General features: G+C 45.1%; 1 protein-coding gene across 1 annotated transcript; it reads left to right on the top strand.

Moving 5' to 3' along the window:
* Positions 1-3,350: 3,350 nt before the first annotated feature.
* On the top strand, positions 3,351-99,719 carry RNF43 (ring finger protein 43). Its single transcript, XM_063956199.1, has 10 exons — positions 3,351-4,361; positions 69,931-70,053; positions 71,632-71,706; positions 80,754-80,885; positions 81,040-81,141; positions 83,786-83,962; positions 84,684-84,786; positions 88,162-89,235; positions 90,424-90,659; positions 98,528-99,719. Exons 1-9 carry the CDS (start codon positions 4,131-4,133, stop codon positions 90,468-90,470), a joined length of 2,064 nt encoding a protein of 687 aa, XP_063812269.1. The 5' UTR covers positions 3,351-4,130; the 3' UTR covers positions 90,471-90,659; positions 98,528-99,719.
* The last annotated feature ends 44,460 nt before the right edge of the window (positions 99,720-144,179 follow it).

Below are 144,179 nucleotides of genomic sequence, written 5' to 3' on the forward strand. Positions count from 1 at the left end.
AATTGTTTCGGTGTTCGAATAAAACGTGAGGGGCGGATTACAGCATCGACGTGCTTTAGATAGTAAGTAATAGTGTTTTTTGGACGTCTAAAGATAAGAATCACTAGATAAAAATTGAATCCTAACTAATTAAATACTATATGGGGTATTAAATGTATAAAAATATTAGAAAAATATGACAAATATATTTATTTGTATCTAAGTTTCTCTCTGAATAGTTATCTTGGAAAAAGTACTGTATAAAAAGAAAAAATTAAATATAGGTAAACAAAGGGTGGAGTGAAGGAATTGTACTTGTTGAAAGTGGTTTAATATACTATTGTTTAATGTAGCTATAGAGAAATTAGAGTTGATTGTATACATTTTATAAAACTCTGTTTTTTAACAAGAGACAGCGATGTATATCTAATTCACGGATAGTATAAAGATGCAAAAATATATACAAGCTGGTATAGCCGAACGAGGAGAACCTGTAAAGGCGTAACCACTATAGAAGCAATCAATATAATAGACAAGACGGAGGCTTGAGACGCATTAAGAAGTGCGCATGCGCAAAAAGGGTCTTGGAACGCAAAGCGGAATATACAAGCGCAAGACGGCGCACAGACGAGACAGGTGATACCAATATATGATGATATATAAAGAGGACAAATGGGGCTCATTATGGACTGTGTCTGAGGAAGCCGCTGATATCGACAGAATAAGGCGGAGAAACGCGTTACACGTTCAAAGGAGCCCATTCATCATCACCACGGCGACAGCCACGGACCCCAAAGAAATTGGAACCAGCAGCAACATCGGAATCCCGGCAGAATACAAACACGGCAACCTAATTGAGGTACTATAAGTCTGGAGGGATCAGGCTGTGACATTTGGAACCAGGCGAAAATAACGTGGATATAAGGTCAAGTGGTATACTAATCCATAATGCATGCTTAATAATAACTCTAAAAGCTGTGCACAGCAGTGACCCAGTGAACTTCGTCCATTTAAAACAAAGCTAATTTGTAGCAAAGATCGCTACAATAGGACATTCTACACAGATTAACACTGTTTCAAATTCTGAGGACTGTTCTTTCCAAAAAAAAGCTATATCAGCTATACAACTAATTTCTACAGGTGTATCTTCAAAAGAAAAAGTCTATTTTAAACTTGTGCCCAGCAATACATGTTTTTATACTGATGGAAATATAAAAAAATTTCTTATAAGTTTTTTTATTTTTAAAAAAAAGAAGTTTTTTATAAATTGTTTATATATGAAATTCCTTAAAAATAAATCATAAATTTTGGTTTTATGGAATTGTGTGAGGAGTATTAAACCCTTTCTTTATACACGAATACAGAGTATCATATGCACATGTTTATGAGCATTTGATTCCTTTGCTAGTGGTGTAGCGCATCCCCAAAACAAAAAATTCAACCTTTTGTCTATGTTGACCTATTTCAGGTGTCGACCTAAGGTGTGTCGACCAATTGGTGTTGACCTAAGGTGTGTCGACCTGGAGTCCCAGACCCCTATGCAACCATGCCATCCCCAGACCATATATCCAGATTATCTGCATTTGCACCTGCCCCATCCTAGTTTCTGCAGGAGATCTGGCTGAACTCCAGTGGAACTCAGCATACACTCACCTCTGTATAGCCCACAATCCACTGGCACCCAGTAATGCCCTTTCAGCTGTAGGTGAGAAGCAACCCATATCCATACCACTCAAAATTGCTTGTACCTGCTCTGTTGTGTATGCAGGCCCCACCGCACGCACAGCTCGCTATATCGCAAGGTCCGTCTATATTCGGGATTGCATGCATCTCTGAAAGGCCCAAACACCGTAGGCATTAGCAGCCAGCAATCTGTGGCCTTCTCAATCAAGGTGTGCCAAATACACATCAGGGTTCAGTCTAGACTGCAGAGGGGTATATTTACTAGTGTGGGTTTATAGAAGTGGAGATGTTGCCCATAGCAACCAGATTCTAGCTATTATCTACTAGGACAGTGATCTTCAACCTTTTTAAACTTGTGGCACACTAAACGAGATTTTAAAATTGCCAAGGCACACCGTCAGGTTTTTTTAAATCAACTAATATACTGTGTAATATCTCCCATAGTAATAAAACAGACACATTGGCCCGCACTGTAATAAAACATAGAAATGGTAATTCCACCACAGTCACCAACAGTAATGTCACACATTGTATCCCCCCCCCCCCAAGAAATTCCAACACTTCTTCCGCCATAGTAATACCACACATTGTGTGTGTCCCCCAGTAATTCCACCACACACCGTCCTCCAGAGTAATGCCAAACATTGTGACTCCCCCCCAGTAATTACATTCACACTGTCCCCCAGAGTAATGCCAAACATTGTGACCCCTTTCCCCCCAGTAACGCCACAAATTGCCCCACAGCAGTCAAATAAACAAAATACACTGGCCCCAACCTCAGGTTTCTCGCTCAGCACTGAGAGCATGGAGCAGGAGAGCGGGGCAGGAGAGCTAGCAGCCGGGTAGGCAGGCAGGAGAGCGGCAGGGTAGGTGGACAGGAGAGCCGGCGGCTAGGTAGGCGGGCAGGAGAGCTGGCGGCTGGGTAGGCGGGCAGGAGAGCCGGTGGCTGGGTAGGCGGGCAGGAAAGCGCGCATGTTAACAGACGAGCAGGCATGATGGGTGTGAGCTATGAGTTACACCGCGTCACCATAGGTAACGGGCTGTGACGCGGAAGAGTGCAGTGCGCCGCGGAAGAGAGCAGGCATCTGTGGCGGGCAGGCAGCGGCAGCACATCTGACAACCGCATGCGGCACACTAATCGGCACAGCGGTGGAAAAAACACTGCACTAGGAGGTGCTAGATAAATAAGCAGAACCTGAATGGTTGCTATGGGCAACATGTCCACTTCTGTAAACTCGCACTTTAGTAAATAAACCCCCAGAATTTTTTTTTTGGGGGGGGGGGGGGGGGGGTCACACACACATCTGGGAAATTTGCTTAAGTCTCAGAAAGAAAAATGACTAGCAATTGTTTTGTATTTGGGTAACTTGTGTCTTAAGCATCCAAATAGTGGGCATCTAGCTGAAAAAGTGACTTATGCCACCCATCCCCTTGCAGCAGGAAACTCGGCGGCCTCTAGCTATGCTGGCAGACTCCCCTCTCCTGCCACATGGGTTTTCTAGCATACTGGCATTGCTAATACATTCTAGGCCCCTTTGGCAAGACAAATGAGTGTGTCAGGGTGGGGACTACTCTGTGTCCTTAGCTCACTCCAGTAAAGGGCAGGGGGCTTACTATGCCTGCAGTATGGAATTCAATGTAAACCTATAAATATGCTAGATGTATTCTCTGCTGGATGCCAGGCACAGGCTCCCCGCATGCAGAGATCACACAGCAGTAGCACAGGGTAGCTGCCATCTGTTGGCCAGGCTGCAGAGGGAGTCTGGGAGCCAGCAGAACCGCATTCTCCAGCCGGGGAGGGGGAGGAGGAGAGTGCCTGCAGCTGCTCCACCCTCACTTTGTGTCAGCAGGTAGAAGCACAGCAGCAGTCCCCGGGGAAGGAGGGCTCAGTGCCTTGGGAACAATCCATACTAAGAATGCGAGACAGAGAAAAGTGCTAATCCCACCGCCAGATTTACAAAGGGATCGGTGCAGAAGGGACTCTCCCAGTCAGTGCACGGATTGGCTCCTGTGGATGTGAGTGGGGCCAGAGGGGCCTGCTGCAGTCAGAGAGGAGGAGGAGGGAGGATCGCATCGCCTGGCTACACACGGCCTCATCTACCTGTGCATGCTCCCCTGCCGCCTCCTGCACTAGCTCCCACGCAGCGGGCTCCCTCTATCCCGCACCCGCTGCGGCTGGATTGCCAGTGGGAACACCTCTGGTTACCGCTTTCCCACGGGTGATGTTGCTGGACGTCTGCGAGGCTGAGCTCCCCCTGGTTGCAAGTAGCTGAGAACAAATGAATGGAGAGTGGGCAGTGAGTGGGCTGTGACTCCACGCGGGACACCTCACTGGAAGGGATCGGCGCAATCGGAGAGGCCCTGCTGCTGCTGTCATGGGTGGGGGTGCAAGCGGCCCCCTGCCCTGGGGATAGGCGGCTGGCACTGCTGGCACGCAGGGTTCCCGGGACTGGCAGGCTGCGCTATGGATGCCTGCTGCTGGCTGCAGTATGAGTAGAGCCTGGCTGCAGCTGGCATCCCACTGGCTGCTGCTGCTACTGATAACCCTGCAGCCCACGCTGGCGGGCACCGACTTGGGGCAGAGGCAGCGGGCACGGATCGCGGTCTTCCCCCTGAAGATGGTGGCTCCAAACTTCACGGTGGAGGGGGTGTTCGCCAGGGTGGCAGAGGCGAGCCCGGCGGAGGGCAGACTGTTCCAGGTGAGTGGTCTCATGCCATCAGGCCCTGGCATCCACACTGAGCTTGTGGCAGTGCCCTCATGTTCCCACGTACATGCCATCTGCTGCCAGGGGGCAGGTGGTCCCATTGCTAGGACCGAGTTGTTGTGTGGTACTTATAGACAGGTAACTTACACAGGAGAGAGGCATTATGGTAATAACTAGGTTGGGTCTAGCCAAAAATAACATTAAAGGAACCGCAGCTGCAGCTTCTAATTATCCTGCTGCGCCTCAAAGGGCCAGAATGTAACCAATCCTGAGTGCCTGGGTGCAGGTGACTGGCATCATCACTGGAGCTGTGGGCTGTCAGTGCTTCTGTCCAGTCTCATATGTTAGATACAAATGAGTAACTATCCATGTCTTAGGCAAGTGCAATCTTTAATATACTCAACTTTGGGTTCTATAAATTTGGTCGATATTTGTCATGCCGACATGGAACATGTTCTTTATGTTGACAAACTATGTCGACGCTGTTGAAATGTCTCCATGATCAGTATGTTGAGTCTGATTTTTAGGTAATCCTAACCCTTACCCTAATGCTACAATTGGTTCATGTTGACATTTTCTGTGTATTGACATTTATGATGTTGATATTTTTAGCTGGTAGACATGAATGTCGACATAGTTTCATAAATGTCAACAGAGTTGAGATTGTCACTGTTGACAAGCTTTGGTCTTAAGTTGTGAATCTCTGATCTTGTTAATGTTTACTGTTACAGTGTATGTGTGTTTTTCATAGATACATCAATAATTTCACTGCCTAAATTATTATTATTATTATTATTATTAATAAATAATATCATGATCATATACCAGAAGTTGCTTGGTAAAGTAATATACTACTAGTATTCTCAATTAAAATGCATATTTTTTTTTTTTGTCTGTGCATTCCGTGACCTATTTTAGATTATAGCTGATTTAAATTGCTTTCTACATGACTTTTGTACTGTCCTGCAATAAACAATTACATATATTTGAATTCTGTAATTTCTACAATTAGGCACAGTATAACTGATTATACAAAATAATAAACTAACATTTTATGGTGAATTCAAGCTTTTATAAGTTTGTTACATTGTGTTTTATTTAGTGAATCTATAGTGACTGTATGACCTTGGCTATATAACTATGGGCTTTCTAATTTTCATCCCCTGGGTTAATTACAGTCCCATACAATTCAATTTTCTTACATAACCTATTTTTGAATGGAATAAATGTCACTTGTAGGGTCTAACAGAATCAGGCGGCTTATATATACTAGATTTACAAAAACAAAACTTTAGTTCCGGCAGTAAATCTCTCTGCCGTATAGCGCCTTGCTTTATACACAGATATGGTAGTTAAACATTATGCATGCATGAGAGTAATTTAGAGGTTACTGTTCAGGGGTCAGCACACGTGTAGGTGAAATCCGTCACATAGCGCTGCACCTAATGGGTATATTTACTAAGCAGTATATTTTGAAAACTTTATTTTTGCAGATTTTCTCTGCCAGATTTAACAGGGCCGTAATATTTAATGCAAAACCATCCTGATTTTACATTTACTATTATTGCCCTTTTAAATATGCAGGGCCGGATTAAGGTTTGTAGGAGCCCCTACCAATAAAATTGACAATGTTATTAAAACGAGTAAATACTGCCAGCACCACAGATGTATTAAACACATTGTAGTGTCCCAATTTCACACTGTGGGGGAGATGTACTAAGTCATGGAGATTGATAAAATACCATCCAATCAGCTCCTAACAGCCATATTACGGCTGTGTTTGAAAAAATGGCAGTTAGGAGCTGATTGGCTGGTAGTTTTATTTCTCCATTTTATCATTCTCCAAAGCTTAGTTCGTCTGCCATTTTGCCACAATACCCCCATGTTGGTGAAGTAACTATATGCGGGGGGGGGGGGGGGGTGCTCAATGTGTGTGGACCCCTGGACGATCGCACTCGTTGCCCTGTGTTAATTGGGCTCTGTAAGTATGGCAGGCAAAATCTGCAAAAATTGTGAGTATGGAAAATCCACTGCTTAGTAAATATTCCCCTAATTGTTGTATTTTGTCATATATCAAGTATTTATGTATTACAGTATATTGACAGTAGTATACGGTTTAATCTTTTTTTGCATGCAATTAATTTGAAAATGAAATTGTAAATGCCATCCAATACTTTCTCTTGTTTTCATAATAAGTTATACAGTACTGTTCCTTTATTCAAAGGAAAGACTCCCTTCCAACTAGCTGTGGCATAATTACATTTATACAGTATATAATCTTCACTTTATTTATTCAGTATGTCACATAGATTTATGTATTTATTTATTTATTTTTCCCCCTCTGTACTTTACAAATGATTATAGCATTGCGAAATGGCAAGCGATCTCTGATTAGATATACAAGTTCAAAAAGTTAGAATAAGGATGAGGGTGAATTTGTAAGTGTTCCTTTTATGTCACTAGATGAGTAATAGGTTGTACTGCACACTCATTTCAGGTGCCCTGGTGTTTACAGGAAGTTGTAGTAAACTCACCTGTCCCCGCAGCCAGGTAGGTGCTAGTGTAGAATTCAGGAGCAATCTTGTTTACATCACTTATACAGAGCACACTTATATTCCGTTTCGTCAGTCATATCTTTGGAGTATTTATGGGAAAAGAGAATACTAATCACAAGATCATAGTCCTTCAAGCAAATAGCTGGTAAACATCCTAAAATGTCCGCACCAACCTTCAATATGTAATAGACAGCTGCTGGCATTTGTAAAATGCATTTGACAAATTCCAGCAGTATTTCACAATCTGAGGTTTGTGGGTACCTTAATTACATGTACCATACACACGTGGAGACTCTCCCTGTGTGAGCAGAATTCATTGCTGCAGTGGGCGAATAGTTTTGCCTATTGTAAGTTCTTGGCTGTGACATAAAAAAGCAGGTAAGTTGCAGGTAGAATACTTGTTTTATCACCATTTTATTATGTCATTAATATTACAACGTGCTTGAGCTGGGTAGCTTCTCATTATCTGACAAGTTTTAATGCCAAGGAAAATAGATTTATTTACAGAGCAATTTAAAAAAAAAAAAATTCGCACATGCTTTTCATGTAAGGTTTCCAGAGCCGTGATTAAATAAAATATGGTGGAATATGTAATCTTCTCAATTTGTGTTATGTTTTAATTCAGAATGTGGCATAGTTAATACTCCAAATGTGAGGTGTACCAACTGTAAATGCTTCCAGGTCTTCTTCGGATACCATTTAAATTACCCCAAATTTAATTCAACTGTCATAACTCTATTTAAGCACTAAAACAAAGTTTACGTTCAAAAACATTATTATTATTTTTTTTTTTAAAGCTCATTTAATTTCTTGGCTCAGATTTATCAAGCCTTAGTAGAGTGATTACCGTAATTGCATTGTGATAAAGTACCATCCAATCAGCTCCTAACTGACATGTTTCAGGCTGGGTTTGAAAGATGTCAGTTATGAGCTGATTGGTTAGTACTGTATCACCGTGCAATTGATCAGTCTCCAAGGCTTGCTAAATTTGGGCCATTGTATCAATTTTCTGTTTTTCCAGCATCTGTTATAATGTACACTTTGGGATGAATTAAAACAGGGTCCAAAAGTGCAGATCTTTCGGCGAATTTGCAGCAAAATTTAAAACAAATTATTTTATAGGCAAAACCAATTGGCACTTACGGAAACTTGGACCCTATTACTTTTTGCCCTTTAGGGGGACATTTACTAAGCAGTGATAAGAGTGGAGAAGTGAGCCAGTGGTTGCCATGGGCAACTTCTCCAATCAGCACTGAAGTAACATCTATAATTTGCACACTATAAAATTATACAGAGCAGCTGATTGGTTGATTGGGCAACTTCTCCACTGGCTCACTTCTCCGCTCTTATCACTGCTTAGTAAATGTCCCCCTAAGTCCTGAATAATTTGAATGATCTTACTCTGTTCGCTCCTTACATTAGAAATGACTGATGGTAATGGTTGTGATTAAATCTGTGTATGCAATGGTCATTTTTTTATAAATTTTTTTTAAATCCCAGCAAGAAAGTGAGGCCCTTGTAAATATTGTGCAGAGGTATTCTGTCGTATGAATAATACGTAGACATAGATTATCACTGTATCTTCACAAGTACATACATTTTAAGTAATTTCTATGCTTTTGACTATACTGGTGCTATTAATTTGTTCATGTTCTGTTTTGGGTTTAAATTTTCATTTCAAATACCTTATTGCCACTGCAGATGCTAACTGCATAGCTTGTGCTTTACTTCTATAATTCAATCATTGCATATTTAATTACTCATGTCCTTGGTAACACAGCTGTTAATGCTGTTTTTTATGAACCATTTATGCCCTAGTGCAGTGATTTTCAACCTTTTTAAACTCGTGGCACACTTAACAAGATCATAAAATTGCCAAGGCACACAATCAGTTTTTTTAAATCAAATATAATACATATAATAACAAATATCGACATATATTTAATATGTTGATACATATTTGTTATTATTTCTCTTAAAATGAGTAGAAATAAACAGGTTTTACTTACATAAGAATATCATTGGAAAACCAGTGCTTGATGATGTCTCTTGTCCGAGGACGGATGGTTGTAATTGCACACACCTGTACCCCCAGGCGTAATTATACACATATGTCCCTCATTGTAATTCCGTACACCTGCCCCCCAGTGTAATTATACACACATGCCCCCCACTTTAATTTCACACACCTGTCCCCCATAGTAATGGCACACACGTGCCCCTCATAATACTTCCACACTTCAGCTCCCCTCATAGTAATGCCACACACATGCCCCTCATATTTCCACAAACCAGCTCCCCCCCCCCAGTAATTCCACACACCTGCCCCCCCCAGTAATGCCACACACATGTACCTCACATTTCCACACACCAGCCCCCCCCCCCCCTTAGTAATTCCACACACCTGCCTTCAGCCCCCATAATAATTTCTCACGCTTTATTACACGTGAAATCTCTCAGGGAGGAGCGCTGGGACCGCACCAGGCAGCACAGAGCAGCAGTGTGTGGGTGGGCGGTACAGCGGAAATGCGACAATGGGTGCCAGACAGTCCCACAGCAGCCGGTAGCCAGATATGTAAGGCTGCTCGGCGAGCGCTCCACTTTCATTCCGCGACATCCGGCCCATGACCTATGGTGACTCATAGGTCACGGTCCGGATGTTGCGGAACACAAGAGCAGGCTTACATATCTGGCTGCCGGCTGCTGCGGGACCGTCTGACGGGCTGCGGGTCTCTGGTGGCCAGTGTCCGGTCTGGTGGCAGGCGGCGGCGGGTCTGTGCGGCTGCAGTGGGTATGTGTGGCGGGCACCTCTGGCGGGCGGCGGCACACTTAGCAACTGATCGCGGCACAAAGGCTGCCCTAGTGACATACATTATTCCGCTACATTTCAAGTATGTTATATAAATTAATTGGCTTTGTACAGTGCTTTCAGAGGCAGTAGTATGTGTATAAGAGGCAGTAGTATGTATATAAGTATGTGTGTAATATTTGTTAGAGGCAGTAATACTGTATGTAAAAAATATTGGTTTGTGCAGCGTTTATTAACAATTCCTGCCATGAGTTTCACTGAGACAAGTGATGTTGCATTTGATCAATGGAATAAAGTGATGATGATAATCTGAACTTCGCAATCTGTAAAACATATATTTTCAGTACACTGAAAGTAGTGGAACCCAGCAGGCAACTGTGGAAAAAGTGTAACTGCAAATCCAATATGCAAAAGCTATTCCCAATTAACCTGTATTCCATACACTATGGCAGTGGTTCCCAAACAGTGCTTCGTGGCACCATGAGATGCCTCAGGGCACTTGCAGGGGTGCCATGGGTTGGTGGTCCAGGACCATTTAAATTATTTATGGTCAACGTAGGGTATGGGTCATTAGGTCGACCACTATTGGTAGACATGGAAAAAGGTCGACATAAGTTTTTTGACTGCTTTTGGTGTCGTTTTCTTTGTAAAGTGACGGGGAATCCCAATTAGTGCACTGTGTCCCCTCGCTTCGGGCAAGGTGCCTCGCTCTGCTACCGCTGCACTCGGCACAGGTTACCGTTCCCAATTGTAGTCCACGTGGATCGTAAAGTATGAAAAAGTTAAACATTTTTGAAAAACTCATGTCAACGTAGTACATATTGACCTAATGCATGTCGACCAATAGTGGTTGACCTAATGACTGTAACCAGGCAAAACCAGTGCTGGTGGCAGCCAATCATAAATAAGTGGACAAACAGCAGTGAATCCTGCCCCTAGTTGCCCCTAAGGATGGCATATAAATACAGTTTACGTAATAGAATATTTTTTTCCTGCATTTCTCAAAAATAAACTTTTGGCCTACGGGTGCCGTGAAAAAAAACAACAACATTCTGATACTGTATGACTCCATGAGTCAAAAAAGTTTGGGAACTATTATTTATTAATAAGTAATTAATAAATAAATAAAATTAACAGTTTCTTATATAGCGCAGCATATTCTGTTGCGCTTTACAATTAGAACAACCGTAAAAGAACAAAACTGGGCAAAAACAGACAGACATAGAGGTAGGAAGGCCCTGCTCACAAGCGTACAATCTATAGGGAAATAGGCATTGATGCAACTACTTCACTATGGTGTATATAGAAAAAACCCCATTAACAAGGTATTCCATATGTAAGCACTGACATCATAATAATCACCAAAGTAAAATAGTTACCATGTAAACATATGGAAGTGTATCGATTAGCAACCACAATTAAAGATAATCAGAGCCATAGGTGTCAATGAGGCAAATTGAGGCAACTGGAGTGTTGCCGGTGGCCCTTTTCTGTCATATATATTGACATATGGGATATTTGCTCGCTTTAGTGGCAGGATGCATCGATCATCGCATTGGCATCCTGATACTCACTGCATGTATCTATCTGCATTTACTAACGCCGTATGCATGAATAAAATCTTAAAGGACATCTCTTGTGGTAAGAGCTGTCCATTGCAATGTTAGGACTCCGGGCCCTAAACCCTGACGCACTGCAGTGAGGGGGTCCGATTGGATCCCTCTCAGAGGGACAGTGTGATAAAAGCCTATAGGCTTCTATAAGGCAACGCCATCTGAACATGACGTTGCCCACCGCATCCAGATGGGACTTTGTGCATATGAAATAAGCAGCCAAACCTCTGGAACTGGCATTTTGGTGTGTGTCCCAGAAGGATGACACCCAAGTGTGGTCCCCACGCCTGCACACCCCTAGTGATGCCCCTGAATGTAACTGAGGAGCAGATGTACGGAAGTTCTTTATGGGGCTTGCTGGTAACTGCACTCGTTTACAAACCCCACACCCATTCCACCATGATAATTCGGTGGAGTGGCATCACACATATAAAGCACGGTAAAGGAAGATTAATACATATATCCCAGAGATCTCTCCATTTCTGTTATTATGTAGGAGGTATGTCTCTTTTGCTGACCTATTGCAGTGTGCTGGAGGAATTGGTTTGATTTTACTTGTCTAGGTTAACCGCTCCCTTGATTGATTGATTTTTGAGCACTTCCATTCTGTACATAACTGTTCTGAAAGGTACGGATGGGATCAGTAGTTGGAGGGTATGCTGATAATTGTAGTGGCATCTTGGAGGAGCTTGCAATGCCCTCCTGTAAGTTAGCGCTCAGCTTAGAAATACATAAATGTATGAGCCAAAGTAGTGCTATTATCATGTAGTGTAGGTCCACCAAAGCAAATATGCCTTGCCATGGCTGGTGGCTTACCATATATAGCAGATGTCTGTAAGTGAGTTCTCTGCATTACTATTATCATGTAGGATGTATATTCAATGCACTGTGATGGGAGAATTTTTTGTTTTCCTTGTCTAGATTAACTCCTTCCTAACATGCACTTGTGATGGACCAGTAAATTGTTTTGAGCAACTTTCTGTGTATAACTCAAAGGATGCGTAAGGAAGTTTAAAGTAACTGCATGTTAGATCTATTTCAATAAAAATAGGCGTTCATTTAAAAATATCTTCATTTGTCTTTCTTTAGTATAACTTTATAATGTTATAGGTCTTGATATCTTTACTCAAGCCGTATGCTGTTGGCTGCCTTGTATATTTGTACAATTTGTATAATTGTACAAAAAGTGCTTGAGGCTTTTATTTATAGTAACAATAATCATAATTTATTAACTTTTTGTATTGCGCAACACACAGCATAATACTTTATTAATTCACGTATTTAATCATCTGCATCAGTCTTGGCCTCATTGAAACATCTTGATTCTCTCCATGGTTAAACCCCGTGCAGATAGTGCTCTCTTCACATTGAAACCCATGTCCCCAGCTTTACCACCTTACCTTTGCTTGGGGCATTAACAAGTTGAATGTAAATTTCCATTGCATATAGAGGACTTGTTACTTTAAAATGCAGGCTGGCATGTACAGAACTACACTCCAGTACAATGAGGCCAGTGAATCTGAAAACATGTTTTCCCTGCACAGTGCATTCTAGACCTTACCATGGCCAGAGTGGTAACCTGCAACGTCTTTACAACTGCCTCTTCCTCACTAAAGAGCTCTTCCAGCAGAAATTGTCTAACAATTGTATTTATTTTCGGTGTCCAAAAAGTTTTTGTTTTGCTTGTGAGTTAGTAGAATTGATGTTAATTCACTGTTAAACTGTATTACCTAGGAAGCCTTCATAATGTCCCTAGTATCTAGAGTCCTTCACGGCTGAAGTATTGGTTGATCACACAACTGGTTGAGGGTCAGGTTAGACTACTTTATATTTACTGTTCTAAAGATAAGTGTAAACAATTGTTTAAAAGCTTCTGTAACATTAGATTTTGGCTGATCAAAATATTGCTGAGTTCCTTAGCCAGAGAGTCAAATCTAGGAGCCAACATGATCGTTTAAGGAGCCGTAGAAGAGGGGCATAATAGTCTTTTGTGGAGATAATTCCCAATAGTTAAGCACCAACACTAATTTTATCTTGGATATGATGGCGGGATCAGTATGAAATACCTACAATCAAAATCCCGATGGTCAAAATACCGACAGCAGTTGACTGATGGCCAAAATACTGACATTTAAAATGTCGACACAGTAAAAAAAACATTTAAAATGTTGACAGGTCGAAAAGTCGACACAAGTTGTTCATTTGTGTGTGTCGACATGGACACTGTATAAGTGTACCGCGTCCCCTCGCAAGGCTCGCTGCGCTCACCATGCTTCGGGCATGGTGCCTCGCTGCGCTCGGCACACTATTATATTCCCCCTCCGGGTCCACTGGGATGGTAAACTACGAGTCGGTTTCGCTGAAAAACTCATGTCGTCTTTTTGACCGGTCAACATTTTCATTGTTAGGATTTTGACCATGCCAGTATTTTGACCATCGGTCAATGGCTGTTGCTATTTTTACCGTTGAGATTTTGATTGTAGGTAAATTGACCGCATCCCCTGTTGGCTACATGTATCCTGAGATTTGTATAACTTTTTATCTCATCGTCTTAGTAATCAATTCATGTTGTTGGCGGTTCAGTTTTTGCTTGTGTTTTTAAGACCTGTCTACTTGTTTTTGCCCTTCAAACAAGCCAGTTTCTTTGAAATCATCAACATGCTCAGTTTATTTGCTTCATGTGCCCCCAGCTGTAGTGCATTTATTATGCCTTTGCAGTTTTTGGTTAGTCTGGTTTTATAGCTTCCAGTTGTTAATGTTGTCCAAGTAGACATTTAGCCTATCGCTAATGGAACACCCACAAAGATTGTACTCCTGTCCACTGACAGCTGTATGCCTCACGTCTACAGCACTGCTGAGAGCCAACTCACTGACTAGTGTCATCTAAATATTAAGTGGGAGATTTAGCTAACATTTATCAAACATTCTAAAGAGGACAAGTACAGCAACCAATCAGATTGTAGCTATTCGCCTATAGAACGTACTAGATAAATGAATGCTAGAAGCTGATTGCTAAGGGTAAAACTTGTCCATTTTCGAAGCCCGTTCTCCATCCTAAGTATGGGTACTACTGAAAGCTGTATTTTCCAGGTAGGGTGTTATCCTATGTTTCCCTCTAAGAATAGAAAATGGAGGAGAAAAGAGGCACAAGAGAATTCCCTTAATTCATTCTGTGTCCAGTCATCTAGTGGTTAAGCTTCAGACAGTTCTGAGTAGTGACAAGCAAATGATCACCCAGTGCTGTTGGTTTCCTAAACTCCTTACCATATATTATTATGAGTCAGACTATTGCATGATGTCATGTGTGGCATTCTTATCCTGTGGCTGGATAGGCTGTGTTTGCTGAGGAATACACAGCCTTTCAGTATAAGTGCAAATCGTTCTCTTCCTTCAAAATGCCTATATATTGCTGGACTCTTCCTGAGGTAACATGTATACACTACAGGACTGAGCTGCTTCCAGGTTTTATGACTGAACTTAAATATGTATCTATAGAGAACTAAGCTGCAACATTTAAATGGAATCCGAGGGGTCAGTCCCTCTCCTGTTGCGCGCACTGCTCTGATGGGGTGTGGTTCATTAGGTCGACATACAATGGGTCGACCACATTTGGTCGACATGGTCATTAGGTCGAAATGTGCTAGGTCGACATGGAAAAAAGGTCGACATGAGTTTTTTTAATTTATTTTTAGTGTGTTCTCTTTGAAAAATGATGGGGAATTCCAATTAGTTCACCGTAACCCCTCGCATGGCTCGCTTCGCTCGCCATGCTTCGGGCACGGTGCCTTGCTCGGCACAGGTTATCGTTCCCAATAGTAGTCCACGTGGATCGTTAAGTATGAAAAAGGTCAAAAAATTTGAAAAACTCATGTCGACCCTTTTCTATGTCAACTTAACGACCACGTCAACCTAGTGATCATGTCAACCTAATGACCGCCATCCGCATGTCGACCAAACGTGCTCGATCTAATGACCGCCATCCGCTCTGATGCTGCAAGTGAAGTGGGGCAAGAGGGGAGCTCCTGCCCCACTTCACTCACAGAGAAGGCTGGTGTGGCCTGCATACCCTGCAAAGCTTTTGCCTCTGGTTAGTCGGTGAACCCTGTCCGGTTTGACCTGCTCACAGTCAAATAAAAATTCTGACACTGACATTTTTAGCTTCTATCTATTGTTTATTGGAAATGTTTGTGTATTTTCCAATGGTGATGGCACCCTGGAATTTTTTTTGGCTTGTAAGGCTGAATGTCTGGCACCCAGATAGAAAGATGTTGCCTAGCCCATATTAGTTTACCCTTAACTAACCAGCTTGCCTTCGTATTCACAAATCCATATTTGGTTAAAATCCTACACAGATACATAGGGACATGGCCACTCATGTCACATGAGCTCAAATGACTGCAGATTCAGATTTGAAATACTTTTTCAATAGGGCTTCAATGGGCTGTCAGATATACTTCATATTGGAAATTTTCATTTTTGTGCTTTTAGTAGTCCTATCAACCCACAAAAATTACAGCGCATGTGTCGACATGAACATTTATTGCAAATGTACGATGGATAATTTGTCTGTTATTGTTCTACACTTACAAAAATGTTTGACATAACCGTTCAATTAAGGCCTTGTAAGAATAATTCCTGAACGATTGTTTTATGGCATACTTTAAGGGTCGGATTGAATTAGCCACGGTTAATTACCGCAAGCTTAATGATCTGCTGGCGTTAACGTGGATTTTTCTTTGAGCCTGCGGGAGGGTCAAACATAAATCCGCCTTAAATTCCCTGTTCGCGAGTGGCACGTTTGCTTTAACCTATAGTTCCAGGAACTTATCCTAGATTCTGTGGGCTGCAATTGAATAGCCTCGGGTGTTAAATCCCAAAGCTACCGTACTTTTGCCTGGCATGGTCAAATACTGTATCTAATTGAATCCAGCCCCAAGTATACATAGTCGCCTTGTAAGGCCATGATGCATTTGCTTAGTACAGTGACCGCTTTTTATGCCTCTCTCTCTTATAGTACCAGTAGGGCTGAGTCTGCAACTTTATGCTAATGCTAGTAAAAGCCCTTCCCGTGGTGTGCAAATATGCGGCTCAAGGTTCAAGGGCTGTGACGGATGGTGTAATGGTTAGCATTACTGCCTCACAGCACTGAGGTCATGGGATCGATTCCCACCATGGCCCTAACTGTGTGGAGTTTGTATATTCTCCCCGTACTTGCGTGGGTTTCCTCCGGGTACTTTGGTTTCCTCCCACAATCCAAAAATATACTGGTAGGTTAATTGGATCTCAACAAAATTAACCCTAACGTGAATGATTGTGCGTGTACATATGGTAGGGAATATAGATTGTAAGCTCCACTGGGGCAGGGACTTATGTGAATGGCCAAATATACTCTTTAAAGCGCTGCGGAACATATGCACGCTATATAAATAACTGGTAATAATAATAATCCATTCTGAATGGCTGCTGCCGCAACCATCGGGACTTGTAAAATGCTTGGTGCTAAATATCTGTCAGAGTATGGCCTCCTATGTATGCTGTTTAGCTCCTGAGTTCTCAAACACGCCCGCGACACTCCCATGACACTCCCATCAGAGGGAATATCTTCATAAGTCTGTTATCCACCGCCCAGTAGTGCTGAAGCGGTACTGCCACTCTGTGCGTAGGCACTGTGGGATGCATGCGCCATGCAACATTTCAACAATTGAGATGCACTCGTACTGTAAAAAGCCACTATATATTTTATACACAAAATGTATTACAATTTATTTATTAAGTTACATATCCTCATTAGTCTCCAACCCTGAAAAAAATAAAAGTATTCATTCTGTATACTGGCGTGCCCTATATACTAGTAGTTTATTACATTTATTTTGATACCTCTTTACTGTAACTTTATAGTTCTACACACACTTTTCTGGTTTGGGTGTGTTTGGGGGTTGTGGAATGATCTGGCATAAAGTGGCTGATTATTCTCGCTTCTACAGTTCTCTAATGATTAAACGCAGCACAAACCAAGAGCCCCACTCTGACATCTGTATTGTAACCGTGGCATTTCAGTGGGGTTAAAGTGAGGGCAGAACATAAGTAACTTATAAAACACTGTTTAAAGTAAATAAAAATGTCACTACACGTCTAATAGGATTAATATTATTAGGCAACGCTTTGAAAAACTGAAAGCATTTGTTATCAGTATCACTGTACAATTCTAAACATGGCAAAGGACTGGCATGTTCCTTTCACAAAGCGGGTCGCTGTACTTAATGTGGTGTAAACATGGTTTTGGAAACACTGATGTGTACTGTAATATATTCACATCAAACTATTCCCTCCAATGGTACACACCTACAGAGCATTTCCCATTTATTGCTTCATTGTTCTGCTTTGTAACCACTTCAGAGGCATTTTATTTAGCCCAAGCAATGTTTTTGCTGCTAATGAACAGGACATGGCACAGAGAACAGACTTGTAAGTGCTTGGGTTTTGTCCCAGCAAACACACTTCCAAAAGTAATCACTCCCCCTATCAGTTAATTCCAGCACGACTTTATCTGCAATGTCAAAATGGAGAGCACATTCCACACGCATATTAATTGGACGCCGTCCCTGAAAAATAACTGTAGCATGACAACTGTCACTTGTGTTCCCCATCCTGTCAAATGTTTGTATACATAACGCATAACATCGCGATTGGCAACATGGATGTACGGCATAGCACTTTCTCTTTTTGATTTTTGGGCGCATCATTTACTAGTTTCTGAATGTCATTAAGTTTTATGACTAGTCACTGTAAATACTAAACCTGGGTCATTGCAGGATACTTGTCAGCTCTTTGATCTCAAAGCGCTTGGATAGAATATCCACTTGTCTCACAAGGGAGATTATTTCCCAAAGGCATCTGAAGTGTTCAAATGTGCACCTGGGCAAACTATGCTGGGGTTCTAGTGCTATTTGTTGCATGCAGGAGAAATAGTGGTTGGTTTTTACATAGCGCACACAAATGCTGGCCAGCTTTATTTGTACCCCGCCATATTCAGCTGAACCTGGACCCACCGTCCCTCTAACTCTAATTCTGTCCCTCCCTGCAGCGCCATGTGGTTTTGCTAAGGCGCACAAGTGCATCTTCTAGATGGATTTTAGTCCTCGATCCAAAATGAGACCAAATAACTGAAAACTAATAGCAATTCATTTTTGATTCATCCAGTGCAAGGTAGACAAATGATTGATGTTGCTATAGGTAACTGCATTGTTTATTGATTGAAATATCAAGTTCAGAGTTGAAGTGATCTGGTCTCTAAGGAGATGTAAAACCTATAAGAAATGGAAACAACTGCAATTTAATGATCATGGTATCTATTTGTTCTTTGTAGGGTTTATTTTTTTTCTTACTTTGTACCTATCTTTTTGACTTTCTCACTTTGGGCGGGATTTACTAAAGGGAAAATGCGGTAAAACCCCCGTTTTACCGCATTTTCATATGTACTAACTCCAGACCGCCGCGTTTTCGCCTCATAGGGTATTGCCATCTTTTTATGGCGATACCCTATAGAAGCCTATGGGATTTTTGCCGCCCACGCCGCATCCCCGCGCCGCTCACGACGACCCCCCCCTCCCCCCCCCCCCCCCCCCCGGCATACCTGAGCTGCTGGTGCGGCCCCCCTCCTCCTTCTCCCCCGCATCACAGCCTTGTCTCCTTCCGGCTGCAGGGGGGAGGAGGAGGAGCCCGGGGACTCCCTGCCCACGTCACCTCCCGAGTCTGGAAGGTGACGGAGACCCCCGCAGACCCCAGCAGACATCATCGCGGGGGGCCTCCTATACCGCATTGCGATACTAATCGCATATGTTAGTACATATGCGATTAGTATCGCTGCGGTAGGCGGCGATTGCTTATAGTAAATCCCGCCCTTTAAGAGAGTAGAATTCAAAATAGTTGATTGAGCAACAGAATGCCCACAATAGCTTTGGAGGTATGCAGGATGTAGTAAAGTAGAAAAATCTTTATTTGATTTATCAGACACCAGTATGTGGTATTTTCATGCTCTCTCCATACAGTCCGTGTGGAATGTGGAAGAATGATTAGACACATAGCTTGTGAATTACCTTTATGAGGTACTTTCAGTATATAAGAGGCAAAAAAAACAAAAAACAAAACTTTATTATAAGAGCCTGTCAGGCAACTTTAGTAGGGAGATTACCAAAAATATTTAGCACCAGTAGAAAAGTTTTATTCAGAGTTTGCTGACTTGACTAGAAGGTTTGCTGACCTCTGTATATAGGTTCCTTATTGCTTAAATTAGAGATGTGTGGGCTTGGATTTACTATGATCTCAAACAGCATCTAATTGGCTATCGGCTCTCGTGTTTTTGATCGCCAATAAGATAAATCCGAACTTGCGCTAGTTTGGTAAAATGAACCGAGTAAATCCAAACTTGCACCTCTCTAGCTTAAAGATGAACTCTAGACAGTAAAACCCCTTTCACATCGCACAAATAACCCGGTATTGACACGGCATATTGCCGTGTCGAAACGGGTCAGTGTGCGATGTCAAAGGTCCTTTGTTGAATTAGCAGGTCACCTTACCCGGTAATTCAACCCGGTAAAAAAGAAGGGTTATTACCGGGTTGAATACCGGGTCAGGCGCAGTGTGAATGGGAGCCATTCCGATGCGACACGGCTCCCATTCACAGCATAGGGAGAGGCGGCGCAGGAGATGAGCTCATCTCCCGGCACCGCCTCCACCCCCGCCCCTGCTGCTGCTGCGCCCCCCGCTGCTATGGCAACCGACCCGGTATATTGCCGGGTCGGGAAGCCCGCAAAGGAGCGCAAATGCCGGATCCCACCCGGTAAGGACACGTTTCTCTTACCGGGTGGGATCCGGCATTTGCGATCTGAAACCAGCATAAATGTGAACATCGGGCCTCTCAGTAGTCCTGTCCCTTGCACCAGTTAGCTTATGTAGTGGAAACATCTTAAACTGTCCCAATGATTTTGCTGTTGGAAGAGAACTTAAGTTTTATCAGCTAGTGCAGTGTTTCCCAACTCCAATCCTAAAGTAACCCATAGATCCACTGATCTGCGGTCTTCTTCCAAATTCTTTTTTTTATTTTATCTTTTATCTTTAGGTCTGCATTGTGTGACAATTTTATATATATAATATAGATGCATTTAGCCATGATAGCCTCTTGGTTTACCACGTCTTGACTTGGCGCACTCCTACTAATCCCAGTGATCACATGGTAATATGGGCTGGTAATACCTGCGTTAAGTGTGGAAAATCATCATGTAGCCCAAACATTGCACAACTGCATAAAATCTGTTAGAGGCCATGAGCAAAGTATTTGGGTCTCTTTAAAGGTGTCAAATGGATGATTTTTGCATATTTTGCTAACAGTGAAAAATGAAAGCAAGCAAGTGTTTTTCAGCAATTTAAAGGCTGTAGATGATTTTGGAGTGCATAAAATTGCCTTAGGCGATTTTTGTGCTGTTTGGAGCTACATGGAAGAAATTGTCAAAAGAAAACATGTAACTCCCATCTGCAAGCTTAAAAACACGTGTCCCATCAATACAGCTCTGCATTAATTCCTATGGAAAGTTAATGCGGGTCATCTAAATGAATGGCAGAAAATTTCTGCCCGGCCACGTTAACCCTCGTAAATAGGTTAACACAGCTAATTGAATTCGGCCCATAAAGTGTAAAACTTTAAACAATGCAAACATAGAAGGGTCCAAGGTTATTACATATTATCCAACCATTATTACATATTAAATATTATCCAACCCACGAAAGCCAGAAAGTTCAGTCCCACTTTTGGCAAGGGAGAGGAAATAATGGTATAAGTGTGGAATGCCGAGAGCACATGAGGGAAGAGGGCCCTGCTCGTGGGCACTTACAATCAATAGAGCTTATTAACTTTTTCCTTCCACACATTTTCTATTGTTCTGAAATAAAAGAAGTATAACTACAGTAAAAATAATATAACCTGATCAATGATGTTTAAATCTCCTCCAGACTTTGTTCCCCAATTTTGTTCTGTATTTTGTGATCACTGGTGACAAAAGTTCACTACGTCCAGTCTCTGCCAGAGGGTTCGGTGGACACTCATGCGTTCATGCACTTGTTTCCGTAATCTCCACCAAGTGAGATACATTCTGATATAGAATTCTGTTTAAAGTTGTCAGTGGCACAGGCTTCTGTTATAGCTGGTTGCCCACACGTTGCCTGCTGCTGCTGTTGGCTGACCTCCTTGGATATACAAGTTTGCACAAAAGCGTTTGCAAATTGCAATATAACTACTTACAGATAGATCAGTACACGTGTTACATACAGATCGCATGTAAGCATATTCCCTTTTCATCAGGGTTGGGGGAAAAAACAGGGTTTAAAAAAAAAAAACCCGCTTTTTTTTTCTGTTTAAACCAATTTTTTTTTTTTTTTTGCATTAACGTCTTAATGAAAAATAAAATGTAATCCTGTTTGTTACAATACTGTGAAACATTGCTATGTATTAGAAACCTTGATCAACCATGTTTTAATGCTTTCTAACATTAAAGGCCAGTACACACTAGAGAGATGTGTGCTGAGCGATCTGTCACATGCTGAGCGGTCTATCTCCCGCGATGTGTGCTGAGCGAGGGGGGGCACTCATTTCACTCAGCGGGTGAAATGAGCGATGGTGCTAGATTGTGCCTGCATGCAGGCCAATCTAGCACCGGCGATAGCAACGCGCATCACTATCGCTGTGGAGCATACACACAGAGAGATCCGTTCTTAACTTCTAAGCAATCTAGTCTCCGTGTGTACCCCCCTTAACAATCCAAAGCTATTAGGCTTTGATATGATTTATTTGAAATCTTTCAATAAACCAATTTTAGACTAAATATAATGAAATCATGCAACAGTACTTTTCTGAGAAACGCACAAACACAAAAAAAGGAGTTAAGCATTAGCACTGCATATGTCACTGGCATTAAACATTTTGAATAAAAACTCTAGTTTCAGTCCCCGGTATGTTTCAAAGCTTCGAATGAACTAAACAAAAAGAAGAAAAAAATCTTTCTACACTAGCTGAAGATGATTGAGCAGTCAGAAGTTGTTCAATAATGGGAAATACGTTAGGTTTTGAATTGAAGTAAACATGAAGATTAAACCATGAGAAGTATATCTGTGTATTGCCTGTTTAATGTGTTGGTGTTGTTTACTCTTTAAGACTGTGAGTGTTAACTGTGGGTTTTTCCTGTCCTATGGTCATATTGGGGGAGAAGCTTGATGCTAGGCAGATTTAGCACCTCTCATTTGATTCACCTCCCTATATCTTTGTTGTGTATGTGATTTACTTCATTGGTTCAGCTTACTTAGATGAAGACCACAAGCAACAAGAATGTGGAATAATACCAGAGATTCCCTTACAATATACTTTTTTTTGTTTAAGAAGTCATGGTGTTGTGCCTGTAGTCACAGCATATTAAAAAAAACAAAAAAACATTTGGTTTAAACCAAGGGTTTAAAAAAGCCAACCCTGCTTTTCTTATTCACTTACCTAATAAGAATACCCTAAAGTAGAGGTACTATATGTTCGGTAAGATGATAGCAAGTGATTGGGCAGTACGGATGGTGTAATGGTTAGCATTACTGCCTCACAGCACTGAGGTCATGGGTTCGATTCCCACCATTGCCCTAACTGTGTGGAGTTTGTATATACTCCCCGTACATTCGTGGGTTTCCTCGGGGTACTCCGGTTTCCTCCCACAGTCCAAAAATATACTGGTGCGTTAATTGGCTGCTGACAAAATTAACCCTAGTGTGAATGTGTGTGCGTGTAAATGTGCTAGGGAATTTAGATTGTAAGCTCCACTGGGGCAGGGACTGATGGGAATGGCCAAATATTCTCTGTAAAAGCGCTACGGAAAAAATGTTTGCGCCATATAAATAACTGGTAAAAAGAAAGAGAAAATCCTTTTTGTAGGACACTCAACATATCTGACACATTAAACAGCCTATGCCCCTCCAGCTGTTGTACAACTCAACTACAAGCTCCAGCATGTCATGGCAGCCTGAAGCTGATACCAGAGAGCCATGGGTTACCCAATCCTCTTTGTAGATCTCCAGCATAATATTTTTTTAATCTGGTTAAAACTTTCTGCAGTCCTTGCGTACAACCTTGAGTTCTGGGGAAAAGCAAATATTAAGATTGAGTACTGTTTTCTGTAAAATAAATGCACTGTAATGGACAGCAATGTGTACTGTACCTCTCCCCTCTGTATCACACTGGTATATGATCTATCAAAACATGAGGAAGAGATAAACTACCAACCGTTATTTTCAAACACATACAGGGCCTAATGCTGAAGCCCTTCTGGAGTGTGCGCAAGTTCAGAAGCCGCACTGCGTGTGCGCACACAGCGATCTCACATATGTGAACGACTCTGCCTGATTGACGGGCAGAGGTGTTCACGGGGCGGGAGGGGGTGTCGTAGCAACCTTTTTGGTGTGGCGTTGGGGGTGAAGGCACAGTCTGGACAATGCAGGCGTGTCCGTACTATTTGTGAGGTTGACCTCGGTGGCTGCGTGATGTCCCGCACAGCCGTGGGAACCTAAAGATGGCGGGTAGCCGTCGGCCTTTGCAGTTAGGCTGCCCAGGCAGAGGACGACCCTTAACATGCAAGCGCTTCACTGCTGAACGAAGCATTCGCATGTTAGCAGGGCGGACTTCCCCTTTGCTGGGCGTCCACCCGCATGCTAGTGTAAAGGGTTGTAGACAACGCATGCTGAATCAGAGCCACAGTCTGTAAAATTACAGGAGCTGATTGGTTGGTACTCTCCACGGGTTAGTACATCTGCCCTTTTGGTAATAACTGCTATTCTGTTATTAGGCCTGTACAGCAATGACCTGAAGGAGTTAAAACTTTAGATTGGGCTTTGGTTCAGTGCTGATGGGTGTCCTTGTAGGGTAGGCAGCAGTCAAATGCTCTAACAGCTTGGCCCAGCTCAGTGCTGTGTTTCATGTGGTACATAAGAATGGTTTAATGTGCGGCGCCATTGTTCTTCTGCACGGCTGTACTGTACTTTGTGGATGAGAAAATATCTGCAGCTGCTACACTTTTGGCTTTTAACATTTTTTTTTTTTTTTAATATGGTAACTATATACAGTATACATGCTTGAATAATTACAGTGCTGGGAAATAATATGGCACTGCACAGTAGAGCAGGATTTGTTTTTTCCTTTGTTACCTTTGGTCACCCTGCCCCATATCATTACACAATATCTAGTCACCAGTATCCGCTACATTGTAGAATGGGGACTACAGGTCTGGGGCTATTAAGTAATAGCTGCAATTCTCCAGTTGTAAAATCACTGTACTCAGTACAGGATGATTTTTTCCCCCCTCCTTTTTCAGATAAACAGGTTGTAAATGGGTGTATATAGTAACCATTGTGCTTTGTATTGCAGCATTGCTTTGGAGTGCTATGCAGTTTTCTCTGCTGGCTAATAGATAATCTTTTTATGCCTCTTGATTTTTTTTTTCATGAAAGACTGAGCTGATAGTGTTATCACAGTTGTCATGAGAAAGTTGACTTACAGCCCCAAGATGATGATCATTTAGTAGCAGCACTGAGAACATGGTATAATTTCCATTAGTGACTTGTTCAGTCAATATAGCTGTACATAAATACCAATGTCTACTATACTTTGAGTTTCTGCTGCACTTTTGCTGCATTCAGATCGCAAATGCCGGATCCTACCCGGTAAGAGAAACGTGTACTTACCGGGTGGGATCCGGCATTTGCGCTCCGTTGCTGGCTTTCCGACCCGGCAATATACCGGGTCGGTTGCCATAGCAGCGGAGGGCGCAGCAGCAGCAGGGGCGGGGGTGGAGGCGCCGCCGGGAGATGAGCTCATCTCCTGCGCCGCCTCTGCCTATGCTGTGAATGGGAGCCGTGTCGCATCGGAACGGCTCCCATTCACACCGCGCCTGACCCGGTAATCAACCCGGTAATAACCCTTCTTTTTTACCGGGTTGAATTACCGGGTCAGGCGACCCGCTAATTCACCAAAGGACCTTTCACATCGCACACGGACCCGTTTCGACACGGCAATATGCCGTGTCGATACCGGGTTTTTAGTGCGATGTGAAAGGGGTTTTTGTGTGGCTAATAACCAACTCAACCAAAGAAAATAATAAACTCTTTATTTCAAGTGTATCCATTATTTACACGCAGTAGAGGAAGCCATTTTGTTTGATGCATTAATATTCGTGAGAAAGCAGCTAATCCATTCTGTAATGACCAGTGATGTCACCTCCTAGTTAACAGAGAGGCAGACTAGGAGCAGGTTTAGAAAGGAGAGTGCCTAGATAGCTAAAATAACAAAAAAAGAAAACGAGCAGGATGCATAAAAATATGCAACACTTTATCAAATCAAATGCTACTTTTTTTTTTAAATTCTGAATGAGGTAACTCCTAGCAGTTGTGGTATCTGCATTTTACAAGTCGTGAAAAGTTATAAAAGTGCTGCTTCTCTTTTACCCCTTCCAGTTTGGCATAGGGAACCATTAGTAAATAGGAACACTTAGAAGCTGCAAGGCAGGACATGACCTTCCCCTGCATTATCTCACTTCTCTTATAATGGAAGGATAATATACTTCACAGGCACCGCTCATTTTGCCTTCAAAACACGCCCTGGGAAGAACTTTTTTTTTTTTTTTTTATTGCAAGTGGAACAAAAGAAATAGTTTTATAACCATGCTACGTGCAGCTGCTGGCAGGAATGATAAAAGGGAGCATGTAGGTTGTGGGGTGGGGGGGAGCGAGGGAGCCTTCAGATAATTCCTTCATAGCAGAGACCTGTAGAGCTTTGTTCATTGAACTGTATTCCAAGGTGAAGAAATGCTGAGGAGTCCTATTATAGGAACTAGTTCCATGCAGGCATGTGGGAAGGCATGTCGGGATATGCAACCGCACTGGAATTTTGAGTGTATTTATGTTGCACACTCCGACACACACACACACACGTACATAGAGCAAAACATTTTTGTCTGATTTCTTCACGTTTTAGCTCACTAGAAGCAAAGAAAAAACATCAGAAATATCTCTGTACATTTCAATAGTTAAAATGATCTAAACATTTGTGGATATTTCACAAATCTATTCAAGGTTCGTGTTTGCCCGTGGCTTCACTCGCATGGATGCCTGTTACTGCTCACCAGAACTAATTTTACAAAGACAGTAGTGGCATATAATATTGTGATGTATATTTTTGTATTGTAGACATTGATCACATAATGTCTTTGTAAACAATATTTGCAGTTTTCTCTTCAGGGATTAATGCAATAAGATACTTGGGGCTACTAACTTGTGAGCAAAGCTGCCCATGGGAGAAGCAGCTGGTCCTGAGCTGTACGCCTGCAGCCCTGAGCAGTTGTTCCTGCGACAGTACACCGATCAGCAATTTTCTATATTTTTTTATGTAAAGCACAAAATTCCATTCAAGGGGCAGTTAGTCTTACAGTCCAGTCTAAGTTCACTTTAGTCAAACAAATATTATCTTGAAGTTCCCAAATCCATTGCTACTTAACCTACAGCTACACTGATTGGTTGCAAGTAACATGACCAGAGACTCTGATATGTAGTATTTGTGCACCTACTATCTACTGGATTGACATGTATACTGCAACTTCATAAGCTGCCTGATTAGTGCTTAATATATAGTCAGCTTTTCCGTCGAAATAGATTTTGAAATATCTATCTATCTATCTATCTATCTATCTATCTATCTATCTATCTATCTATCTATCTATCTATCTATCTATCTATCTATCTATGTGTGTGTTTGTAAATATATTATATAGGATTTGCGTTTGGGTTGTGCAATATATGTATATATTGTAAGTATGTATGTACATATATGCATACATACGTACCAGGGCCAAACACCGAATTTCTAGAGGGGAGTTTCCAAATGTAATCCACCTGTCCTGCTCTGCGTAACATTGGAGCAAGTGTGGGAGTCTGGGAGAGCGGTTGAAGTACTTAGTATAGACCCTGAACATGCATATACACATTTGTCTTTTTTTTTGCTCCGTATAGTGTATGTAATACAGTCTTAATAATTACCACGATAGATGGTCTAAAGTATAGGCTGTATAATACATATTTAACTAGTATAAATAACATAAGTGGTCAGGGAAAGGTTAAACATCCCATAATGAATTAAAACGCAAAAACAAACCTAATAGAACCAGTAGGAGACAGAAAGCACTTTCTAAGGACACATTATCCCACCTTATGGTAAGGCCCGTAGGCAGAGGCGGATTTAGGGGCTGGCCGCCTCATACATACATACATACATACATACATACATACATACATACATACATACATACATACATACATACATTTCAAAACTGTGTGTGCCCGCCGAAAAACTGGCGTGGCAACATGCCGGAAGGAGCATGGTAACTTAAAATGGCCACTCATTTCTCATCACTCTAGGAACATTCCTTTTACATTCCATATGCACCTTACCTATATGATGGTTTCTCATAATGGGGAACATGATGTTGTCTCTCAGCACACCACCATCTCCCACCTGCGTCTCCCAGTACACCATCATCTCCAGTCTGAATCGTCTCTCAGCACAACATCGTTTCCTCCCTACGTTGTCTCTCAGCCACACCATCATCTCCCACCTGCGTCCCCCAGCACACCATAATCTCCGCCTGTCTCGACTCTCAGCACACCATCTCCCCCACATCCCAGGACATGTCACTGTCACATATGGTCCTTGCTTACCAGTCCTAGATAGCTCCCATTCATTCAGTGCCCAGCAGGTAAAATCTCAGCCAGTCCAACACCAGTTGCCAAACCAACCAGTCCCAGGCAACTCGGAGTCAAACCAGTCCCCAATCAGCTGCCATGAAAGCTGTTCCCAAACCAGCTGCCATCCAGCACACTGGCACATGCACACACACACCCTCTTTACAACATATAGCAAAACTCTCACACACAAAACTCTCACACAAAACTCAGATGCTGTCCTGCTTTTTTACTGCTCAGAATTTGAGCAGTAAAACTTAAACTACAAATCCCATATCACCCCTCTTCTTTCTGTGGCGGGGGCGACCGTTGGCGGATGGGGGGGGGGAGATCGGTGGCGGACAGGGATGTGGGCAGTGCGGCCGGGTACAATGAAGTGGGGGCAGTCAGAAGTAGCCACTGGTGTCTGGCAGTGGTGGTGTTGGGGGAATCCTGCTGTGCCACCCCTAGGCACGTGCCTCGTGCCCAGTACGAAATCAGACACTGTCCTTTGGTTCTTCCTCCGGGCAGCTACTCTCTGGTCCAGTGCAGTTATTGAGCACTTACAGTAGATCCACTTATACAGCAAACTTGATAAAAGAAGCTGCTTCCACTGGGTATGTTCAGAAGCTCCACTCTGTCCCACACTGCATGTTGTGGCAGAAGTTCTAGTAGATTTATTATATACTATTGCGGTCAGAATTTGAGCATCTAACCAAGCAGAGGGGGGGTTTCTGGGCAACCGGAACCCTACCTGCGTTTGCCTATGCATACATAGATCTGCATGTAATAAAGTCCCGTACGGCTGCCGAACTTGGATGTTTTTTTAAAGGGGCAATCATGTACAAGGCTAAACCATGCCTTATACATAATTGCCCTTTTCAAAAAAAGTCTGAGTTCAGCCTGCATCCCGCACGGCAACTTCATTACATCACGTCCTCTCAGTCATTTTGGACTTGAGTAGCCTGTGCAAATTTACAATAAAACATTTTTTGTCTCCATAATTCATAAACAGTCCCTAGAAGTATATTTGCCCCAAAATTATTATATTTATACATAGTTATTTTTCGCACCTCTCACTTATTTCACGTTGAGCTAATACATACCTCCATTTCTTTCTAGGTGACTAAGCTATACAATATTGAAAATGCAATCCAAATTCATCCCGTAGTTTTTGTGTGATGCCGAAATGAACAGACAGGCAAACACAAATTCTGGAAAAAAAACTATTTTTTTACTCCATAGTTCATACGCAGTCCCAAGCATGGCCGGATCCAAGCAGGTGTGACAGGGGCGTTCGTCCAGGGACCCTCACATGCTCCCCCTGAGTTGTGCAGGCCGCCGACACTGAAATCAGAGTACAGCACGACTTTGCTGTGTCCCAGATTTCCCCAGTACACGGCCGCGGCCAGACTGCAATCAGACTCTCGCGGGATTTCATACTTACCGCCATAGCCACTGGGATTTGTGTGTTGCTGTTGTGTGGCGCTGGACCCCCCTAACACTACCCCCTGTGCTGCAACGCAATGTTGAGGTGCCTGGGCCTGGTACTAATGTTTTTTTGTTAACGTTTCTGGTCACTCTTACATAATAATATATATATATATATATATATATATATATATATATATATATATATATATATATATATATATATATATATATATATATATATAGCAAATAAACAGGAAGCGGCACTCAGAGACGTGGTAAGTAGTGCAAAAATAAAGCAACCAAGCTTTAATATATCATCACATCATCAACGTTTCGGGGTTGTCCCCCTTCATCAGGATAACAACAAGCCAAAAACAGGGCAATAGGCCACACACGCCAAACCCTCTTGTCAGAGTCCAGCACAAAGCGTAAGAAAGAGTCTTTACAGAACTCCATCCCGTGGAACACGGAATTTAATACACAAAGCACGGCAAAAAAGAAATATGTTAAATCATGGTGGCCGTTGGTGACATCTGATCCAGGCTTGAAAAGCCTGCATGGCACTCGCTTACTTGCAGGCCATTCTAGAAGTAAGAACATCAAGGACATTATTGTCCGGACCGACATCACGGGGTTAGGTCAAAACAAGACATCAAATTTTCTAACTAGAAAAAACGGATGCTATCGTTGTCTGGGATGCACGACATGTGGATACCTCCAGACAGGGGACACTGTTGTGCATGCCCAGACGGGTAAGAGATTTAAAATCGGATGGCCCCTTAGTTGTACCTCTAAATTTGTGATTTATGTGCTGTTCTGCCCGTGCGGGCTCCAGTATGTAGGCAAAACGGTGTGCCAATTCAAAGAGAGGATGGCACAACATAGGGCGGCCATTAGAGCCGCACTTTCTATAGGGAATAGTGAACAACCGGTGGCACGCCATTTTGCCCGATTGGGACATGGTGTGGCCACCATACGTTATAAAATTATCGATCATGTACCTCTATCACTGCGACGTGGTGATAGACATAAAAGATTACTACAGCTGGAGGCCCGGTGGATTTACCGCCTGGACACCATGGCCCCTAAAGGCCTGAATGAGACTATGGGTCTCAATTGTTTTCTTTGAATGTGTCCATATTAGGCTGGTGTGGTATACATGTTTTGACATAAGATGACACGGTATAAAACATTTACAGGGGTAACATATAATTGTTTAGAAATGATTCAAGTTTAAATTTATACCCGTGTATACATGTGTAGACAATGTATATAGAGTTTATCATTAGACCTTTATGTACTTGTTGAGGTACCAGTTGTGTGTCACATGATATATACAATTTAGTATGTGAGAATGTTATTCTTGTCATTTGACCTAAAATTGATAACAATGTAGCAGCGGATTCTATGAGATGCAGATTGGTTTTATTTGTTTGTAATAATGTCACAATTTTTTGTTGTGTTTGTTTTTTTATGTATGTATTTATGGTTATAAGATGGATGATTTGACACTGCAGGTAGACGGGATGCGGCTAACATGGTTTGCTGCTATGTGCACTTGGATTCTTTAGTTTAATCAGCTTACGATGCACGGGTTTCCGTGACAACGCTGGCGGCTTCCTGGTATACGAGCAGTGCCGCGTCTCCATGGTAACACACCCAGCAGTCTGTTCGGTGGTCCGCGTCACTTCCTCTTCCGGCAAACAGCCGTGTATGCAGGGGGGAGTGGCGGAGGTCTGCGCGGACGCTGGCGGGAATACTGAATATTTTCCATTGGTGGGGGTAAGGTATAAAGTTTGTTTTGTGATCACTTGTTGTTATCCTGATGAAGGGGGACAACCCCGAAACGTTGATGATGTGATGATATATTAAAGCTTGGTTGCTTTATTTTTGCACTACTTACCACGTCTCTGAGTGCCGCTTCCTGTTTATTTGCTGCATGTGCTGGGGCGCAGACCCCTCAAAGAAGGCACCAGAGCATCTACAATATTTATGGTTGGAGTGCCGGATCCTCTGCATGGATATATATATATATATATATATATATATATATATATATATATATATATATATATATATATATATATATATATATATATATGTAGATGCTCAATTAGCCTATATGTGTGTGTGTATGTATACACACACACACACACACACACACACACACGTACGTGTGTGTGTGTGTATATATAATATATATACACATACAGTGCTGTGTTTGTTTAGATATATATAACATTTGTGTATATAATAAATATATAGGCCCCGAAACGTCGGAAATATGAGCTATTAAAGAATAAAGTTTCTCTAACGTCCTAGAGGATGCTGGGGACTCCGTAAGGACCATGGGGATAGACGGGCTCCGCAGGAGACATGGGCACTTTAAGAAAGACTTTAGGTCTGGGTGTGCACTGGCTCCTCCCTCTATGCCCCTCCTCTAGACCTCAGTTTGATACTGTGCCCAGAGGAGATGGGTGCACTTCAGGGAACTCTCCTGAGCTCCCTGACAGAAAGTATATTTGTTAGGTTTTTTTTATTTTCAGGGAGCCTGCTGACAACAGACTCCCTGCATCGAGGGACTGAGGGGAGAGAAGCAGACCTACTTCTGTGAGTTTCAAGGCTCTGCTTCTTAGGCTACTGGACACCATTAGCTCCAGAGGGATTGGTACGCAGGTCTCACCCTCGCCGTCCGTCCCAGAGCCGCGCCGCCGTCCCCCTCGCAGAGCCGGAAGATAGAAGCCGGGTGAGTATAAGAAGAAAAGAAGACTTCAGAGGCGGCAGAAGACTTCATGATCTTCACTGAGGTAACACACAGCACTGCAGCTGTGCGCCATTGCTCCCATACACCTCACACACGGCAGTTACTGTAAGGGTGCAGGGCGCAGGGGGGGCGCCCTGGGCAGCATGTAGACCTCTTTTGGCAAAAATAAGTATATGTACAGCTGGGCACTGTACATATATAAGAGCCCCCGCCAAATTTTGAGATTTTCAGCAGGACAGAAGCCCGCCGCCGAGGGGGCGGGGCTTCTCCCTCAGCACTCACAGCGCCATTTTTTTCTCCACAGCACCACTGAGAGGAAGCTCCCCGGACTCTCCCCTGCTTATACCACGGTAGACGGAGGGTTTTAAAGAAGAGGGGGGGGGCACAAAATTGGCGCATATTGTATATGTAAACAGCGCTATCTGAGTAAACATAATATTATTGTGTTTTTGTCCTGGGTCATACAGCGCTGGGGTGTGTGCTGGCATACTCTCTCTCTGTCTCTCCAAAGGGCCTGGTGGGGAAACTGTCTTCAGATAAGAGGTTCCCTGTGTGTGTGGTGTGTCGGTACGCGTGTGTCGACATGTCTGAGGTAGAAGGCTCACCTAGAGAGGAGGGGGAGCGTATGAATGTGAGGTCTCCGTCGTCGGTGCCGACACCTGACTGGGTGGATATGTGGAATGTTTTAAGTGCTAGTGTGAACTTATTGCACAAGAGATTAGACAAAGCTGAGGCTAAGGAACAGTCAGGGAGTGAACCCGTGTCTGTCCCTATGTCGCCGGGACCTTCAGGGTCTCAGAAGCGCCCACTATCCCAAATAGCAGACACTGATACCGACACGGATTCGGACTCCAGTATCGACTACGATGATGTAAAGTTACAGCCGAAAATGGCTAAATGTATTCGATATATGATTATTGCAATAAAAGAAGTGTTGCATATCACAGAGGAACCCCCTGTCCCTGACACGAGGGTACACATGTATAAGGGAAAAAAGCCAGAGGTAACTTTTCCCTCCTCACATGAGTTGAACGAATTATGTGAAAAAGCTTGGGAATCTCCAGACAAAAAACTGCAGATTCCCAAAAGGATTCTTATGGCGTATCCTTTCCCGCCAACGGACAGGGTACGGTGGGAATCATCCCCTAAGGTGGACAAAGCGTTGACACGCTTGTCAAAAAAGATAGCGCTGCCATCACAAGATACGGCTACCCTCAAGGATCCTGCAGACCGCAAGCAGGAGATTACCTTGAAATCCATTTACACACATTCTGGTACTTTACTCAGACCGGCAATTGCGTTGGCCTGGGTTTGTAGCGCGGTTGCAGCATGGACAGATTCCTTATCGGCGGAGATTGAAACCCTAGATAAGGATACCATTTTATTGACCCTAGGCCATATAAAGGATGCTGTCTTATATATGAGGGATGCTCAAAGAGACATTAGTTTACTGGGTTCCAGAATAAACGCTATGTCAATCTCTGCTAGACGAGTCCTCTGGACCCGGCAGTGGACAGGTGATGCCGACTCAAAAAGACATATGGAGGTTTTACCTTACAAGGGGGAGGAATTGTTTGGGGAAGGTCTCTCGGACCTGGTCTCCACAGCTACGGCAGGTAAATCGAATTTTTTGCCTTATGTTCCCTCACAACCTAAGAAAGCGCCACATTATCAAATGCAGTCCTTTCGTTCAAATAAAAGCAAAAGAGTGCGTGGATCGTCCTTTCTTGCCAGAGGTAAGGGCAGAGGTAAACAGCTGCACAGCACAGCTAGTTCCCTGGAACAGAAATCCTCCCCGGCCTCTGCAAAATGGAATCGCTCAGAGCGGTCATCGCCAGCCTGGAAGGGGGTGATTTTATGGTATCCCTGGACATAAAGGATGCATACCTTCATGTTCCCATATATCCACCTCATCAGGCGTACCTGAGATTTGCGGTACAGGATTGTCATTACCAATTTCAGACGTTGCCGTTTGGGCTTTCCACGGCCCCGAGGATTTTCACAAAGGTAATGGCAGAAATGATGGTGCTCCTGCGCAAGCAGGGTGTCACAATTATCCCGTACTTGGACGATCTTCACATAAAAGCGAGATCACGAGAGAAGTTACTGAACAGTGTGTCACTTTCAGTGAAGGTGTTACAGCAACACGGCTGGATTCTCAATATCCCGAAGTCGCAGCTGGTTCCTACGACTCGTCTGAGCTTCTCGGGAATGGTTCTGGACACAGACCAGAAAAAGGTTTTTCTCCCGATAGAAAAGGCTCAGGAACTCATGATTCTAGTCAAGAACCTATTGAAGCCAAAACAAGTGTCTGTGCATCATTGCACTCAAGTCCTGGGAAAAATGGTGGCAACATACGAGGCCATTCCCTTCGGCAGGTTCCATGCAAGGACCTTCCAATGGGACCTATTGGACAAGTGGTCCGGATCACATCTACAAATTCATCAGCGGATCACCCTGTCCCCCAGGGCCAGGGTATCTCTCCTGTGGTGGCTGCAGAGTGCTCACCTTTTGGAAGGACGCAGGTTTGGCATTCAGGATTGGATCCTGGTGACCACGGACGCGAGCCTCAGAGGGTGGGGAGCAGTCACAAGGGGAAGAAACTTCCAAGGACTCTGGACAAGTCAAGAGACTTGTCTTCACATCAACATCCTGGAACTGAGGGCCATATACAACGCCCTACGGCAGGCGGAGAACTTACTTCGCGACCAATCAGTTCTGATCCAGTCAGACAACATCATGTAAACCGCCAAGGCGGCACAAGGAGCAGGGTGGCAATGGCGGAAGCCACCAAGATTCTTTGCTGGGCGGAAAATCATGTAAGCGCGCTGTCAGCTGTGTTCATTCCGGGAGTGGACAACTGGGAAGCAGACTTCCTCAGCAGACACGACCTGCATCCAGGGGAGTGGGGACTTCATCAGGAAGTCTTCGCACAGATTGCAAGTCAGTGGGGACTGCCCCAGATAGACATGATGGCATCCCGTCTCAACAAAAAGCTACAGAGGTATTGCGCCAGATCAAAAGATCCTCAGGCGGTAGCAGTGTGTTTCCTCCTCTTCCTCTCATACCCAAGGTATTGAGAATAATAAGAAAAAGAGGAGTGAGAACAATTCTCATTGTTCCAGATTGGCCAAGAAGGACCTGGTATCCGGATCTGCTGGAAATGCTCACAGAAGATCCGTGGCCTCTTCCTCTACGTCAGGACCTGTTACAACAGGGGCCATGTCTGTTCCAAGACTTACCGCGGCTGCGTTTGACGGCATGGCGGTTGAACGCCGGATCCTAGCGGAAAAAGGAATTCCGGATGAGGTCATTCCTACGCTGATAAAGGCTAGGAAGGACGTGACATCTAAACATTATCACCGAATATGGCGTAAATATGTTTCTTGGTGTGAGGCCAGGAATGCTCCTACGGAAGAATTCCATCTAGGCCGTTTTCTTCACTTCCTACAATCTGGAGTGAATTTGGGCCTAAAATTAGGCTCCATTAAAGTTCAGATTTCGGCCTTATCCATTTTCTTTCAAAAGGAATTGGCCTCTTTACCTGAAGTACAGACTTTTGTGAAGGGAGTAGTGCATATTCAGCCTCCTTTTGTACCTCCGGTGGCGCCTTGGGACCTTAACGTGGTGTTAAGTTTCCTTAAGTCACATTGGTTTGAAGCACTTAAATCAGTGGCGTTGAAATATCTCACTTGGAAGGTGGTCATGTTGTTAGCCTTGGCTTCAGCTAGGCGAGTTTCGGAATTGGCGGCTTTATCACATAAAAGCCCCTATCTGGTTTTCCATATGGATAGAGCGGAATTGGGGACCCGTCCTCAATTCCTACGTAAGGTGGTCTCATCCTTTCATATGAACCAACCTATTGTCGTGCCTGTGGCTACACGTGACTTGGAGGATTCCGAGTCCCTGGATGTGGTCAGGGCTTTGAAAATTTACGTGGCCAGAACGGCTAGGATCAGAAAAACAGAAGCACTGTTTGTCCTGTATGCAGCCAACAAGGTTGGCGGCCCTGCTTCAAAGCAGACTAGTGCTCGCTGAATCTGTAACACGATTCAGCAGGCGCATTCTACGGCAGGTTTGCCGTTACCGAAATCGGTTAAGGCCCATTCCACTAGGAAGGTGGGCTCGTCTTGGGCGGCTGCCCGAGGGGTCTCTGCACTACAGCTGTGCAGAAGACTTCGGTCTTCACCAAGGTAGCGCACAGCACTGCAGCTGTGCGCCATTGCTCCTCATGTACACCTCACACTCCGGTCACTGATGGGTGCAGGGCGCTGGGGGGGGGGGGGGGCCCCTGAGGGCAATATATGACACCTTGGCTGGCAAATCTACATCATATATAGTCCTAGAGGCTATATAGATGTAAAATTACCCCTGCCAGTATTCCAGAAAAAGCGGGAGAAAGTCCGCCGGAAAAGGGGCGGGGCTTCTCCCTCAGCACACTGGCGCCATTTTCTCTTCACAGTGCAGCTGGAAGGAAGCTCCCCAGGCTCTCCCCTGTAGTTTTCAGGCTCAAAGGGTTAAAAAGAGAGGGGGGGCACTAAATTTAGGCGCAATATATGTATACAAGCAGCTATTTGGGGAAAAATCACTCAGTTATAGTGTTAATCCCTGCATTATATAGCGCTCTGGTGTGTGCTGGCATACTCTCTCTCTGTCTCCCCAAAGGACTTTGTGGGGTCCTGTCCTCAGTCAGAGCATTCCCTTTGTGTGTGTGCGGTGTGTCGGTACGGCTGTGTCGACATGTTGGATGAGGAAGGTTACGTGGAGGCGGAGCAGAGGCCGATAAATGGGATGTCGCCCCTGTGGGGCCGACACCAGAGTGGATGGATAGGTGGAAGGTATTAACCGACAGTGTCAACTCCTTACATAAAAGGCTGGATGACGTAACAGCTGTGGGACAGCCGGCTTCTCAGCCCGCGCCTGCCCAGGCGTCTCAAAGGCCATCAGGGGCTCAAAAAACGCCCGTTACCTCAGATGGCAGACACAGATGTCGACACGGAGTCTGACTCCAGTGTCGACGAGGTTGAGACATATACACAATCCATTATGAACATCCGTTACATGATCTCGGCAATGAAAAATGTGTTACGCATTCTCTGACATGAACCCAAGTACCACATAAAAGGGGTTTTTATTTTTGGGGAGAAAAAGCAGCCAGTGTTTTGTTCCCCCATCAGATGAATGAAGTGTGTAAAGAAGCGTGGGTTCCCCCGATAAGAAACTGGTAATTTCTAAAAAGTTACTGATGGCGTACCCTTTCCCGCCAGAGGATAGGTCACGTTGGGAGATATCCCTTAGGGTGGATAAGGCGCTCACACGTTTGTCAAAAGGTGGCACTGCCGTCTTAGGATACGGCCACCTTGAAGGAACCTGCTGATAAAAAGCAGGAGGCGATCCTGAAGTCTGTATATACACACTCAGGTTATATACTGAGACCTGCAATTGCCTCAGCATAAATAGTGCTGTTGCAGCGTGGTCTGATACCCTGTCAGATAATATTAATACTCTAAGACAGGGATAATATTTTGCTAACATTGAGCATATTAAAGACGTTGTCTTATATATAAAGGATGCACAGAGGGATATTTGCCGGCTGGCATCCAGAATTAATGCAATGTCCATTCTGCCAGGAGGGTATTAGAAACCCGGCAGTGGACAGGTGATGCTGCCTGTAAAAGGCACATGGAGATTCTGCCTTATAAGGGTGAGGAATTGTTTGGGGATGGTCTCTGGGACCTCGTATCCACAGCAACAGCTGGGAAGAAACATTTTTACCTCAGGTTTCCTCACAGCCTAAGAAAGCACCGTATTTTCAGGTACAGTCCTTTCGGCTTCAGAAAAGCAAGCGGGTCAAAGGCGCTTCCTTTCTGCACAGAGACAAGGGAAGAAGGAAAAAGCTGCACTAGCAGCCAGTTCCCAGGATCAAAAATCTTCCCCCGCTTCCTCTGAGTCCACCGCATGACGCTGGAGCTCCACAGGTGGAGACAGGTGCGGTAGGGGCGCGTCTCGGGAACTTCAGGGACCAGTGGGCTTGCCCACAGGTGGATCTCTAGTTTCTGCAAATAGTATCACAGGGATACAGGCTGGAGTTCGAGGCGACTCCCACTCGACGTTACCTCACATTAGCCTTGCCTGCTGCCCTCGGAGAAAGGTAGTACTGGCGGCAATTCACAAGCTGTACTTCCAGCAGGTGAAATCAAGGTACCCCTCCTTCAACAGGGCCGGGGTTACTATTCCAAAATGTTGTGGTACCGAAACCAGACGGTTCGGTGAGACCCATTCTAAAATTGAAAGCCTTGAACACTTATATACGAAGGTTCAAGTTCAAAATGGAATCGCTCAGGGCGATTATTGCAAGCCTGGAGAATTTCATGGTATCACTGGACATCAAGGATGATTACCTGCATGTCCCTATTTACCCTCTTCACCAGGAGTACCTCAATATTGTGGTACAGGATTGTCATTACCAATTCCAGACGTTGCCGTTGGTCTGTCCCCGGCACCGAGGTATTTACCAAGGTAATGGCCGAAATAATTATCCCGTACTTGGACGATCTCCTTATAAAGGCGAGGTCCAGGGAGCAGTTGTTCGTCGGAGTAGCACTTTCTCGGGAAGTGCTACAACAGCACGGCTGGATTCTGAATATTCCAAAGTCGCAGCTGGTTCCTACGACGCGTCTACTGTTCCTGGGTATGGTTCTGGACACAGAACAGGATAAAAAGGGTTTCTCCCGGAGGAGAAGTCCAAGGAGTTGTTGTCTCTAGACAGAGACCTCCTAATACGTATACAAGTGTCGGTGCATCAATGCACGCGAGCCCTGGGAAAGATGGTAGCTTCTTACGAAGAAATTCCATTCGCCAGGTCCCATGCAAGGATTTTCCAGTGGGATCTGTTGGACAAGTGGTCCGGGTCGCATCTTCAGATGCATCGGCGATAACCCTGTCTCCAAGGGTCAGGGTGTCGCTGTTGTGGTGGCTGCAGAGTGCTCATCTTCTAGGGGGCCGCAGATTCGGCATACAGGACTATGTCCTGGTGACCACGGATGCCAGCCTTCGAGGCTGGGGGGCAGTCACACAGGGAAGGAACTTCCAAGGCTATGGAAAAGTCAGGAGACTTCCCTACACATAAATATTCTGGAACTGAGGGCCATTTACAATGCCCTAAGTCAGGCTAGCCCCTGCTTCAACACCGGCCGGTGCTGATCCAGTCAGACAACATCACGGCGGTCGCTCATGTAAACAGACAGGGCGGCACAAGAAGCAGGATGGCGATGGCAGAAGCCACAAGGATTCTCCGATGGGCGGAAAATCATGTGTTAGCACTGTCAGCAGTGTTCATTCCCGGAGTGGACAACTGAGAAGCAGACTTTCTCAGAAGACACGACCTTCACCCGGGAGAGTGGGGACTTCATCCAGAAGTCTTCCAAATGATTGTACACCGTTGGGAAAGGCCACAGGTGGACATGATGGCGTCCCGCCTCAACTAAAAGTTACAAAGATATTGCGCCAGGTCAAGGACCCTCAGGCGATAGCTGTGGACGCTCTGGTAACACAGTGGGTGTACCAGTCGGTGTATGTGTTCCCTTCTCTGCCTCTCTTACCCAGGGTAATGAGAACAATAAGAAGGAGAAGAGTAAGAACTATACTCATTGTTCCGGGTTGGCCAAGAAGAGCTTGGTAACCAGAACTCCAAGAAATGATTTCAGGGGACCCATGGCCTCTGCCGCTCAGACAGGACCTGCTGCAGCAGGGGGCCTGTCTGTTCCAAGACGTACCGCGGCTGCATTGACGGCATGGCGGTTGAACGCCGGATCCTGAAGGAAAAGGGAATTCCGGAGGAAGTTATCCCTACGCTATTTAAAGCTAGGAAAGAAGTGAACGCAAACCATTATCACTGCATATGGCGGAAATATGTTGCGTACTGTGAGGCCAGGAAGGTCCCAAAGGAGAAATTTCAGCTAGGTCGATTTCTGCACTTCCTACAGTCAGAGGTGACTATGAGCCTAAAATTGGGTCCCATTAAGGTCCAGATTTCGGCTCTATCGATTTTCTTCCAAAATTGAACTGGCTTCACTGCCTGAAGTTCAGACTTTTGTTAAGGGAGTGCTGCATAGTCAGCCCCCGTTTGTGCCTCCAGTGGCACCATGGGATCTCAACGTGGTGTTGGATTTCCTGAAGTCGCATTGGGTTGAGCCACTTAAATCCGTGGAGCTATAATACCTCACGTGGAAAGTGGTCATTCTGTGGGCCTTGGCGTCGGCCAGGCGTGTATCAGAATTGGCGGCTTTGTCATACAAAAGCCCTTATCTGTATTTTATATGGATAAGGCGGAATTGAGGACTCGTTCCCAATTCCTTCCTAAGGTGGTATCAGTTTTTCATGTGAACCAACCTATTGTGGTGCCTGCGGCTACTTGGGACTTGGAGGATTCCAAGTTACTGGATGTAGTCAGGGCCCTGAAAAGTATGTTTCCAGGACAGCTGGAGTCAGGAAAACTGACTCGCTATTTCTCCTGTATGCACCTAACAAGCTGGGTGCTCCTGCTTCTAAGCAGACGATTGCTCGCTGGATCTGTAGCACGATTCAACTTGCACATTCTGCGGCTGGACTGCCGCACCCTAAATCTGTAAAAGCCCATTCCACGAGGAAAGTGGGCTCTTCTTGGGCGGCTGCCCGAGGGGTCTCGGCTTTACAACTTTGCCGAGCTGTTACTTGGTCGGGTTAAAACATTTTTGTAAGAGTTTACAAGTTTGATACCCTGGCTGAGGAGGACCTAGAGTTTGCTCATTCGGTGCTGCAGAGTCATCCGCACTCTCCCGCCCGTTTGGGAGCTTTGGTATAATCCCCATGGTCCTTACGGAGTCCCAGCATCCACTTAGGACGTCAGAGAAAATAAGATTTTACTCACCGGTAAATCTATTTCTCGTAGTCCGTAGTGGATGCTGGGCGCCCATCCCAAGTGCGGATTGTCTGCAATACTTGTTTATAGTTATTGCCTAACTAAAGGGTTATTGTTGAGCCATCTGTTGAGAGGCTCAGTTATATTTGATACTGTTAACTGGGTATAGTATCACGAGTTATACGGTGTGATTGGTGTGGCTGGTATGAGTCTTACCCGGGATTCAAAATCCTTCCTTATTGTGTCAGCTCTTCCGGGCACAGTATCCTAACTGAGGTCTGGAGGAGGGTCTTAGTGGGAGGAGCCAGTGCACACCAGGTAGTCCTAAAGCTTTTTTTAAGTTGTGCCCAGTCTCCTGCGGAGCCGCTAATCCCCATGGTCCTTACGGAGTCCCAGCATCCACTACGGACTACGAGAAATAGATTTACCGGTGAGTAAAATCTTATTTTTTCATAATGTTAACTGTTTACTTGATACACAAGTTATACGGTGTGATAGGTGTGGCTGGTATGAATCTTGCCCTTGGATTAACAAAAATCCTTTCCTCGTACTGTCCATCTCCTCTGGGCACAGTTTCTCTAACTGAGGTCTAGAGGAGGGGCATAGAGGGAGGAGCCAGTGCACACCCAGACCTAAAGTCTTTCTTAAAGTGCCCATGTCTCCTGCGGAGCAAGTCTATCCCCATGGTCCTTTACGGAGTCCCCAGCATCCTCTACGGACTACGAGAAAAAGATTTACCGGTAGGTTTAAAATCTTATTTTTTTTTCTTCTATGCCGCCCCTGAGTGCCGCCGTTGTTTCATATATGTATATGTATATATATATATATATATATATATATATATATATATATATATAATAACCATACACGTGACAGCGGCACTCTGGACTGAAAAAAATTACTACAACAGAGTCTTCATTATATCAACGTTTCAGATCCGACAATCTTTATAAAAGTGCTGCCAGGCACAGAAATGTTGATATAATGAAGATTCTGTTGTAGTCGTTTTTTCAGTCCAGAGTGCCGCTGTCACAAGTACGGTCATAGATGACTGCTTGTTTAGCGGATATATATATAGACAGACAGACCTGTCTGTCTGTCTATGTGTGTGTGTACAGTGGGGCAAAAATGTATTTGGATAGCCAACGACTGTGCAAGTTGACCCACTTAAAAAGATGAGCGAGGTCTGTAATTTCCATCATAGGTACACTTCAACTGTGAGAGGCCCGAGGCAGAATCAGAAGAAAAAAAAACAGGAAGTCACATTTGTATGATTTTTAAACAATTTACTTGTATATTCTTGTGGAAAATAAATATTTGAACGCCTACCAAGCAGCAAGATTTATGGCTCTCACGGACCTGTTACTTCTTCCTAAAGAAGCTCTTCTGTCCTACATACGTTACCTGTATTAATGGCACCTGTTTGAACTGGTTATCTGTATAAAAGACACCTGTCCACACCCTCAAACAGCCAGACTTCTACCTCTCCACCATGGCCAAGACCAGAGAGCTATCTAAGGACACCAGGGACAAAATTGTAGAGCTGCACAAGGCTGGGATGAGCTACTCGACAATAGGCAAGCAGCTTGGTGAGAAGAGATCAACTGTTGGCGCAATTATTAAAAAATGGAAGAAATACAAGATCACTGACAGTCTCCCTTGACCTGGGGCTCCATGCAAGGTCTCACCTCGTGGGGTATCAATGATCTTGAGAACGGTGTGGAATCAGCCCAGAACTACATGGGGGGACCTGGTCAATGACCTCAAGAGAGGTGGGACCACAGTCAAAGGTTACCATTAGTAACGCACTTCGTCGTCATGGATTGAAATCCTGCAGCGCCCGAAAGCTCCCCCTGCTTAAGCCAGCACATGTCCAGACCCGTCTAAAGTTTGCCAGTGGCCATCTGGATGATCCAGAGGAGGACTGGGAGAATGTAATGTGGTCAGATGAGAGTAAAATCATACTTTTTGGTATAAACTCAACTCGCCGTGTTTGGAGGTAGAATGACATCCCAAGAAAACCATACCCACTGTAAAGCATGGGGGGTGGAAACATCATGCTTTGGGGCTGCTTTTCTGCAAAGGGGACAGGACGACTGATCCGTATTAAGGAGAGGATGAATGGGGCCATGTATCTTGAGATTTTGGCCAAAAACCCCCTTCCCTCAGTAAGAGCATTGAAGATGGAACGTGGCTTGGTCTTCCAGCATGACAATGACCCCAAACACACCACTTGGGCAACTAAGGAGTGGCTCTGTAAGAACCATTTCAAGGTCCTGGAGTGGCCTAGCCAGTCTCCAGACCTCAACCCAATAGAAAATCTGTGGAGGGAGTTGAAAGTCCATGTTGCCCGGCGACAGCCCCAAAACATGACAGATCTAGAGAAGATCTACATGGAAGAGTGGGCCAAAATACCTGCTACAGTGTGTGCAAACCTGGTCAAGAACTACAGGAAACGTTTGACCTCTGTAATTGCCAACCAAGGTTATATTACAAAGTATTGAATTAAACTTTTTGATTGTCCAAATATTTATTTTCCACAAGAATATACAAATAAATTGTTTAAAAATCATACAATGTGATCTCCTAGTTTTTTTCTTCTTCTTTTTTTCAGATTCTGTCTCTCACAATTGAAGTGTACCTATGATGGAAATTACAGACCTCTCATCTTTTTAAGTGGGTCAATTTGCACAATCGGTGGCTGTCCAAATACTTTTTTGCCCCACTGTGTGTGTGTGTGTGTGTGTGTGTGTGTGTGTGTGTGTGTGTGTGTGTGTGTGTGTGTGTGTATATATATGTATATGTATATATGTGTGTGTGTGTATGTATATATATATGTATATATATATATGTATATACATATATATATATATATATATATATATATATATATATATATACATATATACATATATATATATATATATATATATATATATAAATAATAGGCACTCTCCCATACATCCAACAGTCACCCCGGAGCCCTCCAGATACGAAATGCAAAGTGTATGCTAAAGAAATCCTGCTGTGTTCCACCTCTCTTACGTACACTTGATATATTATTGATAAAGGCCCCCACAAATTTGTTGTCCAGGGCCCCCACGTACCTTAATCCGGCCCTGGTCCCAAGGAGTACATTTCTCCCCAAAAAATTTGATGTACATGCACAACCATTACAACTTTATTATAAACTGTACAGTCCACACTCATTCTCACGTTTTCTCCTTCACTTTCCCATCCTCCCGACCCCAGGCCAACATTGCTGGGTGACCATATCATACAGACCACCAAGAATCTTTGCAATCTGGCGGACCATTATGCAATAGGTAGCACCTATCCTTGTGTATCAATACCTACTTACCTATAGATTGTAAGCTTGTGATCAGGGCCTTCCTAATGCCCAGTTTTGTTTTATCACTTGTTTGTATAGCAAGACGGAATTTGCTGTGCTGTATAAGAAACTGTTAATAAATAGGTATCGATTATTTTGCTTTTGTAGGATTGTGAAGGGCTTTAATCCCACATATTATTTCTTATTATTTTTTATAACAAATACGGTGACTTTATAAGTATGCACATTGGCTGTCTTCCTTAGTATAAATGATCTCTTTTTTCAAAATGTCTCTAGAGGTCATACAAGTAAGGCTGTGAGTAAAGGCCCATACACACTTGCCGATTAAAATGAGCGACGTCGCTCATTTTCCCCCTCCCTGAGCGATGTCGCTCATGTTATCGGCAAGTGTGTATACCGCCAGCGACGACCGATGCGCGGCTCCACGGGTCGGCAACGATCGTCGCTGTCGGTAGTGCATGCAGGATCTGGCCTGTCGTCCAAGACCTGCATGCACGGCTGGCGGAGGCGTGACGTTACTGAGCAATATGAGCGGTCATATCGCTCAGTCTGTACAGTCGTCCACCGACCGGCCGGCCCGGGTGGGGAAACATTAGACGACGTCGCTCATAGAGCGACATCGTCTAATGTGTATGGACGTTTAATGTTGGCGCTAGCCTTGAAGGAAACCTAGACCGTTTCCAGTCTTCTCTTCGGAAGTAGTGCCCCCTTTGTAGTCTTGTACCCCCAACCCTGCTTACTCACTAGGGTTATCCTACCAGTATTTTTTTGGATTGTGCAAGGAAACAAGAGTACCTGGAGGAAACCCGTGCAAGCACATGGAGAATATACAAACTCCACACGGTGTAACTTCAGTGCTATGAGGCATAATGGTTAACCATTACACCTTTTGTGCTGTCTTTTCAGAGTAAAACTGATCTGGAGGAGCAGCTGGCTGTTTCTCCATCTTGTCAGTGGCAGACGTACCATATGGGGGCATTACCATCAATAATCACTGGCGCAACTTTGCTCTCTGTAATGCAAATAGGGTATATTGGCTGGAAAATGCAATCTACCAATGGCTACATGGGTCTGTGTCTTCATTCTCTGACTGCAGTTTGGCAACTATTAGACAGATCTGTGCCTTTTGGCAGATCTGGCCACTGATTGGGATGAAATATTGCAGCATAATTAGTTAGGGCTCATTCATGCTTTGCATTTTGTAATGCTGGTGATTGTATGGAATACACCTTGAGAATGCAGGTGCTCAAGTGGGTCATTGATTTTCTGATCCTTGTGAGAGAACCACATTACTCATTTCCAAATTAGTGTATTTGTAACATAGCAGGGGAGATTTAGAAGCTGATTGGTTGGTACTATATCTCTTGTCAAGATTTGATAAATCTTGCCCAACTTTTTAATTTTTATTTTCATGTGGGTAATAGAAATGTGATGATTCCGTGTTTGACAGGCGGATCACAAGTCATCCTCCTCCACCATGTTGGAGCTTCACCATATGTGAATGTTGAAGCTTAACCCTATGTGATGGAAACCTAGAAGCATACATTTGTCACCCCACAGAATCATGGATTAAAAAAGTAGTGCACACATTATCCTACATTCACCGAAGTTGAATGCTTGCAGAATAAGCGAAGACTAATTGTGCTAGTGAATGAAATTCTAGGATTTGGGATGCATACAAGTATGAGATTAGGATGTTTGTTCTTCAAAATAATGTCAATATTTGTATTCTTCTGTCTTTGTTTTATGACCTTGAGGATTTTATTTTTTAATTAGTGGGGTTAGAAATGTACTGATGAATTGGCCCCACACCTTTCTTCAAAACCTAGCAATGATCTCTACATCAGCTAAATATCCAATGCAGGAATCCTGAATGCCACTAGCGGGTTTCTATCATTAAGCGGTGACCTATACCGTGTGGGGGAGTAGTGAACAATGTCAAAATTCATAATGTTGATATCACAATGTCAACAGTCATGTCAACTTTGATAGACTGTTGACATTCAGGTTAAGATGCGGGAGGGTTACGGTTAGGCTGTGGGGTAAGGGGGAGTTGGCAGGTTAGAGTTAGTCACTAGAGGATTATGGGTAGGGATTAGGGTTAGTGAGAGCTGAGAAAAGGTTTACCAAAGGTTTAAAGGTCTCATTCAGAAGTGACAATCACATGGCCATGCTGGAGCTGCTGCAACCACCAGGAGCAGGTAAGTCACCGCTAGGCCACCACTACATGATAAAAGTCGACATATCATACCCAGCCTGTGGAGAGTATAGCTAGGAAAGATCCAAAAGATATTTTATGAATGTTACATCTATCATTTTCAATTGTTTGGCTCTGAGGAGAGGGTGAGGAGCCTCTCTGACCCCAAAATGGCAATCTCATAAATTCCTTGGATATTCCATTCCATTAAAGGACTTTTACTAGTTCTAGGAAATGTATTATTTTTTTGGTGTGTGTGTGTGTGTGTGTGTGTGTGTGTGTGTGGTTTTTTTTTATTAAAAAGCATCTAATCAATTATTTACATATTTCTTAATGTGGTGAGGAATTTCACAGCCTATCCACCCTTACAATAACATGTTGATGGTCTTCTATTTGTAACAGAAGACCCCTTGTGTGGTCCTTGAAACTATAAGACCATTTGAGAAATCTTTGTGCCAATCTTGCTTATATTAAGTTAAATTAATTACAGTAGGTCATCTTTTAAGGCACCCGTTCCCCAGTGTAGACAAGCCCAGTAATTTCTAATGTTTCCTGTTAGTGAAACCCATTACTTCCCTATGCTATTAGGGTGCTTGCCTTTAAACCCTGTTTCTTGTAATTAGGATGTTGTCTAATTTGAGTGTATTGGGGCAATGTCCGAATTCCCTGATCGTCCGTTTTTCGATGAGGGAAACGGGCATTTTTAACATGTTTAATTTCCCATTCATTGCTGGCCAAGGTGACAGTGTTGGAAAATCATGGCGGCTGATGTATGGGGGCCATTATTCAGTGAATCCCAGGGATGCCAGCATTGTGGGTACTTTTTCCCCTAGACCTGGTACTCTTATTTTATGTACGTATAAGACTGTTCTGTGAAAACCTGTCTGCCGTCCTGAATATCCAATTATTACATGGCATGGGCTACCAAAATCCAAATGAAACCTAGGCCCAGATTTGTCAAGACTTGGAGGGGGGTGTTCAAATGTTTGAAAAGTCAGTTGGGCGTGTTTTTTCCTATCTAAAAGACAAGAAAAAACAGACACCCAACCAACTTTTCAAACAATTGAATTTCCCCCGGAGAGTGATAAATTAAATGATGATAATGTTCCAATCAATCAGCCCCTAACTGTCATTTTTCAAAAACAGCCTGTAACATGGCAGTTAGGAGCTGATTGTCTGGTACCTTTTGCAGTTTATCACTCGCCATTGCTTGATAAATCTGGGTCTTAGTTAGTCCCATAAAACCGACAAATAAGAATATTCATTAGGCATCACTAATCCTCTATCAAACAATCCTGTCACTATCATTTTTTTTCTTTTTTTCTTACAATATAGTTTGGAAACAAAATCCCTCCAGTTTCCCTTCCAGTAATTCACCCGTAGCAGAATCCTGTCTCACATGTCCTTACAGGAACGTTCCTGTTTGCTTTGAATCCATTTTAAATACTGGGACAGTACCTGCTTTCCCTAATGTTGTGCACGGACAGTGGGAGGCATAACCTCCCTTACTATTTATACAGCATTGGGTAAAATGTTGGAGCTTTATAAGGGCTGTTTAATTATGTGTTCTAACAATATGTAACAATGTAATTCTGACATGAAAGAGAGTATACACTTGGCTGATGCATCTTACAGATGTATTTAATTTTATTCATTCTACTTGTCCGTTATTTAGGTTTGTTCTTTAAACCCTCGCTGGAATATTTTAAAAGTGAGCCCCCTCCACTCTGCCTCCAAGAGTTGCTGAGGTCCGATGTTCAGGACCTTTAGGTGATCGTTGTGTCAATAGCAGCTGATTAGGACAGTGTGGTGCTGTGTTCTGCTAAGTGAGGTGGTGGTGGTGAGGGGGAAGGGGGGGGGTTGCAATAAAAAATATTACAAGAGGTCGGCTTTATGGCGCAGCAGGATTACATAATGTGTTTATTTTACTGAAAGTAAATGTTGAACCGTAGCCCACCAGTGCTAGTTACTCCTCGTGTATATGACGAGCATTTGATGCAAAAGAACTTTCCTAGTATTATATTATATAATCTACTGTCCCGATTTCTAAGTACATATTCCTCCCTGCATTTGAAATATAAAAATTGGGACAGGTTTTGAATCTCAATCGTGATTGGCTCTGAGCTTGCCCCAATCCAACCAGTCTATCTTCTTCAATCCACCCATGCAACCAATTGGACGTAGCTCTAGTCTGCAAATCAGAGGGCCTGGCGCCATTTCATGGCTAAAATCTTGTTAATCACTTCTATGGAAAAGATGTGATCGGCGAATGCCAGCAGTGGATTCCGCCAGACTTGCCTGCTCTTCACAGAGTCTGGGAGAGTCCTATAAGATTCAGTCATCTCCCCGTTCTGGGAGAGTAGGCAACTATAATGTACACCTATTAGGAGGCGTATCTATCTGCACCTGCTACAGCGGACACTGTGCACACGGACCATGATGATGGTGTCTCGTCGTAAACATGAGGGTTTTTTTATTATTTCACACCCGCTTTGCTACCAGTGCTGCATCAGCCCCCATGTGCTCATCTTATTTTGTGACTTCAGTCTTTAAAATGTAGGCAAAATATGGTCCTTGGCACCATCTTTTAACATATGGTCTAAAGAGAGTAAAATCTATATATATATATATATATATATATATATATATATATATATATATATATATATATATATATAGTAATAATAAGAGGGTATTCACCAGATGTTCTTGCATAATAAAAGGCTGTAAATTTATTACTAACAAAGTCAGGACATGTTCATGTCAATGTTTCGGTCCTTAATAGGACCTTCCTCGGGAGGCACAAAAAATACATAGGGTGCACAAACCACCAAAATCCAGCATCAAACTTACCTTGCATCCCAGACTCCTTAAATACCTCCAAAATAATAGAAGGGATGCCAAACACTTCCGCGTTCCAGCTGGAATGCATGTGGCATAATGTATATTACTTGATTTTTATTTTAAATAATTTTTTTTTTATTCTTCAACATGTTGTTTATTTAGACTTTATTCTGCAATTGTCAGCTAATGTAATTGCTGGGAAGAAGAATCATTTGTGGGAAAATAAAATAGTTTAAAAAGATGGGTTTTTTTTATGTCCATTACACGTTATGGTTTATTTTCTTAAGATGAAGACTCTACTTATCTTTGAACTATCTTTTTTACAGACACTTCTTCTCCACACCATTCTGTGGGTCTGTGAAACTTGGTCACCCAGTAGTTGCATGTTTTGGATTGTAATATGTAAATCTGAGCGTGTGTGGGTTTTTTTTTTTTTTTAATTTAATCTGCTATTTTGGAATTTTACAGCTGAATACCAGGAAAATGACTGATGTGAGAACACGCCTGGGGATTTAATTTGTGCTTGTTTGTTTGGAATTTTTTTCCAAAGGGGTAAACTAAGCCCGGTGTACTGCCACATCACACGGTGACCGGGCCTAATGCAGCCATAGTCCACAGAGGGAGCATTTCTAAAATAAACACAATTAAAATGGTAGAGACCATATTGTAAACTTTATATAAGGTGTTCCTGGGAACATACTTGTTCACAGTTCCAATATCATTGAAGCATGGAAGATAATGATCTCTCACAGGACTGCACCCAAATATGCTGCAGCTTCAGTACGTGAAATGGCAGTAATTCCTAAGACTTCCCAGGTAATGGGACATGTACATTCCCTATAGCCCGAGGAGCAGCTGCTTGTGACTGCACTGTTTTCCGTATACCTGCTAATGTGAAGAGATTACTGAAGAGAGCGCAAACTTTAAGGGTTCGGTATATGTTGTCGACATGGGCGTAATGTTGGCCTTGACCACATTGCAATTCAGCACGTTTACACTGATGAAATGTCGACATGATTAGAATATCTACAAAACGTTCCTGGTGATCTAGCGGTGTTTTCCGGGTCCGGCAGTCAGCTGACGGTGAATTCTGGCTGTTCCTGTGACGTTGCCGATGGTGACTATCGCTAACTAACATCCCTGAAGTGCCTAACTGCACTGCTGCAGCTTAACCCTAACCCTCCACTCCATATGTCTCATTCCTGCTCCTGCACGCAGACTCTGCCGGAGCCACTGCTGTCTCCTAGACATCACATCCAGCTGCCATCAGAAGTGTTGTTACTGGCTACAGCTTTGCTGGCGTAGTAAAGAAATACTTCTTGGTCTGCATTTCCATATATATTGGATGTCAGAAGAGTACTTAGGAGTGCTGAGAACACTAATAGGCAAATTCAATTAGCCGCAAGGTTTACCCCATGGCTAATTGTTATGTAATTATCCAGCGGCACTGGGAAAAGATATTCAATTAAATAGCCTTTTCACCGCACCTAAAATCGGGGATTACCGCGCAAAAACTCACTGGTTTTTGCGTAAATGGCGGAATCCATTGTTTTCTTTCCCTGCGCATGAGTCCCTGATTGCGGACTGCTCTTTCCAGCTCCTGTAGCTACAAAGAACAGTACACCATCAGGGATTCACGCTGTGCCTCCTGTACTTATTCCTAATTTAATATGCCTGTAAGAGAACTTTTAGCAGATTCCAGTTCTGTTTGAAGATATGAGACCTTTTTGTACAAATACTTCTCCCTGAAATGTGGGGAGTGAATTGGGCTCTCTTCCTGGACTGAAGGATATCACTCTTTCATGTTACGTGAGCATTCATGCCTGGCCTTCTTTTATCTCTTTTTACACTGTGCAATGTGGTTGGCACTGGGTACAAAATTGCTACCATTCTAAAGTTTTTGGTCGCCTCACCCATTCAGCGCTTCCGGCGTAAGGAAGCGGGGTAATGCTGCAATGTGCATGCTTTAAATAAAAAATTATTTCAGCAAACTCATTTTTATTCGAATTCAGCCTGTTGCATCACTTGGACTAGCAAAATCACATAGGCGTGGCGAACGTCTCTCGGCACAAGTTCTTGGATAAATGTAAATGACGGCCTCTTGCCTTCTTTAGCCTGAAGCTCTGACTTGCTAAGAGGTGCCGAGGCATCGTATCAGATGGGTGCTTTATACCGCCTGGTAGTTCTCCAGTTAGAAAAGAGCTTGTGTTTATAGTGGCTGCGCTGACACTTTCATGTGGTTGGAAGAAAGTTGCATGCAGTGTCGTAAGAGTTTTATTCTTCCCGTGAACCAGAAGATGAATGTGTACCAGTGTTCCATTAACTTTAAAGTATCAGTAGGTGAGCGAGCGGTGGACTGCTGTAGATGCTATTGCTTTTCTATCAGGACATCACTCAAAAGACTGGCTTAAAACCATTGACCACTGAGCGCTTGTTCAAACCGAGGTGTGTGTTTATATAAGTAACTATCACTGCTTATCATGGCCATACAGATTTTAGTAGTGCTGCAATACACTAATCCGTGGTTCTCAAACTGGGGTGCCTCAGGGCACTTGCAGAGGTGCGTTGGGTTGGTAGTCCAGGGCCAATTCCTATTGTTCATGTTCAATGTAATAGGCCAAACCAGTGCTGGTGGCTGTCATTCTGTGGACAAACAAAAGCAAAGCCTGTCCCTCACCATACAGTTGAACCTAATGATGACATATAAACACAATGTACTTATTTATTTCTAAATTTCTCAATAAGAAACTTTTGGCCTAGGGGTGCCGTGAAAAAATTCTGATACTCTAGGGCACAGTTATTCAAAAAAGTTTGGGAACCACTAGTCTAATCTGTGGCATCTTTTGGAGCTATGGCGAAAACCCTATGAGTGTTTTCCATGCTTCATCAACAGCCTAGCGCTGCTATTGAAGTATAACTGAGAAATGTGCATACGTGGCCAGCACAGTAGAGGGTCAAGCCTTCCCAGCTTCACCAGTCTCTTCTTGCCGGATATAGGTTGCTCCATCTGAAGATGGGGTCACCAAATGGGGGACAGTGATGCAGACACCGCAGTTAACCATAACAGGCGTCAAACTGCGTATATACAGGGGCCACAATCAAATTCGGTGAATTGTCTGCAGTTACCTTGTTGCTATATAATAAAATGTAGTGCTGAAAACCTATTTATTCAGCAAAACGTGGGAAGAATGGGTTATCATTGCTTCAGAAATAAGACCCCTTAGTGACTTTGTTTAGTTGATTGTTGCTTTGGTTGTATTTATTATGTGTGTGTGCATGTGTGTGTGAGTGTATGTGTATATGTGTGTATATATGTATGTGTGTGTGTGTATATAGATATATATATATAAATATGTATGTGTGTGTGTGTATATATATATATATATATATATATATATATATATATATATATATATATATATATATATATATATATATATATATAAAATCTCCGTGTATTTGCCAATACAATATCCAGCCAGTATTCCCACTGTAGAGATTTTCACTGGAAAGCTAATGGCCCGTTAGTAAAATTTTATATTTTTTCACATAATCCATTATGCGGTTCATCTACAACTCACAATTGCAGTACTTGTGCTACGATTACTGTGTCCTTAATGCCTAGTCTAGGAGAAGTAAAATCTGAAAATTCAACTTTAGTCCAGAGCTCAGACGAGGAATCCTCCCTCTGCTGCTTCTCTGCGGCTGCCCCTGCGCGCTCCTTTTATCAGCATGTTGGCTTCTGTGAGAATGTGCCACGGGTGTGTAAGAATTTGGGCTTGCAGCCAAGACATACACTGCCTGCAATCGTTAACTACGCTCTGCAAAGAGTTCAAACAGCACTAAAGGGGCCGACAGTTAATACAAAATGGAAAGAGAGAGAGAGGCAGGTCACGGCAGAGAGAGCTAAGAATCTCAGCTCTCTGCTTCTCTTCCATGTCTTACATAGCTGTCTCTCTCTCTCTCTGTTCCACCCCTCTCTGTCTCTTACTTTCTCTCTTGGCTTGGCTTTTTCTTTCCTTCTCGTTTGTGTCCTCTTTCGCCTTTGTGTGTGTGTGTGTGTGTGTGTGTGTGTGTGTGTGTGTGTGTGTACACACCAGTGCTCCATATTCCCTTTGTATACAGAATTTGTGACCGAGCTCCTAAGATATTCACTGGACCATTTGTGATATTGGTCTAATAATTCTATTTTGGCGAGTTCACACTTTAATTATTGGTTTAGTGTTTTTAGGTGATGAAATGTTATGTGTCTTTCTTCAATTCCTTATTTTTCACACTTGGGATAATTTTTATAATTACATCCGTGTCCAAAAACTGCATTTTATATGGGAATTTAATTCTAAATTCGAACAGCTTAAGAGTGCGGCCTTCACAAAAGGAGATTGTTATTCATGCAACACATTGTAAAACTGAAATTCCCGCAGGGATCCACTGATCTCTAGCTGGATCGGGTCTAGGACTCGGGGTCGACAACACTTAGGTCGACACCAATTGGTCGACATGGACAAAAGGTCAACAAGTTTTTTTATGGGGATTTTTGGTGGTGTTGTCTCCGTAATGTGACCATAAACCCCAGTTAGTGCACAGCGTCCCCTCGCATGGCTCGCTTCGTTCGCCATACTTCGGGCAAGGTTACCGTTTCCAATTGTGGTCCACATAGATCATAAAGTGTGAAAAAGTTCAAAAAATGAAGAAAAAATAAATAAATGTGAAAGTCACGTGGACCCTTTTCCATGTCGACCTTTTGTCCATATCGACCTATTTCAGGTGTCGAACTAAGGTGTGTCGACCTAAGTGTTGTCAACCTTATTGGTGTCAACCTTGAGTCCAGATACCAGCTGGATTGCATCTACAGACTTGCAAGAGGATGAATCATTCAGCTCACCACTTAAAATCCAAGCGGTCAATCCAGTTAGCTGCGAGGGATGTGAAGTGTTGTTGCCGCGGGGATTAAACGCCGGTAACGGCACCCGATCGCGCACCCTTTGCATCCCGGATTCTGCCTGAATTTGTTCAAAATAGCTCAGATCTCTAAGGGGTGACGAGCACTTTTGTGTGAAATCGGGCTGCCGCAAAGTGTGGCTGCGATGACTCGCACCCGCAAGATCATCACGGCTAAGTGGACTAACCCCTAAATCTAATTGAAGCATCAGTGACTTATAATGGATCCAAGGAGCCCATTTAGACAGCCACTAAAATGGTGCATGGCCTACACCACAAAACTTACCTGGAATGACTAAAAGATCTTAAATCTAGTTGAAGCAGAGAAGGGAAAGGGGGACATGATAGAAACTTTGAAATATATCAAGAGTTTTAACAAGGTCCAGGAGAGAGGACACTTTTCAAAGGAAGACAAGTATGAGTACACCAGGACATGCACTGAGACTGGAGGAAGGTACTGTAGGTTTAGGGGAAATTTGAGGGAAAAATTACTTCACAGAAAGAGTAGTGGACAAGTGGGATAGCCTTCCAGCAGAGGTGGTAGGGGCTAAGACAGTAGAGCAGTTTAAACATGCATGGAATAGACATAAGGCAGAGGTTCCCAAACACTGTCCTCAAGGCACTCCAACGGTCCTGGTATTAAATGTATCCATGCTTGGCCACAGGTGACTTAATTAGCACCTTAATCAATTTGATTTAACCATCTGTGCTGAGCCATGGATATACCTAAAACCTGGGCCGTTGGGGTGCCTTGAGGACCGTGTTTGGGAACCTCTTACATAAGGATATCTTTACAAATAAAGGATCAAATAGGAGGGCAGATGTATTAAGCCTGGAGAACGGTTGGAGCGTTATCACCTTCCACTTTATCACTTCACCAAGCTTAATAAATCTGCCCCACAATGGTTAAAAACAGGGCAGACTAGATGGGACAGGTGGTTCTTATCTACCGTCAAGTTCTAGGTTTCTATGTAGACAACTGAAAATGAATCAGTCGCTCACATATGATTTGTATGGATATCTGTATACACCTGAAGATGTGCCACAGCTTAAATAAAAATGTGTATTTTAAACCTGTAAACCCACTAATCCAAGATAAATGTGTGTTTGTATACTGGGCCTATCGTTTGCTGTTTAAATACATGTTGAATGCTTATTGTATTTTATTGCATTTGAGCAAAAATCAATATATTTTTTTTCTCCAAGAAGTGTTTCATTGATTATTTAGGGCTTGCTCTGTGAGCCTTATGCCATGATTATGCCCAGTTAAATCAAGGAAACACATAGATATCACAGCTTAAATGGAGGATTAATGGATGGCATGCATGAACACGCAAAATGGGACAGGTTGTGATTATAGTTCATCATCTTTGCACAAAATTGTAATTTTCATGGCTGTGATTCCTCATACACTATTCTGTTGTGGTATCATTCGGGTGGTATTTATGTGACCGGCGGTTGGGAGACCTACAGTCACATGACCTCCTACAGGATCCCGACCCCTCACTATCCCGATGGTCGGCATGCCGACCAACCGGGACTATTTCCATTTGTTGGGTGTCCACGACACCCATAGAGTGGGAATAGACGGTCGCCACAGAGCCCGCAACGGGCTTGCTGCACTCGCCCCTCCCCGCCGGCGTCGGTATGCTGCCGGGTTCCCGGCGTCTGTAAGCTGACCGGCGGCCAGCCATACTACACCCGTATCATTCTCTTGAATACGTTTTCTTGTTTTTAATTGATTAAAAGAAACGTGATTGGAAATGTGCCTCTCTGGAACAAAATAACATTTGCAGACTTCTTTGGATTATTGCTCCTAATGGGCCACTTTATAAAGGAAAATTATAGTGCGTTAAAGATTTAAAAGTGTGGAATGGGTAAAGACTACACAGCCACAGCAGTCATGTTGTTCAGAGATAGTTAAACTGCGGCCACTGCTCAGCTGTTGTTGAACTAAAATGCCCAATGAGGGCTCCTCATGCCTGATCGAAATCTGACTGCTGATTTATTGTTAGATTACTGTACTTCGAACATTGAAAAACAAGAAACGTCTCAAAGATCATGCAGCAATATGTAAAACACAGCTATGGGACACACCAGTAATGCACCTTTTGCGTCTTACCCTGTAAGAGTCACAATGGAGTCAGGGCCGGTTGTAGACCTTGTGGCGCCCAGGGCGAAAGTTTCCTTTCCCCCCTCCCCCCCCCCGATAGGTAGAACAGGGTTAGCGCGTGGCGTGGGCGTGCGTAAAAGAATAGGGGTGTGGCTTCTTAGGGAAGGGGCGTGGTCAGTTATGCCCCCTGTAGCTGTGCCCCCATTAGTTTTGCCCCTGTAGCTGTGCCCTCAGTAATTGTGCGCCCAGTACTGTGCCCCCCATTTGTTTTGCCCCATGTATCTGTACCCTCACTAGGTGTGCTCCCTGTAGTTTTGACCCCATTAGTTTTGACCCTGGTACTGTGCCCCCAGTACTGTGCCCCCTGTAGCTGAGCCCCCAGTAGCACCGCTTACACAAAAAATAAATAAATCAAATACTCACCATCCCCGCTCCTGTTTCCCGACCGCTGCTGCCGTTGCCGCTCCTCGGATCTATGGGAGAGACGTCATGACGTCTCTCCCATAACACCGCACAGACACTACAGCTCAATTATGACCACTAGCGTCTACGGCCGCTCCCACAGTGCCGTGCAGTGCGCGATGACGTCAGGCGCACCGCACGGTACCAGTAGCGACTCTTGCGGTAGTGCCCTCGGGACAGCGGCGGCCCGGGCAAAAAGCCTGCTTGCCCGTGCAAAGAGCCGCTACTGAAATGGAGTGTGTATGTTTCAAGTGAGAGATACTGCTAACAGAATAGTTCTGAGCATTTACATAAGCATCCCATTCTGGTTAGTAATAGATCTCTTCTGTCAGACAGGAAGTGTGTAGCCCGGTCTTGTTGTAGACTTGTACCTTTTTGCCATTTAGTGTTGGAAAATGCCCTAGGGGTTATTCCAGATAGGTCCAACAGATATGTCACTGACTTTTTTTTTTTTTTTTTTTGAATAATTGTTTCCTGTATTTGCTAACATGAAACAGAAAAACTATCTGAAAATTGAAATGTAAAAAATAAATAAATTAGAAAATACACATTCTGTTTCTGTGTTCTGGTACTGCAAGCTACTAGCAGGTGATCAGAGTGCTTTCTCTTGGTCTGCTGCCACTTTATTAACTTATGGATACAAAGCATACCACACAAGGTGACCATCATCTCTGCGCCCATTTGAACTTGCGCTGCACACTCAAGGCGGGTTGGTGCAAACACAGACTGAATAAAAAGGTTAACTCGGAAACAATTTGGAAAGTGCTCTAAGGGGTGGTCAGGACGATGTACAGGTTGAGTCTCCCTTATCCAAAATGCTTGGGACCAGAGGTATTTTGGATATGGGATTTTTCCGTATTTTGGAATAATTGCATACCATAATGAGATATCATGGTGATGGGACCTAAATCTAAGCACAGAATGCATTTATGTTACATATACACCTTATACACACAGCCTGAAGGTAATTTTAGCCAATATTTTTTATAACTTTGTGCATTAAACAAAGTGTGTCTACATTCACACAATTCATTTATGTTTCATATACACCTTATACACACAGCCTGAAAGTCATTTAATACAATATTTTTAATAACTTTGTGTATTAAACAAAGTTTGTGTACATTGAGCCATCAAAAAACAAAGGTTTCACTATCTCACTCTCACTCAAAAAAGTCCGTATTTCGGAATATTCCGTATTTCGGAATATTTGGATATGGGATACTCAACCTGTAGTAGCATTTAGGGGTCTATTCATAAAGCAGTGAAAAGAGTGGAGAAAAGGACTTTATCAAGTACATTCTATAAAATGTCAGGGAGATGGTGAGTGGTTGCTATTGGCAACTTCTCCACTGGTCTGTTTCTCCACTGTTTTCACTGCTTCATGAATAGACCATTTAACTGTTTCTCCCCACGGCAACCACTAGATGGTGTCCAATGGAGGAATTCAATTGTTGCTCCATTCAGGGTGTGCTGAGCCATGGGGAGACACATTTCAGATTGCAGACTCCCGTGCTGGCGAGCTGAAATGTGAAAAAAGTGACCCGTTTGGCCGCCCAAACAGCACTTTTCACGATCGCGCCCATTAGTTTAGTCGCATTTAGCTGCTTTACGTGGCTATACCCAATACTAATGGGTGCAGTAACGGACATCAATTGAATATCTTCCCTGTGATCTCCCATCACTTTAGATGAGAGATCGGGTGGTGATATCAATTGAATTCCCCCCAATGATTCAATCACATCAGAATTTAACATTCGGTTGGTTGATTAGCCACATGCAGCCATATTATTGTCTTTTCATATGTAACATATCTGGTTGCTTGGTGATGTGAACATGTATGGACACTTTTAAAGAATTTACGGCTCATTAGCACAAGCATTTGCAAACAAAATGCTAATTTCTCTAACGTCCTAGTGGATGCTGGGAACTCCGTAAGGACCATGGGGAATAGCGGGCTCCGAAGGAGGCTGGGCACTCTAGAAAGATCTTAGACTACCTGGTGTGCACTGGCTCCTCCCACTATGACCCTCCTCCAAGCCTCAGTTAGATTTCGTGCCCGGCCGAGGTTGGATGCACACTAGGGGCTCTCCTGAGCTCTTAGAAAGTTATAGTCTTAGAATTTGTTATTTTCAGTGAGACCTGCTGGCAACAGGCTCACTGCAGCGAGGGACTAAGGGGAGAAGAAGCGAACTCGCCTGCTTGCAGCCGGATTGGGCTTCTTAGGCTACTGGACACCATTAGCTCCAGAGGGATCGACCGCAGGCCCAGCCTTGATGTTCGTCCCGGAGCCGCGCCGCCGTCCCCCTTACAGAGCCAGAAGCAAGAAGATGGTCCGGAAAATCGGCGGCATGAAGACATCCTGTCTTCACCAAGGTAGCGCACAGCACTGCAGCTGTGCGCCATTGCTCCTCATACACACTTCACACTCCGGTCACTGAGGGTGCAGGGCGCTGGGGGGGGCGCCCTGAGGCAGCAATAAAAACACCTTGGCTGGCTAAAAAACCCTCAATATATAGCCCCTGGGGCTATATATGAGGTAAATACCCCTGCCAGAATCCCATAAAAAGCGGGAGAATAGGCCGCAAAAAAGGGGCGGAGCCTATCTCCTCAGCACACTGGCGCCATTTTTCCCTCACAGCTCGGCTGGAAGGAAGCTCCCTGGCTCTTCCCTGCAATTCTACAGTACAGTAAGAGGGAAAAGAGAGGGGGGGCATTAAAATTGGCACTGTATACAGTATATTATATAAAAAGCAGCTATTAGGGACATAACTCAGTTAGTCCCTGTATATATATAGCGCTCTGGTGTGTGCTGGCATACTCTTACTCTGTCCCCCCAAAGGGCTTTTGTGGGTCCTGTCCTCTATTTGAGCATTCCCTGTGTGTGTGGAGTGTGTCGGTACGGCTGTGTCGACATGTTTGAGGAGGATAATGATGTGGAGGGGGAGCAGATGCCTTTAGCAGGGATGTCACCCCCTGGGGGTCAGACACCTGAGTGGATGGTATTATGGCAGGAAATGAGTGCACGTATAGACTCCTTACATAAAAAATTTGACGACATGCCGACTGTGGGACAGCCGAGTCTTCAGCTCGTGCCTGTCCAGGTGTCTCAAAAGTCATCAGGGGCTCTGAAACGCCCGTTATCTCAGGTGGCACAAGTAGATGTCGACACGGATACTGACACCAGTGTCGACGACGATGAGTCAAATTTAATGCCCGTTAAGGCCATTCACTGCATGATTGAGGCAATGAAAGAGGTGTTAAATATTTCTGATTTACATCCAGGTACCACAAAAAAGGGTATTATGTTTGGGGAGAAAAAACTACCTGTAGTTTTTCCCCTGTCAGATGAATTAAATGAAGTGTGTAAAGAAGCGTGGGCTTCCCCTGATAAGAAATTGGTAATTCCTAAGAAGCTACTAATGGCGTTCCCTTTCCCGCCAGAGGATAGGTTACGTTGGGAAACACCCCCGAGGGTGGATAAAGCGCTCATACGTTTGTCTAAAAAGGTGGCACTACCGTCCCAGGATACGGCCGCCCTTAAGGAACCTGCTGATAGAAAGCAGGAGGCGATCCTGAAGTCTGTATATACACACTCAGGCATTATACTCAGACCAGCTATTGCGTCAGCATGGATGTGCAGTGCTGCCGCTGCGTGGTCAGATAAACTGTCAGAAAATATTGACACGTTAGACAGAGACACGATCCTGCTAACAATTGACCATATAAAAGACTCAGTCTTATACATGAGAGATGCACAGAGGGAAATCTGCCGGCTGGCATCTAAAATAAGTGCATTATCTATCTCTGCTAGGAGATGCTTATGGACTCTCCAGTGGACTGGAGATGCAGATTCCAAAAGGCACATGGAAGTCTTGCCTTATAAGGGGGAGGAATTATTTGGGGATGGTCTCTCCGACCTAGTTTCCACAGCAACGTCTGGGAAGTCAGCATTTTTACCCCATGTCCCCTCACAGCCTAAGAAGGCGCCATTTTATCAGGTTCAGTCCTTTCGGTCCCAGAAAAACAAGCGGGGAAAAGGAGGGTCTTTTCTGTCAAGAGGCAGAGGCAGGGGAAAAAGGCTGCAGCAAACAGCAGGTTCCCAGGAACAAAAGTCCTCCCCCGCTTCCTCTTCCAAGTCCGCCGCATGACGGTGGGGCTTCACAGGCGGAGCCAGGTACGGTGGGGGCCCGCCTCAGGAATTTCAGCGATCAGTGGGCCCGCTCACAGGTGGATCCCTGGATCCTTCAAATAGTATCACAGGGATACAGGCTGGAATTCGAGGTGACTCCACCCCGCCGTTTCCTAAAATCCGCCTTGCCGATTGCTCCCTCAGACAGGGAGGCGGTGCTAGCAGCGATTCACAAGCTGTATTACCAGCAGGTGATAATCAAGGTACCCCTACTTCAACAAGGCCGGGGTTACTATTCCACACTATTTGTGGTGCCGAAACCGGACGGTTCGGTGAGACCCATTTTAAATTTGAAATCCTTGAACACATACATAAAAAAATTCAAGTTCAAGATGGAATCGCTCAGGGCGGTTATTGCAAGCCTGGACGAGGGGGATTACATGGTATCCCTGGACATCAAGGATGCTTACCTGCATGTCCCCATTTACAATTCTCACCAGGAGTACCTCAGATTTGTGGTACAGGACTGCCATTACCAATTCCAGACGCTGCCGTTTGGACTCTCCACGGCACCGAGGGTATTTACCAAGGTTATGGCGGAAATGATGATACTCCTTCGAAAAAAGGGAGTTTTAATTATCCCATACTTGGACGATCTCCTAATAAAGGCACGATCCAAGGAACAGTTGTTAGTGGGAGTAGCACTATCTCAGGAAGTGCTGAGCCAGCACGGCTGGATTCTGAATATCCCAAAGTCACAGCTGGTCCCCACGACACGTCTAATGTTCCTGGGAATGATTCTGGACACGGCCCAGAAAAAAGTGTTTCTCCCGGAGGAGAAAGCCAGGGAGTTGTCTTCTCTAGTCAGAGACCTCCTAAAACCAAAACTGGTATCGGTGCATCACTGCACGCGGGTCCTGGGAAAGATGGTAGCTTCTTACGAAGCAATTCCATTCGGCAGGTTCCATGCCAGGATTTTTCAGTGGGACCTGTTGGACAAGTGGTCCGGATCGCATCTTCAGATGCATCGTTTAATAACCCTGTCTCCACGAACCAGGGTGTCTCTTCTGTGGTGGCTGCACAGTGCTCATCTTCTGGAGGGCCGCAGATTCGGCATACAGGACTGGGTCCTGGTGACCACGGATGCCAGCCTACGAGGCTGGGGGGCAGTCACAAAGGGAAGAAATTTCCAAGGACTATGGTCAAGTCAGGAGACTGCCCTTCACATAAATATTCTGGAACGAAGGGCCATTTACAATGCCCTAAGTCAAGCAAAATCCCTGCTCCTACACCAGCCGGTGCTGATCCAGTCAGACAACATCACGGCAGTCGCCCATGTGAATCGACAGGGCGGCACAAGAAGCAGGACGGCGATGGCAGAAGCCACAAAAATTCTCCGATGGGCGGAGAATCATGTACTAGCACTGTCAGCAGTGTTCATCCCGGGAGTGGACAACTGGGAAGCAGACTTTCTCAGCAGGCACGACCTCCACCCGGGAGAGTGGGGACTTCATCCAGAAGTCTTCCAAATGATTGTAAATCAATGGGGTCGTCCACAGGTGGACATGATGGCGTCCCGCCTAAACAAAAAACTAGAGAAGTATTGCGCCAGGTCAAGAGACCCTCAGGCGATAGCTGTGGACGCTCTAGTGACACCGTGGGTGTACCGGTCAGTTTATGTGTTCCCTCCTCTACCTCTCATACCAAAGGTATTGATAATAATAAGAAAGTGAGGAGTAAACACAATTCTCGTGGTTCCGGATTGGCCGAGAAGAGCGTGGTACCCGGAACTTCAAGAGATGATCTCAGAGGACCCGTGGTCTCTGCCGCTCAGACAGGACCTGCTGCAGCAGGGCCCCTGTCTGTTCCAAGACTTACCGTGACTGCGTTTGACGGCATGGCGGTTGAACGCCGGATCCTGAAGGAAAAGGGCATTCCGGAGGAAGTCATTCCTACGCTTATTAAAGCCAGGAAAGATGTTACGGCAAAGCATTATCACCGCATATGGCGGAAATATGTTGCATGGTGCGAGGCCAAAAAGGCCCCAACAGAGGAATTTCAACTAGGTCGATTTCTGCATTTCCTGCAAGCAGGAGTGAATATGGGCCTAAAACTGGGCTCCATTAAGGTACAGATCTCGGCTCTGTCGATTTTCTTTCAAAAAGAACTAGCTTCAGTACCTGAAGTTCAGACATTTGTGAAAGGAGTGCTGCATATTCAGCCCCCATTTGTGCCTCCTGTGGCACCTTGGGATCTCAACGTGATGTTGAGTTTCTTAAAATCACATTGGTTTGAGCCACTAAAAACCGTGGATCTGAAATATCTCACGTGGAAAGTGGTCATGTTATTGGCCTTGGCTTCAGCCAGGCGAGTGTCAGAGTTGGCGGCTTTATCATGTAAAAGCCCTTATCTGATTTTCCATATGGATAGGGCAGAATTGAGGACTCGTCCCCAGTTTCTCCCTAAGGTGGTGTCAGCGTTTCACCTGAACCAGCCTATTGTGGTGCCTGCGGCTACTAAGGATTTGGAGGACTCCAAGTTGCTAGACGTTGTCAGGGCCCTGAAAATATATGTTTCCAGGACGGCTGGAGTCAGAAAATCTGACTCGCTGTTTATCCTGTATGCACCCAACAAGCTGGGTGCTCCTGCTTCTAAGCAGACTATTGCTCGTTGGATTTGTAGTACAATTCAGCTTGCACATACTGTGGCAGGCCTGCCACAGCCGAAAATCTGTAAAGGCCCATTCCACAAGGAAGGTAGGCTCATCTTGGGCGGCTGCCCGAGGGGTCTCGGCTTTACAACTTTGCCGAACAGCTACTTGGTCAGGGGCAAACACGTTTGCAAAATTCTACAAATTTGATACCCTGGCTGAGGAGGACCTGGAGTTCTCTCATTCGGTGCTGCAGAGTCATCCGCACTCTCCCGCCCGTTTGGGAGCTTTGGTATAATCCCCATGGTCCTTACGGAGTTCCCAGCATCCACTAGGACGTTAGAGAAAATAAGAATTTACTCACCGGTAATTCTATTTCTCGTAGTCCGTAGTGGATGCTGGGCGCCCATCCCAAGTGCGGTTTATCTGCAATACTTGTACATAGTTATTGTTAACTAAATCGGGTTATTGTTGAGCCATCTGTTGAGAGGCTCTATTGTTTCATACTGTTAACTGTGTTTCATATCACGAGTTGTACGGTGTGATTGGTGTGGCTGGTATGAGTCTTACCCGGGATTCAAAATCCTTCCTTATTGTGTACGCTCGTCCGGGCACAGTACCTAACTGAGGCTTGGAGGAGGGTCATAGTGGGAGGAGCCAGTGCACACCAGGTAGTCTAAGATCTTTCTAGAGTGCCCAGCCTCCTTCGGAGCCCGCTATTCCCCATGGTCCTTACGGAGTTCCCAGCATCCACTACGGACTACGAGAAATAGAATTACCGGTGAGTAAATTCTTATTTGAGCAAGCTAAAATTAACATAGCACAGCATAGTGATCCACTGATAACTTGTGCCGAACATACAGGTGAAATGCGTGATATGGAGATTAGAGCAAGTTATTTGTAATCATACTAGTATATTACAGGTTTAGTATCCCTTATCCAAAAATAAAAATCTCACATTCCCACCAGCCAATCGGCTCCTACCTGCCACATGATTAAAAAAAAAAAAAAAAAACACGACAGGTAGGAGCTGATTGGTTGGCACTTTATCACCGTGCAATTTATCACTCTCCAAGGCTTGATCAATCTGGGCCTCAGGGGGACATTTACTAAGCAGTGATAAGAGCGGAGAAGTGAGCCAGTGGAGAAGTGGCCCCATCAACCAATCAGCAGCTCTATATAATTTTATAGTGTACAAATTATAGATGTTACTTCAGTTCTGATTGGTTGCTATGGGCACTTTTTCACTGGCTCACTTCTCTGCTCTTACCACTGCTTAGTAAATGTCCCCCTTAGGCCCAGATTGATCAAGCCTTGGAGAGTGATAAAGTGCCAACCAATCACTCTCCAAGGCTTGATCAATCTGGGCATAAGGGGGACATTTACTAAGCAGTGGTAAGAGCGGAGAAGTGAGCCAGTGGAGAAGTGCTCATAGCAACCAATCAGCACTGAAGTAACATCTATAATTTTCATACTATAAAATTATACAGAGCTGCTGATTGGTTGATGGGGCAACTTCTCCACTTGCTCACTTCTCCGCTCTTATCATTGCTTAGTAAATGTCCCCCTAAGTCTCTAGTTTGTCTCCATTCTTCTAATTCCACACTTCATGTAATGTTTGTTTCTGTCCTTGATCAAGCTCACAAAAAGATATCGCTGTTGTATTATTATGTTGTGTTTTTTGTTTTATTACACCTGTGAAATATGATATTGCATATCTGCAGTTAGATGCTCGGTTATAGCATTGCTTATACATTTATCTAGCGGACCTGCTCACAATGAGCATTTGCACTGCAGGTCACTAGCAATAAAACAAACAACTTTCTTAAGAGTTAATTGTTTGGAACTATGATCCATGTCTGGGAACTTAGGCCACATACATTAATGACTACAGTGATCATGGCAGAAGCAACATGCTCCATGAGAATGTACCTTAATTCTGTGATTTATTTTAATGAGGATTACGGCTGTCCCATGTGTTTATATAGCTGGTTTACCGTGGCCGTCCAAGAGCTACTGATGTGTCATCGTATACCTAACCTCAATACGCCACGCGGCACGAGACGCCTAGCGTGAGGGGTGTAGTGCCATTTTGCATTTTTTTTGCTCAAATGTGCGTCTTACTCGCAGTGTGATTTAGACTCAGTCGCACATACATACACAAGTGTCGCATATCCAAATAATCAGTGCAGTCTCATGAAGCGGTTTTGTCTCATTGCTATTCATTCATATTTCAAACAAAAATAGTGAAAAAGATGCTAAGCGCAAGCCAAGTTGCACAGAACGCGCAGAGAAGGGATATTTGGCTTGACTGCAGCAATAGTGTACAAGTAGGGTACATGTGTACCTAGTTATAATAAGATATTGGCAGTTTCGCTGTATTATATACGCGTATGCTTAAACTCTGAGACACAAATGTAGCTGTCTGTCTTCCTTCTATACACTAAATATTGCTATCCTGAGTAAAAGTGCCCAGACAGTCTGTCTTGATGGATTGGAGTGTATATGGGAGCCTTTAGTAATTATATTATACATGATGTTTTCATTGGGCCTAATTAAGACCTGATCGCAGCAGCACATTAGTAAGCAGTTGGGCAAATCCATGTGTACTGCGGGGGGGGGGGGGGGGGGGGGGGTCAGATATAACATGTGCAGAGAGAGTTGGATTTGGGTGGGGTGTGTTCAAACTGAAATCTAATTTGCAGTGTAAAAATAAAGCAGCCAGTATTTACCCTGCACAAAAACAATATAACCCACCCAAATCTAACTCTCTCTGCAAATGTTATATCTGCCTCCCCTGCAGTGCACATGGTTTTGCCCAACTGCTAACAAATTTGCTGCTGCGATCAACTCTAAATTACCCCCATTGTCTGAGGACATCCTGACTCTTTCTTCCTATTATGTCCATGTAGCGCCACAAGTAACCCGCCTACACTGTCCCTCTATTAGTAAACGTTTACATTGCACTATCTATATGGTGTCCCGCTGCACGGAATGCCGAAGTTCAGTATACCGACATCAGTGTTCCGAGCGGCGGAATGCCGACCGGGGGCTGAGCGCACTGGTTCTATACTCCCTTTATGGGTGTCGTGGACACCCATAGAGGTGGAATCACCTACCTCACCAGTATACCGGCAGCGGTATGGTGCCCCAGTCAGGATCCTAGCGACGGTATTGTGACAGCCGGGACCCGACGAGTGGTATACTGACCGCACACTATATATAATATAATTATTGTAACATGGGTACTTGCAATAAGGACTCTGAGGCAGGTTTTCCGGTTACAACACAGTGTCTTTACTGGCATCAGACACTGCAGAACAACATACACAGGCTTGGGCCTGGTCATACAGGTACAAACAGAGAATAATACCACAAATATAAAAAGTCCTCTTTAGAGGCTTGCAGCCACACATATGCCATGCTCTCTGGCACGGCGAATGTCCACAGTCCCTGGTGCTGCAAACTGATTCTTGCTCACTGGCCCCTAATAGGCATCAGCGCAATGCACTGTGGGTGTTTGGGAGTTTTAGTCCTCTCTCCTGCACCTGACTCCCTGGGTGAGCTGGAAAACCCGGACCCCTGTCTCTCCAGCTGCAGCTGTGCAATTCAGAAAGCCCGGAATTATAAATCTCCAGTGCAGGTGCAGAACAAGCAGGTCTTGTTTTCCTCTCTTTCAAAGGGAGCTGGTCCCACAGAAATGTGGGTAATTGTGGTGCGACACAAACCTCTTACCACAATAATAAATATAATATATATATTGTAACGTTCAGGCCATTGTGACAATGTTCAGCTCCTGAGAGGCGAAGGCCACAATTTGGTGTGATGAATCATTATGTATAATGATAAAGCCTAGCAATTCACTTCTGAACTAGTGCCATAACTGCGGCACTCTGTGCCTCTGCATTAGATTCGCTCCTGCTGTACCGATACTTTGCCACAGCTGTACTGACGGGGAGTTTATAGGTTGCATCATCTTTGAACGTGGGCTGGTTTAGCCCACAGAATGACTGCCTTTGCTGTGTGTAAGTGACAGGTACAAGGTCATAAAATCCAAATACTGTACACACTTATAACATTTATTCCTTACTATGGACCTGATTCTGTGTTGCTAGTAATGCGACTGGAATGCTAATGTGACTATATTCCCCTATTCTGAGTCAACACATCTGTACAATGCAGCACGGCCAACCAGAAGATATAGGACCTAGGTCATTGGTTCCAAAACTTAAGGTACCCGAACAGTCTAGATTTTAAGGATATCCATGATTGAACTGGTTAGATCAAGTTGAATGTGTTACTAATTAAGCCACCTGTGCCCAAGCATGGATATTCATTAAACCTGCACTACACACTGGCAGATTTATCTGTCCAATCTGTCTGGTGAGAACAAAAATCTGGTAATGTATGGAAGCAAATGACAATCAACCATTGGCTCCCAAGCGATTGAAAACAGAAATGATCATTCAGACAAATTGGTTAAATCTGTTTGAATTAACAAATGTATCCAAACAATCATTTTTTACCATTTTCCAGCATTTGGGAGTAAATGGTTGATTATCATTTGCTCCCATCCATTACCAGATTTTATTTCTGACCAGACAGATTGGACGGATCTTTAGGTGTATACTTATAGGCCCTACACACTGGCCGATTTTTTGAAAGATATGAACGATCTCGTTCATAAATGAACGAGAACTCGTTCATATCTTTCAGTGTGGAGACTCCAGCGATGAACGATGCGCGTCCCCGCGCTCGATCATCGCTGGTCTCCCGTCGGCTGTGCATGCAGGCCAATATGGACGATCTCGTCCATATTTGCCTGCACTTCAATGCAGCCGCGTGACGGGGGGAGTGAAGAAACTTCACTCCCCCCGTCACTGCCCCCCCGCCGCCGGGTCGCTCGTCGGCCGTATCCGCCGTCGGGCAGCTCGGCGGCGGGTCGGCCAGTGAGTAGGGCCCTTTAGAGCCTTGCAGACCATTTTTGGGTACCTCTGCCCAAAGGGCTGCAACACACTTGCCGGCTTTTGCCGGGCGGGAAAAAGCCGGATGGCTTTTTCCCGTGCCGGTATTGTAATTAACAGTGTAAGGGGTAGGGTCCTTTCACACTGCCCGGCCCGGCTGCCGGGTTGCAGCCGGAAATATCCACTGGAAGGTCCGGCTGCTGGGCCAGGGCCGTGCCATCTTTGAAGGCAGAGAACCGTGTGTGTGAACCTGAGCTTTCACACACACTGTTTTTTTTCCAAGCCGTGTCTGCTGCTGCGCATGCGCACAGCATTACACACGGCTCAAAGCCGTTGTGCGTGAAAGACTCTGCCGGATGGCAAAAAGCCGGTCAAAGTTTGTCCGGCTTTTTGCCATCCGGGGAAAACCGGGTAGTGTGTTACAGCCTCCGCATGCGGCTCGATCCGCTCCCGGCCACCGCTGCCCTACACACAGCAACTTCTAAGGCTTAGAAGTTGCTCTGTGTTAATCTACAGTCTCTTTTTATATGTATGTGGCACTGTACTGGGGCATTATATGTATGTGGCACTGTACAACATAACTAAGAACGGGGTTATACCAAGGTCATACTCCTACAAATGTCCATACCGAAAGGTGCGCGCACAAAAATGGGGTGTGGCTTTGTGAAAACTAGGCCACGCCCCCATTTTGTGCGCGCGCCTGCATGATAGTGGCTCTTGCCCTTTACTATGGATCTTTGCTGGCTCTTTGCCTCTGACTGGTTGGCCACCCCTGCCCTAAATGCTACATTCATATCCCAAAATGGATGAGCTCTAAGGTTCCTCCAAGCTAATCTTACTAGTACATAAGAAAATTATGTTCTTCTGTGTTATTGTTGCTTTGTGTCTGCACTTTGTAAAGCTCAGACTTTCCTATTATCTTAACCCTGCAAAATAACTGTATCACTTCAGCATGTTCTTGCATTATTTAATAGGGGCCATTTATTATTCTTGTAAGGAACTTTCCCGGGTATATTCCTAAAATGTTTATTTCTTTCTCCATATAGTTCCACCCGCTGTCTCTTTGCAATGCCAGTGACGATGACACCCCGAAACTTGAATTCATCTCTATCGTTAAACTGGAGAGTCCGGAACGCTCCCCCCAGCCATGCCTTTCCCTGGCAAGCAAGGTAAATCCCTGCCTTCCATGGAGCCCTAGGCTTGTGTATTCTGTAGGTGATCTCCCTGTAATTCTATCACCATGCACTGTTTTCCCTGTGTAGAGGTAATCGGATATGTATGTTTCAATGACAGACTTGACAATGGCATTATGCAGCTTTTATTCAGTATGGGGAACATAACCGGCAAGATCATAAACACTTAGCGCAGAACTGAAATAGCAGCGTGTTACCAGATTGCACTTTATAGCAAGCCGCAGCATCACCATATTACTGTTGGCAGTTCTGCATCCTGCAGTCTCTGCGGTGGTGTGCACTGGTGTGTACGGCTCTGGCCAGATTGTGGTTCCTCCCGGGTGATTTACCATCTTTTGTTTGATCAAACAGTTGGCTGCTGACCTCCGACCCTGCACCTGAAACACTGGAATGCAACTGGGGGGAAGGCAGTAAAAGCCATCTGTTCTCCCACTGTCATCTCTGTGTGTGTATACTGTATGCTATATTTTTACACACTCTACACAACATTTGAATTTGTAGATTTAGCTTTATTATTTATTGGCTCCTCTTCCTTTGCCTCCCTTTGTAAATGTTGTTAGTATCTTGCTTCAGCTATAGAAAGGAGCAAACTGAGAGAAAAACACTCGTAGCCAGAGGGGAATCCTTGACCTTGCTGATTAAAGTGCATTCGTGGCCTCCACATTCCGGACTTAGGGGGAGATGTATCAAACCTTGGAAAATGATAATGTACCAAGCAATTGGCGTCTGTTATTTTACAGGCATGTGTTTGATAAATGAAAAAGCTGATTGGTTGGCATGTTATCTCTCTCCACTTTAGCTCTCTCTGAGGTTTGATACATCTCTCTCCCAGTCCTTAACCAATACTTGACAAGCTGAGGATGAGGCACTAGTTTCTGGACAAGTCAGTAGACTACATGGTCATCCGTATTGGCCCAGCTCACAAAATGGCTGCCTGCTATGTGAGTAGGTCGTGATAAGTGAAGTTTAAAAGAAATTCTGAAACAGAAGTACATGATGTAGATCTAGAGACCGCATCGTACTGGGGCATGGAGGGCCCAGCAGGGGAATGCTGTGGTAGGGGCCCATTCATATGGGTGTGTCCAGCCTCCAGAGGGGTTGTGGCCAGTCAATAGGGAGGCTTAGCTAACCATTAGAGAGTGTATGGTCTGAACCGCTTTATAAATACAGTATATTCTATCATTTGCCAGTGTGCCCCTGTGCCCCTGTTTGCCAGTCCAACCCTGTCTAGGGGTAATTTTATCAAACCTAAAGATGACCAGTCGAGGTGTTGGCTATAGGAACCAATCAGATTCTAGCTAACATTAATCTAGTACCTTCTATATAAAGATTGCTAAAATCTGATTGGTTGCAAAAGGCAACGCCTCCTTTGCCCTTGTGAGAAGGTTTGATAAATCTCCCCCATTAGTTTTGCAGCAATATTTCCTTCTAGAAAGTGATATCTAAAAGTGTGCCGACCCGGTCTGTCTCCACACCCTCCTTTCTCTCCAGTCCTTTGTTCCTCTTTGTATTTTTGGTATCTGCCCTGCAGTAATCTCATGGCTCTTGTTTCAGGTTCAGCTTGCAGAGAATAGGGGATCTCGCGCTATACTCTTTGATATTAGTGATGATGAAGGAGCTGTGGACCAGGTATTGATAGCACATTCTGTTCCTTGTAATCAGTATACCACTTGTATTTTGTGTGTGTGCGTGTCAATAAAGTCATGTCTATTACATATAGTCTTACGCCAAAGATGATGGGAGTTGTACTGAAATCTCTAAATTGATAAAGTTGTATATTTTTTACTTAAAGTTTCTATAAGTCTATGGGTTTCTGAACCGGATATTCATAGTTTTAAAGAATGCGACTGCACAGGGTCTGGAATCTGATACATGGAAGATTTAAGCAGAAAAAAAATTCTTGGAAAAGATCTAGATTCAAACCTCTAATTTTAGTTCTTTGTATCGCTCTTCTGCAAATGAGTCAGTATTGTTTTCAGTTTCATGGCGTTCCAGAACTATGCATTTAGATGCTGTCGTTTTCTCTTACGTCCTAGAGGATGCTGGGGACTCCGTAAGGACCATGGGGTATAGACGGGCTCCGCAGGAGACATGGGCACTCCAAAGACTTTAGATGGGTGTGCACTGGCTCCTCCCTCTATGCCCCTCCTCCAGACCTCAGTTAGATCCTGTGCCCAGAGGAGACTGGATGCACTGCAGGGGAGCTCTACTGAGTTTCTCTGTAAAAGAATTTTGTTAGGGGTTTTATTTTCAGGGAGCACTGCTGGCAACAGGCTCCCTGCATCGTGGGACTGAGTAGAGAGAAGCAGACCTACTTAAGTGATAGGCTCTGCTTCTTAGGCTACTGGACACCATTGGCTCCAGAGGGTCGGAACGCAGGTCTCACCCTCGCCGTTCGTCCCGGAGCCACGCCGCCGTCCTCCTCACAGAGCCGGAAGATAGAAGCCGGGTGAGTATGAGAAGAAAGAAGACTTCAAAGGCGGCAGAAGACTTCAGATCTTCAATGAGGTACCGGTAACACTGCGCGCCATTGCTCCCGCATTCACACACACACTGGTGGCACTGTATGGGTGCAGGGCGCGGGGGGGGGGGTGGCACCCTGGGCAGCAATTATGAAACCTCTAGGGACACTGGCATAGATATATACTGCGGAGGCAGTATATTACAAAAATCCCCGCCAGTATAAAGATTTGAGCGGGACCGAAGCCCGCCGTTGAGGGGGCGGAGCTTGATCCCTCAGCACTAACCAGCGCCATTTTCTCCACAGCACGCTGCAGAGAAGCTGGCTCCCCGGACTCTCCCCTGCTGAACACATGTACAGAGGGCAAAAAAGAGGGGGGAACATTTATTTGGCGCAGTGAGTATATTTATATAAAAGCGCTGTACTGACTGGGATTTTATTCCAGTGTCCGGTGGCGCTGGGTGTGTGCTGGCATACTCTCTCTCTCTGTTTCTCCAAAGGGCCTTATTGGGGAACTGTCTCCATATATATATCCCTGAGTGTGTGGGGGTGTCGGTACGTGTGTGTCGGCATATCTGAAGCGGAAGGCTCATCTAAGGAGGAGGTAGAGCAGATGATTGTGGTGTCTCCGTCGGCGATGCCGACACCTGATTGGTTGGATATGTGGAATGTTTTAAATGCAAATGTGTCTTTATTACATAAGAGAATGGACAAAGCAGAGTCCAGAGAAAAAACAGGGAGTCAATCCATGGCTTTGGCTGTATCACAGGGCCCTCCAGGGTCTCAGAAACGTCCCCTGTCCCAAGTAGCAGACACTGATACCGACACGGATTCTGACTCCAGTGTCGACTACGATGATGCGAGGTTACACCCAAGGGTGGCCAAAAGTATTCATTATATGATTATTGCAATAAAAGATGTTTTGCATATCACAGATGACCCCTCTGTCCCTGACACAAGGGTATGCATGTTTAAGGAAAAGAAGCCTGAGGTAACCTTTCCCCCATTTCATGAGCTGAACGCGTTATTTGAAAAGGCTTGGGAAACTCCAGACAAGAAACTGCAGATTCCCAAGAGAATTCTTATGGCGTAACTTTTCCCCGCACAGGAAGGTTACGGTGGGAATCCTCGCCCAGGGTAGACAAGGCTTTGACGCGCTTGTCCAAAAAGGTGGCGCTACCGTCTCCAGACACGGCAGCCCTCAAGGATCCTGCTGATCGCAGACAGGAAACTACCTTAAAATCAATTTATGCACATATGGGTGCCTTGCTCAGACCGGCAATAGCGTCGGCTTGGGTATGTAGCGCAGTAGGAGCATGGGCAGATAACTTGTCATCTGACATTTATACCCTAGATGGGATAGCATTTTATTGACCTTGGGTCACATTAAAGACGCAGCCTTATATATGAGAGACGTTGGGCTGTTAGGTTCAAGAGCCAATGCCATGGCAATTTCTGCTAGGCGAGCCCTGTGGACCCGCCAATGGACGGGTGATGCTGACTCAGAGAGACATATGGAAGTTTTGCCTTACAAGGGTGAGGTTTTATTTGGGGAGGGTCTCGCGGACCTGGTTTCCACAGCTACCGCGGGTAAATCTACTTTTTTACCTTATGTTCCCCCACAGCAAAAGAAAACACCACAATATCGGATGCAGTCCTTTCGGTCGCATAAGTCCAGAAGAGGTCAGGGCTCTTCCTTCCTCGCCAGAGGTAAAGGTAGAGGGAAAAGAATGCCTGCTACGGCTAGTTCCCGGGAGCAGAAGTCCTCCCCGGCTTCTACTAAATCCACCGCATGACGCTGCGGCTCTACTGCGGGAGTCCGCACCGGTGGGGGCACGTCTTCGACTCTTCAGCCAGGTCTGGGTTCACTCTGACGTGGATCCTTGGGCGATGGAAATTGTATCCCAAGGCTACAAGCTGGAATTCGAAGAGGTGCCTCCTCGCCGATTTTTCAAATCTGCTTTACAACCTTCTCCCCCAGAGAGAGAAATAGTTTTAGCTGCAATTCAAAAACTGTGTCAACAGCAAGTGATTATCAAGGTTCCCCTAGTCCAACAGGGTAAGGGGTACTATTCAACCCTGTTTGTGGTCCCGAAACCGGATGGCTCGGTCAGACCCATTCTGAATCTAAAATCCCTAAACCTGTACTTGAAAAAGTTCAAATTCAAGATGGAATCGCTCCGGGCAGTTATCTCCAGCCTGGAAGGGGGGGGATTTTATGGTGTCACTAGACATAGAGGATGCATACCTTCATGTCCCCATATATCCCCCTCATCAGGCGTACCTGAGATTCGCTGTACAGGACTGTCATTACCAGTTTCAGACGTTGCCGTTTGGGCTTTCCACGGCCCCGAGGATTTTCACCAAGGTAATGGCGGAAATGATGGTGCTCCTGCGCAGGCGAGGAGTCACAATTATCCCGTACTTGGACGATCTCCTCATAAAAGCGAGATCAAGAGATCAGTTGCTGAAAAGCGTGTCGCTCTTCCTGAGAGTGCTGCAGCAGCATGGCTGGATTGTAAATCTACCAAAGTCACAGTTAATTCCAACGACTCGGCTATCTTTCTTAGGCATGATTCTGGATACGGAACAGAAGAGGGTTTTTCTCTCAATGGAAAAAGCCCAGGAACTCCAGAACATGGTCAGAGACCTGCTAAAACCAAAAAGAGTGTCAGTCCATCAATGCACTCGAGTACTGGGAAAAATGGTGGCGACCTACACGAGGCCATCCCCCTTCGGCAGGTTCCATGCGAGGACGTTTCAGTGGGACCTTCTGGACAAGTGGTCGGGGTCCCACCTACAAATACATCAGAAAATAAGCCTGTCCCCCAGGGCCAGGGTGTCTCTTCTGTGGTGGCTGCAGAGTACTCACCTTCTCGAGGGTCGCAGGTTCGGCATTCAAGACTGGGTTCTGGTGACCACGGACGTGAGCCTCCGAGGATGGGGAGCAGTCACACAAGGAAGAAATTTTCAGGGACTATGGTCAAGCCAGGAGGCTTGTCTACACATCAACGTACTGGAATTGAGGGCCATATACAACGGCCTACGACAAGCAGAGAATCGTCTTCTCGGCCTACCGGTGCGGATTCAATCAGACAATGTCACAGCGGGTGGTCTTCAGTATGCCGGCTGTCGGGATCCCGGCACACAGTATACCGGCGCTGGAATCCCGACAGCCGGCATACAGACACTTATTCTCCCTCGTGGGGGTCCACGAACCCCCTGTGGAGGGAGAATAAAATAGCGTAGCGCGACCGCAAGGGGCTCATTTGCGCTCGCCACACTGTCAGTATGCCGGCGGTCGGGCTTCCAGCGCCGGTATGCTGGTCGCCGGGATCCCGACCTCCGGCATACCATACTACACCCGTCACAGCCGTGGCTCATGTAAACCGCCAAGGCGGGACAAGGAGCAGAGTGGCAATGGCGGAAGCCACCAGGATTCTTCGCTGGGCGGAAAATCACGTAAGCGCTCTGTCAGCAGTCTTCATTCCGGGAGTGGACAACTGGGAAGCAGACTTCCTCAGCAGACACGATCTCCATCCAGGAGAGTGGGGACTTTATCAAGAAGTTTTTGCAGAGATAACAAGTCGTTGGGGACTTCCTCAAATAGACATGATGGCGTCACGCCTCAACAAGAAGCTTCAGAGATATTGTGCCAGGTCAAGAGACCCTCAGGAAGTAGCGGTAGACGCCCTGGTGACACCATGGGTGTTTCAGTCGGTCTATGTGTTCCCTCCTCTTCCACTCATCTAAAAAAGAGAATCATAAGACGAAAAAGAGTGCTGACAATACTCATTGTTCCAGATTGGCCTCGAAGGGCCTGGTATTCAGATCTTCAGGAAATGCTCACAGAAGATCCGTGGCCTCTTCCTCTCAGGGAGGACTTGTTGCAGCAGGGGCCCTGCGTGTTCCAAGACTTACCGCGGTTACGTTTGACGGCATGGCGGCTGAACACCGAATCCTAGCTGGGAAAGGTATTCCGGAGGAAGTCATCCCTACTCTGATAAAGGCTAGGGAGGAGGTGACGGCGAAACATTATCACCGTATCTGGAGGAAGTATGTATCTTGGTGTGAAGCCAAGAATGCTCCTACGGAAGATTTCCACCTGGGCCGTTTTCTCCACTTTCTACAAACAGAAGTGGATATGGGCCTAAAGTTAGGCTCCATTAAGGTACAGATTTCGGCCCTATCAATATTCTTTCAGAAGGAATTGGCTTCTCTCCCAGAAGTCCAGACTTTTGTGAAGGGAGTACTGCACATCCAGCCTCCTTTTGTGCCCCCAGTGGCACCATGGGACCTTAACGTGGTGTTACAGTTCCTAAAATCACACTGGTTTGAACCTCTTCAAACGGTTGAATTAAAATTTCTCACTTGGAAAGTGGTCATGTTGCTGGCCTTGGCATCTGCAAGGCGGGTGTCCGAATTGGCGGCTTTGTCTCACAAGAGCCCCTATCTGTCCTCAATTTCTGCCTAAGGTGGTTTCGTCATTTCATATGAACCAACCTATTGTGGTGCCTGTGACTACGGGGGACTTGGAGGATTCCAAGTCCCTTGATGTAGTCAGGGCCTTAAAAATTTATGTAGCCAGGACAGCTCGAGTTTGGAAAACAGAGGCACTGTTTGTCCTGTATGCGGCCAACAAAGTTGGCGCTCCTGCTTCTAAGCAGACTATTGCTCGCTGGATCTGTAACACGATCCAGCAGGCTCATTCTACGGCTGGATTGTCGGTGCCAAATTCGGTAAAGGCCCATTCCACTAGGAAGGTGGGCTCCTCTTGGGCGGCTGCCCGAGGTGCCTCGGCATTGCAACTTTGCCAAACGGCTACTTGGTCGGGTTCAAATACTTTTGCTACATTATACAAGTTTGATACCTCGGCTGAGGAGGACCTCATGTTTGCTCAATCGGTGCTGCAGAGTCATCCACACTCTCCCGCCCAGTCTGGAGCTTTGGTATAATCCCCATGGTCCTTACGGAGTCCCCAGCATCCTCTAGGACGTAAGAGAAAATAAGATTTTAAACCTACCGGTAAATCTTTTTCTCCTAGTCTGTAGAGGATGCTGGGCGCCCGTCCCAGTGCGGACTAAATTCTGCAAGACTTGTATATAGTTATTGCTTACATAAGGGTTATGTTACAGTTTTGATCAGTCTCTGGCTGATGCTGTTTTGTTTCATACTGTTAACTGGTTCGTATGTTCCAAGTTGTACGGTGTGGATGGTGTGGGCTGGTATGTATCTTGCCCTTAGATTAACAAATATCCTTTCCTCGTACTGTCCGTCTCCTCTGGGCACAGTTCTCTAGCTGAGGTCTGGAGGAGGGGCATAGAGGGAGGAGCCATTGCACACCCATCTAAAGTCTTTATAGTTCCCATGTCTCCTGCGGAGCCCGTCTATACCCCATGGTCCTTACGGAGTCCCCAGCATCCTCTACGGACTAGGAGAAAAAGATTTACCGGTAGGTTTAAAATCTTATTTTTTGGGGGAAGTTTTTTCCTTTTTCTTTTTTTAAATTCCACTTTTAAGAGCATTTTGAAAGAACGTTTCTCAGTTCTTACCACATATAAGTTGGAATGCATCATTTTGAACATCGTATGCATGAAGTTTTCAGCAAAAGAGAGCTCTCCCGACGAGAGCTGTCATTTGCAGTGTGTACACTTCTGGGTTTAGGACCCCGGAGTCCATCTGCCCATGCATCGCATGACACACCCACCAGGGGACATCCTGGGAGGGATCCGATTGGATCACTCTCCGAAGGAAATGCGAATAGAAGCCCAGAAGCCCATAGACTTCTACTGAGTAGAAGCCTATTCTAAGCTCTGGAATTTATCACATTCCAGAGCTTGGTGTATATGCGGTAAGCGGGCAAACCTCCGTAAATGGCCTTGTCGAGGGTTTGACTGCAATATACTGTTTGTTGCATCCCGCCCATACTAAGCAAGTGTAACTTTTTATCCACAAGAGTGAATTTCGTGTACATTAATAAAATTGATCATTCTGAAGAAAAATCTCGCATGATAATTGGGAAAGAGAAAAGAAAAATTAATCTGTTAGAACAACAGTAGAACATAATGACGTTTTGTGCCGTTGTTGCGAGGGGTGTCCGGATGATAGACAGTGTCTAGTTAGACAGTCAATAGATAGACACCATATGTTAGACAGACATTAGGTTGACAGGGTCAAAAGTCGACATGAAAAAGGTAGACAGTACCAAAGGTCTACAGGGTCAAATGGACGACATCAAAAAGATAGACAAATGTTGATTTTTAAATTGAACATGTTTTTGGACCATTACATACCTTCTCTATCCATGTCCGCATAGAGTTGGTTATAAACCTTGTGGCGAGCGCAGCGAGGGTATGCCTTTCTACAATTGGGGGTCCAGGATGACAAAACTATCCACACAAACCACAAAAATGGCAAAAACATGGTGTCTACCTTTTTTTGTGTTGACCGTTTTAAGGTCGACTTTTTGACCCTGTCGACCTAATGTCCGTCTAACATATGGTGTCTATCTATTAGATAAAAGAAAGAAATGATACTGCGCTTTCTGTGTGATGGACACCTGCGGGGGAGGTGCAGCTGGGGCCACGGCTGCACTACGTCAGCTTAAAGGGGAGATACAGATAGAACAATGGTAGCTCCCTGCGCACCACTCCACAGTAAATACACTGCAATCAACTCTGTATAGTAATAAAAAATATTTTATTTAAATGTTTGTCTTCATTAGACCTTTATATAGTACACTGTAATAGATGGCTCCTATATTATATATACAGTGTGTATATATATATATATATATATATATATATATATATATATCATGATATGATGGATACTGCTGTTGTGGTTATATACAACCTAGTACCGGTACACAAACCAAAAACATACAGACAACACATAAACAAGAACAAAACAAAAAAGGTAGTCACTCCGTGGTGATTTGACAAGGTAGTTCGAAGCGTCTTACTCTCATCTACCTATATGTTGAATGTTAATTCTCATATGTAAGAGTCACAGTCTTGTATAGTCCAAAAAGTGTTGTATGACAAAAGAGTCTCTGCTTTAAAAGGTCCCAGGTGGGATGTTCACCTCCCCTTAGTGCTTGTTTACGCTAGTTAGCTGGTAGGTATAAAAAGGGTTAAACCCTCACTCTTCCGAATGAAGCAGGGGCATTCTGCTTACCTCCTCTGTTGGTTGCTATCACTGTCCGGGATTCCGTGCAGTGGCGAGCGTCCTTTTCTGGAAAGAAATTGCAGTCTGCCGGCAGACTGACAGACGGTGCGCTTCTGTATTCAGCGCCGCTGTCGTAGAATCAATGCACTCGGTAATCGACGCGTTTCGCCTGAAAGGCTTCGTCAGGATCTCCGAATTCGGAAGCGCACCGTCTGTCAGTCTGCCGGCAGACTGCAATTTCTTTCCGGAAAAGGACGCTGTTGATTGCAGTGTATTTACTGTGGAGTGGTTCGCAGAGAGCTACCACTGTTCTATCTGTGTCTATCTATTGACTGTCTAACTAGACACTGTTTATCTATCAACCCACATCCGTTGCGAGGCATGTAGTGGGTGACTCCTGGATCTGTAAAGACTGGGGCAGATGTATTAAGCCCGGAGAAATGATAAAGCAGTGATAAATGGAAGGTGATAACACTCCAGCCAGTCAGCTCCTAACTGTCAATTTACATATTGGAGCTGATTGGCTGGTGCGTTATCACCTTGCGCTTATCACTGCTTTATCACTTCTCTAGGCTTAATACATCTGCCCCACTGTTTGGGGTTGCTGAATCACATGATGCAATACAAGGTTACGTTCTCTCTAAAGCAGACCAACCAGAGATTAATTTACCCTACAACACAAATCGTGGACATTGGTTTTTCTAATGAGTCTCTTAATGGATGAAGTGATGTTTGGAAGGATTTATTCGAACAAGGTGTTTGTGCTATTTCTTCAAAAAATGGTCGCAAACAAAGAACAACTGACTTGTATGTTACAGTTGAAGTTTTCAGCCACAATAACATTTAGTTTTAGTTTTAATAATTGTTCTAAAACGGATAAGTGGGTGTTGCCCATAGCAATCAAATTATTTGTCTATTGTATTCTATAAAATGATAGCTAGAATCTAGTTGCTATGGGCAATGCCAACACGTGTCTGTTTTGAAGTAGTTTCTATGAAAAGAATGCTGACTTTGGAAATTATCTTCTTCTCCTTCTCCCCCTTAGTTACAGCAACCAGCCGGACTAAATAAGCCTGTAGTACTGGTGCGGGGCCATGATGCGGAGCTGCTGATGAACCTCGTGCACAATAACACAGAAGCATATTTGAAGATAGAGATTCAGGAGGAGCCCAAGTGGGTGAGGCAGGAACTAAAACCATATTGGTGGGGAAGGCTGGGGAGGAGACGTGTGCATTGTTGGGGAGGAAGCCGGCTGTGATTAGTCAGGAGGAAGTCACTGCTATAGTAATGGATGGATGACTGATGCGCTAACACTGATTTCCCTCTCACAGCTTCACCATGACCTCTGGATTCTCATCTCAGTATTTGGTACAGTCTTCTTCATTGTTACATACTCTGTTATTCGACTGAAGTGCAAACGGAACCCCACACAGGTAATGGCCACTTTTTAAAAACAATAATGATTTTTCTGTACACTTGTTTAGACATTTATATTTTTGGGAGGGACATGAATTTGAATTCTTTTGCGTTGACTGCAGTAAAGGTTTTTACAAACAAGGCATTAAGGCTGACGCCATTCTTGCTTGTAAACTAAGAACTTGCACCAAAAACAGAATGCACTCTATTGGAGACCCTACAGGAAGATTTCATGGTGACCCCCTAGTCGATAGTCAACAAGTTTTGGGAGTTCTAGTCCTCTTTATAATATACATAATTATGATCTTTTGCCACGTACACTCCCCACAGCTACCCCTGAGTAGGGTGCATTGTGCAATTGATCAGACTCTCCACTTCTAACCTTAAACAGAAGCATTACTGAGGAGTTGGCCTGCGCAGTTAACTCCTTTAAAGCATCTGCAGCTTCTTTTGCCCAATAGCCTCACAGACTAATTTTATAAAAGGTTTTTACTTGCCCTTAATCCATTCCTTCTCGATCTTTTTAACGCTAATCTTATGGGACAGAAATTTGATGGGGCCACCACCAGGGCAGAGATTATAGTTATCCACAAGGAAATGACGTGACCTCACTACATGCGCTAGCTATAGCCCAATCTCCCTCCTAAACATAGACCTCAAACTCTCTGCAAATATTCTGTCTTCCCGCCTCACGTTGATTATTCCCTCATTAGTTCATTTGGACCAAGTCTGCTATATTCCCTGCCTTCAAGCCTTGGACAACACTTGTAAACTCGTCAACCTCATTCACATCGCTAATGACAAATCCCCCCACCTGCATTGGTAATAGCCTTGTAAGCAGAAAAGGCCTTTGATAGAGTATACCAGACCTTCATGCTTTGACCTTTCAGGCCTTTGGCTTCCAAAGGAAGTTTATGCACGGTATTGCATTTCTTTATTTCAGCCCTTCTATCCTGGTCTAGCAAACTGATTTTACTCCCCCACATTTAATATTCATAACAATACCAGACAAGGGTGCCCCCTCTTGCCTCTTTTGTTTGCCTTAATGAAAGAGCACATGGTACCTTGATTGTGTAATAACCCCTCCATTTCTGGCATCCGAATTGGCCCTGTGGACCATAAACTAGCTTTTTATGCGGCGATGTACTGTTCACTATAGCCAAGCCTCCTTCCCTCCCCTTGGTGTTTGCTGAGCTTCACACCTCTGGCCAGTTTTTCTTCCCTTACTGACACTATCATACTACTTCTTTCCTCTACCCTCTACTCCTTCTGTTTCTCCTTCTTCCACCTTTCCATCTTTCACATGTATCTCGCATGTCTCAAAGCAGAAAATAAATATACCCGCACTCAGTTTTCCGTGGTACATAGTACCAGCTTGGTGGCAATATTAATGCCATATATGTATACAAAACAGAAGGACTTTTTCTGTCAGCGCTAACAATAATATACTGCAAATCTGTGTGTGTCTAGCAAATAAAATAAGGTGGTATTGTTCATATTTTGGTCAAAACAATTAAGCTTGAAACCCATCCTCAAGGGACCCCCGTTCTCTGCAAGTCCCTACCCTAGCATAAATACCCAGTGCACCATTACATTGCAGTTACATGCACTCCCCTCCATATTTACCTGTTATTCCACTTGTATCCCTGACGATGGGATTGTTTTTAAATACTTTTTCTTATTCCCTTCGTTTATACGTTCAGAATTTTTTTTATAAAATCCTATTTAAATAAAAAGAATTATTTTGCGTTGCAAGAAGTTTGTGCAGAGCTACTGCAAAACAAGGCACAGTGCTATAGGATGTGAATCGAGGCAGGATTAGGATTTTAAAGTGCCCATGAAAAATATTCTGCAAGCGGCCTCATGTTGTGGTGGTGGCCATATTGACAGTGGGCTGGGTAAAGCAACAGGAACAGAGCTGGCGTGGGAGATCGTCCCTCCGCAATCAGTACAGTTGGCAGGCAGTCTGTCTCTATACTATCTACTCTTGCAGTATTCTGAAATGTTGCGGCATTGTTTGGAAAGGGGATAGGTACTACTCCCCTGCTGGAAAGCTGAGCAGCAAGTAAACGTTCCAATGCCAGGGCTAGTAAATCGTTTAATCTATTGGTGTAAGGTGGCTCAGAAAAGGTGACTAGTCCATTCTCTTCATTAGCGACTTTCAGAGATTTGTTTCTATTTATAGTTAGATATAAATAGTTGTATATGTGTGTTTATACTCCATGGAGCTTATGTCTGTGAGAGGATGCAGTCACCGGTGAGTCTGACCATATTTTTAAAATGCCAATCATTTCAAAGGCAAAACAAACCTAGCCTTTTAAATGATTGCCGCTTTAAATATGGGCAGACTCACCAGAACTGCACCTGTGCCTGCATCTTGCTGGCTATTACGGTAAGCCCCCAAGTGTTTTCCATTATACTTTGATGATAAATCAGGATACAAGATGCCTGATCACTGGATTTCTTAAAGGATTCTGCACAACCACCCATTTAATATAGCTCCACTGCATTTGCCCCCTTATTTCAGGTAATAGCAGGGTTCCTGGGATGGTTGGACTTCTCTACCTGTTATAGGAGGGGATTGAGCGGGGATTTTATTGAGTGGGGATTTTCCATAAGTGGACAACAACTTTAACTGTGTTTTTTTGCCTATCCTTCCAGGACTCTGTACAGCAGCAGACTGCACTGGCTATAAGCCGTCTTGGTAGCAGAAAGTACCAGTCTCGGATTTCAAGAGATCGTTGCACAAGGAGTACAAATGGTTGCCGACTTGAAACCGCCAGCACCAGCAGCTCTGTACCATGCGCCATATGTCTGGAGGAGTTTTCAGATGGGCAGGTAATTCTTCTGCAGATCATTAAATTTGTATCAGTCATCAGTGAGAAATTACTATTACCCCTTTCAGACATATTCCCCCGGAAAATACACTGCTCCAACCCGGGTCTATCAACCTAGCTCCAACCCGGGTCTATCAACCTAGCTCCAACCCGGGTCTATCAACCTAGCTCCAACCCGGGTCTATCAACCTAGCTTCAACCCAGGTCTCTGCTCTGAAAAACTCTTTCACACTTCACTGCGGAGCCGTGTATTTGCCGGGTGGACCCCTTTCACACATACCTGATGAGACTGTGCTTCGGAGGAGCGGTGTCCGGGGCAGCGGGTGGAGCTGATTGGCTGAGGTTTTGGCGGCAATTGTAGGGAGGGAAGCCCTGCACCCTGCCAGGAAGCCCCGAAGAGCCAATTGGCTCATTCTAGGTAAGACCCGGGGAGAAAAACCCGGGTCGCACCATTCACAAATGAGCCAGGGCACTGATCCAGGTTGCAAGTCCCGGAAGTAATCCCCCTGGTCGATTGTTGGGTCGCAACCTGGGTCAGACCCTTTCAGACATAAGTCCTGTGTGTTTGCTTATGTCTGAAAGGGGTATAAGTGTCATTATGTACTGTATGTGGAATTCAACATGGTAGCCCGTATAAATACAACAGATAGACCTTACAGAATTTTGACCTTGCTGCAAAAAACGACTTTGTGACCTTGGTTTTTTTCTTTTTTTCTTTCTAGGATTTGCGGATTTTGCCTTGTTGCCATGAGTACCACCTGACTTGTGTAGACCCTTGGCTGAGGCAGAATCACACCTGTCCCTTGTGTATGTTTGACATCTTGGGTAAGTGAGATCATCTAGACTAACTGTAGACATATATTGGGGCAGTTTCTGTTTTTGGGCATTTTGTTCTCTAAGAGGTGTTTTTAAAAAAAATTTTTTTTAACTGTTTCGGGTGTTTGAAGACGATCAATTTACTCCTTGTCCGATGAGAGCAATATAGTAGACACAGGCATGACTAGAAAATAGTGGTCCCTATTACAAAATGCAGCCCACAAATACCACATAGATAACTGAAATCAACTCCTTGCAAACCGTTTACTGTATTTGTGTTAGGCTGCCCACTACTCCCCAGCTGTCATCCTGATTCCGTTGGCTCCCACACACAGCTCTCGCTCACTAGAGCAATCTCAGGCTCTCTGATATGCTTGCCAGAGATTGCTTTCTTTATTATAGCAGAGTGCGGTAGCCAACAGCAGCAATCTGACAGCTAGAGGAAGTGGTCAGCATGGGCGTTCGATGGGAATACACTCAAATGCAACAGATAAGTAGTGGGAAAGGTGCTTGGCTAAATTATGTATGTGGTCATAGTGCAAAAGTGCAAATTTATAAACAAATACAAAATAAACAAGTAGTGCAGATAATTAACCCCTTCTCTGCGGAGTACAAGTGCGACTTGTGTCTTTTAAAACTACTAGGGATGGAGAGCATACAACAACCTTTTCCGTGCGGCTGGAGAGGAAGATGGAGAAATTACGTTGTTGCAATAAAATAAAAAGGTGGAAAATGTGTGTGTGGGGGGGTACTTTAACACCCTATGGGGGTAAATTAGACCTGATCGCTCGCTAGCGTTTTTTGCAGCGCTGCGATCATGTCGGAACTCCGTATGCACCGCAATGCGCAGGCGCGTTGCACAGGTACAAAGCGGATCGTTGCTGTGCGATGGGTTTTACGAAGAATCCATTCGCACAGCTGATAGCAATGAGATTGACAGGAAGAGGGCGTTTGTGGGTGTCAACTGATCGTTTTCAGGGAGTGGTTGGGAAAACGCAGGCGTGTCCAAGCGTTTGCAGGGCAGGTGTCTGACGTCAATTCCGGCCCCGGACAGGCTGAAGTGATCGCAGCGGCTGAGTAAGTTCTTGGCACAAGATCTTTTTGTATTGCTCGGCTGCACATGCGATCCCACACTTGCACAGCTAATATACACTCCCCGGTGAGCGGCGACTATGCGAACGCAGGACTGCAAAAATTAGGCCCTATTTCTCCCCCTCCTGCCAAGTCTCTGTTATGGAAAGATAGATTATTACTGAAGCTAGAACCACAAATTTGTTGTTGTGTCTATAAACATTTTATGTATTTGTTACTAGTTGATTTTAGTTGCAATTGCAAGTAGGGAACAAAACAACTTTTTAGCAATTTTCGTTAAATGTTAATAGAAAGATCAAAAAGACTTACAGAATTTTCTGACAATACAAAGACTTCTAAAAGTAAAATGAGAGAGAATTTCTTCGGGTTCTGCATAAAAAAGTTAGTGATATTGATTTTGGTGTATGAGGAGTGTAATAATAAAAAAAATGGGCTCAACACAGGAGAGGGAAAACCCATAGCAGCGAAGGGGTTAATAACACACCCTGTATTATGATGGCTGCCATCCTTAGAGCCTGTTATGAACAAGGTAAAGTTGAATCTGAAACATATAACAAGGAGCAGGCGTCTATGAGTGTATAAACTTCAATAAATGAATGATGCTGTATAAAGGGCAGACGTGCACGTACCTAATAAACATGAGTTCAAGCGTTTCTGTGTATGTCTGTAGTTCACAATCTCTTATATCTGTCATGAATATTTATTTGATTCTCAAATTTGGGGAAAGACCTATAGAACTTCATAGTGTAGTTAAATATAGTTAAGTTTCCGACAGTGACAATGTCGAAAATGAGTTTGACGGCAGCGTGATGTCAAGCAGAGTATGCCGATGGTACTGTTGGTTAAAACAATCTAACTGTGTCGCCAGTATAAACTTATACTGCAGACAAAGTTAGAATGCTTTACCTAACATCTCTCCCCCTGGGACTGCCGGTCCACCTGTGACAGCACCAGCAGAACAAGCACTTCCTATTGGATGCCATTCCACTGCTATAATGTCAGCCCTGTCATACATAGTAACATTGAGGGTAATTCAGACCTGATCGCTAGGCTGCGTTTTCTCGCAGCCTGCGATCAGGTCCGAACTGCGTATGCACCGCAATGCGCAGGCGCGTCGGACGACTGCACCGGGCATCGTGCATACAGACGGGATTGTGCAAAAAAAGCAATCGCAAGGAGATTGACAGGAAGAGGGGGTTTGTGGGTGGCAACTGACCGTTTTCAGGGAGTGTCTGGAAAAACGCAGACATGTCCATGCGTTTTCAGGGTGGGTGTCTGACGTCAACTCCAGTTCCGGACAAGCTGAAGTGATCGCAGCGGCTGAGTAAGTCCTAGGCTGCATAAAATCAGTTTGTGCAGCTCTGCTACACATGTGTTCGCACACTTGCACAGCTCAACTACCCTCCCCCTGTGGGCAGCGACTGTCTGATCGCAGGACAGCAAAAAACGCTACCCAGCGATCAGGTCTGAATTAGGCCCATAGTTTCTGAGGTTGAAAAAGACAATTTGTCCATCGAGTTCAACCTATATGTGGTCTCCTACGCTGTATTATTTTTTTAGGACTAATTTTGTCTGTTGCTATTATCGGTCGTTGTGTTTATTCCTTATTCCTCTTTTTTAATAACTATAGTGCGTCACGCACCATAACCCTGTATATCCTTATCCATTAGGAATTAATCTAGCCCATTCTTAAGTGGTGACCGAGTCCACCATTACTACTCTCTCAGGCAGGAAATTCCACACACGTATTGCCCTTACTGTGAAAAAACATTTTCGCTTGTGCTTCTATGGGCTGCAGCTGATGCAGTCCCTAGAAGCCAGCCTCTTTATCAGCGCCGGAAGCTCTGCCCCCACCCCTAAGCCCCACCCACACTGCCGGCAGACCCGCCTCCCATTGACATCAGCCATCAATCACAGTAAGAGCAAGGAGGAGAGGGCTGCAGACCCTGGCCTCCACTGGTTATAAGCATCTTGCTACCTTAAATGCAATGTATTTGTGTTTCCTCACTTGATGAGGAAAGTGTGCGGAAGATATGTTTTACTCAAAGTAAGTCACTTTGAAAGTGTTTGCTCATCTTGCTTTACATCATGAGATATGTATTGCTCAAAATACTGGTGCACGTTGTGCACAGGCGCTATATAGAATCTATTGCGTGCAAATGCTCTTGCATCCGGCTCCAGCCAAATCTCCCTCCATGTGGTGTATTCTACTTGTATAAAAGGGTTTATTCTTTTAAGTAAACATTTGTCTTCAGTGTATGGCTTAAATATTTGTTTTTTATTACTTTACAGTGGAACAGAACACCCCTTCACGTCAGACGCATGTGCAACCACCCTCTCAGCCGCATTTATGGATGCGCTACCCTGGCACGGCTCCTTTCCAGTATCCCGCTCAGCCGTCCACTACACCCTTAATGTATCCCCCCTTGAACAATAGTATATTTTTGTCTAGCTCACCATATTTTCTTGGTGCTGGACATCATTGGGAAACAGCAGTGCCACGTTCTCACCGCCGTACACCAGAAGGACCCAGGGAAGTGGTAATCCCTGCACACTGTCAGGTGTCCAGTGGATATCTACCGGACGACCCAGGCAGTGACAGCAGCTCAGGTCCATGTAATGGCTCCTCCAGCGAAAACTGTACAGATGTCAGTCTACACTGCTTGCAAGGTTCCTCCTCCTCTTCTTGCCACAGCTCTCAGAGCAACCCAGGGGAATCGCCCCCTTCAGCACTTGCCTCTGTTCATCTACCTCCGAATGATCTCCCAGGGTTCAACACTGTTGGGCCAAGCCAGAGTTCCTATGCTAGTCATGTTCACTTTCACCAGCATCGACATCACCACTACAAACGACACCAGCCCAATGTGCCTCACACCCACAGATCCAAGCGAAGACCTCGGTCTTCCAGAGGTGAGACAAGGACAGACTTGGGGTGTCACAGGGATCACAGAGTACCTAATGGCAATAGCGGGGAGTCTAGATCACTTTTGACTCGAAAAGAGCAGAGGACTCAATCATCTAGACCCTACCTTGATCCAAGGGCTAACAGGGAGGTTGTGAGACACAGTCAGTCTACGCCACTATCTCCTTCACCAGCGCATGAGCCAAATGAACCTGAAGCCACAACTTCTTCCAGGGGCCACAGGACAGAACCTTCAAGCAGAAGCCACCGAAAGAAAAGATCTGCACCTGCACAGCTTCCACCTTACAGCAGCCGTCACTTATGCTCAAACCAAGGTGTTCCGCACTGTGAAAGAGCCCAGCCCCTCTGGGCAGAAGGAGGCCGACTTCTGCTTGCCAGAGTGAACACTCACCGTGAAAACACAGCAATGATGCACTTGTATCACCCACCTCATCACAACCTGGGTAAGTGTTGACATCTATCACTAAGACAACCAAGAGTGGGGACAGGCCCAGGGGACTGGGGGAGTGGCCAAATTGGAAGGGCATGCCCACATCCTACAACATGCTGGGAAAGAGAGGAGACCCACAGCAGCAGATGCGCTGGACCTTCCGCAGCCCAGCACACAGCAGCAGTCTCCTCTTTCCCTGGCCAAATGTGTTGCTGTTAGAAGTGGGGGGGAGGGGGGGGGACTCTTGTGAGTTCAAGAAGTATGACAACCGTGTGAGAGTTGTTATTATAAAACTGGTAAAGGAAGCAATTATCCCTATAGTCAGCTCCATTCCCGCTGCATATTATGTACTTACCGCCCCTCCCCCCCCCCCGCCCCCCTTCAGAAAATGCGGGTGCATGCGCAGGACGGGCGCTGCGCATGTACCTGCATCTTTTTAGCAATTTTTGCGGTTGAATCACGTTTTACGATCCAACCTGAATTAGGCCCATAGACTAGAAATGTAGCAACATGTCACCTCTGTATTCTTCATTAAGAGCAGCTACAAAATTATCCCAAGGATCTCAGGTCTGATTAGAAACGCCTAAGGGCAGATAGGAGTGATGCTGGTACCAAACGGAAGGAAGTCTCTACCTGCAAGTGTACTTTTATATACACAAATACAGGGGTTGGGTACGGAATGCCGGCAGTCAGAATACCAACGCCACAATGCCGATGGATCGCGGTGAGTAACCCTAACCCACCCCGTAGTGACTAACCTAACACTCATTGTCAGGATTATGACCCTCAGGATCCTGACCACCGGGATAATGACTACATCCAAAATACGTGGGAAAGGGGATGCCACTTGGTACCAGCAACTCTCCCATCTGCCCTTAGGTGTTTTTAATTAGCATAGGTCCTGCATTGCTGTCTGCAAATTAGAGGGTACGTTTATGGTAAGTCCTTGATAAATTGACATGTTCTAATATTAGTAATGTGAGGGACACATCTGATGCAGGTCATCTTGCCGTGGTGGATGACCTCACGTTTGACCAAATATGTGCTAAAAACCTAAATTAAACCCCATGTTATTTGCAGGGTTTATTAAATCTGTTTTGATGTTCAGTGTTCTTTGTGCTTATAGTGTGCACTGGCATCATATTTTTCTTGCAAAACTTTATAAATGCTAAGCCTTTTTTTCTTTTCTCCTCTGTTCCAGGTGCCGGCACAGAAGAGATTGAAGCTATTTGTGAACACACAGTGTAATTCCAGGCATTCCACCCATGTTTGGCATGAACCAACAGCCCAGGTTCCAGTGATGGGGGCACCAAAGTCCCCAGCACACTGCCTCCATATCTAAACTTCCAGATCCTCCCTCAGCCACGAGGTCATTTTACACCCGTAACATCTCCAGAGTCTGTGCAGCTGCTGGCTGAGCCCAGAACATCTGTGCATGTGAGTCTACGCTTCCGCTTTCTAAGCCTGATGAGAAATGCCTAAAACATGTAGCAGTTTCTCCAAGAATATTAATTACATGCCACGTTCCTTTTGCCGAGAGTCCCATCGGCTTTAGCAGGTCGGAAAATCACATGTGCGACGAATTGAAGCGCGCATTAAGCATTGTTCATATGTAATAGGAAGGGATAATATGTTGGGCAAATTAATCATGTAGTTCTCCCTATAGATGTTTTGGTATTTATGGAGGAGATTCAAATGGTTGGAATTAAGCTGATTTGGACAAACTACAAGAAGAAACAGATGCAATTCTTGGTAGCGATGGACGTTGAATAAGCATTTACTCAGTATTGTTCCTCTAACACACAAGTATGCAATGTGTAGCTGTCCAGCTGTTTAGCCACAACTGTGAACATGTCGTGCCAAAATATCTTTGCAGATACAGTAGTTGTAGACACATTGGCAGATTCCGTAATTATGGGCGATATCTGCTTCATCTTGTCAGTTAGCTGCAAGTTATAACGTGCCCATTATTCATAGTTGTATTGGCTAGCACAATTTTATTAGTTATGTTTTCTTCATAATCATTTACCCCATACATCAGCCATGATCAACTCATGCCTGACATATGGGGTAAATGGCCATGATAAAAACATGGCTGTGCTGGGATGAGATGGCTGTGCTGTATATACAGTATAATGTGACCTTTAATCAAATGAAAGTCCTGCATACAGAGGACTTATTGTTACTATATTGCTATAATACGTGTCTGTGCAGAATGCACTGGAATAGGCTGACACATTGCCTGCGCACTAATTTGAAGGAAAAGATGATACGTTTCTTAGACATGTTTCAATGAAAAGGAAGTTTTCTAGCCTTAAACACCACAGTCATATCCGAAACTATGTCATGATGGGAAGTGGTTAGCATCCCAGCACTTGGGATGCCGGCGGTCATGTGACCAACGCCGGAATACCGACACCAGAACACCCACCGTTGACATCACGAAGGTAAGTACTGGGGTGACTGTTAGGGTTAGGGCACTGGGGGGGTTAGGGCTAGGCACTAGAAGGGGGTAGGAGATAGCCCTAGCCGCCACCCCCCGAATCTTAACCCTAGCCGCCACCATAGGTGGGGTAGGAGAGGGGTAAAATAATTACCCCGTCCACCTTCAGAATTTTCAATGTTGGGATGCAGGTGTTGGTCATGTGACCGTCAGGATGGTATATCACACCTGTCATGTCTTAATGATGCCGTGGTAAAGCAAGCTTGATATCATAGCTCATAAACCACAATGAAGAAAGTGTCGGCACCAGAGTAGCAATAATAATAATAATTTATTTGATAATTTTCAAATTCCATCCTGTTTCAGTCAGTTGCTGTGAAATAAATGCTGACATATTGCACTCTTTGTATCCCCAGCTATATGTAATAATGCCTTTTACTTTATCTCTACTGAAGAACTTTGTTGCTACTGTCCTCATCTTAAACTTTCTGGCTTGTGATGTTACTGTGCCTACAGCAAATCAAGAGACTGCAAACCCCTCACTCCACAGGGTCCCTGCTGATTGTACACTGCTCAAAAAAAATAAAGGGAAGACTAAAATAACACATCCTAGATCTGAATGAATGAAATATTCTTATTAAATACTTTGTTCTTTACATAGTTGAATGTGCTGACAACAAAATCACACAAAAATTATCAATGGAAATCAAATTTTTTAACCCATGGAGGTCTGGATTTGGAGTCACACTCAAAATTAAAGTGGAAAAACACACTACAGGCTGATCCAACTTTGATGTAATGTCCTTAAAACAAGTCAAAATGAGGCTCAGTGTAGTGTCTGTGGCCTCCACGTGCCTGTATGACCTCCCTTCAACGCCTGGGCATGCTCCTGATGAGCTGGCGGATGGTCTCCTGAGGGATCTCCTCCCAGACCTGGACTAAAGTATCCGCCAACTCCTGGACAGTCTGTGGTGCAACGTGGCGTTTGTGGATGGAGCGAGACATTATGTCCCAGATGTGCTCAATTGGATTCAGGTCTGGGGAACGGGCGGGCCAGTCCATAGCATCAATGCTTTCATCTTGCAGGAACTGCTGACACACTCCAGCCACATGAGGTCTAGCATTGTCTTGCATTAGGAGGAACCCAGGGCCAACCGCACCAGCATATGGTCTCACAAGGGGTCTGAGGATCTCATCTCGGTACCTAATGGCAGTCAGGCTACCTCTGGTGAGCACATGGAGGGCTGTGCGGCCCCCAAAGAAATGCCACCCCACACCATTACTGACCCACTGCCAAACCGGTCATACTGGAGGATGTTGCAGGCAGCAGAACGTTCTCCTTGGCGTCTCCAGACTCTCTCACATGTGCTCAGTGAGAACCTGCTTTCATCTGTGAAGAGCACAGGGCGCCAGTGGCGAATTTGCCAATCTTGGTGTTCTCTGGCAAATGCCAAACGTCCTGCACGGTGTTGGGCTGTAGGCACAACCCCCACCTGTGGACGTTGGGCCCTCATAGCACCCTCATGGAGTCTGTTTCTGATCGTTTGAGTAGACACATGCACATTTGTGGCTTGCTGGAGGTCATTTTGCAGGGCTCTGGCAGTGTTCCTCCTGTTCTTCCTTGCACAAAGGCGGAGGTAGCGGTCCTGCTACTGGGTTGTTGCCCTCCTACCGCCTACTCCACGTCTCCTGATGTACTGGCCTGTCTCCTGGTAGCGCCTCCATGCTCTGGACACTACGCTGACAGACACAGCAAACCTTCTTGCCACAGCTCGCATTGATGTGCCATCCTGGATGAGCTGCACTACCTGAGCCACTTGTGTGGGTTGTAGACTCCGTCTCATGCTACCACTAGAGTGAAAGCACCACCAGCTTTCAAAAGTGACCAAAACATCAGCCAGAACGCATAGGAGCTGAGAAGTGGTCTGTGGTCACCACCTGCAGAACAACTCCTTTATTGGGGGTGTCTTGCTAATTGCCTATAATTTCCACCTGTTGTCTATTCCATTTGCACAACAGCATGTGAAATTGATTGTCAATCAGTGTTGCTTCCTAAGTGGACAGTTTGATTTCACAGAAGTGTGATTGACTTGGAGTTACATTGTGTTGTTTAAGTGTTCCCTTTATTTTTTTGAGCAGTGTAGAATAGTATACAAAGAAAAATAAAACAGTAACTTATCTATGTCCCTGAACATACCTGAATTTATAACCACCCAACCGGCATTTGGCTAGTAAGACCCTGATATATATGTCTGAAGAAGAGTGGCCTGCAACTTTTTTCAATATGCTCATTTACAATCTATTAACGTCCAGTGTCGGGTTGCTATATTACTACTGACACCAGTTAAGGCAGCAGTGCAGGCAGAGCCGGCCCTAACCAATATGATGCCCTAGGCAAGATTTTGGCTGGTGCCCCCTAGCAACACCGCTGGTTCTGCCTCTGACCTTGCACCTCTTTCCCAGCACCATCACCCCTCACCCATAGCAGTCCTTGTACCCCCTATATTTTAAATAGAAACAGTTTGCACATTTGACGCACAGCCCAGAAAAGGGCATCTTCTTGCTGGGAAGGGGCATGGCCACACAATAGTAACCCCAATTCCAATTATGCCACACAGTACTGCAACTTTATTCACATTTTATCTTGCGATAGTGTCCATAATTCATATTACATCCCACAGTAGTATCACTTTACCTTAGAAACGTTACTCCTCACAGTAGAGCCCCTTATTCACATTACATCACACTGAATTGCTTCTTATTCACATTACACCACACCTTATTGCTCTTTATTCACATTAGACAACACAGTAGTGCCCTTTCTATATGCAACATCACATAGTAGAGCACCTTATACACATAATGCCACACATTAGTAATGCATTTATACACAATTCCACACAGTAATGCCCCTTACACATATGAGACACATTAATGTCCTTATAAACATAATGCGCCTTACACATTATGACAACCTTTATTAATGCCCTTTTACACATAATGTCCCTTACACATATGGCGCACATTATTAATGCCCTTATACACATAATGACACACATAGTGCCCCCTACACATTTGCTGCACATTATTAGTGCCCCTATACATATAATGACACACATACAGTAGTACCCTGTTACACATATGCTGCACATTATTAATGCCCTTATACACATAATGACACACATAGTGGCCCTTTACACATATGTTGCACATTATTAATGTATTTTTACATGACACACATAATGCTTCTTACACATATTCTGAACACTACTGCACAACCAACCCACTCACATGCACACAGCACTCACACTTCCACTAACACTGTGACCTCTGCTTGGATACAGATGTGTCCTCACAAATCTTGCATCAATGCTAACGTCGGGCACCTTTTTTTTAATGAAAATGCATCTTATTTGCATTGCAATGTGGCTAGGATGCACAAGCAGCTTCTGCTGATTAAACTGATATGCAGCATGCCTATATACTGTGTGAGACTGTGGCTGTATCTGCATATGAAATGCTACATACAGAATATAGGCATGCCGCATATCATTTTAATCAGCAGAAGCTGCTGATGCCCCTAGGCATACCAAATGCCCTAGGCAATTGCCTAGTTTGCCTATGCCTATGGCCGGCTCTGAGTGCAGGTCCTGTGAAGAGCAGACTATCCATCAGGAAGAGCCCAGATGTTGCATGCTGGGTCTTTTAGTTTCACAGCTGGAGAGCCCCCGGTTTCTAAATGAATGAGCAGAACAGTAAGCTGAGGATAAGGTCTAACTGTCCCTTACCTGCTGCATGAAGGATGACGGAAGGGCCTGCAGCTACTGTGGCGGCAGCACTCTCCCTGACCTCGCCCAGACCTGCTAGCCACATAAGAAGGAGGCCACGGATTTGACAGCACGTAGCCTGCGGAATAGGCGGAAATCAGTCACTCTGGGGCCCGTCTGAAACTCCGTCTCACGCCTTCCCAGATCTTTCTCTCCCATGGCCAGGTCTGCATCTGAATAAACCCCCCGCCAAACTAACCTGCCAGAGCACGCCACATCCCTCACAACCCAAACAAATGTGCTGATTGGTCCACTGTGCAGCCCCTTCAGTGACAACGGCAGCCACTCCAAAACAGGGACATTTGGGTGTCCCGAACACAATTGTCGGGACATCGGAACAGATGGCCAAAAACCGGTACGATCCTGGGAAAACAGGGATGTACAGCATCCGTAGCCTAATGTGCCAGTTCTGCATTTATAACAAATATATCTACTAATTGGGCCAACAAATAAACAGCAAATTTTTTATTTTTTAAATTCAATACGTTTTTTTATTGATTTTTCAGACAAACATACAAACCAACAGACACTGGATACATTATTGTAGACCATATGCATACATATATGAACCAGCAAATGTTCTGTATATCAGACCTATATGAATAAAGTTGCAGACATCTACATTTTATATATAAAGATTGTTGTGACTTCTTTTCATTCGTTCATACACCCTTATTATGTAAAAAGACCAGAGATCAATGCGGGGCAGAGACACGAGTCTCCTGGTAAAGTGGAGACGATAACCATCTATCCCATACCTTGTAGAATTTATCCGGGGCTTTCCTAGAAATGTATACAAACTTTTCATGGGACACAACCGAGTTCACTAATGGGATCCATTTATTAGTATCAGGACCCGTAGTAGCCATCCATGAGCGTGCTATTATTACTTTGGCCAGTGCACATAGGTTAAGAATATAACGTCTAGTGTGTGCATCCAAAATTTCCTCATCTATAACCCCGAGGATACACACCAGGGGGGTGAACACGTCTGGAGGAATTCCCGTAGATATCACCAATCGTGTCACCGCCCGCCAAAAGTCCCGCACCACTGGACAAGCCCACAATAGATGCCAGAAGGTACCATCCGGAGAGGCGCACTTCGGGCACCTAGAGTCACCCCGCCCCCCTATACTAACAAGACGGGCGGGAGTGATATAGACTCGGTGCAAAATGAACAAATGTATCTGCTGGAAACGAGCCGAGGCAGTAGCAGTACGTGAGGTCCCCAAGGCCTCTTCCCAGGTATCCATGGGAACCGGCCCCAAATCAGCTTACACCTTAAAGCTAAATGGGAAAAGGCTGTCAGAGTGATGGGCACCGAGCAGAGAGGAGTACAAACCAGAAACAGTCCCAGAGCCTAGAGTATCAGCCAGGAGCTCGTGAACCGGTGACTTCCGAAGGAGAGGTGGAGCATCGCCAAACTGAGATGCGCATGCGTGTCGAAGCTGAATATATCTATAATAATAGGTTGTGGGTATATTAAACTCAAGCTGCAATTGTTCAAAAGAAATAAATGTGCCCGAGGAGTACAAATGTTTGAGGGAGCAAACACCCCAAAAACATCAAATTTTTAATGATCGAATATCGAATGTGCGATTCAAAGCACAAAATTAAAATGGGGGAAGTAGGAAGGGCGGTAAGATCAAAGAGTAGATGGCAGCCAGCACGGCCACTACACCAGCCAAGCTTATTGGTGAATCAAACAGTTTAGGCTAATTGTTGTTATTTGTTATCTGCAGCTGAATAAACAAATTCACTCCTCACATTCAGTCACTGATGCTCCTCTATTATTGCCATCTCCAGGACATCGCTAGAATTCATCCCTTTCTCTCCCTTGACGCTACAATAACATTCGTCCATTCCCTCATCTCATCTCTGGTCTCATCTATTGCTATCTTTTCTCTCTGGTCTTCCCCTCAGCTGACTCTCTACTCTCCAATCTCTCCTTAAGGCTGCTGCTACACTGATCTCGCCTTCACACGACTGTCTTTTCCAATCCCTCCACTGATTCCCTATGCCCTATAGGATCCAGTTTAAACTCATCACCTTTCAAGTTCTCTCCTCTTCCTTCTACAACCTCTTTTTCCTCCCGCCATCTCCTTTCAGCCAGTGACAGTCACCATTCCTCCCCACTGGTTACCACCACGATACTTCTCCCACGCTTCCCCCAACCTATGGAACACACTCCAAACCCACCCTCCCCCAACATTAGTTACTTCAAGTGCTCCCTCAAAACCCAGATATTCACCCTTGCTTAATGAATCTCTGCATAATCTGGTCTGGTCTCCCACATCCATATTTTGTCCCAGTCCCACAACACATTCCCTTCCCTTTCCATATGTAAGCTTCTGCAAACAGGGCTCTCGCTCTCAATGTTTCTTCCTTTCCCTACGTCCACCATCTCTGTCATTTCATTCATTATGTGTTGGTATTGTGCCCACATTTGCGGTGTGTTGGTATTGTGCCCACATTTGCAGTGTGTCGGTATTGTGCCCACATTTGCGGTGTGTCAGTATTGTGCCCACTTTCGCGGTGTCTGAATTATGTCTACATTTGTTGTGTGTCTGGATTATGTCCTCATTTGTTGTGTGTCGGCATTATGTCCACATTTGGTGTGTGCTAGTATTATGTCAACATTTGGTGTGTGTCAGCATTGTGCTCACATTTGAAACTATGGTTATTTTTGTTTAAAATTGTATTTATTATGTTGACAATTGCCTCTATGTATATTTGTTACTCAGTTTGCCCGTGTATTTTTGCTCTGTATGGTGCTGCATTTTTTGTTGCCTTTAAAAAAACAAGCTAATAAGAATAAATTGCTCTTTTAATTATAATATCTCAAGTTCATAAATTTGCTTATTGGTGGTGACTGAAACTTCAGTGTGCCACATAAAGCTGTTCTGTGGCCTTGTCTGGTACGTATATGTTTGGGGATGTCGATGACCCCTGCTATAGAACATTTCATTTATTGTAGAACACTGACGCTTCTTTCAAGTTTTAAAATTTACCGCAATTTTCTTTTTTTGTTATAGATTTATGTGCTAAGACCTGAGGCTTTCGGGGATCAGTTCCATACCCCCGATGCAGTGTCAAATGAAGTGACTGCAGAGCCTCCATTTACAGACCTCCCTCACCACCAGCTACAGTATCCATTTGCAGGCACCGCTTTCCAAAGGAGATCTTCTGCGTTTGAACTTGTCTGTGAGGAAAACCTGACCAGCATTGAAATACTGCTAGACTTAAACAGGACATCTTCCTTGGACATCTTCAGAGTATACCATTCATAGCATTTTTCCAGGACTGGACCATACCATTGACAGCATTTTTCCAGGACTGGACCATACCATTCATAGCATTTTGCAATGAGTGGACCATACCATTCATAGCATTTTGCCAGGAGTGGACCATACCATTCATAGCATTTTGCCAGGAGTGGACCATACCATTCATAGCATTTTGCCAGGAGTGGACCATACCATTCATAGCATTTTGCCAGGAGTGGACCATACCATTCATAGCATTTTGCCAGGAGTGGACCATACCATTCATAGCATTTTGCCAGGAGTGGACCATACCATTCATAGCATTTTGCCAGGAGTGGACCATACCATTCATAGCATTTTGCCAGGAGTGGACCATACCATTCATAGCATTTTGCCAGGAGTGGACCATACCATTCATAGCATTTTGCCAGGAGTGGACCATACCATTCATAGCATTCTGCCAGGAGTGGACCATACCGTTCATAGCATTCTGCCAGGAGTGGACCATACCGTTCATAGCATTCTGCCAGGAGTGGACCATACCGTTCATACCATTCTGCCAGGACTGGACCATACCGTTCATAGCATTTTGCCAGGTCTGGACCATACCATTGGCAACAGAATTTCAAGAATGTACAAACTCAGCAGACCAACAGCCAAATTGGCAAAACAATGCAAAAAATTGGCAATTCAGATGTTCAATGTTTATGAATTATAATATGCACTTAATGAGTAATTATTTTTCGATTTGTATAAACAAATGCCGGTTTTGGCCTTAAACCCTCCATTGAATGGGGTAAAACATTCTCAGTTATACGGCAGCTGTATCTTGAGATATTAAAAAAAAAATATATCCCCTAATAGGGCAAGTTTACTGTCTCAGGTACTGCCTCTGAAGCTTGAGAGTAGAAAAAGGATTGTTAAGACTATTTTACTTTCCGTGCCTCCCATCCCAAAAGAACAGATTGTAAACATTTTGTGCCTCTTCTATGCCTTGTAAAAAATTTATAAAAAGATATGCTTTGTATATTTGTAATAGTATTATATTTATGAAAAATGTGGTTCTTTGAAGAACTAATGAAGCAAATTTTCCTATGGAATGCCGTCTCACTGGTCTTTCATTGTAATGCAGATAATGGTTCAGTTGGAAATCTAGAAAAAAAATGGTTTATTACTTTTTTTTTTTGTGTAGGGGTAAGAATTTCTTAGACTCGGACAGTAACAATTGACATTTTAGATGATGGTTTCTCAATCTGTGCTACGTGTACACCAAAGGCATACCCTCCAACATGATTCATTCCATTAGGTACAGATGCTCTGTCCCTGTACTTCCCAGTAGCAGTTGTAGATGTGGTGCTGCAGCATAGTCAAAAATTCAAATAGGGGAGCCACACCAACTGCCACCCCAAACGCTGTCAAACATTGCCATCCGGGACTCACTGGCAGTTGGTGTTGTTCAGTGTCGGACTGGGGCATGAAGGGCCCACCGGGGGAATGCAGTGATAGGGGTTCATACTTAGGGGTGTGGCCAGCCTACAAAGGGGGGGTGGCCAGCCTCCACAGAGACTTGAAATACACAATAGTTTAGTGTAGTGTAATGCAACATATCTACCATGTATAATACAAGTGCCCAGTCTGGAACCTGATCCTTAGAGGAAGGAGTAGGCACTCAGGCAGTGGAGCCTACCGGTGGTTTCCCTGGTACCCCTGTGGGCCAGTCCGACCCTGGTGTTGTTCCCCTATTTGAATTTTGAACTGTGCTGCAGCCCCACCTCTAACTGCCACTGGCAAGGAAGTCCACGAACAGAGCATTTTGTGCCTAATGGAATGGGTCATGTTGGAGGGCATGCAAAGGGTAAAAACTGTCCAATTCAAACTAGTATATCCTGTTACATTTTCTCAATATACTAGTTTAGAATGTAATAAAATGTATATACTAATCAGAAGAGAGGACTGTGAAATGTTCCCAGTAATAATTGGTGCTATGCAAATATTTACAGACCAACCAAATATAGTGTTACCTGATCCTCCTGTGTGGGCTTCTTGGCAAACCATACTAATTGGTTATTCAGTCTTGCTGTGATAAGTGCTGAGAATTCACAATGCCACCTAGTAAGCATAGAAAACTCACAGCTGTTGTTGTGGAAACAGGAAGTCTATGGAGTCCTGTAAGTGTGACATTTTTAAACTTTCTCTACTGTGTCTCTCCAAACTTGTTTTTAATGTACTTTGTTTCTATGTTGCAGTGATTCTTTAATCCCACCAGACCTCGAAGAACTCATCCCTAGATACCATTCCTGCTTTGTAGCTTTAGCTACACCTGCATGACTGGCAATCTTCAGTGGCATCTTAACAGCATTGGCAAAGCAATACACTGAGACCCCTACCCACCCATTCACAAAAATAATTCAAAAAAAATCACAACTTACCCCTCTTGCAGTCCCACGCAATCTCTCCACATGCTTCCTCACAGTGAATGGCTGTCAGTACACGGATTGGTGGATAGTTTTAGCCATCCACCGGTCAGCATGCTGCCAGCTATTCATTGTTTGGCTGCAGGCTAGGAGGCAGGTAGAGAATACTGCCTAGCAACTCTTATGGTGGGGTCATCCCACCTGGTCCAGCATGCCCCTGCTCAAAGGTCCCTAGAATTGTGGAGCCCTGGGCAACTGCCTGTTGTGCCCATACATTAAGATGGCCCTGTCTATCTTCCCCCTCATCCACATTACTGGACAATGCTTGCATTTTTTGTTACATATGCAGAGCCAGACTTTGTGAATATATTAGGTGGATTTTGCCCTGTGGTAAACGGTGTTAGGAATTCCTTTTTCTGCATCTTGCTCCTGTTTGGTAGGAATAATATCTGCACACATTCCATGCACCATTGGATATCTTGCATTTGATTTTATAAAACATTCAAATTATTGAATATATAGGCAGCTATTATTGTGAGTCATACTAGACAAAGGGAAAACATTACAAATGCAGAATTTTATTAACCTATTGTACGTTTCTAACCTTACTCTTGTCAAATCTAGGGATACAAATGGTATCCTGTTCACAGATCTACAGTAAAAAGAAGTCCGTCAATAAGTAGACCAAACATGGCCGTCAGGGTCAAAAGGTCGACACGACAATGGTTAACAAAAGTTTTTGTTTTTTTTGTCATCATTTACTATCCACGCGGACTGCGATTGTAAATAGTAACCTGTAGCGGAGCAAGGAACCTTGCCTGAAGCGCGCCCGCGAGGGTACACGTTTCCACTCATTTGGCTTCGATATGGTGAAACATACAAAATAACACAAAAACTAAAAATTGTGTTGACCATTTTTATGTCAATCTCTTTTTTACTGTCTACCGTTTCCATGTTGACCTTTGACCATGTCAGACAGTTGGGGTTGACCTATTGACTGTCTATCTTTTTACTGTGGATCTATTGAACCACCCCTGATACAAGTGCAGTGAAACATGCATTACCCCTGGTTCTATACAGTATATATGTATGGATGTATATGTGTGTGTAATAAATAACACGTGTATATTATAGAGAGGTACTAAGAGTAGGACAGCTGTGTAATTGTGCAGCATACTGTATTTCATGTTATACAATTGCCAGCACAAAACCATATTTTAACTGTCCTAATATTCGTTAGCAACATTTTTTTCACCTCTTATAATACATAATCCTCTACAATTAACTGTTTGCTTATCTTTCTTTATCTTGCTGTAACTTGGGACTTTAAACCGGAGATTATGGTTTAACTAAGGTTTTCCGCACACATTACACAGTGCGCACTGCTTGATAATGACTCTTTTCATCTTCGCAATGGGCCTTCAGTAGGTGTGCAGAGTGACCCCTAGTGCCTGCAGATTATGCGCTGGTTTAGGTACAGTACAAGAGTAGCTAGTATTCTAGCTTCTAACATTATACGTTTTTAGGCAAAACCTGGTTGGTTTTCCCTTTAAAAAAAAAAACAACAAAAAAACTTAGCTGCTTTATTGTGGCTAATTTGACAAAATTTCAGCCGCAACTTGCAGAATAATGTAGTTTCCATAAAGTTTGTGATTACACATTGGAGACACGTGATTGGTATTTTTGCCTATATAAAGCTAATTTATATGCATGTTGGGAAGAAAGCATAGTGCCCCTTTCATGTTTGCTGCAGAATGACTTTTAGCAACTTACTAATTGCGTTTGGAGAGGAGTAGCAGAGTATAACAGTGCTCGGGTGGTAGCTCAGGGGGCCAGCCCATTACCATTTTCGCCCATTGTGGCAACTTTGACCTTGATGAGTTACAGTGAGCTGTGGGTCAGGGACTTGCTGTACAAGACCTTGGGATATCTTTACTGAATGAAAAATAGTTATAATATAAGTGAGCAACTAGAAAGCAGAGATAAGTGTGTGTGAGTGTATATATTCGTATTATACACCCATGAAGTGTGTTTCACTGCTACCAGACCCCTCCGTTGTAAAGTGATTGTTGAGGCTTTTGTCTGAAAATAGTTACTATTCCAAACTTGGAAACACTTGTGTGACGCTCATTCTTTGCTGACCTGAATGTATAGCTGCGACTATGGGGGAGATTCAGAGGGGAACACTAAGCAGTAATAGCTGCAACTTTTGTTGCAGCCACTACTGCGGATTTATGCTGATGCAGCCCATCTATTAAGATGTCCGATGGCTGCTGCTCTCATCTGCAGCGGTGCCCGAATAGTCGCACCATCAAGAGGACACCGGCCGCCCCATAGGACAGAGCAAAACTATGGTTGCTTAGAATGTACAGATACCTATCAGAATTGCATGGCTCTCCAGCAGGACGCATACACAATACGTCTCGGATGCATGTGTAGAAGTAAAACATTTACTTGACTCCACTACTGAAAAACCCACAGTATCCTGTTCATTATATGGTTCCCTACCTCTTGCAAATGAAAATCTAACCCGCAATGCTTATGCGCCAGTGTTTAAAGGCTGTTGGTGGGTAAAGACTGCTGTAAATATAGGCATATTACTACATATACGAAGCAAGGCAAATTTAGGGCATCATTTTACATGAGTATATAAGCAAGTCTGTGGATCTAGTAAAGGTATATGGGGTTCCCAAGCTTGGTCCTCAAAGCACCCTAACAGTACAGGGTTTAAGGAGATCTGTCTTTTAATAGTACATCAGTCCGTTTGATTATACCATCCATGGGCATATCTGTAATGGGTGTAGTACGGTATGCCGGCGGCCGGGCTCCCGGCGACCAGCATACCGGCGCCGGGAGCCCGACCGCCGGCATACCGACAGCGTGGCGAGCGCAAATGAGCCCCTTGCGGGCACGGTGGCGTGCTATGAGAGCCACGCTTTTTATACTCCCTCCAGGGGGGGTCGTGGACCCCCACGAGGGAGAATACCTGTTGGTATACCGGGTGTCGGGATTCCGGCGCCGGTATACTGTGCGCCGGGATCCCGACATTCGGCAACCTGAAGACCACCCTCTGTAATGGGTGCAGGGGGTACAATTGCTATGGGGCCCAGGGCTTGCGTCATATAATTGTCTGCGATCTTCCTGCCAAGCAATTGGGTCTGACCCATGCCAGGCTTAAATGAGGTGACATTCCATGTTTAGTGAATGATGTGACTAGCGCAGTGGTTTCCAAAAGTGGTCCTCAAGGCACCCTAACAGCCAAGGTTTTACAGATATCCATGCTTAGGCACAGGTGACTTAATTAGTACTTCAGTCAGTTTGATTATACCATCTGTACACAAGCAGAGATATCCATAAAACCTGGACTATTGAGACGTCTTGAGGACTGCGTTTGAGAACCACTGGTGTAGCTGATGTCATAATGTTAATGGGTACCTATAAGTTGGCATAATCTGAGCAGGGCAATGTAATGTGGTATTATATGAACTGGAGGGCACTATCATGTCACATAATATGAACTGGTATGCTGTAATGTGGCACAATGTGAACTTGAGGCACTAGAGTGTGGCTTACTATGCGCAGGAGACCTTGTAATGGGGCATAATATGGGGTGGTGTTCAGTATGCTGGCTGTTGGGATCCCGGCGTTCAGTATACCGGCGCCGGAATCCCGACACCCGGCATACCGACAACTATTCTCACTCCTGGGGGTCCACGCCCCCCCCTGGAAGGAGATTAAAGAGTGCGCCACCGTGCCCGCAGCGTGACGAGCGAAGTGATCCCGCAAGGGGCTCATTTGTTTCGCCCAGCTGTCAGTATGCCGGCGGTCGGGATCCCGGCCACCGACTTCCCATACTACACCCCATAATATGTGCTGGGGACACTGTTATGTGGTTATATATTTATCGGGGGCCCTGAAATGTTGCACTGTATGAACTGTTGGAAACAACAGGATGGCATAATATGAAATGGGGGCGCTACAATATGGCATAAAATGAACTGTGACCACTACAGTGTGGCATAATACATAAAATGAAGACATTTCAATGTGCCATAATGTGTATGGTATATTGTGAACTGACAGCACTACAATGTAGCATATTGTGAACTAGGGCACTACTATGGGCATACAATGAAGAAGGGCACTACTATGAGACATAAAATTAGCTAGAGCATTACTATGTGTCATAAAATTATCAAATGCTGCAGGGAAGGGTATCTCTCTAATAACATTAGGGTCCATTCAAAATGTTGTTAGCTTTGGCTTTGCCTCTGATATAGTCTGTGCACAAGCATAGATTTCCTTGACACCTAGGGCCTAATTCAGATCAGCAGCAAATTTGTTAGCTAATGGGCAAAACCATGTGCACTGGAGGGGGCAGATAAAACATGTGCAGAGAGAGTTAGATTTGGGTAGGGTGTGTTCAAACTGAAATCTAAATTGCAGTGTAAAAATAAAGCAGCCAGTATACTATTTACCCTGCACAGAAACAAAATAACCCACCCAAATCTAACTCTCTCTGCAAATGTGATATCTGCCCCCCCTGCAGTGCACATGGTTTTGCCCAACTGCTAACAAATTTGCTGCTGCGATCAGATCTGAATTACCCCATAGACCAGGCATGTCCAAACTGCGGCCCTCCAGCTGTTGAGAAACTACATATCCCAGCATGCCCTGACACAGGTTTAGCATTCTCTGACAGCAAAACTGTCAGGGCATGCTGGGATATGTAGTTTCACAACAGCTGGAGGGCCACAGTTTGGACATGCCTGCCATAGACAGACAGGATGCCATGAAGACCAAGTTTAGGAAACCCTGCATTATACCTAAAATAAGCAATCCATTATTATTACCCTTTTCAGACCGAAATGTCTGAAAATCCCAGCATTTACCCGGCATTTGAGTGCGGGATAGTTTTGCCGGTCCCTGCTTGACCCCCCTTTCACACAGACAAGCAAATTACCGGGTCAAGAATTTGCAACCAGTAATTTGTGGATCCACACGGGTATTTCGTCTGTGTGAAAAGATCAACCTGGGTGGAAGTACCGCGGGTTTCAACCTGGGTTGACCCTTTCACAAAGAAATAGGACCCAAGTTAATTGGCAAATTACCAGGTAGAACTGCTTCACCATGTAGGAAGCAGCCCGGCATGAGACTGCCAGTGATTGACAGTCTGATGCCTTTTAGGGGTTGGCAACGGGCTTAGTTTGTTAAAATGGGCGCTTGTCGCCGCCATTTAGTGGGAGGGAAGAGACCAGGGATCTCTGTCGTTGGATGGTGATTTCCGGGCCTCTGAGACCGGCAGCTTACGTGGCACCGCCCGATTGTTGGTGCATTAATCCGATGCTGTATCCTAGGACGTAGCCAGGATCCCTACTGCAGCAGGAGGCATCTATTTGTAATAGACCCCTTCTGCTGCATCACCATACAGCGCTATCATTGCTGCTTCCAGGAAACTGGCAGCCACTCCGTCCACATCTGCATTAGGCCCAGTGTGTGAAAATCGGCAAATTCTGCAGCAGCGTGGATTTGTATTGAAGCGCCCACCGGTGGCTTTGTGAGTCCCAGTGGCTTGGGTACAAAGACGCAGGTCAGATGATTGTGGAATGAGTAGTCTTATAGTCACGCAGCATGGCCGCAGGAAGTGAGGCGCCGGAGCCAGACTGTCAATCACTTTGCAAATAAATGATCTGTGCGACACATGCGCAGCACAATTTAGAGGCATGAGTCTGTTTGCTATGCTCTATGTTCTGTCTTGTTGATTGTGCAAATGACTATAAATCCCAAGTTAACATAAAAGCTTTATATCGGCAGTGAGCCAAGGGGCTCATACATCATCTATTGGATGAAACCCTGATAGCAGATACGATTTAGGGATCTCCTATTCTCGGATGATCTACAAAATACATGTTAACCACTTAACTGGCTATCCCTCTCCCCAAACCGCTCGGAAATTGTTGTGTTTTCTATTAATTAAATGTAGAATGTATTTTGAAACATTCATTTAAAAATTTTATTGAAAAAAAAAATCTTGGGGGTGTCTCGCTCCCCCCATCTCCATAGTCCCCAATTGTAATTGTACTTCCCACCGAGTCTTAACAAGTCCTCCAGGAGCAACAGATCCCCACTGGCATTTTCGCCACCCCCTACTGGTAATAGATCTCCAGAGGCAGAGCCCTCCCACCCTGTTAGTAAACCCCTCCATGTGTCACTATATGACGGTGCAATTGCAGCACCGAAACAGCTGTCGAGCTAAGGGCTGCTGTAATTAGTAGATGATGGGATGATTTGGTTTGACCAACCTGATGTTTTTTATGTATACATTGTCTGGATTGCGAAGGCACTTTATTATGCTGCAATGCTGACACTTTTTTATGAGGCTGCCTTTGCAAAGTGACAGGAAGTGACCGTTTAGGGGTGATAGCATGGTGTTAGCGGGGATTGCTTGCTAAAATGCAGGCGTCATGGCCGTTTTCGGGGAGTGTATCTGACGTCAGCTGCGAGCCCTAACATACAAAACCATGGCGCCTGTGTGACTACTGCCATGTCCAGTCTGCAAAGCCATAGGGCTACCCTTCAGCCTGATTTTTTCCTTGTTCTTGCGCATAGGCTGCATATGAGTACACAATTGTGAATGAATAGCGTCTCCTTTCATTTCTGGGTGGCAGCTTCGCTTGCGGATATCAGCAGTTGTGTTGCGTAGAAAATCGCAGTTGCAGCTGCATTAGCGTACGTCTCTGAATCGGGCCCTGTGTGCACTCAGCACTGGAGCGAGTTCAGTGGGAAACATACACAATACGCTCCACAAGCAGAGGTGTAAGGTAAATTCTGCGTCAGCCATGTAGAGTGTTCAGGCAAGATCACAGAGTTCCCTGACTGCAGTATACACCAAAATAACCACGTGTCTGTCACTCAGTCCAGGTTATTGCAGCTATTCTCCACAATGACCTATAAGTAACTCTCAAAGTGATTGTGCCATTGAAATTTCATATATAGATGTGCTCCATTCAGTGATGGAATTATGGGAGACAGTGGAGGCAGTCAGCTCGGGGCACCCTGATCTTTTAAATTGCCTCTGGTTCCACTTCTGCACACCATAGTCAGGACTCTGGACTGGATCTCCAGGAGGTAAGTTGTGCAGCCACTGCACTGCACATATAATGGATGAGAGTGACACTCAGACGAATGCACACCTGGCCCCTACGTCCTTCGTCAGCCCCGCTCCCATCTGCTCTGAGGCGGTACACAGAGCAGTATACAGCCGGACCTGTGGAGGGATGCTAGGGGGAGGGGAGGTATACATATATTGTTTTTCTGAGTTATATTTTGAGCGCCTTCAGCTTGGGGGAGGGGATGCTGCAGAGGTGTTTCTAGAGAGGAGGAGACCCTAGCGCTGTCCCAGAGTCTACAGCGCAAGCGCAGCCATTTTCCCAGTGATTTTTTTACTGCGCATGGACAAAACACCGGGAAAATTTTGCTGCGCCATTTTACCAGTGGTTTCGGCAGAGGGACTACTGAGGGTAAGTATGAAAACGAATGGGTGCACCCATTATAAATACGCTAGTGGGATGCTTCCACCTGGGGTGTTGGTGGTGAACGAATGGGATTGATAGCTTTTTTTCTCCTGTGTCCCTTTTAATAATTTTATATAGCATAATTAATACTCTAGTTCCATAAACTATTTTTTTCTGTAAAAAGGTTTCGGTGGCTCATGGTCCTATCCATAAGCCTATATAGAGATATGGATATGAGATATAGATTTTAGCAGAAAAGTGAATAAGGTGGATATGTATCAAATTTTGGTGAGAGGTAGAGTGCCAACCAATCAAATTCTAACTGCCATTTTACAGCCTGTGGGGCAGATGTATTAAGCCTGGCGACGGCATAAGGAAGTGATAAACCAGTGATAGGGGCAAGATGATAAGCGCACCAGCCAATCAGCTCCTAAATGTTAACTTACATATCGGAATCCACTTTATTGGCCAGGTATACTTGCGTATTCTAGGAATTTGTTTTCGGTTTACAGTGCAGCAGACACAAAGGGAACAAGTAAACAAGGGGGGGGGGGGGTGACGTGCAGTTTTCAGATAAAAGAGCCTAAGGGAACAGAGTGATCATTACGTGCAGAGAAATAGAGTACAGCGACTGGGCGGTCTTCCAGGGGGTCGGTTGGTCAGGAGTTCAGCAGGTGGACTGCTTGAGGAAAGAAGCTTTTGAGGCTTCTGTTGGATCTGGTTGGGATGGCCCTGCATCGTCTGCCAGATGGCAGCTGGTTGAGCGTGCCGTGGCTAGAATGAAGCGGGTCCTTAACTATTCTAGTTGCCCATATTTTGTCTCTAGACAGATACAGATCATGGACAGGGGGAAGGTCGGCTCCGTTGATCTTCTCTGCAGACCTGACCACTTTTTGGAGCCTGCGTTTCTCTCGCTGGTGGAACTATACCAGACGATTATCGAGGAGCACAGCACAGTAGAAGAGGAGCAGGAGCTACTGTGGGATGATGAACTTATTAAGTTGCCTTATGAAGAACAGCCTCTACTGCGCCTTTCCAATGATGGCCTTTGCATTGAGCCCCCATTTGAGATCTCTGGAGATTGTGGTCCCCAGGAACTTGAAGGAGTCCACTAGCGACACCACGCTGTCGGCTATGATTAGTGGGGGAACTCCGATTGGCTTCTTCCTAAAGTCCACTACCATCTCGACAGTTTTAAGTGGGTTGAGCTTGAGGTTGTTACAGCTACACCACCGGGCCAACCGGTCCACTTCCCGTCTATATGCCGATTCGTCCCCATCCTTTATGAGGCCGATGACGGTGGCGTCATCGGCAAATTTTATGATCTCAACTGACTGCGACTCGGAGGAGCAGTCGTTGGTATACAGAGAGAAGAACAGGGGTGAGAGGACACAACCCTGAGGGGCCCCAGTACTGATGGACAGTGCTTGGGAGGAAAATTCTCCTGCTTTGACCACCTGTTTTCTATCTGTCAGGAAGTCTACAATCCAGGAACAGGTAGCTTCTGGGACCCCTTGGCGGAGAAGTTTGGGGTAGAGGAAGCTGGGGACGATTGTATTGAAGGCTGAGCTGAAGTCGACAAACAGGACCCTCGCATAGGTACCGGGCATGTCCAGATGCTGCAGAATGTAGTGCAGGCCCAGGTCGACAGCGTCCTCAACGCACCGATTTGCTTGATAGGCGAACTGAAGGGGATCTAATTGGGGGCTGGTCACAACTTTTAGGTGGTTCAGTACCAGGCGCTCAAACACTTTCATGACCACAGACGTCAGTGCTATCGGTCTGTAGTCATTTAGGCTTGTGATGGTAGGTTTCTTTGGGACCAGAACAATTGTGGAGCTTTTGAGGCAGGAGGGAACTTTAGCAGTTCTAGCGATTTGTTAAATATCCTGGAAAATAGGCAGGCAAGCTGACCAGCGCATGATCTCAGGGCGGATGGTGACACTCCGTCAGGACCCGGAGCCTTCCTGGGATTGACCTTCTTGAGCATCTCCACCTCCTCGCTGGCAATCTGCAGTACCTGTGGTCGGCAAACGGAGGAGAGGTCAGTGGGGGAGAGGTGGTTTGGTTAGCAGAGGTCATCTTTGTCAAACCTGCAATAGAAGAGGTTCAGCTCGTCTGTTAACTTCTGGTGCATGGCAGAGTGCTTAGGTGTTTTCTTGTAGTTGGTGATGGCCTGCAATCCTTTCCATACGGATACGGGGTCATTGGTTGAGAGATCGTTTGCTAGCTTGTCCGAGAACTGCTTTTAAGCCAGCCTGTTCTTTTCGTTAGAGAGTTCCTAGCGCGGTTGAATAGTGCTCTGTCGCCGCTGCTGTATGCCTTCTCTTTGGCCCGGCGAAGATGCCTGAGCTGGGCGTTGAACCATGGTTTGTTGTTGTAGATGCGATAGGTCTTGGTAGGTACACACGTGTCCTCGCAGAATCTGATGTAGGATGTTATGGTGTCAGTCAGGTCGTTCAGATCGGTTGCTGAGGCTTCGAAGACCCTCCAGTCCGTGCAGTCGAAACAGGCCTGGAGCTTCAGCTTAGCCTTGTTGGTCCATTTCTTGACCGTTCTGACTACATGCTTATTCGCTTTCAGCTTCTGTGTATATATGGGGAGAAGGTGGACAAGGCAGTGGTCAGATAGACCAAGAGCAGCATGAGGGATTGACTTGAGGGTGGTGTAGCAGTGGTCCAGAATGTGCCCTACCCTGGTGGGGCACGTCACTTGTTTTTTGAACTTTGGTAGTTCCTGACTTAGGTTGGTCCTGCTGAAGTCGCCCAGCACGAGAAGCAGAGAGTCTGGGTGTTTTTGCTCTATGTTCGAGATGCAGGCGGCCAGGTGATGTAGGGCTTCATTATCGCAGGCATGTGGGGGGATGTACACTCCCACATGGGCTATTGAGGCAAATTCCCAGGGGGAGTAGAAGGGGTTGCAGTTGATACATAGCGTCTCCAGGTTGGGACATTGGTGCACCATCTTTCATTGATGTAGAAACAGATGCCACCACCTTTTGATTTCCCTGAGAGTACCTTGGAGCGGTCGGCTCTGTAGAGACCAAAGCCCGGCAGGGCTTCACGTCTCCATGAAGCAAAGTGCCGATGACCCAGCAATGCCTGACCTCGCACTGCCCAGGAGGAGGGACAGTTTGTCGAGCTTGTTCGCTAGTGAGTGCACATTTGAGAGCAGGATTGCGGGGAGTGCTGACTGGTGCCCCTTCTGCCGCCACTTCACAAGGGCGCCCGCACGATGGCCTCTCATTCTAGCCCATGGTCTCCTGCAAGGGCAGACGTTGGGACTTCTGTGGCAGTGAATGGGGTTGCGTGCCATGGGGGCACTCGCCAGGACATTCATGCAAGGATGGTCTCCTTGGGAGCTGCAGTCGCTGCAGCATTTGGGCCCTCCTCTACTGACCCGGGTGTCTCCTCTGCGCAGCCACGGAGTGCACCTCTGAGGGATCTTCTGCATGGGCAATGGGAGGTAGTGACCTCAGGTCTGGAAGGTGCGGAGGGGGTGGCGCCGCATCGGGGGCTGCTGTCGGGCCGGCATAGGGCCAGGACTCGCTGGGGCATTGACCGTGCTGGCCAGGTGAAGCGCCATGGCGAGGGGGGGCCGTGGCCGGGTCGGCAGTAGGCCAGAGCCTGTTTCGGCTGCTACAACCGGGGGAAGGGGGGGCGTAGCAGGGCTGGCACAAAGCCGGGACTCACTGGGGAATTCATGCTGTCCGCACTGGCTGGGGGAAGCGCAGTGGCTAGGGCTCTCACTACCGTGCCTGTAGTTCATCCACCAGAAGCTGCGTGATGGGTCACCAGGTGCTGGGTCACCTGGGGGCCAGATTGGCCAAGGAGTCATGGCTTGCAGGGGGATCACAGCTCCACCGCATCTCCGGACGGTTCATCGGGAATGATGTTCAGTCCTTCCGCTGGAGTGTACTGTGTGCTGTGCTGCGTGGTCACCCACATTCTCTGCAGCGGGAGCCACCAATCCGCCCGTCGGTGGCTCCGACGGGCTTAGCTGGGAGGTGGTCAGCATGGCCGGGGGCTGGTGGCCATGTGGAGGATCGTCTGCAGCGGGAGCCGCCGGGCTTAGCAGGGAGGTGGACAGCAGGGCCGGGCGCTGGGGACCATGTGGAGGAGCGTCTGCAGAGGGAGCCACCGATCCGCTCACCAGTGGCTCCAACAGGCTTAGCCGGGAGGTGGGCATCAGGGCCGGGTGCTGGTGGCCGTGTGGGGAATCCTATGCAGCAGGAGCCACCGGGCTTAGCCGGGAGGTGAGCAGCAGGGTCGTCTGGGGGCCAGGAAGGGGCAGCCTTGATGTTGTGCGCTGCATGGGCCGCAGCTGTTGTGCTCTGCAGGGGCCACAGCTGGGCCATGTTGTGGCCAGGGCCTGCCACGCTGCCCGGGGGGATCATCCTGTCGCCGCCAGCTCTTCGAGCACCTTGCCGGGGGAGCTGATCCGCCTGCCCGCCGCAGCATGAATTCCTGGGGGCCGCGGCCACCACTCGGCCGGCTAGATCTCCTGGCTCGTCAGCGTCCAGGGCAGCAATGGCAGCACAGGCTGCGAGGGCCGCCGATCCGCCCGCCAGCTTCTCCTGGGACAGCCAGAAGGTAGGCAGCAGGGCTGAGCTCCAGCTCAGGAGGACATCTCTGCTGTGCTTAGTTATTCCTTTCGCAGGGAGGGTAGACAAGGGCTGGGGGAGACAAGAGGGTCTGAAAGTGGAAAGTTTGGTGGAGCTGCACTCTCTGAGGCAGCCATCTGTGACGCCATCTTGAATGTCTGATTGGCTGGTGCGTTTATCCCCTTGCACCTATCACTGGTTTATCACTTCCTTATGCCTTCTCCAGGTTAATACATCTGCCCCTGTATGTTTTAAAGGGGGAGGGGGGGTGTACTAAGCAGTGAAAAGAGTGGAAAAAAGAGACAGTGGAGAAGTTGCCTATGCTAACCAAACAACATTAAAGTAACATTTCTCTGGCAGGGTCCACAGGTTATCCACAGGTTATCCACAGGATAACATTGGGATATGATGAAGCGACAGCGGATTTGCACCAATCAGTCAAAGCTTTTCGGCCTCCCAGCATGCAATGGGCCCGTCCATATATCCCCGCCTCCTGGCTCAGGCAAATCAGTTTTTTGTTTGGTGCGGCCGAGCAGGACCATGGTCAGAGGGCTGCTGGTTTTTAGCAGCCCTAAGCTTTCTTATTTTATTTTTATAGTCTTACTATTTTTTCTTGAGTGATCTTTCTAAAAAGCTTCTTATGCAGTACATACCTTAGAAAGAGTCGCTCCAACAACTCTCCACCGGGTCGCGAAAACGCTTACCCACGAGTACAGTGCTGTTTCGGCGGGCATCTGTGTCGGATATACAAGCAGGTCCAGCAGATGTTACCAGGCTGTGGCCGGAGCACGGGGAGAAGGTAAGGCATTGGTTCCGCTTAGAAGGGGAATACGAACACAGCCGCTCTGTTTTGGGAGGAGACTACCAAACAGTCACTGACGCGGCTGCCACCTCGGGTACTCCAGTGCTAGGCCTTAGCGATCAGAGGCTTCAGGAATAGTATGGGGCTGCGAACCCTAGGGTTGATGTCAACAGTGGGGAGTGAGACGCTCTCCTGGTCGCCCCTCCCCCCGGTTCATGACCAGTTTCCTCAGAGTCTCCCGCCATGAACTGTTTCCTGCTTCCGTCTCAGACACTGTACACGAAGGGGACCCAGTCGCAGCATAGGCGGTTGTGTGACTGGTGCGTCTGTGTTCACTATAGGTTCATGGAGCGGCAGTGTACACTAGTAGCATCTGGATCCACTCAGCGTTCGCAAACATATTGATTGGTCCTGGAAGCGAGGTGAGTCTCCCTGTATCCCACTCTACTGAGTATGGGTAATACAGCACTAAGTCTCTATCTACCTTTTGAGTATGAATAGTTAGATAAGTGCTTATTTCATATGAGTCTGTATACTATTACTGTTTCTTTCGCTATGCATCTGAATATGGTAGATCTTTTTAAACATGATTCAGTACTATGTTCTCCTACATACTTGAAATGTAGTTGTAGTTGATGATGTACTCATATTGCTTATTATACTAATGTATGACATGTGACTGACTGCTAGTGTGATTGCTGACTTTCACTATATATTCTGTCAGTTTTTTTTCTATTCCGATCCTCAATGCTGGTGCATGGGTAGGGTCGGATTGTAGGTCACCTTAAAAAAGCTTTAGCCCAGTACCCATGCCCAGTACTTGCTACCCAGCAAGTTTGTTAGCAATTGGGCAAAACCATGTGCACTGCAGGGGAGGCAGATTTAACATGTGCAGAGAGAGTTAGATTTGGGTGTGGTGTGTTCAATCTGCAATCTAATTTGCAGTGTAACAATAAAGCAGCCAGTATTTACCCTACACAGAAACACTATAACCCACCCAAATCTAACTCTCTCTGCAAATGTTATATCTGCCCCCCCTGCAGTGCACATGGTTTTGCCCAACTGCTAAAAAAATTCCTGCTGCGATCAACTTGGAATTACCCCCATTATCCAGTATAGCTGAACGGATAATTCCTCCAACAGCTGTACCAGGGATAGGTCACACGATTAACCCTTACATGCAGCTTCCCACCTGCGGTTTATCACTTCCAGCAGCAGCCTCTCAAAAGAAACAGGCTGATAAGCCAGTGGTAAGTAAATCTTCATCCTCACAGGCTACACATGTTTCAGCTGAGGATTCATCGGAGAATGAAAGCTCAATAAATTCTACTTCGGCATACGATGAGGAGGAGGAAGGTCTCAGCTCAGTGGATATAGCTGAGTTAGTTAAAGCAATGAAAGCCATTCTATCCTTAGAGGATTCAGCAGAGCCTATGTTAAAAACCAAGGCACCTGTGTTTGAACGTCCCAAAACAGTTAAGACTGAGTTTCCAGGGTCAGATCAGCTGACGGAAATCATGGAAGAGGCTTGGGCTACGCCCAATAAGAAGCTTAGAATTCCCTAAGAAATGGAATTCCAATTATCCTCTTCCAGCTGGGGATTGTTTAAAAAGGGAGGTGGCTCCTAAAGTAGATACGCATGTGATTCGATTAGTGTGAAAATCTACATTACCTTTTCCTTCAACATCATTAAATTATGTCACGGATAGGAGAGTTGATGGTTTTTTAAAAACCATTTTTTCCCTGTCTGGGGCAATCAGAAGGCTAGTCATGGCTTCAGCTTGGATGGCAAAGGCAGTGGCTGCCTGGGCTGATGCATTGCAGGGGGGATTTTCAATAGCATCTAGAGAGCAAAAATCCCATATAGCACATATAAAACAGGCTGCAATGTTCTTGGAAGAAGCAGCATTGGATATGGGTACTATTGCCTCAAGGGCATCAGCTTCAACAATAGCTGCTCACAGAGCAGTTTGGCTACATACTGTATGTGGAAAGCTGATTCAGAATCTAAGAAAGGTTTTGGAATATTTGCCTTTTTCTGGAGATATTCTTTTTGGTAAAGAATTGACAGATATTTTGGAGTCAGAAGCAGACTCCAAGAAGGCAAAATTTCCTTCCACATACAATTTCAAACCTAAAGTTCCAGCTTTTCGGCCCTTTCGGTCTCAAGGAAAAGCTAAAGGAAAAAGTGATGGCAGGCAGTCCCAATACAACAAGTCTGGTAAGACTAAAAAGCATTGGGCTACCAGAAGACCGGTTGGTAAAACAGATAATAAGCCATCAGCCTGATGGTGCGGGCCTCCACCTGGGGGATCCCAGGTTGGGGGGCCGACTTCTTCAGTTTGCACAGATCTGGCAGCAGTCTACAACAGATGCCTGGGTGCAGGAAGCGGTATCTCTAGGTTATGCTTTTGCCTTCAAGAATCACCCTCCTCAAAGGTTTTTTTGTACCAGCCCATTTCGGATAGAGACGAAGGCCAGGGCTTTGCAAGAGGCAGTTCAGAAATTGCTTCAGTCAGGAGTAGTCATTCCAGTTCCTCCTGTACAATGAGGACAGGGTTTTTACTCCAACCTGTTTCTAGTTCAGAAACCAAATGGGTCATTTCGGCCCATTCTCAATCTCAAAGTGCTGAACAAGTACATTTGGGTACCTTGATTTCATATGGAGACTTCACTTTCTATCACTTTGGCCATGGAGCCAGGGGATTATATGGTATCCCTGTATATACAGGATGCTTACCTACATGTTTCTATAGCACTGTCCCCTCAGTGCTATCTCAGGTTCGCTATCCTCCAACAGCATTTTCAGTTCCAGGCCCTACCTTTTGGGTTAGCCACAGCCCCCAGAGTATTTAACAAGATTATGGTGGTAATGGCAGTTTATCTCCGCCAGCAGGAGAATTTTCCATACCTTGACGATCTTTTAATCCTGGCACAGTCACAGGAATTGCTCCTACGTCATCTGCAACAGACAATAACGTGTCTGCAAAGGTACGGGTGGCTCATAAATTGGGCAAAATTGTCTCTGGTTCCATCACAGCGGATGACACACTTGGGGTCTTCAGAGAGTAATGTTACCTCTGAACAAGATATCCACGGTTCAGTCAAGGATTCAGGATTTGCTACACAGTCAAAAGGTATCCATTCACGCAGCAATGCGTGTGATGGGATTGATGGTGACAACATTCGGCATGGTGGAGTATGCACAGTTCCACTCAAGGCCTCTGCAGCATCTACTTCTTGCCAAATGGAATGGGTTGCATCAGACAATAAAAATGCAGACTATGGTTCTTACGATAGAAGTAAGAAGGTCATTAGCCTGGTGGCTACAGACATCCCATCTGGACAAGGGGAGACCTTTCTGAATATCAGATTGGGAAATTCTGACAACAGATGCCAGTCTCCAGGGCTGGGGAGCAGTATCAGGAAGGATGTGTTTCCATGGGAAATGGACCAAGGAAGAAGGTTGCCTGCCAATAAATATATTGGAACTTCGGGCCATATACATGGTACTAATTCAGGCAAATGATATTCTTCAGGGAAAACTAATTCAGATCCGCTCAGACAATGTGACGGCAGTAGCGTACCTCAACCATCAGGGAGGAACTCGCAGCCGAAAAGCGATGAAGGAGGTAAGTCACATACTAAAGTGGGCAGAAATTCAGCATCCAGCCTTGTCCACAGTGTTCGTTCTGGGAGTCCTAAACTGGGAAGTGGATTTTCTCAGTTGACACGCCATTCAGGCAAGCGAATGGGCTCTACACCTGAGGTCTTCCAGACTCTAGTAGACAAGTGGGATTTGCCAGAGATAGATCTCATGGCGTCCCGTCAGATCAACAAAGTTCTCGCATACGGGTTAAGAACAAAGGATCCCAGAGCGATCCTTGTGGAAGTCCTGTCAGTAAAATGGGACTTTCATCTGGCTTATGTGTTTCCTCCAATCACCCTATTACCCAGGGTGGTGAGAAAGATATAGCAAGGAAAAGGTGCCGTGACACTAATAGCTCCGGCTTGGCCTAGAAGGCATTGGTACACAGATCTGCAGAGAATGTCGATGGATGCTCCACTCCTGCTCCCTCAATGTCCAGATCTACTGATGCAGGGTCCTTGTTATCACAGCAACTGGACTGACTGTCTTTGACGGCGTGGCTCTTGAAACCTCTATCTTGAAGTCAAGAGGATTCTCACAACAGGTAATACGAACAATGCTCAGAGCAAGGAAACCTTCCTCAGCTCGCATTTATCACTGAATATGGCAAACCTATATTCATTGGTGCAGTGAACGGAAAATGGACCCTAAGTCTTTCAGAGTTTCCAGGGTCTTAGCATTCCTTCAGGCAGGAATGGATAAAAGTTTGAAGGTGGCTTCCTTGAGAGTGCAGGTGTCGGCATTCACTGTATGGTTCCAAAAGAAAATTGCCAACTTACAGGATGTGCGTACTTTTTCCAGGGAATGTTGCGCACTCAACCTCCTTTTGTTCCTCCTACAGTGCCTTGGGACTTAAGTCTAGTCCTGAAAGCCCTTCAAGTTGCCCCGTTTGAACTACTTAATAAAGTGGATCTTAAATGGTTGACAGCTAAAGTTCTCTTTCTACTGGCCATGTCATCAGCTAGAAGAGTGTGAGCTTTAGGGGCATTGGCCCTCATTCCGAGTTGATCGCTCGCTAGCTATTTTTTGCAGAGCAACGATCAGATAGTTGCCGCCTCTAGGGGAGTGTATTTTCACTTTGCAAGTGTGCGAACGCTTGTTCAGCTGAGCGGGACGAAAAAGTTTTTTGCAGTTTCTGAGTAGGTCTGAACTTACTCAGCCCTTGCGATCACTTCAGCCTGTCCGGTCCCGGAATGGACATCAGACACCCGTCCTGCAAACGCTTGGACACACCTGCGTTTACCCTACCACTCCCAGAAAACGGTCAGTTGACACCCATAAATGCCCTCTTCCTGTCAATCTCCTTGCGATCGGTTGTGCAAATGGATTAGTCGCTAGAAGCCTTGCACAGCAACGATGCTGTTTATACCAGTACGACGCGCGTGCGCATTGCGGTGCATACGCGTGTGCACTAGTAACCTAATCGCTGTGCTGCGAAAATCTGCAGCGTGCGATCAACTCGGAATGACCCCCATTGTCATGTCGTTCCCCATTTCTGATTTTTTTTATCCAGATAAAGCAGTTCTCAGAACTAGATCTGGGTATCTTCCCAAGGTGGTGTCTAAATTCCACCTTAATGAAGAAATTGTAGGCCCGGCTTTCCAGGTACAGGGCCATTCTGCGGGAGATGCATCGCTGGACGTGGTCCATGACTTAAGGATCTACGTGGATCATACCAGTGCCATCAGAAAGACAGATCCTCTCTTCGTTCTCTACGGATTTCACAAGAGAGGATGGCCTGCTGATAAGCAGACACTGACAAGGTGGCTTCGGATGACTATTTCAGAAGCATATTCGCAAGCTGATCTCCCTGTTCTGGCTAATGTCTCTGCTCACTCTACTCATAATTTAGGGCCATCATGGGCAGCACAACGTGGTGCTTCAGCAGAACAGATATGTAAGGCAGCCACATGGTCTTCCATTAACACATTCATTAGACCAGGCATGTCCAAACTGCAGCCCTCCAGCTGTTGTGTAAACTACATATCCCAGCATGCCCTGACACCGTTTTACTGTCAGAAAATGCTAAAGCTGTGTCAAGGTATGCTGGGATGTGTAGTTTCTCAACAGCTGGAGGGCCGCAGTTTGGTCATGCCTGCATTAGATGTTGATAACGGTATTTCTCCTAAGCCGACAGGTTCCACAGGGATCCCACCCTGATGCACCTGAGTTGAGGATCCTTTTACTCACTAACCTCTTCCTTCTTGTACGGAAGGGTATGTATGTGTGTTATTCTTGCCTGATTAGCGCTATCTATGATGCTCCTGCCTTGAGCTTTGGAAATACAACTTATTTACCTGAGCCAGGAGGCGGGGATATATGGACGGGTCCGTGCATCCTGGGAGGCCGGAAAGCTTTGACCGATTGGTGCAAATCCACTGTCGCTTCATCATATCCCAATGTTATCCCATGGAACCTGTGGACTTAGGAGAAATACTGTTATCAACGGTAAGCTCTTACCATAACGTACATTTCTAATTGCATACTATAAAATTATTCAGAGCAGCTGATTGGTTGCCATTTCTCTATTGGCTCACTTCTCCACTCTTTTCACTTAGTACATCTCCCCAGAATCTGTCTGGTTCATTATCACTCTCCACTTTATCACTCTCTAAGGCTTGATTCATCAGACCCCTATTAGTCTGAATCAATATTGATGAGAATGCAGCCTATCCATTCACTAGGAACTAGTTACATCACTCTGGTATAAGACATTTCTATACAGCAGTTGTCATCTGCCACTTTAGTATATGATTTATGAATATCATATCACCATTGATTTTATCATGTGACCTGACTCTCTTTATGATCATTACTCAAAATGGACCATGAACATGCTAAACGGAAGAGTATATCTGTAAAAGTATATGCATTAATAGATGAACTGGAAATGTAAGCCGAAATCTGATTGGATTCTTGGGGCAACAAATCCACTTGTTCTTCGTCTTCTTTAGGTTTGATAAATCTCCCCATTAGATATCTGCAAGTTGCATCCCATGCTTTTCAAAAAGAAAACTTATAATAAGAAGGACAGGACTCCTTTTCTTTACATGACACCCAAAAGTGTGGAGAAAACGTAATTTCACTTTGGTTTCGCTTTTCTTCATATCAGAATTGTGGGAGCCTTTGGCGCTGAACAAGTCCTGGTCTCTGTAAATGATCCCCCAATCTCTCATATCAAGACATATATAATCAGAACAAACTGCCTCCTCAGCACAATGACTCGTGGGATTATTGTATGCTTTAAACTTCAAAGGGTTGACCTACTTCGTAGTATCCATTTCCCTTTTTTGTTGGTGATGTGTAAGGAAAGTATGAAAAGAAGCAACATTAAAAAAAAAAAACTGTAACCCAACATAAAAACATACATGCTACAATACACCGGAAATTAGCTGTAAAGCGACAGAAACAAAAAAAATAAAAGGCTTCTGTTGGGACCGCTGCAGATCACAGACCTCAGAAACCGAAACTTGGCATCATATAAGGATTAAGTTGGGTACACTCTGCACCAACTTGACATGAGAACTGCCCACAGAGCGGCCTAATCTGGTAAGTATATACACTTACCAATCTGCAGCTTGATATTTGAAACTGGCATTTGAAATTACCCACCCAGCTATGACGTCAGTCCCTGCAGCCAGGTGTGCCAAAGTATCGGCCATTGGCAGTGCTGCAGGGCCAACGTGATATATCTGTGAACGACGTCGTTGCCAGGCATATTGGGTGCACATACCCGCTGACCCACTGGTGATTTGTTGTCCATTCAATATATTACCCAATGGATATCCAGCTTTACTGATGCCCCTTAGTTTAGTATCTTCGTTGGCTGTAGTTGAAGCTGATCCACCAACACCTACAAATGCTGTGGTTTAATTATCTCTGATTTACCATCCTATTCGGTCACTGGTGCTGAATGGCTTAACTAATAGTATAAAACACCTCAATGAATTCAGCCCAATCAAGTTACTCTAATAGCGAAATCATAGGCGTGCGCAGGGGGGGTGCCTGGTGCGCACAGGCACCCTCTAATGTCCGGCACCCCCCTTACACACACCTGTAACTGAGTCATTGCCAAGCTTGCAGTTCTATTCCTGACTGTGTATGCCCACCCACCCTCGCCTGCCAGCACAGACTGCCCGCTCTCTACGGCCGTCCGCCTGCTCGTTATGCCCACCCACCCTCGCTCTCTACACCTGCCCACCCCCGCTCTCTACACCCGCGCCAGCCCTCCACCCGCCGCTTCCCTCTCTTCACCTGCCCGCTACGCCCGGTCAGCAGGCTTGGCGATAGGGGAACAGACACCGCTGCAGGGGCAGTAGAGGGTGCTTTTGTCAGCTGCACCCGCTACTGGAACCCACATGTGAACAGGACTGCAGGGAAGGAGGGGGTGAAGGAGAGAGAAAGGACGGCAGTAGTTGTCTATGCATGGAGTGGCAGATGTCGAGGAGCGCTCAGCTGCGAGCGCACCCACAACAAGTAAAGTATAAAGTATAGTATATAATGTATTTGGAGAGGCACTATGTGTCACATAATGAGTGGGGGGCCGGTCACTGTGTAGCATATGAGTTTAGGGTGCACTATGTATTATATAATGTGTTTGGGGGGTACTATGGGGTCTATTAAGGCTGGGGCATAATGCGGCGTAATGTAAATTTTGGCTCACACTGTGTGGCGTAATGTTAATTTTATCTCTTACTCTGTGGCATAATGTGAATTTCGGCTCATACCGTGTGGCATAATGTGAATTTTGCACCAAGGCCCACCACTCTCTGGTTCAGTCACTGGGTCAGGAATAGGTTGGGGAAGTGGAAGCAGCGATAGGATGCAGCGGCAGCTAGAACTCAGGATTATACTGTAGCGGACAGTCAGTAGTGGCTACTGGTCGCACCATTATGTTTCATTTTATTACTCTGGGGTGTATTGTATCTACTTGTATTATTAGGAACTAGGGATAAATTAGATTATGCCATTTGATTACTGAGAAAATGTAAAATAGTGTTAGACATGTCCCTGGGCGGTGCTAGACACGCACAAAAGACTGTGCTAGACACGCCCCTCCAGCAGTGCACCCCCTAATAAAATTAGCCGCGCACGCCTATGAGAGAAATACTGTACATAGGACATTCAGCCACTGATCATTGTGTACTGCATGAAAGTGGACATGTTGGTATGTCTCCTTAAAGTGTGTTCACCATTGATCCGGCAAAGAGAGAAAATTGCAGACAGGAAAAAGCCCACTAACTCGTAATTTTAACGAATACTTTTCACTTATACAAATGTTTAGATTGCCATTTGGATGTTATTGAAGTTGTAGTTTCCATTGCCTCCCTAGAACTAAACCCACCCTTGATACCGACTATAAATTAAAAAACCCAGTTTGCATTTCTGACATCTCAGTTGACAACATGCCAAGGAGTCAGTAAATTAAAATTGCTATTATTGTGCCTGGAGTTCTGTTTGTGTCACTATGACTACATCTGAGTAGTAATGACTCACTGCAGAACATGTACCTGGAAATTTGTACAGACAAGAGATATGTAAAATTAGTTTTCATTTCCTGCATGGCCCTAAGAGAGCTAGTTCTCTGTGTGTGACAGTAAAAAGAGGCTGTTTTTAGTAGTAAAACATAAGGTATATCGACTAGTGCCCTCTTGTGCCCAATGGTGATACTGCAACTAGTATGCCTCACATTTATAGAATGAATGAAAATACAGTATACTGATATAAATATTAGATACCAATGCTTAAATGAACACAGCTGAAATCTTACATAATTATGGGGTTTATGTACTAAGCCTTGGAATAAGATAAAGTGGACGAAGATAAAGTACCAACCAATTAGCTCCTAGCTATCTTGTTATAGGCTGTGTTTGAAAAATGACAGGAGCCGGTTGGTTGGTACCTTATCTCCTCCCACTTTATCTCTCTCCAAAGACAAAGTAGAGACAGGTTGCGTATGCGCAACAAGCCCCTTGCGGGCTCACCACAGGTTCTTGACAATGTTAAATTCCTTTGTCGTATAAACAACCCTTAATGAAGTCTAAGAACACAGTACGCTGTTTACTTAAGAAGTACCGTAAGGGTACGCTAGTTGCGTAACGATCGCTTAGCCGTAGGCGAGACGCTCAAGCGTCACGTTCGCTCACGGCCCAGTGATCACAGGACAGCACGTTATTGGTGATGACTAGAGTAATGATTCGCTATGGCGTAGCGGACGCTCGAGACCACGAGGAGATCACCAGCGGCGCAGACGCTCACAACGCTATACCTTTATGTCTAAACCTATTATTAATGAAATACACAGAATACCTTAATGTGAATACAGGGTGTAAGTGCAACCTTGTGTAACCTGATTAACTACAAAGCTGCTTGAGCGTCACCGACGCTCAAGTGAACACTTAAAACTATAGGAAATACACAGATACTGGTTTAGGGTCCAAAGCCTATTAACTGTATTATATCTAATATACTTGTAAAAGAGAATAACAGTACAAATGATACACTACAATATAACAGAGACTTCCTAACCAAATAACTAAACAATCTAATACAATACAATACTAGTCAATGGGAGATACGAGAGAAAGAGAAGGGAGAGAGAGAGATAGAGAGAGAGAGATAGAGAGAGAGAGATAGAGATTGGCTCACAGTAAAACAATATGATTACGGAGAGAAACTTACGCACAAAGGGTATGATCGCATGCGCCTCTGGACATCCAGCTTCCCGATTATCAGCAATGAGAACCGTTTGATGAGAAGTGAAAGCTGGATGCCACAGGCCTGTCTTTTATGCTACTCACACAATGCAATCTAATGGTCCCTACAACCTCATTGTCCATTGGACGCAGGAATTCGGCTTCGCATTATAACAAAAGGTCATAGGGTGATTCATACAGGTGGGCTGTGACGATTTCAAACAGCTCAGGTGGGTGGGAAACTAGGTTTCCCGCCGCATACCTGAGTATGAGTAAATAATAGTAATGGACATAAACTTCTTATGTCCATAACTATTCGCACGAGCGATTAATACGCTCCAAACCAACACCGGAATATTGCTAATTAAATACTCTTCCGATGGGTACCAAACACTGCTGTATGATTCCTGTTAGACCCTTCGCACAATACAAAGAGGGATTCCTCCATTCAGGGACATTCTATATTAACCAAACTTTCAGAATCTATCAAAGGGACCATGATCTACAAACTACATTAATTGTGGAAATATGTAACGATTGGGTCGCACGCTACGACTACATACTCTTTACCGTAAATACGCATACCAATGCGAGCGGGTGCACGCATCAGCGGGTATGCGCTATCACGGGAAAGCGCACGCATGCGCAGTGCAGACCAGCGTGAGGTGCAAATATGGCAGCGTGTATAGGGATATTTTTCTGACTTTGACAGTCCACCCTTTGGCAGTCAATAATAACTGCCACCTTCTAAAACATTTCAAAAGGAGAAAAATATAAGTCAGGGGTTAATTGATTTCCATGGTGGGGAAAGGAAGAAGAGTGGGGTAGGTGTGAAGAGGGTATGACCTAGTGAGAAAGCAGAAGCATGTGTGTATGAGTCCATGTTTGGAGGGTCATGTATCATCGTGCCGTACGTGTGGTAAATCAAGCTTCGAGGTATTGCGAAGTATACATTTGAATTCCTTCTTATCCCGTGGTACGGGTCTGTGGATGGGCTGTCAAACTTTACCGAGCTCTTTTCGGATTTTGAACAAAATGGGGAGCACATTTTAGTTGATGATACATGAATGGGGGAATATGTGATTGCTGATATCTGTGCCTGTATTCCCTTTACTATGTGTGTTATTACCTGAGGGTTGTAGAGATGAAGATAAAGAACACTTATGGAGAATGCAATGATATTCTATGTCAGGTAAATGTACATCTGTCGTTGAAGTTTTGTTCGGTATCTGTTGAGAGTCGTCTTCTTTGCGCTGTATTGCTCCTTGGGCATGAGCAAATAGCTTTGTCAGTGCCATCAGATTTACAAAAATGTTGGGCTAGCGTGAGTTTAAGAATACTAGGGAAACTGGGGATCCATGGCAAAGTTCATCAAATGTCCATTTCTCAAGTGGTCAAAACTTCATCTTTGGTGCTTGTCTGTTGTCTGTATAGCGTCTCGTCAACTTCCTCGTCCAAGGGGGTCTTTGTATCTTGGAGAAAAGCAGAAAAACAGGTGAAAGAAACGGACCGTATAATCGCATTTTTCATCACATCCTGGTTTCTATCATTGGGTCATAAATCAAATCCAGGTTAATTACAGTTTCCTCACTCCTCAAGCTCATCACTTTTGTACTTTGTTTGCACCTCATTAAAGCCTGCCCGCATCTAAATATCAATCCAATAGATATAACAACACCTAAGATACATAGGAGAAACTTTCCAACATCCATTATGACTCCTTGAGCCCAGTCTCCTAAACCGGAGAACCAATTTCGCGGGTTCAACCATGACACCCAACCAGTCAGCTCATTACCTACAGCAGCAAGGGTGAGATTGTGTTTTTGACGAAATTCCCACTTCAATTGGAGAATATCGTCCATCTTTTGGTCTATGACCTCTACCGGATCCTCGGTGCTATTTGTGATATACGTGCAACACTTTATGCCGTACTGTGTTGCCAATGTAACACAATATCCGCCTGTTACTGCTGTAAGATAATTAAGAACCATCCTATGCTGAACTAGTTCTGTTTTATAAGCTTGAAGTTCTCTTCCAGTGTATCTGAACGTGTCATCATACATTTCAGTGATATTATCTAACAAATTGGCGAGTGCGGAAATGTATCTATAATTCATCACTCCTCGAGCGGTGCGAGTGAAATCTAACGCTACCAGAACCTGAATCCCGGTGGATTCATGGATAAGATCAGAGGCCGGATGCTCTAACCTTTCTGACAGTTGTCTTTTAACTCGGTGCTCGTAATGAGTGTGAGTATAAGGAGCTTGGGCACCACGGTGTATGTCCTTCATTTTGTCATGTGTAACAGTCATCACTTCAGGCAATACTTTTCCAATATAACACAATCCTTCAGAGTTTGGGGCAAGCCACTTGTACGCCTTTCTCCCGCATATGAAATATGCATCATCGGGGAGAACATATGGGACAGAGAAGGACATTACCATATTACACACCTTCCAGGTGAACTCTCCTGACCCTAATTCTTCCATCTGCTTAATGCACGTATCGGTTTGTACGATATGTGCACAGTATCCTGGTGATACTTCTCCAACTCTAGTAATCCTATTTCCTAAGGTATATCGATACCGGAAAGATTTTCCTCTACTGGCTATGTGGCGTACAAGCTCTGTATCTGTAGGCATTCTATCTGCTCTGTGTGAAAAGGTCATGGTAAGGTTGCTCCATGACACTTCCCAATTTCCCGGCTTACGGGGATTGGAGATATTAAAACATAAGAGGGAACTATCCACATGGTATTGGTGGAGCTTCAAACTAGGAGGGCTGGAGATGTTAAACCTCCGGTCCACCGGTCTCCCACCACTTAGCTCAAGTACCTCCCCTAACGTTAAAGGAAATGGTACTAGCCCTGATTTGCTATGACCCTGAGGTACTTGAGAGCATACCCAACAATCTGTTTGGTTTAATACGTTACCCACTAAGGAGTGATAGTCACTCAATGGATGCCGGTCCATATGGATATTAAAACTGGATTGGCATTTCTTTATGCACCCATCCTCAATCAAATTGTCACAGAGCCTACAGATACAGTTTTCTTCAGCTAACAATCCATCACAATTTCTTCTATCGGATCGTTTTCTGATACTCGCCTTGGCTTGTTGGTTTGGTTGATCTTGGAAAACTGCGCCTCCATCATCATAATCGGAACCCATTCCAGAACCTCTCTCGACCTCTATGGTACTCTCGCCGGAACAGACTGCTCTGGTCAACATCATGGTTAACATCAAAATCCGGATCACAGTCTCTTGGGGCAAGTCCATCTTTGAGGAGGAAATAGAGAAGAATGAGAAGGGGGAAAAAGAAATTTTTAAGGGAGAGGGGATGGGAAGTGGAGAAAACAATAAAAGGGAGAAGGGAGTCAACAACTGCTTTCGGTCTTCAAGGCTCAGGTGCCGCCTCAGTCCTCCTGGAACAGACACTCCAGTGATACAACCTCTACCGTCTGTTCCTTATCACGGGACTTCTCTGGATCAGCAACCTTTTTGCAGTGGGATGAATGGACCCAAGTCTCTCTCTCAGCAACCTTCAATGCTGTGGTGCTAGTCAATAAGACCTGGTATGGTCCTTCCCATCTATCAATAAGACAACCTGAGTGTAGAAAATTTCGTATCATTACATAATCCCCAGGTTCAATGTCATGACAATTACTATCTGGTAAATCAGGAATCACCAACTTCAGATTATCATTTTGATTCCTCAACTGCTTACTCATGTTAATCAAGTATTTTACAGTCACTTCATTGTTACATTTCAAATCATCCTGAGGGTTAATCATGACATGCGGTTGTCGACCAAACAGAATTTCAAAAGGGGACAGGTTAAGAGGGGACCTGGGAGTGGTTCTGATGCTATACAAAACAATGGGTAAAGCTTCTGGCCACGTCAATCCTGTCTCTGCCATTACTTTACTCAATTTATTTTTAATAGTGCTGTTCACTCTTTCGACCTTCGCACTCGCCTGTGGACGGTACGGAGTGTGCAGCTTGCTATCAATACCCATTAATTTACACATTCCTTGAAAGACATCACCGGTAAAATGGGTACCCCTATCACTTTCAATGATTCTAGGGATACCATATCTACATACAAATTCCTGCACAATTTTCTTAGCTGTAAACATAGCGGTATTTGTAGCTGCTGGAAATGCTTCGACCCAATTCGAGAAAACATCTATACAAACAAGTACATATTTCAAATTTCGACATGGGGGTAATTGAATGAAGTCAATTTGTATTACCTGGAAAGGGCCGCCGGCAGGTGGGACATGAGATGGTTCTGTAGGTATTGCTTTTCCAATATTCTTTCTCAGACAGGTAAGGCATGACATTGCTCTTTTACCCGCATGAGAGGAGAATCCTGGGGCGCACCAGTATGCTCTTACCAATTTGCACATCCCCTCCTTGCCTAGATGAGTCAGCCCGTGAGCTGCTTCAGCCAGACATGGAAGGTATGTCCTGGGGGCCACTGGTTTACCATGTCCATCCGTCCAGAGCCCTGAGGACTCCTGGCCATATCCCTTTGCCTTCCAGACTGCCTTTTCCTGTGTGGAACACAAATTCTGCATCTCACACAACTTCTGTGTGTTGATGGTATTAAATACCATCAGTTGTGTGGTGTCTGTCTGTATGGGGGTAGCAGCTGCAAGCTTTGCGGCTTCGTCTGCTCGGCTGTTACCAAGGGATACTGGGTCTTGGCTATATGTGTGTGCTTTACATTTGATAACAGCCACTCTGTCGGGTTCCTGTATCGCTGTTAGCGCATGCAGCTTATATAAAAAGGCTTCTATCGGTGTACCAGCTGCCGTCATGAAATTTCTGAGGCGCCATAGGGCTCCGAAATCATGTACTACCCCGAAGGCGTATCTAGAATCGGTGTAGATATTGGCTGACTTACCCTTAGCCAATTCACATGCTCTGGTTAGGGCGACCAGTTCAGCAACCTGGGCTGAGTGAGGTGGACCTAGCGGTTCCGCTTCTATGGTGTCTTGGTCATCTACGACTGCGTATCCAGTACACAAGTCTCCCGAGTCTGACTGTCTGTGACAACTACCGTCCGTGTAGAACGTGAGTTCTGCATCTTCCAGTGGATTGTCACTGATGTCAGGCCTTGCGGTAAAATTTTGGGTCAAATATTCCATACAATCATGTGTATCTTCCTTTGTATTAAATCCTCCTTCCCCATCACTCTCACCTTCCACCCTTTGTGTCTGACCAGGCACACCTGGGAGAAATGTTGCAGGATTTAATGCGCTGCATCTCCTTATGGTGATGTTTACTGGGGCCATTAGTGCCAATTCCCATCTTGTAAACCTCGCTGATGAGACGTGTCTGGTTTGGGCAGAATTCAATAAGGCTGATACCGCATGTGGTGTATGGATTGTGAGGTTGTGGCCTAGCACGACATCTTCGCTTTTTGTCACTAGCAATGCTATCGCCGCAACGCTACGCAAGCATGTGGGGAGGGATCGTGCTACCGTGTCTAGCTGAGCGCTGTAGTATGCAACTGGTCTGCTGGCATCACCGTGTTTTTGGGTTAGTACACCTGCTGCGCAACCAGCACTCTCTGTTCCGTATAGTTCAAAGGGTTTCCCATAGTCTGGCATACCTAGTGCTGGCGCCTGCGTTAGGCACTGTTTGAGTCTCTCAAATGCTGTTTCGGATTCGTCTGTATGCGAGATCCTATCAGGTTTGTTTGAGGAGACCATTTCCTGTAAAGGTAACTCCAATATGGAAAACCCTGGGATCCAATTACGGCAATACCCACACATTCCTAAAAACGTCCTGATCTGTTGCTGGGTTTGTGGCAGTGTCATGTCTCTAATGGCTTGGATTCTATCAGCGGTCAGGTGTCTCAGTCCTTGTGTTAGACAGTGTCCCAAATATTTTACCTTAGCTTGGCATAATTGCAACTTGTCTTTGGAAACCTTATGTCCTGTGTCTGAAAGATGAAACAGGAGCTGTTTCGTATCCTTCAGGGAAGCTTCCAGCGAATCTGAACACAGTAGTAAATCATCTACGTACTGTATCAATACTGATCCACTCTCCGGTTGGAAAGACTGTAAACAATCATGCAAAGCCTGAGAAAATATACTTGGACTATCTATGAAACCTTGGGGTAACCGAGTCCACGTGTATTGGACTCCTCTGTATGTGAATGCAAACAAATATTGGCTGTCAGGGTGCAGAGGTACCGAAAAGAATGCGGAGCAGAGGTCAATAACAGTGAAAAATTTGGCAGTGGGAGGAATTTGCATTAGGATGACAGCTGGATTAGGCACTACGGGGAACTGACTCTCAACTATTTTGTTAATCCCCCTTAGATCCTGCACTAGCCTGTAACCCCTCCCCCCACTCTTTTTAACAGGGAAGATGGGACTATTTGCTGTGCTGGACGTTCTTACTAGAATGCCCTGTTGTAGCAAGCGCTCTATTACTGGGAAAACTCCTAACTCCACCTCTGGCTTCAGAGGATACTGTGGGATTTTTGGAGCTATCCTACCATCTTTTACTTGTACAACTACTGGAGCTACGTTTGCCATTAATCCAGTGTCCTGTCCATCTTTTGTCCAAAGTGACTCTGGTATCTGAGATGTCATCTCTTCTATTTGGGATGGATTCCTATTTGTCATAATGGGATGTGACATTAATTTTGATGGGGAGTCTAACATGTCTCGTACTTCCTGAGCGTGGTTCTCAGGAATGTCCAAGAATACACCTTCAGGAGTACAATAAATGACGCAACCCATTTTACATAGTAAGTCTCTTCCCAGGAGATTGGTTGGTGCCGATGCAGCTAGCAAAAACGAATGCTTGGTATGCAAAGGCCCTATTGTAATCTCGGCTGGTTTGCTAACAGGGTAGTGCTGGACTACTCCTGTTACTCCCATGGCTGGAACTGTCCTACCAGTGGTTCTCATGCCCACTGTCGAATTTATCACTGACTTGGCCGCCCCTGTGTCTACAAGAAAGTTTAAGGTTTTCCCAGCCACATTGATTGCAATCTCTGGTTCACTTCCAAGACTGGCAATCAATTTAACTGGCTGCAGATTACAGGTATGGCCACACCCCTATTGGGTATGCTGACCTCCCTGAATCCCGCTGGCAGCGACTACTTGTGAGGGAGTTAGCTGGGAACTACCAGAGGCATGCCAATCTCTGTTCGGGGGGTATCTTTTTGTTTCCCCTGTATGTGGCTCAAAACTCCGCCTCTGTGGACCCTGCTCCCAATGTCGTGTGTCGTGTCGTTGTCTAGGGGGTTGAAAAGATCTTTGTACACTCTTTGTTCTACAGTCTCGTGCATAGTGTCCCTGTTTGTTACAAGAAAAACATGTTATTACACTTGACTTACCCACAGGATTCGGTGGTACATACGCAGGCTGCCTTGTGGTCAGCGCCTGTATACTTACTGACATCAACTTATCACTTTGCGACTCCCTGTGTCTAGTGATGTTTCTGTCGTGATCAATAGCAGCCTCTCTCAATGTGGACACCGACAGACCTCGCCAACATGGTTGCGTGGTCTGAACCCTAGTCTTTAATGTTTCCTTTAAACCATCCATCAGTACAGATACTGCTACTTCTTGGTGGTTTGGGTTGGTCCTAATGTCTTCTATTCCAGTGTACTTTGCCATTTCTAATAGTGCCCGGTGGAAATATTCTGCTGCCGTTTCGGACTCTTTTTGTCTAATGGAAAATATCTTGTTCCATTTAACAACGGCTGGGAAATACTCCTTTAGCTGTAAATTTATCCTTTTTACATTATCTTTGTTGTACACATCTGAAAGTGGTACATCTTTATCTAGTCCACAATCAGCTAAGAATTGAACTGAGTCGACATTTGAAGGTAAACAAGCTCTTAGCAGTATCTGCCAATCCTTGTTGTTGGGTTCTACAGTGTTACCTAGATCCCTGATGTATTTTTGGCTAGCAACTAAGTCTTTCCGGGGGTCAGGAAATTCGGACACTATTGTTCTTAATTCCATTCGGGAAAATGGAGTGTACATGGCAATGTTCCTTATGGGAGTGGCTCCTGATACATCTGTTTTCCCATTGGGAACTGCTATTACTCTAACAGGGTTAACTCTAACAACCTCATTCTGTGTAGATTCTACAACTTGTGGTGAAATTGTTTCAGTATAATGCATGGTGCCGTACTTACCCGTTGACACGACCTCACCTATCCCTCCGCTAGGGGCCTTCGCTAATCTTGTGGGTGTTGCTGTGCCTACTGTGGTCTCTGCTATGGTGGCTGCGAGAGAGAGAGCTGAAATTGTTGCCGGATCGTCTTCTTGATCACACTCCTGAGGAAAGTTCAAAACAGGGTACAACTTGCACGGGTTAATACTTGCATGGGTTACTTGGTTAACATCATTAACATTTACAGGGTTACTAAGTGTTGGTGTTTTACAACCCAGTGCGTTTCTCTCCGTAATCAACTTCTCTCCTGCTATGTATGGTGGTGGCGGGGCTGTGGCGATCAGTTTCCTGACTGCCCCAGATCCCGCCGCCAGAGCCAAACCTCTCTGTATCTCACCTTCCTGTTGCCACAACTGTAAATAATCATGATGCTGAATTCGTCTCTTTGTTGATTTTATGAGACATATCCTCCTCCTTAAATTTTGTAACACTTCTGGACTGAAGCTACCTATTCTTGGGAATTTCTCCCTGTCTTGTACAGTCATTCTCTCCCATTCATCACATAAAACCTCTGTGTGACTTCCGTATTTTTCACACATGATGTACCTTGCCGACCCGACTGGTCGGTTCTCTGAATCAACCCGAACCGAGGTTGATCGCCCCCTACCTGAACAATTGGCCCCCATAATCTGCAGGTGTTGCTTACTACTCCTTTGATCTTTATATCACGGTCTTCAGCGAACCCTTACAGCAAACCAAATTATTCAAAATAGGCCGGCGGTGGCGGTTTACCGAGTACCCCACTCACTCGCCCACCTCGACCAATACGACCTGATCACACCGATATGGTGCTGGCGTACTCGATACAGGGCCCTACCAGAAAAACCTTCTGTTTACTGGAACATATGAGGGTTACCCGCAGGACACTTACTCTTTCCAGTAAAGGTGGGGTTGTTAGATAGTTCCTGAGTGACCAGCGAACTTCCCTTTAAAAATAAAAAATTACACAAATCACGTCAGAATGTACAAATAGCGTTTGTGACCACTTTACTCTAATGGTATTAGGTCAGATTACTAACTACTGCACACAATTACGTGCGGTACAATCATTTAGTACATAAGCACTACCTGTTATGTACTGAGAGATCAGTGGAATCGAAAATTGCGGCTGCGAATTCCTTCAGCCAGAGCTTCCAATGGCCTATATGGGTTTTAGCACCAACCCCCGGGGTTGTGCTTCTTGTACCTTTATAGCGGACCTTCTTGTACCTTGTGACCTCCTGGCCTTGTCCTTGTGACCTCCTGGTCTTGTTATCTTGTGGTCCGCTATACTCTAATGCTCATATTTTATTTAACCAAGGATGCCTCCTTAGCCACCGTATATGTCACTTACACGTATGTCCTACCCGATTTCTTTTTGGTTCAACCTCTAAGTTATATAAACTTATGTAATAAAAACACACTCACTCAACACATGTACACTTTCGTTTCTATATCTATTTCTGCGCAGAAATTTTCTTTAGCCCAGCTGTGTTACCAATTAGGAGCAGGATCTGTTAAACTAAATTTCAAATTTTCCAAAAATAGACTTGCGTTATTTACCGCGTCGCGTTATCTACCGCTTTGCGCTAATTATCGCTTATCGTGACTTGAGCTACGTGGGCGTAACCGGACGCTACGTTGCGTAATGAACGCTGCGTGCGTCGGCCTTTGGATTGCGTACGCTAGTCTTTGTTAGAGACACGTGTACGCAAAAACAAAGATCCACCGTAACACAATATACTTTTATCAATGTAAACGATCCCTGATCATCTACCGCGTACCCCACTGGCTTTGCCTTATCTCCCAGGCAAACCTGTGTGTTTGTCTTACACTTTTAACTATTACCTCTATTCTTAAACTATGAAATAACAGCAAGTCTCTTTTAGCACTTTTCTTTCAACTATAAAAATTGGCAAACAGGAATAGTGATATACGAAATTGAAAAAGAAATGCAGATATATGTATGCGTGCGTGTATACGCAAGACAGAAAAGAAATAAACAGTTTTAAAAGACACAAGCGTTTTGTTCTTACTTCCGGTTCCCGGATTCCTTCAGCACTCTTTATCTAAGTGAAGCAGACGCTTATCCCGTCAGCACTGTGAGACAACCTCCCACCCTTTGCTGGGGGATAATGTCTGCTGATCTACCTAGTGCAGATATGAGAAGGACAGGACGAGTCCCCAATTGACAATGTTAAATTCCTTTGTCGTATAAACAACCCTTAATGAAGTCTAAGAACACAGTACGCTGTTTACTTAAGAAGTACCGTAAGGGTACGCTAGTTGCGTAACGATCGCTTAGCCGTAGGCGAGACGCTCAAGCGTCACGTTCGCTCACGGCCCAGTGATCACAGGACAGCACGTTATTGGTGATGACTAGAGTAATGATTCGCTATGGCGTAGCGGACGCTCGAGACCACGAGGAGATCACCAGCGGCGCAGACGCTCACAACGCTATACCTTTATGTCTAAACCTATTATTAATGAAATACACAGAATACCTTAATGTGAATACAGGGTGTAAGTGCAACCTTGTGTAACCTGATTAACTACAAAGCTGCTTGAGCGTCACCGACGCTCAAGTGAACACTTAAAACTATAGGAAATACACAGATACTGGTTTAGGGTCCAAAGCCTATTAACTGTATTATATCTAATATACTTGTAAAAGAGAATAACAGTACAAATGATACACTACAATATAACAGAGACTTCCTAACCAAATAACTAAACAATCTAATACAATACAATACTAGTCAATGGGAGATACGAGAGAAAGAGAAGGGAGAGAGAGAGATAGAGAGAGAGAGATAGAGATTGGCTCACAGTAAAACAATATGATTACGGAGAGAAACTTACGCACAAAGGGTATGATCGCATGCGCCTCTGGACATCCAGCTTCCCGATTATCAGCAATGAGAACCGTTTGATGAGAAGTGAAAGCTGGATGCCACAGGCCTGTCTTTTATGCTACTCACACAATGCAATCTAATGGTCCCTACAACCTCATTGTCCATTGGACGCAGGAATTCGGCTTCGCATTATAACAAAAGGTCATAGGGTGATTCATACAGGTGGGCTGTGACGATTTCAAACAGCTCAGGTGGGTGGGAAACTAGGTTTCCCGCCGCATACCTGAGTATGAGTAAATAATAGTAATGGACATAAACTTCTTATGTCCATAACTATTCGCACGAGCGATTAATACGCTCCAAACCAACACCGGAATATTGCTAATTAAATACTCTTCCGATGGGTACCAAACACTGCTGTATGATTCCTGTTAGACCCTTCGCACAATACAAAGAGGGATTCCTCCATTCAGGGACATTCTATATTAACCAAACTTTCAGAATCTATCAAAGGGACCATGATCTACAAACTACATTAATTGTGGAAATATGTAACGATTGGGTCGCACGCTACGACTACATACTCTTTACCGTAAATACGCATACCGATGCGAGCGGGTGCACGCATCAGCGGGTATGCGCTATCACGGGAAAGCGCACGCATGCGCAGCGCAGACCAGCGTGAGGTGCAAATATGGCAGCGTGTATAGGGATATTTTTCTGACTTTGACATTCTATTCCCACTCTATGCTTGTCATGGACACCCACGAGTGGGAGTAGTCCCTGCTAGTCAGCATGCCGACTTTAGGGATTTTAAGTTTTACAGGCATGCCCCTGCTCCACCCCTACCTAGCATCACCCCCCCACCACCTCCGTCACGCCCCCAGTATGCCGAGCCACTCCCCCGTCATGGTGAGCTGGCTGCCTCCTCCTGGAGGCAGCCATAATATCAGCAAGTACATTGTTATGTATGATTATGCAAAAAAATCGAATTAATGACACTAGACACAGAAAAATGTATTGATTCGTTGATTGGGGGTGTTTTTTTACAGAAACATAACAGCAATAAGCAGACTTTAAGTAAAATAATACAGATCAGGATCAGATGTGCAGGTATCTTTATTAGTACATCTAGCCGGTGGAGAGATGCTCCACCCTTTGCCCCCAGAGCAGCCTAAATTAGTCTGGGCATAAAGTCAATAATGTGTCAAAGTGCAGCACCTGGATGATGTTCCATGTTGGCTCCAGCGTGTTCAGTAGCTACGGGTACATGGCTACCTGAATAGCTTGTTCTACCTCACTCCACAGGTTTTCTTTTGAATTCATATCTGGTAACTGTATCAATCTGAATTTACTGTTATTATTTATAAAACCATTTCTCATACGTCCTAGAGGATGCCGGGGTCCACTTCAGTACCATGGGGTATAGACGGTTCCACAGGAGCCATGGGCACTTTAAGACTTTTCAAAGGGTGTGAACTGGCTCCTCCCTCTATGCCCCTCCTCCAGACATCAGTTTTAGAAATGTGCCCAGGCAGACTGGATGCACTCCAGGGGAGCTCTACTGAGTTTCTCTGAAAAGACTTATGTTAGGTTTTTTATTTTCAGGGAGAACTGCTACCAACAGTCTCCCTGCTTCGTGGGACTGAGGGGGCAGAAGTAGGAACCAACTTCCTAAAGAGTTTTATGGCTCTGCTTCTGGCTGACAGGACACAATTAGCTCTCGAAGGGTACTGAACGCTAGCCGTGCCTAGATGCTCACTCCCACAGCACACCGTCACCCCCCTTGCAGAGCCAGAAGTCAGAAGACAGGTGAGTGTTAGAAGAGATATCTTCAATCAAGGTGTTGGCTAACGGTACCGCGCGGCTGGCGGGAGCGCAGCGCGCCATACTGCCCACACAACACAGGCACTGCAGGGTGCAGGGCGCGCGGGGGGGCCCTGGGCAGCATAATACCTTGTAAAACTGGTAGAAAAGGGGCATAAGATGCCTAGACACAGCCCTACCCCCTCCAGTATAAATAATATTGTCAGAATCTCTGAGGAAAAACAAACCATTGCGGGGGCGGAGCATCCTGCTCAGTCAGCCAGCACACTGCTCAGCGCCATTTTCTCTCTCTCCTCAGGCTGCAGAGACAACGCTGGCCCTCCTCCACTACTGAATACAAGTATCAGGGTGCAAAAAAAAGGAGGGGGGGGGCACAGGGAAATTGGTGCTTCACATTGTGTATTTACATTATTAAAAGCGCTGTATGTCAGTGGGCATTTTATGTTTCACAGGCATTGTGTTACTGGCGCTGGGTTTGTGAACTGGCTGCTCTTGTCTGTGTCCTTCTGACAGATTTTACTGTGGGTCTGTCCCCTATAAGTCCCGGAGTGTCTGTGGTGTGGTTGTGCACGTGTGTGACATGTCTGAGGCAGGGAGCTCTTCCCCTGAGGGAGCCAATTTAGGGACACAGAGTTGTAATGTGGTGGCGCTGCCGACACACCATGAGCCTGAATGGGTGAAAGAAATACGTGATAGTGTGAATCATATCAGTAGGAGATTAGATAAGTCTGAGTCTCATGCAGAAAGCTGGAGAAAATCAGTTGAAGATGTGATTTTTCAGGGTTCTGCTGTCTCATCCGCAGGCGACCCCTCTGGGTCACATAAGAGACCGTTTGCAAACATTGTATATACAGATACCGACACAGACTCTGATTCTTGTGTCGACGATAGTGACTCCAGGGAGATAGATCATACATTGGCAAAAAACATACAATATATGATTGTTGCTATAAAGGAGGTCTTAGAAGTTACGGAAGCCCCTACTGTACCTCAGGAGAAGGCTTATTTCTTTAAGGAAAAGAAATGTAAGGTAACTTTCCCTCCTTCCCACGAGCTAAATACTATTTTTGAGGGAGTGTGGGTGAATCCTGAAAAGAAATTTCATATTCCCAAAAGGATTCAGATTGCTTATTCTTTTCCTTTAGAGGAAAGGAAAAGATGGGAGTCACCCCCAGTGTTAGACAGTGCACTGTCAAGGTTAACAAAAATGGTGATTCTCCCTGCACCTGGGACGGCTTCACTAAAGGAGCCGGCAGACCGCAAAATTGAGACCACGCTAAAATCTATTTATGTGGCCAATGGTACGCTGCTCAGACCCACCATTGCTTGCACGTGGGTGAGTCGTGCTATTGAAAAATGGTCTCATAACTTGTCATCGGAAATTGACACGATTGATAGAGACAAGTTACTCCTAACGTTAGGTAATATCAAAGACGCTGCCGCATACATGCTGGAAGCTATGAAGGATATTGGACTCTTGGGTTCAACAGCCGCTACCATGGCAGTATCGGCTCGGAGGGCGTTGTGGATTTGCTAGTGGAATGCTGACGCAGATTCCAAAAGAAATATGGAGGCTCTCCCGTATAAAGGTGAGGCCTTATTTGGTGATGGGCTGGATGCGTTAGTCTCGGCGGCTACCGCAGGTAAGTCGACATTCTTGCCTTATGCTCCTGCACTTGCGAAAAAGACACATCACTCTCACATGCAGTCCTTTTGGCCCAACAAATACAAAAAGGCCAAAGGTTCCCCCTTCTTTGTAGGTAGAGGAAGGGGAAGAGGAAAGAAATCCGCAGCGTCTCCAGGATCCCAGGAGCAGAAGTCAACCCCTGCTTCTGCCAAATCTGCAGCATGACGCTGGGGCTCCCTTGCGGGAGTCCGCTCGGGTGGGATCACGTCTGAAGCTTTTCAGTCAGATCTGGATTCAATCTGGCCTGGACCCATGGGTCTTACAAATAGTGTCCCATGGGTACAAACTGGAGTTTCAAGACGTCCACCCATGCCGATTTTTCAGATCGACCTTGCCAGCTTCTCTTCCAGAAAGAGAGGCAGTAACAATGGCAATTCAAAAATTATGTCAGGATCAGGTCATTGTCCTGGTACCCTTGTCACGACAAGGAGAAGGTTTTTATTCAAGCCTCTTCGTAGTTCCAAAGCCGGACGGCTCGGTCAGACCGATTTTAAACCTGAAAAATCTGAATCTCTACCTGAGAAGGTTCAAGTTCAAGATGGAATCCCTGAGGGCAGTGATTTCCAGTCTGGAGGAGGGGGACTTCATGGTGTCAGTAGACATAAAGGATGCTTACTTGCATGTTCCCATTTATCCTCCTCACCAAGCTTATCTGAGATTCGCAGTACAGGATTGCCATTACCAGTTCCAGACATTGCCGTTCGGTCTCTCCACGGCACCGGGGGTATTCACCAAGGTGATGGCGGAGATGATGGTCCTCCTTCGTCAAAAAGGAGTCAATATAATTCCTTATCTGGATGATCTCCTGATAAAAGCGAGATCCAGGGAACAGTTGGTGCGAAACATCGCACTCTCCCTGTCAATGCTCCAACAACACGGTTGGATCATGAATTTTCCAAAGTCGCAGTTGGAGCCAACGACATGATTGTCCTTTTTAGGGATGATTCTGGACACAGAAGTACAGAGAGTATTTCTTCCAGTGGAAAAGGCTCTGGAAATCCAGAAAATGGTCAAACAAATATTGAAACCAACAAGCGTGTCAATACATCAATGCATTCGGTTGTTGGGGAAAATGGTAGCGGCCTACGAAACCATACAGTTTGGCCGATTTCATGCCAGAGTATTCCAGTGGGACCTGTTGGACAAGTGGTCCGGATCCCACCTACACATGCATCGGAAGATAATCCTGTCCTCCAAAGCCAGGATTTCGCTCCTGTGGTGGCTACACAGTTCTCACCTACTAGAGGGACGCAGGTTCGGGATTCAGGACTGGGTCCTGGTAACCACGGATGCAAGTCTCCGAGCCTGGGGAGCTGTCACACGGGGGGAAAGCTTCCAAGGAAAATGGTCAAGTCAGGAAGCCTGCCTTCACATAAACGTTCTGGAATTGAGACCCATTTACAACGGCCTTCTACAAGCGGTACATCTTCTTCAAGATCATCCCGTGCAGATCCAGTCGGACAATGTAACAGCAGTCGCGTACATAAACAGGCAAGGCAGAACATAAAGTAGAGCGGACATGGCAGAGGTGACAAGAATTCTCCTCTGGGCAGAAAGACATGTAAGAGCTCTGTCAGCAATTTTCATTCCGGGAGTGGACAACTGGGAAGCAGACTTCCTCAGCAGACATGATCTCCATCCAGGAGAGTGGGGCCTCCACCAAGAAGTCTTCGCAGAGGTGACACGTCTTTGGGGAGTTCCTCAAGTAGACATGATGGCATCTCGTCTAAACAAGAAGCTTCAGAGATATTGTTCCAGGTTGAGAGACCCTCAAGCAATAGCAGTGGATGCACTGGTGACCCAGTGGGTGTTTCGATCGGTATATGTTTTCCCTCCACTTCCACTGATTCCAAAAGTTCTCAAAATAATAAGAACAAGAGTTCGAGCAATCTTCATTGCCCCAGACTGGCCAAGGAGGGCTTGGTATCCAGGTCTTCAGGAGTTGCTCATAGAAGATCCTCGGCCTCTTCCTCCTCGAGAGGACCTACTACAGCAGGGGCTGTGTGTGTATCAAGACTTATCGCGGCTACGTTTGACGGCATGGCTGTTGAGCACCGAATCCTAGTCCGAAAGGGTATTCCCAAGGAAGTCATCCCCAACTTATTCAGGCCAGGAAAGGAGTAACGTCTAAACATTACCACCGTATTTGGAGAAAATATATGTCTTGGTGTGAATCCAAGAAGGCTCCTACGGAAGAGTTTGAGTTAGGACGTTTTCTCCATTTTCTGCAGGCTGGTGTGGATGCAGGCCAGGTTCAATCAAGGTCCAGGTTTCGGCCTTATCAGTTTTCTTTCAAAAACAATTGGCCTCCCTTCCAGAAGTTCAGACGTTCGTGAAAGGGGTTCTGCACATCCAGCCTCCATTTGTGCCTCCTGTGCACCATGGGACCTTAATGTGGTGTTGCAGTTCCTTCAATCGAGTTGGTTTGAACCTCTACAGGAGATAGAGTTGAAGTTTCTCACTTGGAAAGTGGTGATGCTTTTGGCCTTGGCATCCGCAAGGCGGGTGTCTGAGTTGGGGTCCTTGCCTCACAAGAACCAGTACCTGATCTTCCATGAAGATAGGGCTGAGCTAAGAACTCGCCATCATTTTCTTCCAAAGGTGGTTTCATCTTTCCACATAAACCAACCTATTGTGGTGCCAGTAGCTACTGACACTTTCACTGAGTCAAAGTCTCTAGATGTGGTTAGAGCTTTGAAGATTTATGTCGCAAGAACAGCTCGGATACGGAAAACAGAGGCTCTGTTTGTCCTGTATGCTCCCAACAAGATTGGGTGTCCTGCTTCTAAGCAGACTATTGCGCACTGGATCAGAGGTACGATTCAGCACGCTCATTCTACGGCAGGCTTGCCTGTACCGAAGTCGGTGAAGGCCCATTCTACTAGGAAAGTGGGCTCATCCTGGGTGGCTGCCCGGGGCGTCTCGGTTTTACAACTTTGCCGAGCGGCTACTTGGTCAGGGTCAAACACATTCGCTAAATTTTATAAGTTTGACACTTTGGCAGATGAGGACCTCAAGTTTGGTCAATCGGTGCTGGAGGGTCATCCGCACTCTCCCGCCCATACTGGAGCTTTGGTACTGAAATGGACCCCAGCATCCTCTAGGACGTATGAGAAAATAGGATTTTAATACCTACCGGTAAATCCTTTTCTCCTAGTCCGTAGAGGATGCTGGGCACCCGACCCAGTGCGTACTTCACCTGCAGTTTGTTCATTATAGTTACACAAGTTGTGTTACATTTGTGTTCAGCATGTTGCTGCAAATGGTTCATGCCTGTTGGCGTGTGTTATGTTGAATGCCATGTTGTGAGGCATGGTTGAGGTGTGAGCTGGTATGAATCTCACCATTAAATTCAAAGTAAATCCTTTCCTTGAAATGTCCGTCTCCCTGGGCACAGTTCCTATAACTTAGGTCTGGAGGAGGGGCATAGAGTTCACACCCTTTGAAAAGTCTTAAAGTGCCCATGGCTCCTGCGGAACCGTCTATACCCAATGTTACTGAAGTGGACCCCAACATCCTGTACGGAGTAGGAGAAAAGGATTTACCGGTAGGTATTAAAATACTATTTTTGCAGACTTCTTAGCCTTTTGGCAAGGAAGAATAGGTTTGCTGAAAAGCCAGTTCATAGTTGGTACACAGCTGTGATGTGGGAATGTGTCAGGCCTGCAATGATCCTGTGGTATAAATAAATTGCTCTTCTTATATCGTGAGACCAAATGTGCACCACCAAACCACAATCCATATTGCCAGCCGCCACCAGCATACAATAATGACAACCAGCAGGATGGACTCATGTCGTATCAGCATTCCCTGGTTCTCATATAAGTGGGAAAAAGCAGATCCCAACATTTATGAGACCAGGAAATGTTTTTCCAATGTCCAGTGTTTGTGTTCTACAGCCGACTGCAATAATACCCAATTGTCTTTCTGCCAAACCCCATCCATGGCTAATTACAATTAATGGTGCTTTCCAATATTATACTTTTAGCATAATTGTTTTCAGGGCAAAATTAAAAAATTGAAGGCCTCTAAAGTGAGGGCAATGCTCAGAGGACACGGCAGAGGGGTCCAGAGCATCAAAGTTGCTAGCTGGGCACCTCTTATATATTATTTATTGCCAGTTATATATATAGCACACACATATTCCACAGCGCAATACGGAGAGAATATTTGGGCATTTATGTCAGTCCCAGTGGAGCTTACAATCTATATTCCCTATCACATGTACACACACAGACACATTCACACTAGGGTTAATTTTGTTGGGAGCCAATTAACCTACCAGTATGTTTTTAGATTGTGTGTGGAAGCTGGAGTCCCGGAGGAGGCCCACAAAAGCACGGGGAGAATATACAAACTCCACACAGTTAGGGCCATAGTGAGTATCAAACCCATGTCCTCAGTGCTGGAAGGGATCAATGATAACTATTACACCATCTGTGCTGCCCCAAAATATAGTTATATTCCCTTCCTCCTGAGCTGCCACCCTGATTTTTAAATCCCTGACTGGTGTTGATACCAATTTACAAGAGTTGACCACTGGGCTTCTGGGCCGTGCCCCGTTGTAGAGAGCGCCTCTACAATGGGGGGTGGGGAGGAGTGCTGATTGTGTGCTGCGCTGGGGCGGGAGGCAGCTGCGGAGGCAGTCACCCCTCACTCTCCCTGTGTGTTATGCGGGGGGGGGGTAATTTATTAAGCGGAGGGGCTGGCCACACCTCCCTGCATTGGCTACACCTCCCTCCCATTACCTGGGCCCTGCACAGCTGTTGGTACCCTTGAGCTGGAGTCACTATGCCACATGCAGCCATATAAATCTTACTTTACACTGTCATTGATTACAGAGGTAAGGTGGGGCCTTCAGAGCCGGCCCTAACCAATAGGATGCCCTAGGCAAGATTTTGGCTGGTGCCCCCTAGCACCACCACTGGTTCCGCCTCTGACCTTGCACCTCTTTCCCAGCACTATCACCCCTCACCCATAGCAGTCCTTATTTTGGTGTTTGAACCCCCTATATTTTAAATAGGAACAGTTCACACATTTGGCGCACAGCCCAAAAAGGGGTGTGTTTTTGCTGGCAAGGGGCATGGCCACACAACAGTAACCCCAATTCAAATTACGCCACACAGTAGTGCAACTTTATTCACATTTGATCATGCGATAGTGTCCATAATTCACGTTACATC

Source organism: Pseudophryne corroboree, chromosome 2 (assembly GCF_028390025.1).
Source record: "Pseudophryne corroboree isolate aPseCor3 chromosome 2, aPseCor3.hap2, whole genome shotgun sequence".
In the NCBI taxonomy this organism is placed as follows: Eukaryota; Metazoa; Chordata; class Amphibia; order Anura; family Myobatrachidae; genus Pseudophryne; species Pseudophryne corroboree.

Excerpts from the sequence above, each read along its gene's own strand:
- RNF43 (XM_063956199.1), top strand. The coding sequence starts at position 4,131 with ATGCCTGCTGCTGGCTGCAGTATGAGTAGAGCCTGGCTGCAGCTGGCA. Across the intron at positions 70,054-71,631 it reads GCCTTTCCCTGGCAAGCAAG|GTTCAGCTTGCAGAGAATAG; the intron begins GTAAATCCCTGC and ends CTCTTGTTTCAG. Across the intron at positions 83,963-84,683 it reads AGGAGTTTTCAGATGGGCAG|GATTTGCGGATTTTGCCTTG; the intron begins GTAATTCTTCTG and ends TTTTCTTTCTAG.